The 144,179-nt window shown below is 48.1% G+C and overlaps 1 protein-coding gene across 2 annotated transcripts; it reads left to right on the top strand.

Moving 5' to 3' along the window:
* Nucleotides 1–40,415: 40,415 nt before the first annotated feature.
* SLC37A2 (solute carrier family 37 member 2) lies at nt 40,416–127,101 on the top strand. 2 transcript variants are annotated; one of them, XM_006257990.4, is made up of 19 exons: nt 40,416–40,651; nt 60,971–61,052; nt 61,377–61,464; nt 69,451–69,529; nt 71,326–71,461; nt 79,188–79,264; nt 86,116–86,282; nt 89,708–89,745; nt 92,754–92,915; nt 95,381–95,471; nt 96,499–96,561; nt 97,576–97,661; nt 106,594–106,642; nt 113,658–113,731; nt 118,808–118,886; nt 120,151–120,248; nt 122,101–122,165; nt 125,324–125,367; nt 126,770–127,101. In XM_006257990.4, the coding sequence occupies exons 1-18, from the start codon at nt 40,593–40,595 to the stop codon at nt 125,325–125,327; spliced, it is 1,497 nt and encodes a 498-aa protein (XP_006258052.1). In that variant the 5' UTR covers nt 40,416–40,592; the 3' UTR covers nt 125,328–125,367; nt 126,770–127,101. The 2 variants fall into 2 exon arrangements, with proteins under 2 accessions (XP_006258052.1, XP_006258051.1); XM_006257989.4 differs by lacking the exon at nt 125,324–125,367 and having other exon boundaries at nt 40,418–40,651.
* Nucleotides 127,102–144,179: the final 17,078 nt, after the last annotated feature.

The following is a 144,179-nucleotide window of genomic DNA, read 5'->3' as shown; positions in this document are numbered from 1 at the left end:
CACATTTAAGAATTTAAACTGCTTTCCCAGTGGCTCCCATGAGTGAGACATGCTGTAGTCACCTTACCATAAGGTCAGTAAAGCTTACTCTTGGGTTATTTAATAAATCAGGGGTTTTCAACCTTTTTTAGTCCAAGTAGCCCCGACAGCTGAGGGAGGGGGGTGGCATACGGCTGGACACGGAGCAGGGAGGCGGGGATGGCATGTGGGCAACCGGAGACAGAGCACTGCCTCCTCCCAGGAGCAGGGCCAGGGCAGGGAAGCTCACCGGGCTGGTGTGAGGACAGTGGCGCCCCTCTGCTCTGGTGTGTGGTTGTGGCAGCCACCACGTGTGAGCTTCCCCATCCCACAAAGGGGCACTGCTGTCCTCGCTCCACCCTGGCCCTGCTCCTGGGAGGTGGCAGCACTCCATCCCTACCTGCCCACATGTACCCCCTAGGACCAGTCCAAGTACCCCAGGGGTACGCGTACCCCCAGTTGATAACCCCTGCAATAGATTATAAAGATTGCAGTAAAGTACAAGGAAATGTAGTTTGACTGGACTCATCACCAATTCCTGCACACTTCCAACCCTAACATTTTTAACTTATGTATTACAATAAAAGAATGTTGCAGAGCAATCTCTCCATAGGAGGGACTGACACAATCAGTTTATTCTAGCACTACAGACCTGGTTGAATAAGATCTGGGACAGTCTGACAATGAAGACACTTGCTAATCTTCAGAATATTATGAATATGCAATGCAAATTTATTTCATTGAGAAGGCAAAATCCAACAGGTGTTCTGTAAAACATTAATGTTTGCAAGCTGCTCTGACAACAGATATCCTCTCTGAAGTGTATATAGTAAAGTACTTCATCCCTCTCTAAGTACCAGGTCCTGCAGCCCTTTGTGCACATGAAGGCTGTAGTTTAGGTCCCAACTAGCACGCTGCTCCTTTACTCCACACAGGCAGCAGTGGGCTTGCTGAGTGCCGGCACTGATGTTTCATTCTTTGCATCCCTCTGTTCTCCAAGTTTCTCAGTAGTAGCCGCTGCTTCTCTGCCAGCAGGCACAGGAGGAGGCAGAGGATGCCGAGGCAGTGGGTGGGCTCCATGGCACAGGGTGGCACATAAGCCCCTGGCTACCAAAAGGGAAAACTGTGCTGGTGTGCCGCCCCGCTCTGGCCATGTGTGTGTGCACACGCACATAGTGCCCCCTGCCTCCTATTTCCCCCCAGCCCGAAGCAGCCCCTTGCAAGCTGGAACACTGTCAGCTTGCAAGGGGAAACCCATGGTTTCCCATGTTTTTCTCCTTTAAAGGAGAAAATCCTCACTTTTCTGTGCTGAATGGAAAACCTGGATCCTTGCTGATGAGAGGGGGACTTAGCTTAGCACAAGGGTATCCACTGCTGTTCCTGCTTAATCTGTGGCTCCTCTTGGTGTACTGTCTGTGCATGTCCCGATTTCTGCCACCTCCCTGGCAGACCGCTCTTTAAACAAAGTTTACAAAAATACAAATACAAACAAATCTGGAAACACTTATAGCATGAATGAGTGAAGCTGCCAGTGCTCAGAACATATGCTTCAGAATTGTAATATATGACAGATTAAAATCAATACTAACAATGACTGAGCCAAAAAGCCCCCCCTCTGAGCAGCTTGTGAGTTACCATAAAAAAGTTAAATCTGGGTGTTCTAGAGCTGCATCCAGAAAAAGGGGAAGCATAATTTTTTGTGGTCTTCAATTGTGCAAGAGAAGACCCAAAACTAGAAAAAAAAAAGAAGCACTAAGGCAGGGGGAGTAAGCAGGACCACTGCTGGAAGGAAGGCTGGAGGAAGATGGCTTGTAGGAAGTGGAGCTGCAAGATTTTGAGCAACTGAGGAGGTGACAGAGAGCCCTGTTGTTGATTTGGATAACTGGCAGCGCTTGAACCTTGTTTTCCCAGGGAGTCAAGTTAGGTGATTGAAAGCAGGAGGAGTCCAGGGCCATATAAGTCTGGGGGCTGGAGGCTCAGTCTGATCCAGATCCGAATACAGGAGCTCTGCTGGAAGCTGTGTACAAAGATATAAACTGTATGTTTTGCTTCTGTTTTGGGTGTGTTTACTGAAAGTTTTGGGATGGCTTAAACGGGAGGGGAAGGCCCTGGGTGGGGTGCTTAGGAGGTACTCTGTACTATGAGAGGATAGAGACCTCCAAGTGTCTGAGACTCAGTGGGCTGTGTGGGGTTAAAGCCTGGGAAGAGTGGGTAGAGCCCAAATAAAGCCAGGAGACAGGATAGAGACTTGGCAGGTGGAGTGCTTGGGAGGCACTCTGTGTTATGAGGTGCTGACTCCCAAGTAGATCCCTGCAAGAGGCTGTGACCCAGTGAGCTGAGATAGGAGCCCATATAGACCCCTGCAAGAGTCCAGGACCTGATGGGCTGCAAGGGGCTAAAGCATGGTTGGAGGGGCTGAAGTCTGAAAGTGGCTGAAGTCTAGATGAGAGCAAAACAGGACCAAGGGCCCAGTGCGAGTGAAACACACTGAAGTCTGGGAGAGCTAGGTACCCAAACTAGAGCAAGACTGGGCTAGGTACCCAAGCCAAGAGCCCAGGGTGAGAAGGCATAAAGACAGTGCCCTGCAGTGAGGACTAGGCCGACTGGCAGCCTGATGATAAGCAGGGTAGAGCCAGGCACCAAAGGTTGAACTTTGGTTCTCTGAAGGCAGCCTACTAATGTAATTCAGACATCAAGAAGTGGCAGGTGAGAGGACAAGGTCAAACTGATGAGCCAGAGTAGGAGGATGGGTGTAGTGTGACCACCAGAGGGTGCCATGGCTGCCCCTGAAGGTGCACCTAGTTACAGGGGGAACTTTATTTTTAAAAACACTGGATTTAGAAACCTTTTCCTAAGCATTAGACATACATCTCCCTAAGCAGAACAGCACTTTCCAAACAAATGAACTCCTGCATATCATAAGGCAAATAAACTTTTGCATGTGAATAGATGTACACTCTAATTTTCTTAAGGGAAAACAAGAGACTAGCAAGTTATTGTTATTAACGTAAAGAGCAGTTACCTAAATTCATTTTTCACAAGGATTTAATCTACAAACCCTCAATACTTCATGTTTAGCTCTTGGTTTGGCTGTTGTTTGTGGTATTAAACCAAATATTGCTGATCTTGCATGTTCAAAAATCATAGATCAGACCTCCCAAACCATGAAACAGACTGACTTAAATTATGGGCACCTTTATATGTGTTCCAGGGCTGGGGGAATGCTTTAATTAGAGCTGCTCTGAGAGCAGCTCTAATTAAAGCGCCTATCGTGTCTTGTGTATTCAGTATCCCCACATTTCAGAATGGCAGCGGGCGCACCCCGGCACCCTGTTGAAGCACTGGGATGCTGAATGCACCAGACAGAGACTGCTGGAGTGCGCCAGTTGCCATGCTCCAGCAGACTATTAATCGAGTCTTCTCTGATGCACTAAATTACAGCATGTCGGAGCAGTGTACCCGCATGTCTACAGGCACCCTATCAGTAAGTAATAGCAAGTAATAATATTGTATTTGCCCAAATCCAAGATGACTTCAAATTCAAGACAACTCCCCCCTTTTTTCCCCCTCCCCAAATAATTCATTTCTATACATGAAAAATCATAAATTTGTTCTAATTTGTCCATCTATAGAATCTCATTAACAGAAGATCATTTTAACTTGTCCCCTGTGGCCCCCTTCCTCCCTTCTACTGCTGTGGTAAGCAGCAGTTTGAGGGGGTAAGGGACAAGAACCCTGCTCCTTGTCCCCCTGTGCCTGTGCCCTTCCTACTGCCTGTCCCATGCCCCTTGCTCCCTGTGTCTGTATTTACTCCCTCTGCTGCCTGACCACCCCCACAACAGCTCCAGATTCAATGACAGCAGTTTCAGCAGAAATTGCAAGAGGAGCAGCATTTTTATGCTTCAGCAGCTAAACCAGGTGAAGCCCAATGCTTCCCAGTGGCCTTGATATCAGTGGGCTATCAAGATATCTCCCTACTTGAAGCTAAGGATGCATGCAATTATGATGCCTTCAAAGCTACCATTTTAGACTGTATGAGGCTCACATACTGATGTCAGTTCTGGGCAGAGCTATTTTGCCTAGACTCTTTGCTCCATGCAGTTGCACAGTACCTTAAAGACTTATGCACCTGGTATCTGGCAGTATAACATTAGCAACAGGAGCCTGGGAGTGGCTTTACAGACACTGTTTTGTGGGCCTTAAGAAGGCAGTCCACCTCTGAAGACTTCTTGGAGGCCAATTTAGTGTGAGAAGTCTTTGACTGGGCCAAGGAGATGGGCCCAGCAAAACAAATGTAAAGCAAGGAGAACCGACCATGGCTCATGAGCTGTTGAATGGAAGTTAAAGTCTGATCTGGGAGAGCTGTTTTGCTCCCCAGAATGGAAAGGGCAGACTAAGCAATGTTGAGCCACTGAGTCAGGGGCCAAAGAGAATTCCTTTTAGGTAAAGGGGAGCTCTCAGTTTTTCATGTGTCCAGCCTGGTCACTGGTGCTGGGACTGCCTACTTATGGATTGGTATAGTCTGGAAACCTCATGACACTAGGGGATGTCCAGGTCCTGGGCCTTGTAGACTCTAGCTCCAGGAAGATGTTTGTTGGTAGGTGGCTTGTGAATCCTGCCCAGCTATCAATTGCAGAGTGTATCTGTGTGGATTGTATACTTGGGGACGCTCAGCCCTATCCCTTCACAAAGGTGCAACTCTTAATTAGAGACTGGATGACTGAACTGGTAGCAGCAGTAGCCAGTCACTTTTCCCACCTGGTAGTGGTGGGTCACGACTGGGGCCTGCTGACCAAGTTGCTATGCCTAGCAGCATACAATAGGGAGGATCCAAAGTTGCAAGGTCAGCACTGTCACAACCCAAAGTTGTGATTTTCTGTTTGTGTATGCTTCGGCAATGCTAAATTATGTTCCCGCCTAAATTAAGTTTCTTTGCATGGTGGAGTTCTCTGCTGTGGAAGAGAACCCCGGGTGCAAAAGGCTTTCCCGCCATTTTGTAGCTTCTTTGCAGGGTGCATTTCTTTGCTGCATACTAGTGATGCACGTTGCAAAGGAGTTCCCGCCATTTGTATTTAGATTCACGCCACATTATTGGCCGGTTCTAAATGTAGGCACACGTGGCGGCTAGCTATTACCCTAGCTGTACAAAAGGCTTGGGTAGTTTCCGCCCAAGTCGGAGAGAGAGGAAAACTGGAGGACTTTACTAACCCCAGGAGGAGGAGACTTCGCGCTGTGTGAAGATCTCTAAGCGATGTGGACCCTTGCGAACCCAACGCGCCTCTCTTAAGCAGGATATAGAGGCTTAATAACCGAACCCACGGAGCTTTAACAAGTCTGGAGGGGGGAACAAAAGAATGAACTGCTTCTAGCCTCTCCCCTTCACCGAGTGCAATCCTAGACGTATCCCTTTCCTGTAGATCCAATTTTCGAACCCACGGAGTCTTAACAACTCCGGGGGGCCAGGGAACTGAACCCAATTTTCGAACCCACGGAGCTTAAACAACTCCGGGGCCTGGGAACCGGACGGCCCACGGAGCTTCGACAACTCCGTGGGAAAGAATTGCTGAACCCGCGGAGCCTAAACAACTCCGTGGGAAAGAACTTGTCATAATCCTCCAACGAGGATTTAAGCGGAGCTGCACCTGGAAAGCTGACCAGCCTACACCACTACCATCTTTGGGTGTAAGTAAATAATCTTTTAATCAACCACTGCGCGTTTGTGACTAATTCTAGCTCGCCACCGGTTTTCTCCGACCCCGCGTGCCCAGGCTGCTGGCCACAGCCTGCGTGCACAAAGACGGGCCATGGATCACCCCCCCGACTCGCGCTTGGCGGCGGGATCGGGGCCCGGCCCGCACAAGCACCGGGATCAATTAGGGGAAATATTTCCCTTTGACCTTAAGATCTTTGGACCCCATGACCTGCCATGCTGGGAGCACCAAATGGTTAAGAGGGAGGCCCTTGCAGTGGAGAAAAGTCAGGAAAAATGTGTTAGGGTCAAATATGAGCTGGGTGGGCCCAGAGAGGACTCCCTAGAACTCTGTGGGCAGTCTGCCTGAGGCTGAGGTTCAGAGCCTTGCCCTGCTTTATAGCCAGCTAACCCAGGTAAATGATACAATAATAGGCTGTCATCTAGCTGCCCAGGATCCCTACTGTAAGCTGTAAGGGGCTGTCCTGATGAAGGTTTCATGGGATAGGACACGCAGAACCTGGAGAGCTCAGCTGCTGCCAAAGTCACACCATTCGTCACCGCTCACCTCTCTATATACTGAATAGGGAGCCTGTGTGTCTGAACCAGGGCTGTGGATTCCACTAGTTGGTAGGGAGCCGAGCTACCTTGCTAAGCTTTATAAAGTCCTTTGGTGAATTTAGTCATTTAGTCCAAAAAATGTTCATGGAAGAATTCTATTTGTGTTGTAAAGTATCTTCATCGTTTGTGGAACTGGATATAAAAACTCACTTGTTTTTATGCCTGTTACCCTAATTCTCTATCCTAGTGTCACAGTGCTAAACCTCAGCTATAAAGACATATCAACAGCTGTTCATTTGGTAATGAGATGGTAAGGCGCGGAGCTTCCTGCCTCCTCTAGACTCATGTATATCACATTACCTGGACCATCTGCATCCCAACTCTGCAGTATTTTAGCTGCTTTACAGTACAAATTCTGCTCATGACTGCCAGCCTTTGGGCAGACGAGAGCTATAAATCAAATCAAAGTTAGAAATAACAGAGCCATATAACTTTATTAGACCTTATCACAGCACATAAATGGTCAGTGGCATGACATATAAATGAACAAGCCATTCTTCATGACAGCTGAAGCAGCCTGGCTATTCCTATGAGCAATACCAATCCACCGTTGCTTCCTAAACGGGTGTCTGCCCTGCCATACAAGTCTCAGGGCCAATGCTCTTGATTTGAGGAATGTGGATACCTCACCAGTTTTCACTGTCTGGCACCCTCAGAACTCCTTAAGGCACCTTAAGTTAAGAGTTTTAGTGCCCAGGGCTAATCATCATTTTCCCCCGTGAGAAAGCAGTAAATAGTAGGTATAACGGTACAGGTCCATGCTGTCATTTTGAATGTCACAACAAAAGCAATAAGGAAAGACTGCACATAATTATACAAAGAGAGGAGGACAAGCTCCAGGTAATTAATAGCTATAGCTCTTATAGCTAGCTATAAGTCACCTGAACAAGATTGAACATAGCTTAAAATTGATATGTATATATAGTGCAGTGATAAATAGGAACATGCCCTGTACCCAAGACTAAGGACTTGGACACATGTTATGTTTATACTCGTGTAAACAAGAATTGGACACATATAATGCATAACCACACACAATTGTAACTTATCTGACTACGGTTTAGAACAGGGGTTGGCAAAATGCAGCCCGCAGGCTGGATTTGGCCCACCAGGCACTATCATCCAACTCGCAGGTATCCACCAACCAATTATACCCTGCCCAGCCCTTCCACCCATGAGGGTGGGAGCGAGGCAGCCAGGTATACAACCCCCCTCCAACATACCCTATTGCACTTTCCTCTCACCCTCATGGGCAGAAGGACCTGGCCCAGCTGGCAATCGTCCCAGGCAGGGCTGCTGAAACCACCCTGAGGGGGACCTGCTCAGCATCCACAGCATCCCGCTGGCTCCGGGCAGCAGGTAGGGAAGCAGTGGGGGCAGGGGGGAGCTGCAGCTGGGTGGGGCAAGGAGCATGGGACTGGGGCTGGCAGCAGGGTGGAACCTGTGCCCAGGGGATGGTGGGAGCACAGCACTTGGCTGGACAGGGTGTGGGTGTGAGGGAGGGTGGGGGGACCCTCCACATACTCCCCCATATGGCATGCAGCCTCTGCTGCCGGCAGCAGCAGCAGGTAGGAGTGCTTTGGGTGCTGGTGCCCTGCACAAGCACTGGTGCCTAGCAGTGCACTGGTACCTGACCAGTGTTGCACGTGGGGGTGAGGAGCGCAGCAAGCCCCTCCCACCTCTATCCAGCCCTGTGCTAGAGCTGGATTCCTTCTGCACCCCCTGCCATGCAGGACTCCACCAGAAGTGGAGGGGAGCCCTGCCCTCTTCTTCCCTGGAGAGTCCTGGGACCTGCATGGCAGGGGGTGGGGAAGGCAGATGGCTCCAGCATGGGGCTTCCCAGGGTGCCACACAAGTGCAGGTGCTGCAGGTGCACTGTGTGGAGCCCCCACGATAGAGGCAGGCTAGGCAGACTGTGCTCCTTGCCCCCATGCTCAGCGCTGACCACAGCTGTGTACCGCCAGGTACCAGTGCCTGCGTGGGGCATAAGTGCCCCAAACAGCCCCGCCTGCTGTTGCTTCTGGCAGGGGGGGCTGCACGCCATGTTTTGCTGAGTTGTCACAGCCAGGTTCAGTACTCACCCCCTCCTCTCTGCAACAGCTCACTAAAACTCCCTAAGAAGTTCTCCCCACACTCTGCTGGGCAGATGGGATGGGGCCACAAGTGGGCGGGAAGATGGGGAGTGGCATCCAGGAGCAGGACAGACAGGTAGGGCTGGGATCAGGATCACTGGGCAGTGAAAGCATGAGGCTAGGACCTGGGGTAGAGCCGTGATCTGCTTCCTGCACACCTCTGCAATGGGCACCAGTTCTGTGGGCAGGGGCATGCAGGGAGCAAATTGTGGCTCTGACCCGGGCCCTGGCCCCACTCTGTCACTGCCCAGCGATCCTAGGGTCTTCATAGAGGTGGATAGGATGGGGCTGCAGGTGGGCAGGGAGCAGCATCTGGGAGTGAGAAAGGCAGCCAGGACTGGGCCAGGACTGTGACAGTATGGGGCCAGGATAGTGGGGCCTGGGACAGAGCCATGATCTGCTCCCTGCACATCACTGCAATGGGCTCTGGTTCCATGAGCAGGGGCATGCAGGGGTGGATCATGGCTCTGGCCCAGGCCTGGCAATCCTAGCCCCGCACTAGCACAGCACCATGAACCTGATCCTGGGCGTGGCCCCACCTGCCTACCCCAGAAATAATGGCACTAGGGCAGGCGTGGGCAATTATTTCAGGTGGAGGGCCATTTATTGAGTTTTGGCAAGCCATTGAGTGCCACATGAGAGGCAGCTGGGGCAGATAAATATTCATTTTCTAAATTTTTCAGGGGCCCCGTGGGGTGGATAGAATGGCCTGGCAGGCTGCATCTGGCCCGCGGGCCACATTTTGCCCACCCCTGCACTAGGGGCTGGATCTGGCCCCCAGGCCAGGGGTTAAGCACCCCAGCTCTAAAGCCAAAGGTCTTGACTCTCCCTTGAGGCATCAGGCATAAATCCACTGGAATGGTTGGAGTTATACAGGTGCTACAAGTACTAAGAATAAAGCCCAAATATTGTGATTTCCCCTGGAGCCTGCCTGAAAAGACTTTTCTCTTAGCTTACAGAATAAACCAAATGAAAAATTTTACTCAGCCACATGCAAGCTTCACTGAATGCAACACAGCAAAAGAGGTAAATGGAGGAGGAAAATCTCCAGAAATAGACTTCTTCAGAGCTATCTCAGAAACAGGCTGAAGTCTGAGAGAAAAAAAACATCAAGCACAAAATCTTCTACCATGGAGATACATAAAAGGGGAAAAAGTTGTTCTATCTGTCTAGTCTGAATCATTAAGATGTATAGTCCAACACCACGAGGGAAGGCTGGCAAACGTGTTCTGTGCTTTTGTCATATGAACAAATAAAGAAACATTTGGCACTGCCAATTTTCAGATGCAAGTAAAAGAGGAAATACTTTGAAAACTATCCATTAAAAGCTAGCGTTATAGCTAGTATTTATGTTAAGATCTTATCTAACTGCCATTATAACTCTCTAGCCAGTGACACAGCCTCTTATCTCTTAAAAGACAACAATAGATTACCAGTCAGCTAAGGAAATGTTTAGTTTGCAATGAATCCTTCCTCATCTCAAGATTACTGTGCCATTACAGATAACATTTAAAGCTCACCCACAATGTGCCTATGATTATGATACTCAAGCAGTTTCAGTTGGGGGGCAAGAGGGGCAGGCATTTGAGATCTGGGCAGCTACTCAGACTGGGAACTTGACCACTTCTGCAAAAACATCATATGACAAAAGATGTTTATAGAGAAGATTGGCTTATTGGTTCCATGGAATGATTTATCATAGTATCTGTTAACAATGAAAATCTCTTAATTGAGGAGTTTATTTTATTATAATTCTACATAAGTGAAGGAGTCCAAAAAGGAAATCCCTCCCCCCCCCCCCCCCCGTTATTGGTATAACGGGGGAGCCACCTGTAAGTGGAAATGTGAGCTTTGAGATTCTGTGTTTACCGCTCATGTTGAGGCCCAAAGCACCCAAAGTAGTTTGAAATTTGGTATCGATTCTGGTGATTCAGTTAGCTGTGTCTGGAAAGCAGACTTTAGCTTCCATAAAATATTTTAAATGTTTCTCTCTAATCAGGACAAAGTCAAATGTGAACTTTCCCCACATGAGCTAAATGCTCAGAAATCTTGTTCCAGGAGTGGTGAAACAGTATTTCAGTTTTACCCAGTGCTGTCTGGCTCCTCAGGCCTGGGGAATCCATTATATGGGAAAAGAGGAGCTGGGAGCCAGCTTCTGTAGGTAGACTGGAATCCCAGGCCCACCCAGGAGCTGCAAGACTTGCTGCTAAGGAGTTGAGGAGGATAAAGGATGCAGGCATAAGATGTCAGAAAAAACAGATAAGTAATCAGGTTGATCAGTGTTACCCTACCTAAGTTGGCCAGATGATCTGCCTGATTCCATTGACATTTTCAGTGACATTGTTACATCCTTGAAAAAATAGTTTCAGTTTACTGAGTCAGCATTTTCTTGATGGAAAACTTGTGTTGAAAAATTTCCCACTGGCCCAAGATTCAGTGTCTGGTGATAGTGATCTGCATGGTTCCTCACTGTGCATTTCTCCACTTGCTTGAAAGAGCATCTCACAGAATACTTGAACTGTACTGGTACTGAAACCAGACAGGGTGGAGAGTGCGTCTGACCTGTCAAGGTAATTTATTATGAGCACTCTCCTTACACCCACTTGAATGATCTCTTGATCAAGCCAATTTACTTTTAAAACAATGAGGCCCCATCTATATGAGATAGGTATTACACAGTTGCCTGGAGGCTAGTTACATGTGCAAAGTAGCAATCACACAATAAATAACTCCAACCAACTAGGAAATTAGAACTCAAAAATGTGTACTAACTTTTATAGCTGGTTGCTAGTTAGCATTGATTTTCACATGTAGCAAGGTCTCCCTTGCAGCTGTGTAAAACTACCTGTGGAAAACCCCTGGGTTGGCTGCCGGGTGTGGGAAACCTCTGGGCTATGGGGATCACCTCAGGAGCAATCCCCTCCTGCCCTGGGGTGTGTCCCAGCTGCCTATGGAGGGTTCGGGATTGAGAGTGTGGTCAGGGGTAAAAAGTAAGAAAGATTTATTGATTTAACAAAAACACGACTACGCGTAGAATAATAAGACAGACAATAATAATTTGTGTCGGCAACTTATCAGCAGTCCCCTTTGATGCCTGATGTACAAGTTCTTTTTCCACAAAGCTCAGCAAAGTCAGGCGTCCCCGATCGGCGCTGTCCAAGGGGTACTGGGAAGGACCCTGGTAGTTAGTCCTTGGGCTCCTTGAGATCCACGGGCCTATCGAATCCAGGTCAGTAGCTAATCAGTAGTTTCTTTCATAGAGCTGCATCTTCCTTCTAATGATTTCCAGATGTGCCAGCCAATTTATAACTTCTGAGCTATGTTGATAACTTACAGTCATCCAGATTTTCCCATTATAATTATTCTTAGGACTGACCAATAGCAATACAAGCCTTGCATTCTTCTGATAAGGTTAATATTAACTGTGCCACAAAGCTTACTACTTCTACAAGGCTTTGCTAAATTTACTAGGCCTAACTACAGACAAGGCTTCACTACATCTTTGACTTCAATTAGGCTCTTAACAACAACATATAGCTTAATATATGAATAAATGACAGAAAAACACTTGTTCTAATCTTCATAAAGCCTTCAGCAAGCACTTTTATCACCGAGACATAATTTTCAGCTGTTACAGGGCTGCAGGAGTCCCTCAATTGGGATGCCTGGGATCAGGCTCCCCTGCACTGGCGATGAGTATGGCATGGCAGGAGGTGTGATTGTTTGAATCATGCAATAGATCCCCTCATGTCTTTACTCTCAGGTGTAGAGGGAGCCTCAGTAAAATTTAAGGAGAACCTTTCAGTAACTGATATATGCAGGTTTGAAAGGCACTTTATATCCCAAAGCTTGTCAAACATCTCTCCAAACTATACAGTTGGTCCAATTAAAAAAAATCCCTCCCCCCCCAAAAACAACCAAGCAAACAAAAACAAAAAGTTGCCCCTCACATTTTAGATTATCACAGATACAAAAAAACTCAAACCCTACTAAATTTTCTAGAGAAAGGATTGAAAGATGAAACAATTGTATCAAAGCCAAAAAAATGCTATTCAGCCATGTTACCGCTGCATAATTCTGTACTAACAGGAGCATAGCAAAACTCCTCCAACTTTAACCCTAATTCATACATGGTTGAAGTTAGGGCAATATAAGTCACTTGTATCCCTGCAAGATCAGGCAAATGCAACAGTCAGTGTAGGCGCAGATGCGGGCTACTGATCAGTACCTCTTACGATCCTTTTAAAGCAGTTAAGATATGGTTATTTCTATCTTAAACCTCAGGATAAAATTAAAACAACAAAACACTCGTTTCAGCCTCTAGCAATGGCTAACAGGTTTTGAATGTTTGTTCTTTTTTTAAACAGTGAATCCTGTTCTAATTACTTTATCTTTTACACTGAAAAAGACATGCAGAGCCTGAACAGCCTTTGTATTGAGGGAGGAATGGAGGGAGGGACAGAATTCCTTGTGAAAAATGCACAGACCTCAAAACCTGAAAATGCACAGACCTCAAAACCTGAACTGATTCCAGTTAAGAGAGGAGATAACATAGTCAGGGAGGTTGCTCTCTGATCTAAGGAGTTTACTTCACTCATTTGATTTTGGAACTCTTCTGGAATCCCAAAAATGTTTTATGCTTCAAACACTCTGGGCATGTCTATACATCACCCTATGGCAACATTGTTACTGCACTGTGCTTTAATACTTCCTTTTGCCCATACTGCGCCATATACACGGTGCCATATACACAGGTTATTCTTAGACACTGCTTCACTGTAGGGGTATGCTAAAACAGACCACTACGGTGAAGTAGCTGTGGGTTACATGTTGACATAGTGCGATGTGTAAATGCACCCTCTTTCTACCATTTAGAGAGCAGTGTTAGATTTTGGCATCTTTCTTCCTCTTCTTTATATTGTTGCCACTCTTAGTCCTTGCCTACATGAGAAAATAGCACAGCAACAAAAGTAGGATTTTAAATAGATTTAGTTAAAAAGGTGAACACTCTTATTTTACTAAAAGGTTTTTTTATCATTTTCAGTTGACCTCAACCAATTCCTGATCTATACAAGATAAAGCAAAATCAATGTCTGAATAACTCCTAGTTCAACTTTCCTATATATAGACCAGTCCTTGTTACCTAAATGCTTGGTTACTAGCTGAGCAGATGGGATAAGGCCGCAAGGAGTGGGGAGCGGCATCTGGGCGCGGGGCAGGCAGGCAGGGCTGGGGCTGGGGCTGAGGCTGGGATCATTGGGCAGTGACAGCATGGAACCACAGCCCCAGGCAGACCTGTGATCTGCTCCCCACATGTCCCTGCAGTAGGCACTGGTTCTGTAGGCAGGATTGTGCAGGGAGTGGATTGCAGCTCTGCCCTAGGACCTGACCCTACACTGTCACCATCCTGCAATGACAGGGTCTCCACAGAGGCTGGCTTGGGACCCACGTGGGCAGGGCATGCTTGGCCAGGCACATTACTGCCTTCAAGTCCTGGTTCCAGAGTCCCAGTCCCCAATTGCTGGCACTGGACCTGGTCCCGGTCCCTGAGTCACAGAGTTACCATCCCAGTGGAGTTGCCAACTGTTGGCACTGGATTTATGACCCAGATACCTTGTTCTGGGCAGACCCAAACCCTCAGACTGACCATGATCTCTCCATTTGATAATAGGCAAATTTTATTGATACACAGTGATAGCAGATAAGAATAATGCAAACAATTCTATATCTATCTGTTGCAAGGCACCTTCCTGGTCTTCAGTGCTCATGCTGGTCATCGGCTCTCTTTGGACTCACCTGCCACACCTTGATGGGAGAAGTAAAGAATGTACCAAAAGAAAGAAAATCGGCAACTCACATGGGATGGTAGGTGCGTGGTGTACTGGCCTCCGTTGCAGGGCTCCACCATCCTTTATACCCTGTCCATGCCTGACCAGCCCATATTTTGGAGATCTGTCTTTCTGGTGGCTGTGAACCAGCTTGCAGCTTCAGTGGATTTGTTCGGCCGTCCACTCTTTCCCTAGTCTCGGTAAAAGGCACAGTCTATTCCTGTCTCCGAGTTCCCCGCAACAGGATCCTCAGTAGTTCTTACGGGGTCAAAGGGGCATCTGCCACTCCTGATCCCCCTCCCAGTGTCTCTCACTCCTCCTGCAGTCTCTCCAGGTAGCAGGGTCACAGTGTTTCCCCTAGGATTCCTTTTACCAGAGACCCCCAAGGATTGACACAGCCCCTCATCCGATTTGGTATCAAGTGAACTTTGAATAGTAACCCCTAGGCTTATTACAAGTATTCTTCCTTGCAATACAACCTGGCAAGCAATTCCTTCAGGTGTTACAGCAATGACCTTCTGTGATACTGGCCTCAGATTCTCTGCTGAGTGTGCAGGATGTTAGTTTTTGGATTCCTCATTGTTCAAACAAGAAATCCAAGGTTGTTCCTTTCTCCCCAGGGTGGCAACACAGAACACACGTGTTCCTTTGTTTGTGCATCACTTTTGTAATTTCTCTCCTCCCAAATTATCCAATCTCTTGGCTTTGTGCCAAGCATTCCTTATATGGTGTACCAATCCCCTGGCACTGTGCCAGCCACATTCTTTACAGGGAAACTTCTGTCCTTTGCTCGCCTACTGCCCAATCACAGCACTCACATCTCACAGTGCCACAGAAGGCGCTCTGTTCAGTTTTGTTGCTTAGTTCTGGGAAGGCCTGGACTATGGCTAAAAGCCTTAGCATAACTTAGTTTGCCTGCTACAACAGATGCTATGATGCTGCTGCTCATATTACTCCCTATCCTGCTTCCCACCAGTTGTCCAGCTCCCAGTATCTTTTCACCACTGTTTAGCTATCACATGGTCATAAGCCTGTGCTGCCACAGATCCACGGCCATCTCAGTACATAGAGCACTACACCTCCGTGTAGACTGTTGCAACCCTCTTGCTTGCCCCATAGTCCCCTCTCTGGGGGCCCTCACCTTCTTGGGTGTTACCTTTTTATAAGTCCTTCTGGTCATCCGGACCAGTCAGGAATGCCTCCAGCACTGCTGGTTTCAGATGACTTTAAAACAGCCTGCCACGGGATAACATCATTTAGCTGTGCTGTGGGCTGCGTGTCCATCTTTGATAAGTAAACTTGCTGCATTTCATCTTCTGAACAGGGGCCAGCAATGATCCCCTGTTACACTACCAGTCCCAGGGTTCACAGCTTACTACCTTACTTGGAACTACCATATAGTTTCACCTTACAAACAGGTTTCCATCCATAGCTCTGCAGCCTTACCCTACTATGAGTCTTGGCTGATCCCTCTACAGAGGCTTACTGTGTATCAGCAAATTCCCTGATCAGTCAAGTTACTGCTCTCAAGTCCCAGTCCCAGTTCCCACTTGCTGGCACTAGACCTGGTCCCAGCCTTTGAGTCACAGAGTCACCAACCCAGCGGAGTCATCAATTGGGGTACAGTTAGTGGGGAACAGTGTCTGGGAGCAGGACGGAGGAGCGAGGCTAGGGCTAGGATCAGGATCTGCCCTGGTCCCATGATATCACTGCCCTGCAATCCTGATCCCACCCCGCTCCTGGCCACTGCTCCCCACCCACCCATTGCCCCATCCCATCTGCGCTGCTGAGTGCACCCTGCCTGTGTGGGTCTGGCTGGTCTCCACAGAAACTCTGGTGTGGGGCAAATGGGCTGGGGTGCCTGGGTAATGGGGCTGGTTCTGGCAGCAGTGGTGGCAGAGGCTGGCAGTAACAGCTGGAAGGAGTCACCGCTGCTGGGAAGTGAGTCTGGCTGCCATGCCATCCCAGCCCTGCTGCACACCTGGGGAGGGGAGCAGCAGGACCGACTAGCATGCACCATAGCCAGGCTATCCCCCACACCTGGGCTGGGTGAAGCTGAGGGACTTTCTGCAGGCTCAATAAAATCTCTTGGTGGGCTGGATCCGGCTCATGGGCTGTATTTTGCCAACCCCCATTCTAGAACAAATCCTTGCATGTTACATAGGACTACGTCAGGAATGGCCTGCCCTTCCATGTGCTCTACAACTCATTGTTCCAAGAGACAGTCTTTTAAAGTATCACAAAATCACTCCTTTATATCTTGCCTTGTGACATTTGACCAGTCTCTATCTAGAGAGTTAAATACCCTGTTATAAGCTTCTTATTAGAATTCTCTGCTGCTTTGAATGCTCAAAGGCCAACATTATCTAAAATGTCCTATAATTTTTGGTGCCCAAATTTAAGTTCTCAGGCCTGATTTTCATAGAGGCTGAATATTCACAACTGACTGACTTCATCCGGAGTTGTAGGTAGCCATAGATAAAGGCTTCTAATCATCAGGCTCTGGAGATCTTAAATTGAGTACCAAAACAATTGGGCATTGTGGATTATTTTGGCTATAATTTGTATAATACTCTCTCTCTCAGAGGCTACAGCAAGGATAGGGGTTACTTATGGTTTGGGGGCAAGAGCTTTCAGTAGCTTCTAAATCTGCCCCCTCCTACAGACCAAACTTGGTTTTAGATTATGCCAATATAGAACTTGAACCACATATAACTCAGGTGTAAAAATGTATTAGGGTAAGTTCGGCAGAGCACTGCTACTTCTGGAGTTTGACTAAAATATAAGATGGGACAAAGTGGAGTGTTAGTAACTAAATCATCATTTGGGAAGATACAGCTTTTGTGCTCAAGGGCTACAAAAGCTTGACCCAGAGCGAATCAAAGTGACTGCAAGGAAGAGAACAACTCCCTCCCAGACCCATGTCTGAACCCCAAATCTAGAGTCTGTCTCTGTCCTAGGCTCTGAGACCAGTTCTCACCCAGACTGTTAAGTTATTTGGGATGGGTTCCATAGGCTTTTGGGGGATGGGAGAGAGTAGGGAGAGAAAGAGGGATTCGTATGTTTAATAAACTAGCAATGTTCAACTGTTAAACCTAGCTGACTTGTGAGTGGATTTTTCCAAAGTGCCACCTGAAAACATTCCGGCCCGAGGTAAAGAAACAGCATGGAAGAGAGTCCAATGTCCAAGACGACCTGTGAGCTCAGACCTTATGAGAACAGGTGACTTTGGTCTTTATAAGGACAATGATACTCACTATGGGACCAAAGGTGGGATGGCTAATGGGGATTGCTTCAACCAGGGAGACCAAATAATCTTCATTCCAGCATTCTGAAAGAACTAGCCAATTGCCTGTCAAGAATGACCATGGGGTGGGGGACAAGAGGACAGATCACTGCCACCCACTGGCTCACACTGCCACCACTCTGCCTCTGGCCCCACGTGGCCCCCAATCTGGCTCCGTGCACCCCCCTTACCCCCCTGCTGCTCCACTTCATGGCGCCACCGCCTCCCAGGCGCAGGTGAGGGGGGGAAGCTTGCATACGGCAGCTCCAGCACCCTGTGCTGCCGTTGCTGCGCATCCAGTTGCGCGCAACCCCCTCCCCGCCACGGCTGTTTTCAGGGCCTGGCGGCAGCAGCAAACATAACACACCACCACTATGCCCCCATCTCCCCTTCCTGCTTCCCTCCCCACCACCTCCCTCTCCCTGCCAGCTTTTGTCAGGGCCTGCAACAGTGGCGAGGCCAGAGCTCGGGGGCAAGACCAGCACTGTGCTGCCAGCACCCCATGCTGCTGCATCCCAGGAGCAGGGGTGGGGAACGGGGGGGTGGGGTAGAACCTTGCCCCACTGTCCCCTCCACCCCCCTTGGCCAGCACCCCATGCCGCTGCTGCTTCCAGGGAGCAGGGCTGGGAGGCAGGGGGTGAGACTAGCAGCACTGGCCTTGCTCTCCTGCTGTTAGCTCTGTTGCTGCCGCCTCCTGTCTGGAGTGCTCTTGGAGCAGTCAGATTGGTTGTTTCAGATAACCAATCAGAGTGTGAATAAAACCTTACAGCCAGACTAAAGCTTTTATAATATTAGAATTGGCACATAAAATTACAAATGCAGCAACAAAAGATTTATAATACATCTATCATATCAAAGGTAATACAAGAACTGTTAAAATAGGCAAGGAACTGTCTTTTAGGAAGGATTACAATGGGCTGAGTTTACCACTGGAATTTCTAAAGGAGTGCTGATTGATTTTATTTAATATTTGCCATAATGACTGTAACACAAGAAGCAGAAGTGTGCTAATGATATCTGTTAACAGCACAAAACTGAGAGGCCGTGTCAATATAGAGAAAGATCAGAATATTATATATATGACGAACTCGATGATTTGAGGCTGGAGTAATAGGAATGGATTGAAGTTGAATAATATGAAGTGCAAGGTCATGGATTCAGGGGTTAGTAACATTAATTTTATCTATTAACTTGGGACTTGTCATTGGTAAACAATGGGAGAAGGAGAAAGTCCTGGAGTATTATTTGATCAAAAAACATAGTTATGAGTAGGATGACCATAATAATTTGAGGGAAATCTGGGATGGGGGGCAGTAGGAGGTGCAAATGCATGTGTGCATGCACTGCCCCCCACTCCTTCCAGCTCTCAGGAGCGAGGTCAGACAGAACAGCATGGCATGTGTCTGCACGCGTGTGTGCACGCACACGTGCACACACATGCACACACACACACATATACACGTGTGACTCCCTCACCTCAACTCTGATGTTATAGCACAAGCTACTCTGCTCACAGCCCAGCAGTGTCTGGATGAGGAAGCAGCCTATTGACTTTACTGCCTGGAGAAAATTGAAGCAAAAGTCCCAGATTTGGTGGGACCTCAGGAGCCAAGCACATGCAGGTGGATTTGCACCAATCTGGGACTTTTGCTTCAATTTTGTCCAACAGCTGGGACACCGAGACAGTCTCTAAAACCCAGAACTGTCTTGGCCAGTCCAGGACGTATGGTCACCCTAGTTATGAGCTACCAATGTGATGCAGCTAGGTTGCAAAACTAGGATGTATCAGATAAAATATTTCTAATAGCAATAGGGAAGTATTAGTGTTCTTGCACAAGACATTGGTACAGATTCTTTTGGAATATTATGTATAGTTCTGATCACCCAAGTTCAAAAGGATGAATTCATAACAGAACAGAGATAAAGAAGGGCTGGTAGGATGGTCAGGACCATGGAGAACCAATCTTACTGCAGTACAATTAAAAAGCTTGGCATGTATTGTTTAGCAAACCAAAGGCTGGGGAAGCAGTAATTGCAGTTCATAAATACATCAGAGAAGTAAATACTAGAGAAGAAAGGATGTTTAAGCTTAAAAGACAATGTTTGCACAAGAACAAATGGGAGTAAACTGTTCATGAATAAATTGTAGGTTGGGAATTAGAAGAATTTTTTTTAAGCACCAGGGCAATAAAATTCTGGAACAGCCTCCAGACAGGGACTGTGGGGGCAAAAAGCCAAACTAGTTTTGAGATGGAGATTTCATTTTATGAAAGAGATTTATAAAAGAGCTTTTCTGTGGTGCTAGGCAGCCCTATGCTCATCTGATTTATCCCTTAAACTCAGACTTCTCAAAAATGTGGTATTCTTGCTTTTGAAATTGTATGGATTGCATTGAAATCATGATGAATAAAATAATAATGATACATTTTCATGGAGAAGAAGCACTCCCATACCGGCTGCCAGATCCTCGGCTCCCTGTTCCTATGACACAAGCTGAATTCTCCTATTTACATCAACACCATCAAGATATTTATAGAAAAGTAATTTAATACAAATCCACTTGCTGCAGATTATCAACTCCCTCTTTAGTTAGATTTATCAACTCCCTCTTTAGAGAGGGTCTCAGCAGCATGTAATACAGCTGGTCATGGAGGTTAGCAAAGGCCAAGGCAGGACATTTCTGATAAAGCATTTGCCTAAGAGTCTATATATCCCTGAAATATATGTCCCCAGTTGAGGAACATTTTTTCTCCAAGTCATTGTTAAGGGTGTTGGTTGCAGCTGTGTTGCAATTCTTCTTGCAAAGAAGAATTTTTCCAACTATTTTAGTTGGTCTAATAAAAGATATCAGATTTACCCAAAGAACCTTGTCTGCTATTGTTAAGAGTGTTATTCAGCACTGAGTCTGGTACATAACTCTGGGTCTGACTTCTATTAACTTCTTTCCATTTTGAAGACAGGCTGCATTAACCTATTACCTAAGCAGTGTTTAATCCATAACAAGACTTTGTCCCTTGCCCCATGGTTATTTAGTTTCTGTAATAATCCTTTATGAGGATCCTTATCAAAAGCTTCTTGGAAACCCAAGTAAATTATGGATCTGAGGTCACCTTTGTCTACTACTTAATTAAATGTTTTAAATAAACTAATAGGTTAGAGATTTCCCATGCTATTTTGAGCCTGTCAGTTTTTATGCATCTAAAAGTTCTTCTTGCCTGTCAGCAACAATAAACGACAGGGGCTGTTATTGCCACGCAAGTTGGATATGCTTACACTTGAAATACAAATGAGCCTGCTAACCCACTCAAAAGATGTGTGCACTCTCAGCAGTAGATTCTGGAAAAGTATCCCTAGGAAAACAAAGGGAGACCTTCACTTGAATTTAAAGCTAAACTAAATAAAGAACTAGGAAATGCACAGAGAGAATCATTCCTTGAACCTAGAGAAGGATAAGGTTACCTACAGCCATAGTTCTCTAGATTTGAGACACCACTCAGAAAATGCCAGCTCTTAGTATTCACTTGTTTTTTTGACTACAGAAAAATAGAACAATTCATCTGCTGCAAAGAATTTGTAAGGAGCACAACGGACAAGGTACATCACCATAGTGCGCTGTATGGCGACATAGCACGTTGCTACGTCGCCATCAGGTGATGTGTAGACATACCCTTTCTGGCCCAGTAGGCTACCAGTGGGATACTGGCAATTGGTGGACATGGCCTGCCACAGAATTCGAGGTCCTTTGGCCCTGCTAGCCGTGGCCATCGGTGGTGATCTTGGCTTACTGCTGCTGCTTCTGGACCTCTCCTCTAGATCCACTGCCATCACTGGACAGTGCACTGATAGCAGACCCCCACCCCCAGACTCTCATGTGTGTCTACATGTGATCACCAGCTACGTTACCATAGCAGTGTGCTCCCCAGGTATAGGTTGTCATATGGTGAGTGTAGATGTGCCCACAAAGTAGCTCCAGGTACTGTATTTGACCTGCTTGCTGTATGTTTCACAATGTCAGGGTTACAGTATTTCTGGCTGCAAAGGGACTCTGTGTTATTTATCTACAACTAAGAATTTTTCCTTCATCACACACAATAAGGCTCCTTTCTGAGCACTGGGGAAGCGCTGGCTGCATGCCTTTGGTGGAGCTGCACATTGGAGTAGTCTTGATAGCCAGAGATGACATGAAGGCCTGTGGTGGCTGTCATGGTTTCCCAGAGATGTCCTAGAACTTATGGAACTTGGGAGCAGGTGGGCGGAGAACAGCATTCAGGAACAGAATGGGCAGATGGGGCTGGAGCTGGGAGTGGGATTGTGGGGCTGTGACAGCATACAGCCAGGGCACAGCTGCAATCTGTTCTCCACTTGCCCCTGTGCACAGAACCATTGCCCATCAGAGGGACATGCTGGCAGCAGACCCTGACTCTGCCCTAGGCCCCAGCCCCATGCTGTCACTTTCCCGTGATCCCAAACCCTGCCTCAGCTCCAGTGCTGTCAGCTGACCCAGTCCCACTGTGTGCTCGGGCATGGTGGGACCCCTGTATGTGCCATGGCCCAGGCTGACCCTGCATCTGGCCCAGGCAGGGCTGAGGGACCCACTGAGGTCTTGATAAAATCCCTTGGTAAGCCTAATTTAGCCCAGAGGCTGTATTTTGCCCACACCTGGTCTATAAAGTGTTACTCTGCCCTGCTTTCTACCTAACCTCCTACCCTTGATTACCACATTTTCCTCCTCTTTAGCCTCCCAGACACAAACACATTAATCCCTTACCGTCTGTTTAAAATAATGCTACTGAACTTACTTTCATTGTCAGTTGGTTTTCGTGCAACTCCCCTTATACATTCTCTCCATTGACTTCCCATATGACATTATATCATATTTAAGCTTCTTGGGCTCCTATGCACATGCAAGGAGTCTGGTCTGACATGCTGGAAATCCAGCACATTGGAGCAGACTTGGTTAATTGAGTCTGCTGAAGTGTAGAAATTATCATGTTACAGCAGACTGTAGTTTCATGTGTATCAGTGTCCACACTGAAAAATGGCAGTGGGGTGCTCATTCAATGAGCTTTAGTTCAAAATGTCCCACCGCCTTTTTTCAGCATGGGGACACTGATACATATGACATGTGGGTGCTTTTAATTAGCATGGCACACTAATTAAAGTGCCTCCTGGAGCATGTGTAAAAATGCCCCTTGTTACTACCTTCAGAACTGTCTAACACTGTCCTCTGCTTCCTTATTTACCGTTGTCAACCTCTGTGTTGCAAACCCTGAGCCCCTGTATTCAACCAAAGCTTCCAATCTTGTTTGACAGGCAATGGGTGCTCAACACTTTCTGAAAGTCAGACCTTTTTACAATATCTTAAAAGAGACCTGCACTTGCACTTTTTAAAATTTTAGTCGTTTGATAGCATGGCTAGACATCATGGGGTTGAACATCCTGAGACAGAGGAACTGGTAAGTACAGCCTATTATGAAAGAGAATTAAAGAAAAGCATGTAAAAGGAAGCTATTTTTCCATCATTCTTCCAAAGCACATGATGCCCGCATGGTAACTGTGGCAAGGAATAATGACTAAGAGCAAAACAGTAATTAAACCATTTTAATTACTATCCAGTCAAACTACTACAGTAGGGAGCAAAGCTATGATAAGCCATTTTCCAATGTAAATGTCACTGGTTAGATTACCTTGGGGTCAGCAATGCACAAAGGCAAAGGTGAATCAATAGCATGCAGTCAAAGGACATGGGTCAATGGCATACACTGCTAAACTTGTTAATTGAATGTCAATACTCAGCAGGACAGAAATTTCCCAGAATCCAACACAAGCTAAATACGTGTGTGGTGCCCTCAGTTATATGCTCTTGTACTGAAGAAAAGAATTCTTAGTCTCTGCACAGTAAATATCTCAGTGTCTACATGTGGGCCCCTATTAGTCTGGAGTAGATTAATATACTCCACAGCAGGATAGTACTTGTAAATAAAAGTAAGCTCTGGGGTTTTCTGTGAGATAAAATGAAGCCAGTTTTCTGTTAGCCTCAGCTGGTACACTGGATGGAGATAGGGCTCCCCGAAAGAACCTGAAATGAAAGGGGCCATGCCTATACGTTGCCCTACAGCGATTTAGCACGTTGCTACATCACTGTATGGTGCGCTACAGTGCCGTAGTAATCATGTGGGCCTACATGTGACTGGCAGCTACATCGCTGTAGCGGTGCACTCCCTTGGTATAGCATGCTGCTATGGCAATGTAGCAGTATGGTGCACAATGGGCAGTTCCTTTTGGAAGTACTAAAGCATGGTGAAGTATGAAAGCATGGCACCATAGCAACATTGCCATATGGTGACATGTAGACGTGTAGACTATATATATATAGGGAAAGGGAAGTGCTTGGCAGAGTGAGATTCAGGATATATACTGGGGAGTGGAAATGTGTTGAAAATGAGGGAGTGGGACTGGGGCTGTATAATGGAGAGTGGGAGTGTTGAAAGTGGGAGTGTGTATGTGTGTAAGGAAAGGATAATATGGAGAGTGAGTGTGTATGAGAGGGACAGGGGTGAGGATTAGCATGGAATAGAAATAGAAACGATGTGTATAGGAAGGATGGGCTGGACTGATTTAATATGCCTGGCAGGGGAGATACTAGGAGATAGTTTTCAGTCCAGGTTTTACTTAGTCGGCAGGGGAGATATCCTTCTTGAATAAATTGCTGTAGTTAGAAGGTGAAGATCTGTCCCTTGCACTATGGGCTAGAAGGTGATTTGGCAGCTGGGATCACAACTGAGCAGTTCTTTTTGGATCCTCTCTGCTCATCCCACACAGGGAAGGGGCTAGAAAAGGTGCCCCAAACATATGCCATCCCACTTTACCTTACCTCTCTGGTAGAACAGTTTTGTGCTCACCCTGATGAAATCCTGACTAGCATCCCAAAAGAGGACAAGATCATCCTTCTTGGAGACTTCAGTGTGAGAGTTGGCCAGGACTTTAACATGTGGAGGGGCGCCACTGGGAAGCAAGGAGTGAGTAAGGACAATTCCAATGACATCTTTTTACTCAATAAATGTTTGGAGCATGACCTTGTTATTTCTAATGCTATCTTCAGATAGGTACAAAACAACATGGCAACACCCCGACTTGAAACAATGGCACCTGCTTGACTATGTCATTGTACAAGTGCATGATCTAAAAAAAATCCACATTGTGTATCACGAGAGGAGCCAATGATTGCTGGACTGATCATCATTTAGTGCAGTGGCTCCCAACCTTGGGTCATGACCCAAATCAGGGTTGCAGGGGATCCACCCCTCACTCCGCCCCTCCCACCTGCAGGACTCTCCCAGTGCACAGTCTGTGTGGCTCTTGTCGCCACTACCCTCTGTAATCCTGACCTGGCCCGTGCTCTGCTGGCACCACCAGGCACAAGTGAGTCAACAGTAGGATTGGGGATGGGGGTCATAGCCTGGATTTAGGGTCACAGTAAAAAAAAGTTGGGAGTCACTGAGTTAGTAAGATTAATTATGTTCATCAGGATTGCACTGAAACATCAAAAGCAATCCAAATCAGTCTGAAGAGAGTACAACATCAAATGCCTTCAGACCCCCTAGACACTGCAATGCCCTCCAAACACATCTCAGTAAGAAACTCATCAATTTTAGGATTGAAAATAATAACACTTGTGTTGAGGAAGATTGGCAAGCTCTAAAACAGGCCATCCATGAGGCTTGCATGGAATTTTTTGGTTATATCACCTGATGTTATTAATACTGGTTTGATTAAAACAGTGCTGAGATAAAACCTTCTCAATTGGAAGAGAAAAGCTTTCTGTGACTGGCAAAATCATCTTACATCCAGTCAGAAGTAGGGAACTTTTTGACAGCTTAAAGCTGAAACCCAGAGGAAGATTAAAAAAATCAAGAACAAATGGTGGGAAGAGAAGGCAAAAGAAATGTAACAATTTGTAGACAATCGTGACACGCAGAGCTTCTTCAGTGCAATCAAGTTGGGTACAGACCAAATTCTTGTGAACTCCCCCACTTAGATGTGAAGATGGCAGTACACTCCTCAAAGACAAATCCATCAAAACCCACTGGAAGGAGCACTACCAAAAGGTCCTGAACCAAGAATCAATGGTGACTGATGAAGCTATTGAATCCATCCTGCAGCATCCAGTAAAGGAAGCACTTGCCAGTCCACCAACCTCTGAAGAAGCTCACCAGGTGATAGGACAGATGAAGAACAAGAAAGTTCCTGATGGCATACCAGCTGAGGTCTTTAAAGTTGGTGGGGAAACTGTGACCAATAAGCTCCATGCATTGGGAGCCTACACACGTGCAGTCAAGCTGCTTCAACGTGCAGTAATTATAGTGGATCAGAGCAGACTCAATTAATCGAGTCTGCTGGAGTGTGGTAATTGCTGCACTCCAGCAGATTCCAGTGTTATGTATATCAGTGTCCCTGTACTGAAAAATGGCGGTGGGGCTTTTCAATTAAAGCTCGTTCAGCAAACTTTAGTTAAAGTGCCTCAGTGCCATTTTGCAGGGGTTTAGGTTGTAGCCGTGTTGGTCTAAGGACATAGGCAGACAGTGCCATTTTTCAACTCTCAGAGAGCTGCTCTAATTAAAGTGAGCCCCCCCCCCCACACTCCTCAGAGCATGTCTATAAATGCTCACTGTTTCTTAAAATCTGGAACACAAAGGAAATTCCCACTGACCTAAGGAATGCCAATATTGTCACCATTTTTAAAAAGGGAGATAAATCTGATTGTGGAAACTATCGAGAAGCCCAGGTCTAAGATGTCATGGAAGGACAACCGAGACTCATCCGGCCCTCTGACTACTACCCCATGCTGCTCATCCATGTGGGCACCAATGATACTGACAAGGGAGGCCATAAGCATATGAAAAGTAACTACGTGGCTCTGGGTACAAGGGTGAGGGGGTCTGGTGCTCAGGTTTTGTTCTTGTCGATCCTTCTGGTCAAGGGAAAGGGCATGGGCAGGAGCAGGTGCATCCTACAGATCAACAACTGGCTGCACAGGTGATGGTGCCAGCAGGGCTTTGGCTTCTTTGACCATAGGTTGTTCTTCCAAGAAGGATTGCTGGGAAGAGATGGGATCCACCTGACAAAGAGAGGCAAAAGCATATTCACAGACAGACTTGCTAATCTAGTGAGGAGGGCTTTAAACTAGGTTCACCAGGGGATGAAGACCAAAACCATGTGGTAAGTAAGGAAGTTGGGATCCTGGAGGAAGAGCAAGCAGGAGGGGGCAACAGTGGAGGTGCTCTCATACTTTATGAGAAATCAGGGCAATCAACTAGTTACCTCAGGTGCCTGTACACAAATGTATAGAGCTTGGGAAACAAGTAGGAAGAACTGGAAGTCCTTGCACACTCAGAGGACTGTGACGTGACTGGAACAACAGAGACTTGGTGGGATAGCTTGCATGACTGGAGCACTGTCACAGATGGGTACAGACTGTAGTGGGCAAACTGATAGTCCAGGCCTTCCCACAACTAAGCAACAAAATTGAATGGAGCGCTTTCTGTGGCACTGGGAGATGTGAGCACTGTGATTGGCACAGGGCCAAGAGATTAGACAATTTGGGATGAGAAAAGTTACAAAAGTGATGGACTGTGAATGTGTTGGGTAATATCTCCTTGTTCTTCCTGCACTTGCCTGCCACGACTTGGATTTAATAAGAAAAGGAAGGAGATCAGTAAGTTGTTAATGACCTTGATCAAGAAATAGCACCAGGATGTTGCACGTTCAAATTATACATTTATTATTTCTTTTAAAACAGAGGATATAATAACAATAACGTTGTCAATTACTTCATTGGTGAAGGCAGTTGATTTGAAAGAGAGAAAGACTCTGAACTGAAACTTCCAAAAGATACTTTGTTTAAACCAATCTAAACCGCTAATTGCCGTATTAGTGTACAGTGATCCCTGCATCTTTCACTCTTCATCCACGGTTCGGGCTGGGAGTGTCTCCTTGCAACTCCTACACTATTCTTCTAATTATTTTTTAAACAGTGCTCTGTCCCAGTGGAGTCAGGGACATATCAAATACACTATTTCCCCACACAGTGTCCCAAAAGCTATGTCTTTTTAATTGGCTCTCTGCTGAGCCTGTTCCCGTTGCCTCAGCATTTTTCTGCACTTGCCACGGCAGCACAGTCCTTTGTAACAGTGTCTATCTGGGTCTGACCTGTTGAGTCTTCAGGTAGTCTGGAGCTCCTGACGTCCTTCTCAGCCACAAGTTAGACTTTTCAGTTTTCTTCTCTCTGGGGACTCAAATACCCCCTTGTTCCTCATCTAGTGCCCAAAGGCAATCTGTAAATGTCCCACAGTCAGTTTTATCCTCATTTTTCATGGGCTAATCATCCGATCCCTTGTCAGGTGTGAAATCTTCTTTACCTGACAAGGTTCATTCAAAGGTCACTCCTCCCAGGGTTAGTCCAAGTAACAGGGCTCCCGCTTGAGTCCCTGTTATATGGACAAACAAAGGAAAACTGTGTTAGTTCCAGAAACTAACATCCCATACACCCAGTAGAGGATCTGAGGCTGGTACCACCAAAGGTTGCTGTTGTAATGCCTAAGGAACCACTTGCCAGGCTGTATTGTGGGGAGGAAACCTGTAATAAAGTTTAGGGATTACTATTAAAGTTTACTTCATAGCAAATCAGATGAGGGACTGTGTCAATCCTTGGAGGGCTCTGGCAAAAAGAATCCTAGTAGCAACACAAACTGTTCAGGAAGGACAGGCAGGGGAGAAGAGGAGGAGGAGGAGGAGTTGCACTTCATGTAAAAGAGCCATATGATTGTTCAGAGCTCCAGTCTGAAGCTGGAGATAGGCCTGTTGAGAGTCTCTGGGTTAGGGTCAGAGGGGAGAGCAACAAGGGTAATATTGTGGTGGGGGTCTGCTATATACCACCAAATCAGGAGGAAGTGGAGGATGAGGCTTTCTTCAAACAGCTAGCTGAAGTTTCCCAGTCATAAGCCCTGGTTCTCATGAGGGAGTTCAATCAATCTAACATCTGCTGGGAGGACAATACAGCAGTGCCCAGGCAATCCAGGAAGTTTTTGGAGAGTGTTGGGGATAACTTGGTGTAAGTACTGGAGCAGCCAACTAGTGGCCATGCTCTTCTTGACTGCTCACAAACAGGGAAGAATTGGTGGGGAATGTAGTGGTGGATGGCAACTTGGGCAGCAGCGACCATGAGATGATTGAGTTCAGGAGACAGAAAGGAAGGAGAGCAACAGAGTTAGGACCCTGGACTTCAGAAAAGCAGACTTTGACTCACTCAGAGAACTCATGAGCAGGATCCTCTGGGAAGCCAGACTGAGGGGGAGAGGAGTCCAGGAGAGCTGGCTGCACTTTAAAGAAGCCTTACTAAGGGTGCAGGAACAAACTATCATGATGTTCAGGAAGATTAGCAAGTATGGCAGAAGATCAGCTTGGCTTAGCAGAGAGCTCTTCAGTAAACTAAATCACTAAAAAGGAAATTTATAAGAAGTGGAAACTTGGACAAATAACTAGGGAAGAATATAACAGTATTGCTCGGGCATGCAGGGATAAAGTCAGGAAGGCCAAAGTGCAATTGGAGTTGTAGTTAGCAAGGGACATGAAGAGTAACAAGAAGGATTTCTACTATGATTCACTTTCTGGGCCCTTCCATGGCAATGGAAGCCAAATCTCTCAGCTTGTAGGCCACAAATAGACACCTGCTTTGAATCCAGCTGGAGGGTTCTGCCCCTCGTTGCCCCTGTTCAGTACTGCTAAACTCTCCGCGTGGGTCCTTTGCCTCAGAACCATCCCAACTAGCTGACCCCAGCAGTCTTTCCTGCCCAAGTGCAGGGGACTGGACCCGATGTTCTGTAAGATCCATCCCAGCCCGTAACAACTATGAAACTATGAAGTATGTCAGTAGCATGAGGAGGATCAGGGAAAGTGTGGGTACCTTACTGAATGGGGGAGGTAATCTAGTGACAGATGATGCAGAAATGGCTGAAGTGCTCAATGCCTTTTTCACTTCAGTCTTCACAGACAAGGCCAGCTCCCAGATTACTGCACTGGGAAGCACAGTTTGGGGAGGAGCTGAGCAGCCAACAGTGGCAAAAGAAAAGATTAGGGACTATTTAGAAAAGCTGGATATGTACAAGTCTATGGGGCTGGATGCAATTTATCTGAGGGGGCTGAGGGAGTTGGCTGATGTGATTACAGAGCCACTGGCCATTATCTCATCTTTGAAAACTCATGGTGACCAGGAGAGGTCCTGGATGATTGGAAAAGGGCAAACATAGTGCCCATATTTAAGAAAGGGAAAAAGGAAGATCCAGAGGACTACAGACCAGTCAGCCTCACCTCAGTCCCCAGAAAAATCATGGATCAGATCCTCAAGGAATCCATTTGTAAGTACTTGGAGGAGAAGAAGGTGATTAGGAACAGTCAGCATGAATTCACCAAAGACAAGTCATGCCTGACCAACCTGATTGCCTGAGATGGTTGGCTCTGTGGATATGGGGAGACCAGTGGATGAGGCATACCTTGATTTTAACAAGGCTTTTGATATGGTCTCCCACAACATTCTTGCAGGCCAGCTGAGGAAGTACAGGTAAGGTAGATAGAAAACTGGCAGGAGCATCTGGCTCATAGGGTAATAATCAGTGGCTTGTCTAGTTGGCAGCCGGTATCAAGTGGAGTGCCCCATGGATCGGTCCTAGGGTCAGTTTTGTTCAGTGTCGTCATCAATGACCTGAAAGATGAGAATGAGTGCACCCTCAGCAGCTTTGCAGATGCCATGAAGCTGAGGGGAGTAGTTGATACGATAGCGGGTAGGGCTAGGATTCAGAGTGACCTGGACAAAATGGAGGTTTGGGCCAAAAGAAATCTCATGAGGTTCAACAAGGAAAAGAACAAAGTCCCACACTTAGAATGGAACAATCCCATTCATCAGTACGGGCTGGGGGCTGAGTGGCTGAGCAGCAACTCTGCGGAAAAGGACCTGGGGGTTACAGTGGACAATAAGCTGAGTATGAGCCAGCGGTGTGCCCTTGTTTCCAGGAAGGCTAACAGCATACTGGACTGCACCAGTAGGTGTGTTTCCAGTAGGTTAAGGAAAGTGATTATACTTCTCTATTCAGCACTGGTGAGGCCACATCTGGAGTACTGTGTTCATTTTTGGGCCCCTCACTACAGAAAGCATGTGGACAAACTGGAGAGTCCAGCGGAGGGCAACAAAAATAGGCTGGGGTACATGACTTCTGAGGAGAGGCTGGGTTTATTAAGTCTAGGGAAGAAAAGAATGAGAGAGGATTTAATAGCAGACTTCAACTACCTGAAGGGAAGGAATGCCTGTGCACTACTGTATTGCCCTCCCAGCATATGTCAGAGTGATTGACGTGCCCCATGAGAGGACTGAACTAGACTCCTCCAAAAGAGGATGGAGTTAGACTGTTTTCAGTGGTGGCAGATGCCAGAGCAAGGAGCAATAGTTTCAAGCTGCAGCAAGGAAAGTTTAGGTTAGACATTAGGAAGAATTTTCGCACTAGGAGGGTAGTAAAGCACTGGAACAAGTTGTTAACTCTCCCAGACAGGTTGTAGACTCTCCATCCTTGGAGGTTTTTAAGACCCAGCTAGACAAAGCTTTGGCTGGGATGATCTAGTTGGGGGTTGGTCCTGCTTTGAGCAGGGGGTTGGATTAGATGACCTCCTGACGTTCCTTCCAACTCTAATTTTTTATGATTCTATCACCTTCCACTCCATTGCTGGGAAGATTCTTGCTCAAATTCTGAAGAACCATCTGCTCCCTCTTGCTGAGAAAATCCTTCCTGAGTCTCGATGTGGCTTTAGAACATCAAGAGGCACCATGGACATGATTTTTGTGGCCTAGCAGATCCAGGAAAAATGCCGAGAACAACACCAGGAACTGTATATGACCTTTATTTACTTGACCCACAACTTTGATTCTGTTTACCTTGAGGCTCTATGGAAGATCTTATCAAAGTTTGGCTGCCCAGGGAAATTTATTACCATCTTAAGATTCATAGATTCATAAATGTTAGGGTTGGAAGGGACCTCAATAGATCATCGAGTCCGACCCCCTGCATAGGCAGGAAAGAGTGCTGGGTTCAGATGACCCCAGCTAGATGCCCATCCAACCTCCTCTTGAAGACCCCCAGGGTAGGGGAGAGCACCACCTCCTTTGGGAGCCCATTCAAGACTTTGGCCACTCTAACTGTGAAGAAGTTCTTCACAATGTCTAGTCTAAATCTGCTCTCTGCTAGCTTATGGCCATTATTTCTTGTAACCCCCAGGGGCACCTTGGTGAGTAAAGCCTCACCAATTCCCTTCTGTGCCCCCATGATGAGCTTATAGGCAGCCACAAGGTCACCTCTCAACTTTCTCTTGCGGAGGCTGAGAGACTAGGGACCTCTTCAGCCTCCACAAGAGAAAGTTGAGAGGTGACCTTGTGGCTGCCTATAAGCTCATCATGGGGGCACAGAAGGGAATTGGTGAAGTGCGGCGCCCAAAATTGCACGCAGTACTCCAACTGCGGTCCGACCAGCGCCCGATAGAGGGGAAGTATCACCTCCTTGGTTCTGTTCGTCATGCATCTGCTGATGCACGATAAAGTGCCATTAGCTTTTCTGATGACTTCATCACACTGCTGACTCATGTTCATCTTGGAGTCCACTAGGACTCCAAGATCCCTTTCTGCTTCCATGCCACCAAGCAGGTCATTTCCTAGGCAGTAGGTATGCTGGACATTTTTCCTCCCTAGGTGCAGCACTTTGCATTGCTCCTTGTTGAATTGCATTCTCTTGTTTTCTGCCCATTTGTCCAACCTGTCCAGGTCTGCTTGTAGTTGTTCCCTACCCTCCGGTGTGTCCACTTCTTCCCACAGTTTTGTGTCATCCGCATACTTGACAGAGTACACTTCACTCCCTCATCCAAGCCGCTGATGAAGACATTAAGGAGTATCGGTCCAAGGACCGAGCCCTATGGGACCCCACTGCCCACACCCTTCCAGGTTGATACCGACGCATCCACTGCAACTGTCTGGGTATGACCCTCTAGTCAATTCGCCACCCACCGGACTATGTAGTCATCCAAGTCACAGCCTCTCTTTCTGTTTTCTATTTTTCATGCGGTCATCAAGATGCTTATCTGTGATTGTCTGCCACATGACATCAGTACTGAGTACATTATGGATGGGAACCTTTTCAATCTTTCCTGCAATCATGACAAAACCAAAGTTACATCAGCCTGAGTTGTGGAATTTCAGTACTCCAGTGATCGTGCCGTCATTGCACATACTGAGGAGGACCTACAAATGGCCCTTAACTACTTCTCTCAAGCAAACCAGTGCCTGAGACTGACCATTAACATTGGAAAAACAAAGGTGCTTCTGCATCTTGCTGCATGTCAGTTAACTCCCCTGGCAAATATCCTCATTGATGGTCAAGAGCTGGAGAATGCTGAATACTTTGCATACCTCAGCAGTCATCTCTCAGAGAAGGCCAAAATTGAGGAAATGCAGTATAGAATGCAATGTGACAGCTCTGCCTTTGGAAGACTGTATCATCATACGTTCAATGATCATGACATTAGGACTTGAGCAAAGCTGTGGTGATTCCAACTCTGTGGTCATTCCAACTCTTCTCTATGTCTGTGAACCTTGGGTGACCTACAGAAACCACTGGAACAGCCTGGAACACTTTCACCAGCCCTACCTCTGGAAGATCCTTTGTATAAAGTAGGATGATCATCACAGAAATGCCAGTGTCCTTACCAGAGGTAAACACCACCAGCCTAGAAGCATTGATTATTTAACGGTGGTGGACAGGGCACTGTGTGTGCGTGCCTGATGTACATTTATCAAAACAAACTGCTACAGTCCCAACTCAGCCAAGGACAAATGACACATGGGGGCCAAAGAAAATGCTTCGATAGCACCCTCAAGGTAAGCATTAAGTGTGGCAATGGCATCACAAATTGTGAAAAACTAGCCCAGGACAGGGCTGCATGGAGAGACTTTGTGAGAGAAGGCACATCTTACTTTGAAAAAAATTGTCTTGCCCTCAAGGCAGAAAAATGACAGAAATGAAAGGAAAAGAAACATGACCAAGAAATCCACAGTTTGACTCTCCTTTTAACCAACAACTGTAGTGTCTGCCAGAGAGTCTGTTGCTCTAGAATCAGCCTTCTTGTCCATCAATGGATTCATCTTACAACCATTTATTCGACCACAGGAGTGATCATCCTCTGTTGAGAGCAAATTCAGGCCCGGATCATGAAACCCTAGGCTAAGGAAGTCAGCAGATGACCTCTACCTGACCCACCCTCTGCAGAGTAATGTAAGCTACCTGCAGAGGCCCTGGAATAGAGTGCCATGTACACACCCGTGTGTTGGGTGCAGAGCCTGAGTGTATGGGGTGCACTACCCATATAAAAGGGAGATCTGATTGACAGGTCGGCGGGTGTGAGACTGTGGGTGTGTGGCATGACTGGACTGAGAGCTTGACTGAGAGGTCTCTGTGTGTTTTGGGGTGTGGAGAGGTTCTGGGAGGTTGGAGAAGGGTGCTTGGTGAGGGAATTGGTGATTGTGTTGAGAGACTGGAGTGAGAGTTGTGGTGGCCGAGGGCGGTCTAAGGCTATGGCCAGTAGCGCGGACCATCAGGTGGGGATTTTCCACGATGGAATAGAGTTAGGCATGGAAGCGTATTGGTTTTATAAAGAAAACTTTACTTACACCACCGATGGTCGCAGTGCAGGAAGAAAACTTGCTTGAATTACAATTGCACACAAACACACGGGGATGAGATCTCTCTTCAAACCAAACTGAGATGAGTCGTCGATGCACGACTTCACGAGCGCTTAACACGGGGGTGCGTCAATATAATCACGATGACGGGGAGTAGGCAGATCAGACCCCTAAGTATTCCTCCAAGGCACAAGCAGAGTTTGCTAGGCTCCACAGCGCGCTTAGAGTTCTCCACGAGATGGTTGTGGAGTCCTCCAACTTGGGCGGAAACTGCTCTGACCTTTTATACGGCTAGCAAACCAATCACTAGCCACCAGGTAGGAATAATTTAGAACTAGCCAATAATGGGGTACAAATTTGCATACAAATGGCAGGAACTCTTTTGCACCGGGGTTTTCTCTCTGCAGCTGAGAAATCCACCGTGCAAAGAAAGCTCCATGTGGCGGGAAAATTCCAATGTGCCGAGGCACCAAAAATCTTTGGGTTATGACATGCCCCCCTGCCGATGGCACAGCTGGAATTTAGACCATATGCGCGTCATTTGGGTCGTTACGAGCTCTCTCAGCTGGTTCATAAACTAAACGGTTAAACACAAATTCAGACAACAAAATAAGTTCATCCTCTAAGGATCGAATCAAATAATAGCACCAACACACAGACACATAATTATATTCATTACAAGAAATTCGACTATCAGGGTTTCAGTAGGTGTCATGGCGAAGTTACAAGTCAAGCCTTTGCTTCTCCAATGATGTTCTTTTTCTCTCTCTTGGGACTTCCCTCCACTATGCACTCTGAGTCCTGGACCTGTGAAAAGAAAAATCCTCAAAATGATAAATTAACCTATATTACAATATTTACATGGAACCGTGCGCGATAGGGCAGTCAGCTAGATTTGCCGCCACTTCCCGCTTTTTCCACAGCACACAATACAGGTGCTCGGGCATGGCTCTGCTTTGGACGATTTTTTCTCTCGCATGCTCGCGGATACAACCGACACGGAAGTAGATGGCAAACACCGCGGGGTTTTATCCACGTTCAGCAAGATGAAAACACCGATAACAATGTCGAGGAGTCGTCGTCTGGCTTTTCTGAATACTGAAAACCCAGTTCATAGGCCAGTTGCCATTGGCCTGCGTCTCCCAGGATTCGGAGTTGTCGTTTAGTGAGCCCAGAACGATTTATGAAGAATCCAAACATGAGTCGCTCCTCGGGCGTTCTCTGCGGTAACGGTTGATAATCAGATTTGCTATGGCTTGTTCCCTGAGCTTCGATCGGGTATGCAGTAGATCGATGCTCCCAGTCGCTATGTGTTCTCGTCTTCATAAGGATGCGCAGTCGCGAAAGCTGACGCAAAAGGTTGCTTGCAGGTTGACCAAGCATTGGGTTGAAGAAAATCCGGAGGACAACGGTGTTCTTTCCTCCGTAGACCTCAACACAGGCTTTTACACTGTTCAAATTTATTGGAACAGTCCCAGGATTTTGCAGATAGCGGTGAGGCCATGGCCTTTTCTGCTGGGGTGATGTTAGTCCCAGTACACATGCTCTGGGGTTCCAGGAGCAGTACGAGATTCTGATTATGGCCAGCAAAAGTTGCTCCGCGCTTGCTCTCTCCGGCCATCCGTTATGCCATGCGTGAGATTCCTGACCGACTTGTCCTGTGGCAAGCGCCGGAAGCAGAATGGGCCAATGAACGTTGAACGTCACTGTGTTGATGTCGGTGACATGCCCTCTACTCCACGAGGCCCGCTGGATCAGAAAACTTGCTTCTTCCAAGTCCAACAAGTCGGACCCAAATTCCACAACTAGGCGTCCCAACCACATGGCTAGGGTCTCTTCAGGCCTGATCTTTGACTCCTCGTACAGTTCCTGCAACTCAGTCCACGTACGAGCACGATAGGTGGTGGCACAAGCTGCACTCGGTGGATCAGTTGCCTGGCAGGTCGGTGTCACGGGACGAGCTGCTGTTAGAGCCATTGCTGCTTCTGGTAGGAGGGGCGGATGCTCTCCTCCGCTCGATGCTCCCTCCCTGTGGCAAGAAGGCGGGGCCGCTGGAAGCGACGTCACTTCAGTGGGCAGGACCGCTGGACGGATTCTCGCTTGTTCTTTTGAAGCTCCGCCCATCTTTTCCAGCTCTTCCGCGTGGCTCCCTTCTTGCTCGGCACCATCTTGAAATGGCGTCTCAGGATTCTCTCTCACAGCCGCATCTTTAGCCGCCTGACCGGCTGCGAGCAGCTGGACTTTTAAACTTGCATTTTCCCGCATTAGAGTTGTCATAGCACGGAACATTACACTTAACATTTTCCCCCTGTCGCACTTCGGGGCTGCCCCTTCAGCTGCGACGCGTCCCTCTGTCTCCAAACTCTCACGGAGATCGGACAGGAGCTCGCGGCTCCTCAATCTAGACAACACTGCTTGGGGACTAAACTGGTCTTCCGTCTCCTGCACATATCGCAGGCAGTGGGTGTACTCTGGGTCGAAAGTCGGGTTTGCTGCGCCCGCCGGTTTCACTCGGACGGAGGATACAGTGCCTCCTTCCTCTCGGGATCTGAATAGGACCTGCTCTCCACCCATCACACACCCGAAAGCTCCGGGGTAAAGATGTGCTTCCCTCTCTTGTCCCTTCAGCGAAAAGTAGCCGCTGATGAGCCTTTCACCCGTTCCGCCCGCCTGATGGTAAGCGATATGCGCCTCTAGTTCTTCGGCGTCTGTTATGTGCCGTTTCCCACTGCGCCAAGGGCAGTTTCTCACTAGCTCTAACTCCATCGTGTCTTCCCCGTATCCTGTCCGTGATGCCATGTGGCGGCTGAGGGCGGTCTAAGGCTATGGCCAGTAGCTCGGACTGTCAGGTGGGGATTTTCCACAATGGAATAGAGTTAGGCACAGAAACGTATTGGTTTTATAAAGAAAACTTTACTTACACCGCCGATGGTCGCAGTGCAGGAAGAAAACTTGCTTGAATTACAATTGCACACAAACACACGGGGATGAGATCTCTCTTCAAACCAAACTGAGATGAGTCGTCGATGCACGACTTCACGAGCGCTTAACACGGGGGTACGTCAATATAATCACGATGACGGGGAGTAGGCTGATCAGGCCCCTAAGTTTTCCTCCAAGGCACAAGCAGAGTTTGCTAGGCTCCACGGCGTGCTTAGAGTTCTCCACGAGATGGTTGTGGAGTCCTCCAACTTGGGCGGAAACTGCTCTGACCTTTTATACGGCTAGTAAACCAATCGCTAGCCGCCAGGTAGGAATAATTTAGAACTAGCCAATAATGGGGTACAAATTTGCATACAAATGGCAGGAACTCTTTTGCACCGGGGTTTTCTCTCTGCAGCTGAGAAATCCACCGTGCAAAGAAAGCTCCATGTGGCGGGAAAATGCCAATGTGCCGAGGCACCAAAAATCATTGGGTTATGACAAGAGTTAGGAGTGACTGGTTTCTCTGGCTGTGTACTGTGGAGACACGCTGTGCTGGATTCCAGTGATCTGTGAGGCTCCACCGATCTCCTCCCTCCATTGTGGTGAATCTTCGCTGCAGGTAGATAGCGTTGGCCCCCCGGGTTTCTTTCCCCCCGGGTGTGTGTATCACATAAAGCAGCGGCCCTCCACATCCCATTGTAAGTATCACCTATTCCTTTTCTCCCTCACGTTTGTCCTGGTTGTGGGTTACCCCTCCTTGTTTGTGAGGGGAAGGTAAGGTCTACCAAGCAGTTGCCTGAGGAGCAGACCACGCTTGGAGGACCAGAGACAGGGACATGAGCCTAATAAAGTTTCCCCTCTCCCTCAGTAAAGTCTACCCCATTCTTGAGGGAATATTAAGTTGTTGATTTGTGTTATTAAGGTTTAGATAGGATAAGTATAAGGTAAGAGTTACATTGTTGTATTGGTAAGGGTCATTGTGGGGACCAGGTGTGTGTGTATTGTTTACTTACCTGATGTTTGTTGTGATTTAATAAACCGTTCTATCATGTCAGTTTACATCCTGTGTGTGTATTCTAATTAATCCTAGCTCACTAATTGCCGGGTTAGCTAGGTGGTGATCAAATACACCCTGATTAACCTGTTAACTGACTCAGTCAAAAACCACCCCTTGTTGGTCTGGACTTGCTGACAGCCTCTGACTGGGCACTTAATTAGTCCTAATTAAGTCCAGGGTCAACACCTCAACCGCGAGAGATCACCACTGCTGCTGACGTCAGGCAAGCACCCCTCCAGAAACGGGTGACTGGTGCCGCCCCCTGCGACCAGTCCTGCCAACCAGGGGTGAGGTCCCCTGCAGCCAATCCTGCCAACCAGCAAGCACAGATGGTCAGGGGGTGCACCAGTGCTCTCAGGGGGTGCACATGCACCCCCAACGCATCACCACTGCCTTCAGGAGTGTACTATAAAGCCTCCTAATGGGATGATCTTGGCTACACAAATTATGGTGATTGGGGATTGCTCTTAGGCTTTCCCTGTAACTTGCTCCTTCAGCCTTTTAGCTAGGGCAGGGGTGGGCAATTATTTTGGGTGGAGGGCCGCTTGCTGAGTTTTGGCAAGCCATCGAGAACTGCATGACAGGCAGCCAAGGGCAGATAAATATTAATTTTCTAAAATTTTTAGGGGCCCCGTGGGCCAGATAGAATGGCTTGGCAGGCTGCTTCTGGCCCTCGGGCCACATTTTGCCCACCCCTGGGCTAGGGGCAAGGGAGAACAGGGGGAATTCAAGGCCTCCAGGCTTGGGGCTTGCATGTAGGATGCCTGCCATGGATTTGGGAGTATTTGAAGCCCCAGACTGATGAACCTGGGAGATAGGAGACTTGTTGGTGGCAGTGTCACATGGATTTAAATGATTGAGCTCTGTTTAGTTGATATAATTTGGAAATGATTTGGCTGATTTGGTCCAAGACACGAAATTATAAGATAGAGATGAGATAGGGTAGCATATGTGTATGAGGAATAGGGCGGGGCTATCTTAGCAGAAAAAGAGTGGCTGAAAACAGAGGTGCCAAGCATGTGGGGGCCCAATGCCCTGGCCCTGCTTGGGAAGAGGGCTGTCACCTGAAATACATAAAACTTTCCTCATGTCCATCATCTTAGATCCCTCCAGCAAAAATAAAAGTTGGCACCTATGCATGCAAATGGGTATAGGAGAAAAGAGGCCTATATAGTAAGGTTTGGGTTGGAGGTATATGAACATGGGAGGTAAAGAGAGAGGGTGTTTAGGAGGAAGAGAGGGAGTAAGGACTGTGTGAGGGAATTGATGCAGAGGAGTGTATAGAGGCCTGGACCTGAAGTGGATGTAGGTGCATGATCAAGGGACATGGGGTTACATTTGGGAATGGGGGAATTTGGGTATGGCTGCTGGGGGAAGCTCTATAGGTGAGGGGATCAAGCTGAAGTTGCAAGGCAAGGGTGCATACCTCACATGAAGTTAAAATGCCAGTCACAGGAATGAAACTGTGGAGGTACTTGCCACATGGAGTCACTGAATTTTGTAAGACTCAGAAAAAGACTGGCTGTTCTTACAGATAATGTGAATATCCCACATCCTCAGGGGCAATGCTTGCGAATTCCAGGTGGGGATTCTAAACCTTTGCTTCAGGGCTTTGGCCGACTATTTGACCAGGGGCTTGTCTAAGTCAGACCCATGGGGACAGATTATTCTACCCACCCCTGTGACCTGTTACACCCTCCCCGAGCCGAGGCCACGAGTGAGTGACTGTCAACTGGACTAGAGGAGGCGCTCGGGTTGGGCCAGGCCGCCAGCCTGGAGGAGTGTGGCAGGGGTCCAGTGCCTGGGCACAGCGCGGGGCGCACGGGACGCGAAAAGGGACCGGGCATAGGCGTGTGCAGCATCCGGCCCAGCGCTCCCCGCCCGGCAGGGTGTCACAGCAGCAGCGGCCGAGCGAGCTCGTTCGCCCGGTGCCACCGCAGCGCGCGCTTGTGCCTCGGGAGCAGCAGTGGCGGCAGCAGAGGAGCGCTGGGATTGAGGGGATGAGGCGGGGGCTGCAGTCCGCGGCGGGAGCGTGCGCAGTGCTCAGTGCCCAGCCTGGTCCAGCCGGCTGCTCAGGGGGGAGGCGGCCGTGGCGCGGCGCTGGGAGGGGCCGGGGCGGGGAGCGGCTGATTCATCTGTGAGTCCCGGCGCCGGGCCCCAGCGGGGCATTTAAATGTCAGCAGTCGCCTGGCGGGAGCAGCGCGGGTGTCTGCTCTGCTTGCTGCTCCCCATCGCCTCCTTGTGCAGCCGCGCTCCGGGACGGGCACCATGAGATCGTCGCTGGCTCCCGGCATCCGCCTGCTCCGCGCACTCCCCAGGGACAGCTGGTAAGTGGCGAGGCTGAGGCCCGGACGCGGAGCAGGGCTGGTCGCCGTCGGAAGGGGCCGGGCTGCGGCGGGTCCCGGCTTCGTGCGCCCGCTCCGAGCCCAGCTGGCGGCGGGGAGGGAGGCCGGGCCGCGGGGGCCGCTGTGCGCTCCCGTGGGCGCGACGGGCGGGGCGGCTGGCCCCAGGGCCAGGGCCAGGGCCAGACCTCGGCGGGGCTCGTCCGCGCTAAAACGAGGAACTGGGACCGCTTTGCGCTCTGGTGGCTCCTTTGCGCCGCAAGGCTGAACTGGGCCCTAAACCTAATCAAGGGCGCTCAAACTCCGAGCGAGGCATCCCCGGCCTAAGGAAACCCAATTCACTGCACTGCATTTGAATTTTTAAGTAGCTTGGATTAATTGGAGCGTTTGTGAGGAAACGAGTGGAATATGGAAACGCCAGTGCATCAGCTGGTGTCCAGCGAGGGAACCGGGTTTTTAACTTCTGGTTTCATTTTATGACCCTTCTTGTATTGTAAGAGAAGGAGTATATAATAGGGACTTATTATGCACTCTCTCAGGCAGTACAAGAACACAGCAGGTGATTCAACGTGAAGCTCACTACCACCATGCTGCAGAAGCTGATGGTTTAGCCAGAGGCAGAAAGGGATTAGACACATTCTTGGAGGAAAGGATCATCAATAGCTATTGAGCATGGGAGTTAGGGATACAACCTCTGAATCAGAACTTCCTAGGTCTTAAATGCTGGAGGAGGCAAATGAGAGAGGAACAGTGGGGGAAAAAACTGGTCACACCCTGTTCAGTCTCCCATTCATTCAGCATCTGCTCTCCCACTGTGTGACACTGGATACGGGGTAAGATGTACCTATGGTCTGACCCAGTAAATGGCAGTACTTATATTCTCTTAAACTCATTTTTGTGGCTTCCTAAACATCTTTAAAACTAGTGAAAAATAAAATGTGTAGTAATAATTTCGTATTTTACAGTTTCTTAAAATGTTTGCTCTGTTCGACTCCAGAGGCTGTGTATCAGAGCTAGAGAGTGCAATGGGATGTGTTGTTACATGTGGTATCTTAATACCATCCTGTTCATATTCAATCCAAGGATTATCACACTTTAAAGATTTAAGTCACGAGTGTCAGCATCTGATGTAAATTTATTAATAGTCCTGTTTTACTGCTGGGAAAATTGAGGAACAAAGAGACTCAGATACATGGTACAGCAAATTAATAGCAGATCTAAGCTTCAAAACGAGCTGCCTTGAATTTAGCTTTTTCACTGTAGCTTGGCCATATTTCTCTTTGAATGCAGTAATTTGTACTGTTTGTTGTCCATCATAATGTATAAGTATTCCAGAGAGAGAGTCTCAATATAAACTTGTAAACTTATCAACTTCTGTTTTGGCTTGTGAATGCCCCATAAATATATGGAGTAATAACATACTTTTCGCTTTTAAAGCAACATTAATCTCATCCCTCAGATTGTAACAGTTTGTGTCTCTTGCCATGTTGCTATGCCATTTTGTTGAATTTGCAGTGCTTCCTGTCGCTGTATAAGGATGCACCGGGCCATTGACTCTACTGCAGCTGTGTCAGGGATCCACAACCTTTTACTAGCATGGGTCAGTTTGTAACTTGGCCAGTACTGTGGGATACCAAAGCCGTCCCTAGGGGTGTATGGGGCCTGGGGCGTATCAGCCTGTGCGGGGCCTGGGGTGGGAGGGGTAGCAAGTGGCTGAAGCTGGTGCAGCGGGGTGGCGAGCAGCTAAAGTTGGCGGAGCGGGGAGGTGACGAGCAGCTGCAACCGGCAGCATGTGGCGGCAGCAAAGCCGGCTGCTTTCGGCAGTGGCAGTGCATGGTGGCCATGGTGAGACCTATACAGCACTGACTGCGAGGCCCCCTCCAATTCGTGCCCCTCTTCTGGGACGGCCCAGGGGATACTGTTTCTTTCTGGCTGCTCCAACAGATCCTTCTCTGTGCAGAGGGCTGCTCTCTTGCCCCTCTAATGAAGCTTCAGCACAGAAATGTGCTACTGTGAAGCATGGCAAGCCTTCCACATTTTTACAAATTCAGCTGAGGTAGTGAGGGGCATGAAGGGGCAGAAGGAGATCAGTACACATGAATGCAGAACATGGAACACAGGCTGGATCGGACATCTGGGGATTAGCACTCTGTTAGTGAAACATGGACTAGAAAACTTTTTTTGCAGGCTGGATTTCCCATTCTCTTCCTGTAGCCAAAATGCTGCTGAAGCCCCTTGGCCTTGCTGGCCAGATCCTGCCCATAGGCCATAGGTTGCTGCTTTAGATCACTATTTCTCTCTTCTCTCCTCCCTTCTTGGCTACAAGAATTGTTCTTTGAGTGGTGCTGTGTATTACAGGAAGATGCAGTCCCTGTCTCATGGGCTTGCTTTGTTTGTTTGCTGGCTTGTGCTCTACCACTTGAAGAATTCTTTGGGATCTGGAAGACCCTAAAACTTAGGCCAGTGATAGGCATACATTTGCCTGCTTGTAAATGAGATCTTGGTGGCTGCAGCTGCAGAAGTAGATATCTGCAATTGTCATTATCCTCTGTTTTTGGGGAGCAGAGAAAGCATTTAAAGTTAATGGAAAGAAGACTTTTATGTTCACTTAAGTCTGAAAAATTGAATTGATCTTAAGCACCAATGTTCTCTGAACATCCTGTAAGGGCTCACATCATCATCAGGGGATCTTAGCTCATCTGCCTAAAGAAAAATGTTTTCCTCATTTTGTAACTTTAGACTGGAGGGGGGAAGGGGGAAGGAGAGGCTTGTGGAAGCATTTTTATGCTTTCTGAATGGTCAAAGGAAACTGAAGTTGCTACAGTGTCCAGTCCGATCCATACAGGGGGGCTGGACCCAATGATCTGTAAGGTTTCTTCCAGCCCCTAACAACTATGAAACTATGGAGGCTCCCCACAACATGAACACACACACACACACTTTTTCATGGGTCAATTTGTAACTTGACCAGTACTGGGGGTGGGGGGGTGGAAGGGGTGCATGGTAGATCTTCGGGTACCAAAAAGTAATCTTCACCATAAAAAGGTTGGAGACCACAGCTTTACAAGGAATCCTCTTTAAATAAAGAGAAGCATCATTCCTCCTAAGTCTACTTTCCTGAAGAGCTTCTGCTTAGAACCTTGCTGGTTACATCTCTTTAGCCCAATCAAACTTAGCCTAGTTCTTTGCCTCTACACACTTATTACCACACTGACTTGATGCCCATGAAATCCAGTGCTAATCACCAGGATAACATTTATGCTTGGGATTATTTTAATTGTAGCAACAAGTTATGTCAAATAACATTCATGGGGTGGTTCAGATGAAATATAGTTAGGTACAAAACCTTTCATCCTGGCATCATCACAGCAAAAGTGTACTTTATGGAGTTTTGTCCATTTGTGGATTGGTTATCTAGTTAAAACTCCTGATGGACTGAAACTACAGAATCTGTTTCTGGCTCTCAGTGGTGACTGCTAAGGAATTACATACCATGGACATGACACTCTCATTTGCTTGCCATTTAGGTGGTTTCTAGGGCTGTGCAAAATTTTGACAGACGTTTCATTTTGAAGGTGTTTCAAGCCTGGAGCACTGAAACTGAAACAAAACACAAGGCTTTGAAACAGCTTTGAAATGAAATGAGGGCACTTGAAACATTTAAATTTCAAAGGGTTTCAAGTTTTGAAGCCGGGCTTGCAGGGAAATACAAACTAAGGAGAAGGAGGGGGAAGAGGGGGGAGGAACTGCTCTGATATTGACATGTGTAGCTGGCAGTGACTGTGATCCTTCCCTGAGGTCCCTTCCAATCCCAGTGACCTGGGAGAAGGACAGAGAAGGAGCATAAATGCATTGTTTGAAATTAGCTTTGTCAGCTGTGCCTTTGTCATCTTTCTGAGTTGTGTCCTCTAGCAGCGTCAGGAAGGCTCTCACTTCCTACTTGCTAGTCTGTTCCTAGCAAGTGGGATCCAATTCTTTCCAAAATACCCCAATACCCTTTCCTAATCCATTCCTTTCAATTTATTCCTGCCCCAAAATCCTCTTTTTGTTTTTTTTTATTCTCTGTAATTCTTTCTCCACATAAAAGAAATCTGTGTTTTCCCTGATAGTCTGCATTGACTGTGCAGGAAAGTACAACATATATTGCAGAACATATATTTATATGTTTATATCACACTGTCTCCCACCCCATTCTCATTAAAAAGCTAGGTGACTGTGGTATTGATGCCTACACAGTCAGATGGGTCACAAATTGGCTGAGGGGCCGTACTCAGAGAGTGGTGGTAGACGGGTCATATTCAACCTGGAGGGATATGAGCAGTGGAGTCCCCCAGGGCTTGGTCCTTGGGCCCGCACTGTTAAATTTCTTTGTTAGTGACTTGGACGAGGGGGTGAAAAGCACCCTGTTTAAATTCATGGATGACACCAAGATTTGGGGTGAGGTGGGCACGCCAGAAGGGAGGGACAGGTTACAGGGGTGGGCAAATGAGAATAGGATGGGATTCAATACTGACAAGTGCAGGGTGCTGCACTTGGGCAGTAGGAACCAGCAGCATACCTATAGCCCATAAGGCTTAGGTTGTCCTCTTGAGGCACCTACTTAGAGTGGGTCCCATGAAGGGGTCCAAGAACCTACAGGGTTTAGTAGGGTCCATTAGGACCATGACTGAGTTGAAGCTCAAGGGCAGCCTCCCTATATATTATCTTTTCCGGCAAGATGTGGTGACAGGCAAGAAGAGAAGGTGCCCGTGGCCTCCACAGCAGCTACCATGTCTGCTGTTTTCATCTCCCTGTGCCTTCACACTCACACATCCTGAGTTTTGCTCTGAACAGTTTGAGGTGCAGTTTTCCAGGAACCCCTGTCCCAATCTCCTTGAAACCTGACAGGCTTCATGGCCTCAGAAGGGGCTACCCACCCCAGAGCTGGTCTGACTTCCTAGTATAGTGTATGAACCACACTCTGCAGATCAGGCATTATCTATTCTAAACCTTTCTCTGGTGCTCCTTTTGGTGTGCCCCTTTGGGCAGCTATGAGGGGGAAGATGCATTGGACCAGGAGGAAGAGAGCCAGCAAGAGGGGGTGTGGCTCAGTGATGTGGCTGCTGGCCAGCAAGGGAAGGGGCCTGGGTTCTAACTTGGAGCCTTGCTCCCACTGAGGGGCAGGGCTAGAACTCTGGTTTCCAGGCATGTGGCTTAGCCAGTTGGCTATTGGTGGGGGGCTTCATACATTTTAGCACCATTCTGTTGCTGGTGCATGCAGAGTAGAATACCTACCTGTGCGTAACAAAAAATGCCATCTAGATGACAAGAAATGGGCATTTAGATGACCTGGTAGCAATAGTCCACCATTAAGATATTGTAACTGCTATTTTTGTCCAGTGATACTGTTCTCATGGATCATATATCTTTATACTGATTTAGTGGAACCTTTTAAGTTACCAGGAGTAAGCCCCATGAACCTCTGCTGCTGCCTTGGTCTGCTGATCAGATGAATTTGTCCTGCAGCTTAAGTAGTCCACTAATGCCTTGTTATATCTGAGCAGTCAGTATGGTAGAGACAATATCTTTTATTAGACCAACTAGATAGTTGCAATTTTTTTTTCTTTATTTGCAAGCTTTTGGGCTCATGCACCCTTCTTCGGGCAAAGGAAAATGCGAAGATTATAAAATTTCACCCAGGTAGAAATAAAACTTCATATTACACAGGAGAGGTGGAGGTAGGTATAAGTTCTCCTGTGTGGAAAAGTTCATTTATGCAAATTAGGCTCAGATAAAAGTTGGAGCTGTCTGTTTACCTCAAAGGTGTCTGATGGCAAGCAGGATGTTGAATTTTGCTTCTTTCCTATTAAGCTGTTTCATATTTTACAGGAGGACTGGTGATGGAAAGGTTCTCCTGGGGAAGGAAGTTCTGTTGTGAATTATGAAGTTTTCATTTCAAAATGGCTAATTACGATATCTTCATTTGCCTGAGGAAGAGCATGAGAGCCTAAAAGCTTGAAAATAAAGAATTTTTTTGCAAATAGTTGGTCTAATAAAAGATACCGCCTCTACCACACTGACCGCTTTTGCTTTTAGACAAACACCAACTTTCATTGGTGTACCTGATTGATTGCCTTTCCTAGCCTCATGCATTGGTTCAGTGCTGGACAATTGTATAACTGTAGGAATTTATTTTTTTTTAACTCTCCCACCATTTATGCTGGTGAAACTTGGCTGACAATAGCCAGAGGTGTGGATGTGTTGTTTGTGTTGCCTTTTAGTGCTGAGCTCACAAAGCAAGAAGTGGCACTAGGAGAGTGGTTGCTTTTTTTCTCATATTAAAACTTGGGGATAAACAAAAGAGCCTGGGGTGAGAGAATTAGCTAGACGTAGAAGAACGCTAGATGCAGAGAGGTACAGTATGATATCTAAAAATTCCGGGGAGGGATGAAAACCTCACTTGAAGTTACAAAGGCAAGGGAGCAAAGGGGAATAGAAAAAATACTGTCCTGAAGGGAAAGTGAAGGGTAAGTGTAAAAAGAGATGATTAAGTAGTGGCGCCAGTATCTCTTCATCCTCTGCCGCAGGTGTGTTAAACTCATTTAGACCTGCAGGCCCCACAGGGGTGTTAAACTCATTTGGCCCTGCAGGCCAGATGAGTGCCTTTAGTGATGGGGTGAGCAGTAGCAGCTTAGGCCCCTTTCATAGATTCATAGATGTTAGGGTCGGAAGGGACCTCAATAGATCATCGAGTCCGACTCCCTGCAGAAGCAGGAAAGAGTGCTGGGTCTAGATGACCCCAGCTAGATACTCATCACTAGTTCCACGGACACAGTGGCTCTAGCAGCTGCAAGGGTTAGCACCACCATTGCTTGCCCTACACTGCAGAACTGCACTCCTTCATGGAAATTTTGACCAGGGAATTTGACATTGGAGCAACTGGCAGTGGCAGCAACCGTGGGTATCCATGGAGATATTAACCCAGAAATTCAGCTGCAACAGTAACCTTCCAGGTGGTGTGTGTGCCAATAAACTGACTCTGGTTACCATGGGGTTAATGCTACCATTGCTCTCCCTGCCACTGAATTTCCCTCCAGAAAGTTAGTCTTCCAGATTGTGAGATCCAGCCTGCAGGACATATGCTTGATATCTTTTCTGTATCATACTGATGGGATCCATTATCACTTTACACATCCTACCTATGGGTGTATCAGTGGGGACTGGGACCACTTGGGATAATGACTCCCATGCCACACTGGAAGAGAATACTTCTTCCTCTGCACCCTATGCAATTTACTATTTGTCAGAATGGAGGCAGTGACCACAGATGTTGTGTAAGAGCTGGAGGGATGTACCTCAAGACCTCATTCTGAAGTGAAAACCGGCCTCTATGGAGGAAGATGACCTGCTGTAGCAGAAATGAGACTTATGACCTTGCAGGGCTGGACCACATTCTCCATTGCTAACTAAGATGGAGCCAGAAACTGGGAAGATGGTGGGGACCAAGTTTTTCTTCCTTTTCATTTGACAATCAAAGGGGATAACATAAACTAGGAGGTAGAGCAGATGGCAAGGATTCAATTTATGCTCCTAGCTTTGACACACTTATTTTGTGACCTGTTATTAATATGGGTTGAACTGCCATCATCATGGCATATGGATGCCTTGCAGAAATCATCCTCTGACCCAGTTTCCCCTGTTGAAACTGGGAATGAAACTCACCACACACAGTCTGTGAGGTGCTCTGAAACCCTTGAGTGGAAGAGGCTGTAAAAAGGTACTGTGAGGAATTTAGGGACAGGTCTACTTTGGGCACTTGCAGATATAAAAACATTGCTTGGAGGGGTAGACTTTCTTTATATCATACTTGTACCAAGAAAAATCCTTGTGTTGTGGTTGTATAGAATATAATTATTTTTCCTGCTATGGGCTAAGCATGGGCAAGTCCTTACACTATGCAGGCAGGTGTAAGACTACACACATGTGCCTATTCTGGGTGAGCAAGTGTGTTTAAGTCACAAAAACATGGACAGCCAGAAACCTACAACTAATGGGAGTTAGATGCAGGAGGACCCTCTGATGCCTTAGTTCCAGTAACTATAGTGCTCTAATCCCCACACCGCACATTGGGCATTAGCCACGCTGCTCTCTGGTGTTCCTTTTGAGGCTGCCCCCTTGGACAGCTAAGAGAGATGCAGAGGAAAAACTAGGGGATGTGTGACCTGCCATGGCAGCAGCCCTGAGCTGTAGCCTAGGTCCTTGAACCTAATAAGGCAAAAACTTCCCTACTGCTCTGCCTCCAATAACTATTAAATACTTCAAGGTGAGGGCCTAGGATAACACTTAATCTGTTATCAGAGCACTATGCTAGGAAATCAGAGATGCAAGTTCAAACCTACTCTGAGTAAGGCGGGGTGGGGGAGGAGGAGAGCTAGAACTCGGATCTTCTGCTTCTTGCCCTAGCTAAAACATGGAACATTGAGGCTAAAACATGGAAAGGTAGACCAGCTTACTATGGGTTGTTGTAAAGTCTATGTCACTGGAAGTCAACTAAAATTAGGAGTTTCTCAGAGAGATACTATGATTCAACCACAGCTTTTGGACTTGAACTGAGAAAGTCCTATGGCTTGGGTTCTACAAGAATTCACAATTGTCCCTTCTGTTCTTAAAAAGAGTGGGTGTGTCTAGATGAGCGTGCATGTGCTGTTTGCAGTACTGCAAACCTGTCTGCAGTGCCACAAACTGCACACATGCATGTGTTTGCTGTACCATTAATTTGCAGTGTGGTGTTTTTTTGTTTTTTGGGGATTTTTTTGACACCAGGAGATCCCAGTGTCAAAAAAAACAAACAAAAAAGCTGGCAAAGAGAAGCAGGGCAGTGCACGTGGCAGCAGCATGCAATGCCCCAAACTGGAGCCTGGCTGGCTAGAGCCACACTCCAGCTGCTGGCCAGGCTCTGTGTGCCAGGATCACTATCGCTGCAGCCCTGGGGGCCCCCCAGGATCCCAGGTAAGGCTGCTAGGGTCAGGTCAGATGCTGGCCCCAGTGTCCCCTACCTTACCCAGGTAACTTGCCACATGCCAGAGCGTGTGTTCAAGGGTGTTTCCCAGGAAAAGTAGCAGTGGCACAAATATGTGTTGCTGCTATTTGTCTCTGGGGAAATGCGCATTCCTGCTCATGGGGATATACCCAGTCTGTGAGCAGTCAGAGGGGCTTGGACAGAAGTTACACATAAACCGGTTTAAGTGATCAGAAACTGGTTTAAACCTGTAACAGAACAGAAATTCAGTGCACATAAACCAGTTTCAAAATGGCTGAAACTGGTTTAAGATAAACCTGGTTGAATGTAGTATCAGACTTAACTGATCACAAACCAGTTTATTGGAAAAGGAAGTGAATACACAGCCCATGCTGGTTATGTGCCAGAGAGTCATGCTTTAGTGCTCTCCAGCTTCTGGCTCGAGTCACTGCAGGCATGGAGCTGCATTTTCTGAATCAAAAGTGAATGTCTGTTCATTTGCTTATTGATTCAATTTTTGCAGCTTTGACTAACCTGCAAAGACTGAATCAATTCAGCCTCGGACTTTTTGACTGTCTGTACTTAGCCAGGAACAGCAGCCTAGGAAACTGGACATCTACTGAAGTGCAGCTGATGCAAGGAGTACACACAGTTCCTATGCCAGTTGTTTATCTAGAGCAGATTCCTCTTCTGACTCAGAAATTCTAGTGGGTAGTGGAAGGAGTGTCAGCATTTCCTTCAGGTGAAGTGAAAAAAAATTACAAAATGACTAAGTAAGTTTCTAATGTCACATGAGGAGTCAATGGAAAAGTCTCCATGTGAGGAAATTTTCACTCAGACCCTGCTGTATACAGCATATGCAGAGGCCCAGCCAAGGATAGAATGAGACAGACAGTCACAGGACCAGGCTTTTAAGCATGGTCATCAAGAGAGAGAACCATCTTCCGCAGAGACAGTACTCTGGCAAACCAGCCAGATAAAGCTAGACATAGAATAGGGGAGCAGTCACAGGTAGACAGGATTCATCCAATTCATACTAAGGTGGTTGAATTTTCCCCCTCACTATCTCTGGGGACATAAAGTTTGGAAAGAGGGTGCCAAATAGTGTCGATCAGGAGACCCCAAAAAACAAGGGCCACAGAATCTCGTTTGCAGTTTTGCCAAACTCCATGTTCTGTTCTTCCATTTCCTTTACACGTTTGTTCTTGGTATCCAAATTAATATCTGTCGGAAAAGACCATGAGCTTTTCCCCTCCTTTGTTCCTCACTGCATCTCCAAATCATTGCTACTAAACATTAGGCAACATAATAACTAATTATATATTAGTTCAGGAGACACATTTGTCATTTTGGTCCATTGAGTTGCTGGCCCCAGGCTTCCAGTTCAAGCCTATGAAGCATTCACAGCAGCTTTCTACAGGTTGGTGCAGAGAGGTTTTACAGAAATTGGGCAAAATCTGGAAGTGAGCCTTCCCCCTCACCTTCCAGTGTGAGCTACTTCAGTTTTTATGAAATTGGTTTTACTTCTGCTTAAGAGCACTGTCTTAAGCAAAAGAATAATAAAAAAAGGAACTAGAAGGTCTGGAAAAGGGAAAGCAGAGACCCATGGAGGGTGGACAGGGAAGACAACATGGAGTATGTACATGGCAGCAGAAGCCTAGCACCATTCCTTTGATCTTGCAGTGCTTGATTAAGATATATAGTATAACTACTTTAGAAGCGTGAGCAGGAGTGGAGCTCAGTGGAACGGGTGTCTAAGAGGAAACTAGAGGCTCAATGAGCAGCGGTGAAATACAAGAGTTTGACTGACCTGGAATATCCTGTTGTGGGTATCTCAATACAAGATGGGGAAAAGCAACTTGGAAACACCTGTGTGCAAAGCAGAGCATACAGAGTTAATAGATTTGTAGGGGAAGGACCTGAAACCAACATTATGACCAAAGTCTTATGAGTATTTGATAATCATGTGTGTAATACTTGTGAGTATTTGATAATCATGATTTCATGTTTCTCATGGAAAGCACAAAATTAGGCATTTTCCATAACCCCCCCCCCCCCCAAAACTGTGGGCTCCATGATTTTGGTGGGCTGCTTGTTGCAAAAAGATAAACTTATTGGCAAGCAGAGAAAAGGGTGGGAAGCCCTGCAATCTTGGATCATGGTAGAGGGGCAAGTGGAGTGAGAGGGAGCAGATTAGAAACTGATCCTGTGACATAGGCTCTGTACATACAGGTGCCGGCCTGGGGCCAGTCAGGGAAGCAACAGGGTTTTGGTGCCAACTTTTAAGCAGCCAGAGGCATGCTGCTACAACAGGGGTTGGCAAAATCTGATGTATGGGTCAGATGCGGCCTGCCAAGGCATTGTGTCCAGCCCACAGCAGGTCCCTTTGTCCTGCCTGGCCTAGGTACAGGGTGGTGAGGGGGGATGAAGCCCAGTGCAGGCTTTGGTGAATGCAGCCAGTCCCACTGCAGGGTTGGGAGTGACTAGACTTTTTTTCCCAGCAGCCCTAGCAGTGGCTCCTTCAGGCCCCACTGCCCAGGCACCCTGAACTGTCTGCCCCACACCCAAGGCCATGGATGCCAGATAGAGTGGGTGGGTCCATGAAGACTGGCTGGGACCTGCAGGGGCAGGGCATGTGGGCGGGGAACAGCATCCAGGATTGGGATGGGCAGGTGGGGCCAGGGATCAGGATCACTGTGCGGTGACAGCACAGGGCCGGGGCCTGGGGCACAGCTGCAATCTGCTCCCTGTGTGCCCCTGCAATGGGCACCACTTCTGCCAGCAGGGACTTGTGGGAAGTGGATCATAGCTCTGCCCCGCCCACCCACCCATCCCACTCCCAGACTAGTATTGACAGACACTTAGGGTACCTATACTTGTGCTCTGGGGTGAGGAGGGCGTTTTAATTAGAGCAGCTCTCAGGAGCCACTCTAATTAAAATGCCACAGCCTCTCAAGTATTCAGTATCCTGTGTTTCAAAATGGCCGTGGGGGGTGCTTTAATTAAAGCTCAGTCAACAAGTTCTAATTAAAGTGCCCCAACTGCCATTCTGAAATGCAGGATGCTGAATATGTGAGACTGCAGCACGCTGCTCCAATGTGTTCTAATCAGCATGCATTGGAGCACATGTATAGGCACCCTTAGAGTCCAAGGTGCTCATGAAGTGAAAGGCTACTGCGGAGGCTGAAGGTCAGAGCAAGAAACACGCAACCAGGTCCTTGATCTTTAAAAGGACCATGGAAAGCAACATGGCAAGGCAAGAAGCACCATTTTCCCTCATGGAGGATTTTGTGGTGTTGAACATTCTGCTAGAGAAACCTGATCACACTAAGTTAAGGGACTACCTGAACCAAAATGTGAAACATGCTGGCAGTTTTCCATATGCAAACAAGTGTTACCAAGACTATTTCCTTGCAGTGATTGCTTCATATGTACAGTCCACAAAGTCTGCATTGGCAGAGTATAAAACCCTTCTCTATTGTGGCTGATGAAGCCACCAACCCTCAAGATAACTGTGTTGCACATTTCATTTGTACCTAGGAGCTTGACAGACTGGGACCTGCCTGTTTTTCAAACAGAGCTGGTCCACATCATATTTGTCATTTTTTTTCTACTGTGGCACAAGCTGTAGTGAAGGCAGTTGTCAACTATGGCTTAGCATTTAACAAGATCTCAGCATTTCTGTCCAACAATGTGCAAGGCTTTCTCTGATGTGCTCCAAGGAATGCTGCCAAATTGAATTCAAGTTGCTTGTAATGAGCACATCCTGTCTTTTAGTAAGTAGTATCTGGGGTAGGCAGTTCCCTGATGTAGATAGCCTGGCATCCTCCTTCAAGAAAGCTTTCAAACACTGTCCAACCTGTAAGTTCTGGTACGTGTTGTCCCTCACCAGTCAAAGTGGGGACCCACATGCAACTGTGTTGCTATCACCAGAGCCTGTGTTCACAAGGTGGAATTCATGGTTCAACACGGTCTGTTGCTACGTCAAGCATATGCATCGTTACCAGCAGTTTGTGAGCGAGGAGTTGGAAATTACACCTGGCTCATAGTGCAAGCTTAAGATATGGCAGTTCACCATGGAGGGCCTGAGCACTGTCTATCTGATCGGGAGTGGGGTGGGGAGGAAGAGGGGAGAGGGGAAAGTTTGGGCACCACAGCTGTAGTCCGTAAGTCATCCTTTCTCTCTTGATTCAGATTGTGGCCATCTTTAGTTGGGAAAAGATTTTCCTTTTTGGGAAAGACTCTTCACCATCTATCACCAACTAGAATTCAGACCCTATAAAGGAAGCAACACCAGAAGCTGTGCAAATGGCATATGTTAAGCCTGCAATACCAGAGTGGATTGGTTTAAAATTATAATTTAAATCAGTAAGCCAAAAGCCCAGTTTAAATGTTTTTAGTAACTTTCTCATTGTGTTTGTTTGTGTATATATATTTGCTTTTTAAAGAAAGATGTATTTTCATTGGTTGATTAAAAAAACACTGTATTTAGTTGTAAATGGAGATGTTTTAGTTATTATACAGTAGATTTGTTACATATGTTTCCTAGGTACACAAATTATGTGTGTAGATATGTCATATATATATATAGCTTAACACACACACACATATATGTAGAGCTTGACATACTTGGATTGTTAGAAATCCTATAATTTAGTATGCTATTAAATGGTAAAATATACATTGTTTATTTATTAGATGATTACATTTTTGCTTATATTTGTATCAAGCTGCATTAAGATGGCAACTTGAATTTAATTTAAACACACAAAACCAGCTTGTCAGATTTATTGAACAAAACTGTAATGGTTTGGATACAGAAAGCTTTTAAAATCAAAATGTGCAAATTTGAAACTAACTTCTTAAACACTGGTATTAACTGTTATAGTATTTATAATATCAGAAGTATGGACTATGGTTAGATTGTGAATTAAACCAATTATTTAAAGTCACCCTGGGGAAAAATTTCTAAAATGCCTAGGTAAAAGTAATTTGAGCTTAAGTTCTTACTTGCCTAGTTCTCTTTAAAATAGACAGTCTTTTTTAACCTAGGCTGTTTTGAAAAAAATTACCCCCTTTCAAGGTTTAGAATTTATAAACCTTGAAAGGGGGTAATTGCTGCTATATTTATGTACTGAAAGAGAAAAACATGCTTTCCTGCTTTTTCAATTCCCAATCCATTTCTCAGGTTTGAATGAACCAGAACAAATGAAGAACAAACTGTGTTCCAGGTGCTTTGCTAGTGATGTCCATCAGTTCAGTGGTGTGATTTTCTTTAAAACATCTTCAGCAAACATGTACTGCTTGAATGGTTCACCTCTAGTCCTGGCATTTATTATGATTGGCATGCTTGATGAGTGATTAGTAGATGCACATATCACTGAAGCATTTTCGTCTTGGGCAGTTATCTACCCTGGTACTTTGTGTTAAGACTATTGGCAGGAAATTGAGGTGGAGTGAATGCTTGATCTAGCTGTCCCTTTACTGCTTGCAGTTTAACTTTTTACTGTTGCGTATTTCTTGCTTTAATGTTTTTTGAAGTTCTTTCCAAATTTCAACAGCATCTGCAATATAGCAGCAATCTTTCTGTAGTTTGTCCAAGATATTTTCTATATGCCATATCTCTTTAGTCCAATATTGATTACTTTAGCTGTGATATTTTCATCAGTTTGATTTTATTTACAGATGGTCATTGGAATAGGCCAGTTCTTAATAAGTTTAGAGTAGTACAAGTAGTACAGGCCAAATTCTCTTGCAAGAAGAGACATAAAAGATCATGATTTGTCTCCCCAGGCCGGTTCCCTTTGGTACAACTGGTTCCTTGCCATAAGGTTACATGCATATGTTTCACTTTTATAGTGGTAGGTTTCATCTGCTTAAAGATAAACTGTATTTACATAATATTGTCTCTGTAAACAGAGGTCCAAAATGCCAGCTAAGTCCATAAAAGGAACCCCACAAAACTATATTGAACCTTTCATCTTTAATAGACAAGACTTAACTGCACTTCACATGAAGGAACTTTACCTTCCCAGGGATATATAACAGAACACAAATGTAAAGTCTAGAGCCCAGAATTGTTGCCCTTGTAGTTCTGGCTAATTTGCTTTGGGGCAAAGACAGAAATGAAAGGAAGTTAGTATGGAGCAGACAAACACATGAATGGAAAGCCAGACTTCTCACTCTCCAGCAGACAATGAATAGAGTATTTTGTACAAGTTAGGAGAACATGATTGTCAGACCATGAGATCTTGACAGTCATGTGCCAGAAACTCCACTTCTGCATTTAGAACACTGACATTTGAATGCACAGAAGGAAATATAATTTGGCCCTAAGGCTTGCAAACTTTTAGTAGTTGTGGCCAGAAGGATTGGAGGTAGTTGTTTTATTGTGAAACAGTGATACAAAGGAAACCAATGGGCTGAAGCTGAACTCTTTCTGTATGAGTAAGGGTTTCATTTTTCTAGAAGGGCGGGGAGGATCCTGCCAGAACAGGTTTTATATGTAGCTTGGTCAGATAAGCAATGTGGGTCATCAAGAGACGTGAATCACATGGGTTAATCTTGAGATATTAAGAGAACTAATGAATTATAGTAACTGAACCAGTGAACATTAGCTATGGATTTTTTTTCCACATGAGATGCAGGAATTTTGGAAGAAGGCAAAATTCAGTACTGACTCTTAAGATAGAAAAGAGCTGATGTTAATAATTTAACGTCCTGTATCTGAGTCTCTGCTTTTGTCTCAGTAGTGTATTTCTTTTCATAGACTAACAGAACCATGAGCAATAGGCAGCTTTAGAAGTATAAATCAAGAATAAATTGTACTGGACAGACATCTGAGTTTTTGTTTAGTTTTTGGTGGCTAGTGGATTTGCTGCTTCCTTCATCTTAAAGTAGTGCTGCTCACTATGAAGCCTAGAGCTCAAAAGTCATTGTTACTGTTTTCTGCTCTTCAGACTGCTGTTTGGGCAGGGATGTTCCTTCCTCCCTGAAAACTCTGAGCCTAGGGATTCTCTCTAAATGGCAGACAGGAATTATGTAGTGCAGCAGGGGAGAGGTGTGTATGTGTGTTGGAGTAGAAGTATGGGGATAAAATGAAGATTGGGAAAAACCTAGTCCAGGTATCCAGAAAAACCCTTCCTGATTGCACAGTATATTGGGCTGTAGAACAGGCTTGTCAGGGCAGCAGGACAAGCTTCCTTATGTGGGACTTTTAAACTAAGAAAATCTAGCAAACACTGTCTCTGAAGACATGATCTGGGTGCTTGGTATCTTTCTCCTATGAGTCTCTAAATGTATATAGCAGAATAACTGCTGGTGGAGGCAGAAGCTATACAACAACATCACTGTTTAACTTCCTGGGTAACTAAAACTTATGCCAGTGGCCTCTGTCATGTGTTCTGGCTGGCTTTGGATGCCCACCAAGGCTAGGGACAGATATTACATATAAACCGGTTTAAGTGATCAGAAACTCGTTTAAACCTGTAATGGAACAGATGTTCAGTGCACATAAACCAGTTTCAAAATGGCTGAAACCGGTTTGAGATAAATGTAGTTGAATGTAGTATCAGACTTCACTGATTTTGGCTCAAACCAGTTTATGCAATGTCTGTCCCAGACCCCTTGCTGGTTTAAGATAAACCAGATACCCCTAGTATCCCAGCATGCTCTATGGGCTGGGTGCAGCTCAGTATTCCAAAGCAGGGCTTGCCCCTCCCTACTGCTCCCTGGGCAGAGTTCCTCTGCACAGACTTGCAGACACAGCAGGGTCTGCTGGCTTCTCCATGTCCCTCTCTCCCTCCCCTGTCACCACTTGCTGCTTAAGCAGGGATCTCTTCCTTCCCCTCCCACAGCATGGACCATAGCCAGCATGTGGTAAGCTAGCTAGTGCTGTATAAGGCTCCAGCAGAGACTGCAGACACAGCAGGGTCTGTTGGCTTCCCCCTGCCTTACCCCTACTCTCTGTTCAAACAGGAAATCCCCCCTCCCCTGCCTTCCATCTCCCACAGACCCTAGGCATTTGGTGTGCTAGAGAGGTGTCTGTGAGTGTGTCTCTTCAATTTCATTGGGACAAGCAGGCAGACAGAACAGGGCTCTTGGAGCTAATCAGCAGTAGGGTTGGAAGGGACTTGATCTACAAGGTCCCTTCTGACCCTACTCCTATGAATCTATGAAACAGGTCACCCCGTAAGCTGTTTAAGAAGAGTTTGAAGTGATGGGAAAGAGGCTATTGTTTTGCTAATTGGGTGATAAAGACTCTTATCAGCTCCAGGCTACCTTGCTTGCCTGTCAGTTTGCTGCAGACAGTCTGACAAGCAGGGAGGGAGATTGAAAAGCTCTGTATTTCCAATAGATGCATGCATTGCACCCCTCCCCCACTTGCCTCAGAGTGCTAGCAAGGGTCTGGGGGCTTACAACTCGGAACGGGATCTTGGAGTCATTATCTACTCCAAGATGAACATGAGCCGCCAATGCCAGACGGCAGCCAGCAAGGCCAGCCATACCTTGTCGTGCATCCAAACATGCATCTCAAGCCGGTCCAGAGAGGCGATACTCCCCCTCTATGCAACTTTGGCTAAGCTGCAGTTGGAGTACTGTGTCCAGTACTGGGCGCCGCACTTCAAAAGGGATGTGGCCAGCCTGGAGAGGGTTCAGAAGAGGGCCACCTGCTTGGTGAGAGGGCAGCAGGACAGGCCCTATGAGGAGAGACTGAGGGACCTGAACCTGTTCAGCCTCAGCAAGAGAAGGCTGAGGGGGGACCTGGTGGCTGCCTACAAGCTCATCAGGGGGGATCAACAGCAAATAGGTAGAGCCCTTTTCTCCACAGCATCACCTGGGGTGACAAGGAACAATAGTAATAAGCTGATGGAGAATAGATTTAGGTTAGAGATCAGAAGGCAATATTTTACAGTTAGGGTGGCCAAAATCTGGAACCAAGTTCACAGAGAAGTGGTCTTTGCCCCTACCTTGGGCAAATTCAAGAGGAGGTTGGACGATCACCTGTCTGGGGTCTTGTGAACCCAGCATTCATTCCTGCCTGTGGCAGGGGGTCAGGCTAGATGATCTGATCAGGTCCCTCCTGACCATAGCTACTATGAAACTATGAAACTCTCCCACCCCTTGAGCAGCCAGTGGGGAAAAGCCTGGGATGGTGCAGGCAGACCTCCCTACTGAAAATGTCCTGTAGGGGTTTGACCACAGCCCCATCAGCTCAACTCTGTGTAAGAGAAGGGAGGGCTGCTCTCGGGCACCCTGGCTTCTAGCCTGAGCCACTGCAGGCATGTGCCTGAATTTCCTCAGTCCAGAGAGAATATCTGTCTAGTTTCCAACCAGTTCAGCCTAGCCAGGTTAGACTAACCTGCAAAGGTTGAATTGATTCAGGCTAAGGCCTGAATGTGTTTTTGAATGTCTGTCCCTAGCCCAATTGGTCTGTTCTGCATGAGAAATAAATCCAACCTATTCCTTCTAGTCTTCCAAACTACTCCAAAAATGATGAAATATGGAACATTTGTCTCCAGTTCTCTTCTGGCCATGTGGTCCCCTCCCTGTGTGGGTTCTATGTGTTCTCTTGTAGCCTCTCACTATCTGAGCATTCCAGTTTGTCTCCCTCCCATTAACAGACCCTGCTGGGACTGATACTCCATCTGTCTGTCCCAAAGAGAGACTGAGTAATATGGCAATGGGTGTGCTATCTTTATCTATCAGCTTCCTTGTTCAGTTTAAAGTTAGAAGATTGCTTAAAACTTACAAGAAAAGGTTGGGAGAACTAGGATTATTAATGTGCAGAAAAAGAAGACTGAGAGGGCATCTGATAACCCTTCAAATGATAAAAAGGTTGTTTATAAAGAGGAAGGTGATTACCATTCTCTGTGTCAACAGGGAACAGGACAAGAAGGAATGTGCTTAAATTGCAACAAAGGAAACTTAGGTTGGGTAGTAGAAATTAAGTGCATTTTCTCCATCGGTCTTCACTGTGGAAGATGCCTTGAAGATTCCCTCACCAGATCCACTCCTTCTTGGGGACAAGTCAGTGGAGTTGACCCAAACTGAAGTGTCAATAGATGAGGTTGTGAAGGAGATTAATAAACTAAACAGTAGCAAATCACAAGGATTTGATGGCATTCAGGGGACTCACGGAACAGGCCAGTGAGCCTAATTTCTGTTCCGGAAAACAGGTAGAAATAAGAACAATAACAATAATAATAACAAATTGTTCAGCACAGGAATGTACATGAATGTACATGACTGGGGAGGGATCAACATAGCATTGTCAAAGGGAAATCATGTCTCACTAACCTACTAGAGTTCTTTAAGGGTGTCAATAAACAGGTGGATCAGGGCAATTCCTTTGACATAGTATATTTGGACTTCCAAAAAGCCTTTGACAAGGTCCCTCATCTGAGGCTCTTAATGAAAAGTTAGGTAGTCATGGGATTACAGGGAATGTCCACTCATGGATTAGAAATTGTCTTAAAGACAGAAAGCAAAAAGTGAGTATAAATGGTCAGATTACAGGATAAAAAGAAATAAACAGCAGGGTCCCTCAGGGATCTTTGTTGGGACCAGTACTGTTTAATATATTCATAAATGATCTGGAAAAGGGAGCAAGCAGTGAAGTGACCAAATTTGTGGATATTCAAAGTGGTCAACTTGGCAAGCCATGAACCTCCTGCACGCGTGAACTGGAAGATCAAAAACAAGCATGTTGAAATGGGACTACTCTAATAACACAAATACATGCAAGTGCAGTGATGTGCAGACTTCTGGGAAGGTCCTTCTGGGGTTCCAGATCTATTTCAGGGCATCTGATTGCAGGTAATCTTTCATTCTATAACCTCAGTTGTGTTGTGTCAGCTGTCGTGTCCAGGGGTGTGACACTGGTCACAAAACTCTTTTGCACTTTAAGCTGTTTGGTTGCTTCTGTGTGACCATACCGTGGATGCCTGGGGTCTTCCATCTGCTGTAATCTTTCTTTTTGGCTCGCTACCTTTCTTCTAATATCAGGTGGTACAATGCCAGCCAGTAAGTGTGGGCTATCCTGTACAATCTCAGACACATAATAGGGTTCCACTGACAAAGCATTACTGAAGACTGAAGTATGTGCAGGCCATCCACCTTTTCCATATGGTGTGAGTTTGCCTGGAGAAACCTCTTTACTGTCCTTCTCCCTGAGTCCATAGGAAATGCAGACATTGTACTATCCCAGATAAGTAACACTAGTACTAATAATGGTACTACAGCAGGGCCCCAGGAACCAGAAGGTATACTTCCCCTTTGTTTCAATGTCTTTTTTTTCCCACCAGGTATCGGGGATTCATTCTTGTGCTGACATTTCTGTTTTATACCAGTTACCATCTTTCTCGTAAACCCATCAGCATTGTGAAGGTAAGTGCAGTAACTGAAATGTAATCAAGGGTGCCTTCCAGTGGATATACCATAACAATGCTCTGTTTCTGTCACAACTTTCTAATTATCTAGCCTGCTGTTGCAGGGGCCCTGCTGTGCTGGAGGGTGCCTGCTCTAGTAGCTGTACTCCGCCAGTTGTAGGTCTTGTCCGTATTGCCACAGCAGGGAGTGGTTTTCTTGCAGCTATTGGGCATGACATATCTAGGAGGGAAATGAAGAAGTTGGGTCTTTTTTTCCTGCCACCCCAGTGAAGGAGGCCTTTTGAAGGAGGCCCTGACTTTTCACCCTGTTCTGTTTTTTCAGAGTGAGCTACATCTCAACTGTTCTGCATTGGGAAGGAATCCCACCAATGGCTCAAACAGCACCACATGGTGTGATTGGGCACCATTCGGTAAGACCCTATTTGCCTACTGGTTCCTTCTCCCTGCTAAGTGCCAGAGCATCTCTCCTGACTGTATGCTGTTGTGCTCCAAGATTTTTAGCCATGAAACAAATGGCCATAAATGATGGGGATGAGAAACAGGGAAGGACTGCTCAGGGGAAATACAGAGAAGACCAGTATAAACAAATACTTTCAATGATTAAAAGGTCACACAGAATAACCAACTAGGCAACAATAAAAAGTATACATGCTTTTATACTAATGCTATAAGTCTAACATCAAAGGTGGGGGAACTTGAATGCTTAGCAGTAAATAATGACAGTAATAATAAATAACATTGTAGATATCTCCGAAACATGGTGGAATGAGGAAATTCAGTGGGATGTTGTAATATCAGGATACGAATAATACAGGAATGTTAGAATAGGTCCAGGGAGTTGAATGTTATACAGGAATTTTAAAATAGGTTGGGAAGTGGCACTCAACATCAAAGACTCCATCAAATCAAATAAGGTAGATATTTTTTTCAACTGATGAGAGGTACCATAGAATTTCTGTGGATAGAAATTCTGGGTTTCAGTAGGACCTCCCCCCCCCCCCGGCCTCTGAAATCTGGGATGTACTGTTGACCAGGATGGTAGCAGCGAGCTAGAAATGCTAAGGGAGGTGACAAGAAGAAAAACACCAGGCTGGCTTGCAGAGACTAAACTAGCTCTGAAACCAACAAGAAGAAAGGACTAGCTCAAGAATGGCCTAAGTAGTGCACAGGATTTGGTGCAAAGCATAAGTGTTACTGATGGACAAGGTTCTTTGGGTAAATCCAATATCTTTTATGAGATCAACTCAGGTAGTTGAAAATATTCTTCTTGGCAAGCTTTAGGGCACAAACACCCTTTGTCAGGCTGAGGAAGCATCTGCAGATGGTCTGTGCTGTTCCTGGATGGACTGGTAAAGCAGCCAGAGACCAGTACGTACCTATGTAAGAAAGTCAGGCAGTTAAAATGTAAATTGAAGTGGTCAGTAGATTAAAGATAGGTGGAGACAGAGGGGAAGGGGGATTGAAAAGTGGCTGTAGTCAAAGGATGAGAGACAGGAGGAAGGCAATGAGAATAGCTCGTAAAAAGTGGAGGGTTTACCTGGGGAGTCAGATGTTAGGCAGGTTATACTGTGTCATAAATCCAATGTCTGTATGTAGTCCATGATTTTTTGAATCCTGTAAATTGATGAAAAAAATTCGTAGGCTTGTCTGTGGAAGGTATTTTGCAAATTCCCTTTGAGGATTAGAACTGAGAGACTGGAGAGAGAGTGGTTTTCTTGTGAGAAACGTGCCTCCACAGGTAATTGGGTATTCCTGTCTTTGATAGATTTCTGGTGTGCACTCATTTTGGTGCATGGTTGTTCTTTGGTTTCTCCTACATATTTTCTATCAGGGTATTTGGTGCATTAGATGAGAGATATTACATTTCTGGAGGCGCAGGTCTAAGATCCAGGAATGTTAATGTTTCTGTTGAGGGGTGTAGTAGTTGTGGGGGAGCACGTGGAGCTATATTGGCAGGTAGGCCTGTGCGAGTCGGCAGTGATCTGATCCAACTTTGGATCCAGCCGCTTCGGATGCCAGGGATCCGGTCCGGAGCTCCGACCGGGTTTCTGCTTCAATTCGGCCAAAGTGGCTCCGAAGCTTCAGAGCTACCTCGGAGATCCAGCCATAGGGTATAATGGGGAATCAATGAAATATCTATAACTTTGTTGTTTTTGTCTGATTTGGATGAAATTTTCAGGGGTGGTAGACTCTGCAGAGAGAATTAAGTCTACAAAGCTTCAAGAAGATTGGTGCAGGGCTTTGGGGGGAACTGTACCCCAAATTCTTGAAAGCAAAACTCATGTCACATTTATATGTTACAACACAGGGGGGTCAAAACTGCAGGGCTGGTAGCTCATACTGAGGCCACAAAGCCTGCCAAGCTTCAAGAAGATCAGTGCAGGGATTTGGGGGGAACTGCCCCTCAAGCTGCAGACAAGCAAAACTCATGACATAGGTGACCCTGTGTGTGTTAAGGCACAGCAGGGTGAAAGCTGCAGGGGTGATGGCCCCTGCTGAGGCCACAAAGCCTGTCAGCTGTGGAGGAGATCGGTGCAGGGGGGTTCTAGGGCCCTGCACCCCTAGCTGCTGACAGGCAAAACTCATGACATGGGTGCTTGTGCATGGTTGGATATGATAGGTCTGCCAGGTTTCCCTTGTTTGTGGATTTTAGGGAGCATATAAAAAGTCCTTTGTTTGGGTAGTGGGGGGATCAAGTTCTATAGTTTTTCTTGTAGTTCTGATGGAAATGATTTGACGGTAATTTTGAGCTGCAAGGTGAAAAGGAGAGTAGGATCATTCTCTGGTTTTTTGTAGTAGGTGGTGTCAGAGAGTTGTTTGTTGGCTTCTTTTATGCAGTCTTCATGGTTAAAGATAACTATAGCTCCTCCTTTATCAGCTGGTTTATTACTATTTGATGGTTAGATCTTAGGGATTCTATGGCCCTTCTCTCTGTGGGGGATAGGTTATTATGGTGGTATGCGTTGTTGATTATTTCATTTTTCTGAAGCAGACAATATAGCAGTCAAGGTTTGGATTTTGCCCGCTGTGTGGTGTCCAGTCTGATGGATTTTGTGGCTTTTTTTGTTTGTTTGGTTTTTTTAGGGGGGGGTTGGGGCTGACCTTTTCCTTGATGTTGTCAAAAGTTGAAGTGTTGTTGGACGTTAATTCATTTCAGTTACAGAAATATTCTTTGAGGTGGAGGCATTGGAAGAATTCTTCTAGTTCTCCACATTTAAGTATTTTATTAGACTGTTTTTCTGGACAGAAATTCAGATGTTTGGGGAGGACAGATTTTTCAGCTTTGGTAAGTGTGCATGTGGAGAGATTGATGGTATTTGCGGGTTGGTTTCTTCTTTCAGTTGCATCGAGTTTGAGGTTGGAACGTTGTACAGTGTTGGTGTTATTTCTCTGAAGGTTGTTTTGTGATTGGGAAAGCTGTTCGTGGAGTAATTGGTTCCATTTCTTCTTTTTATGTTGGATGGATGTTCTGGAAAATCTTTGCTTGTCTCTTCATATATGTTGTATAATGTTTGGGAAGAAGTCTGGATTTTTCTCTTTTAAATTGTTGTAGCATGTAGATTTCCTTCCTCAGTTGATTTCTTTTGGACTAGGTTAGGTGAAGAAGATGATTTCTAAGTTTCTCTGAAGCTCACCTGCAAAGTTGTGAAGCATATTTGGAATTGGTGTAATAGTCAGAGGATTGGAGATGTTTAGTCCTCTGGGACTGATGTTGTGTTTCTTGCATAGGTTTAGAAAATATATGTTGCTGTTGAGTCTGGCGTCTTTCTTTTTCATGTTGTGTAGCTTGCTTCAGTGTTACTGAATTGCTCTGCAATAGTGACCACAATGCAACTGGCTTTGACATTGACATCCATGTAGGAGGAGAGATGAGAAGAAAATCCACTACAGTAGCTCTTAACTTTAAAAATGGAGACTACACCAAAATGAGGAAGCTAGTTAGACTGAAGTTAAAAGGGGCCCCTAAAAGGATGAAAGACTTTTAAGCACATGTGGGAACTGCTTAAGAACACAATATTGGAAGCACAGAGCAAATGCATACAGCAAATCAAAAAAATGGGAAGCAGACCAAAAGAATGCTAGCATGGTTTAATGGCAGGCTCAGCGAGATGGCTTTTTACTATCACTTTGTAGTGTACGCAGAGGAGTGAGACTGTGTGCCAGTTTCTTAAGTCATGGGGGTTCCCCTTGGCAGGAGGGTCAGCATGGCCCTCCTGCTTGACAGGGAGCTCCCTACCTACTTCGGCCTCAGCCCATACTGCAGCATTTCTGGGCTAAGGACATCCCAGAAGGTGTAGTAGGTCTCTGTGGTCAGCCTGTCCATGCCCAGCATTTTGTTGGTGGGCATCAAGTGGAGGGTACGTAAGAGCTTGGCCAGGATGATAGGACCCTCCAGCTGGTCCCAGTTGCCCACACTGACCTGAGGCAGTCCCTCCACAGGACCTGGCAGGCATCAGTGTTATTCAGATTTTGTGAGAAAACACCGCATAGAAAGCTCTTGTCCTTACTCACAGCTTGTCCAGACCCATGAGGGGGGTGCGATCATCTGCCAGGAGGCAGGTGAAGTATTTCTTGGGACACCTCTTCTGCTCCAGGGCATAGAAGAAGCAGGAGCTGCGGTCCATCTGTTGGAGGAGCTGGATATGTGAGTGGACCAACATGCTGCAGATGCAGCAGTTGTCCAGAACTCAGAACTCCTTCCATCTTTCCTAACACTCTATGCAGAGAGACGGGTTATTTGAATCAGCAGCCAGGCACCTCTCTAGCTCCAGGACCTACCCCACAAACTGCTTCCTGGCTGTCTCCCTCTGCTGGGTGTGTCCCTGGGTGTAGCTGCAGTTAGAGAGATGGAAATGTACCTTCCCCATGTCCCACCATCTCCAAGCCCAGGGAAAGACCAGCTGCTGCTCATGCCAGGCCAGCCAGAACTTCTGGAAGGCTGCCATGAAGTCTATATCAGGGGCGGGCAAAATGCGGCCCAGGGGCCAGATGCGGCCCACCAGGCCATTCTATCTGGCCTGCGGGGCCCCTAAAAATTTAGAAAATTAATATTTATCTGCCCTGGGCTGCCTGTCATGTGGCCCTTGATGGCTTGCCAAAACTCAGTAAGCGGCCCTCTGCCCAAAATAATTGTCTGCCCCTGGTCAATATCCTCCAGCAGGCTGTTATTAAAGTGCCATTAGGCCGGTCCTGGATGTTCACACTGCAGCATGACCCGAGCATAGGTCAGAAGTTGGTTGCTGAAAGGGGCCAGCCTGATGCCGGAAACATGGTCTTGGGCAGTGTTCAGCATGGAGATGTAAATTTGGTTTAACTGAGAGTAGTGCATCTGCTCCTCCACCCTGAAGTGGAAGGTGAAGGTGGTGGTGCTGTCAAGCTGACAGGCACACTAAACATCTACCATGCAGTGGTCCAAGCAGTAACACCAGGTGTGGGGCCCAGCAGCAACCCCACCACCCTCCCGTACATGTTGAAGGCATTGTGGAAGTTGTGGGCCCAATGATAATTCATAGTTGGTAGAGTTGGAAGGGACCTGAGCAGATCATCAAGTCCAACCCCCTGCCATGGGCAGGAAAAAATGCTGGGGTCAAACGACCTCAGCTAGGTGATTATCTAGTCTCCTTCTGAAGACACCCAGGGTCTTCAAATTCCTGGCATTGCACTGCTTTGGCCCCTTGCCTTGCAACACCAGCACTCTCACAGCATTGAGGATGAGCTGGAAGTCCCTCAGCAGTTCAGGGACTTGTTCAGGAGGGCTGAGTTGGGGAGGCATGGTGAGAAGAGCTCAGGACTCCAGCTCCTCCAGAGGCTTGAGGGGAACATGCCCCACAGTGAGCCCTTTCTCCACTGCCTCCTGGGTGGTGGTCTCTGTGGCAAGGAAGAACAACCTTTTGCTGTGGAACCTGGAGGCCACCACAGTCTTGTTGGCTCCCACTGCCTGAGCCAGGACCTGCATGTAGTTCATAAAGTGTGGGCCCTCTTTCTCAGTCAACAAGCACTTCACCCCATGCCTGTGGATGAGGGCTAGGAAGGAGCCTCTGCTGCCTGAGGCAGAAGGGGCAGTGGTGGTGGAGGGCCCAGGCTCGGGGGTTGTGGGTTTCCCTGCAGCAGCCTGGGCATAGCTGCAGCTTCCTTGCTGAGAAGCCATGCTGGCAGGGTCAGGGACGGCTGAGTGGGTGTGGTGCACCCTGATGAGGAGCACCTGGTCCCTACAGGTGTTCGTGGCTTGCGGTTGGAGGCCAGCTCTTTGCCCTTCCTACCCCCTGAGGGAGTAGGGGTGGGGAAGGAAGACACAGGAGGAAAGGGAGGCATGCTGATGGTTTACTCATTCTAACAAACACAAGGGCAGTGAAGGGTGGAACACGGGACTCAGCATACTGGACAAACATGGGTGCTGCTGAGGCAGCTGGTGCAGGTGGAGTGCTCCCATTGGTGGTGCAGGGTCCCCTCAGACTACACAGCGTCCCTGGCAGCACCGGAGTGGGTGAAGATGCAAGTGCAGGTTCAGGTGCACAGATGCCACCCCGGAGGTGGGAGGGCAGTGACAGCGGCAGAGGCAGCAGCAGTGGTGGTGGTGGTGGTGTGGGGGCTAGCCCAACAGGGGAGCAGCAGAAGCCTCCTTTGGAAGGGCAGCAAGCTCCACAAGGGAGTTGCCTCTGCAACTCTTGTCCAGCAGTACCTAGAGGGCAGTGGTGGCGCCCCCTAGTGGACACAGGAGACTGGGCCAGAAGGACCTATGGCCTGACCCAGTAAATGACAGTTCGTATATCTATGTAATATTTTGTATGGCCCTGGGAGAGCTCCCTTCCATCACTCTGAGGATGCAGTCATGAGGCTCTTGGTCAGCACTGCATGTTGGAGTCCAGGGCCAGTCAGGAACAGTGACTTCTCAGTGAGCACCTGGCTCTGGTTCTTGTTGAAGTGGCCCAGGTCTCCTGTAAAATGTAGGGGCTGGGAGGCTCTGACAGCTGGGCAGAATGACTGGCTGCTTGTAGAGCTGCCTGCCTCATTGTCTTCCCAGTCTCTGTTCCCTCTGTCTGTTGCTGCCCCTCTGGTTTTCAGTTGGTGGTGTTACTTTGTTTAATCTTTCGGGGCGGGGGTGCAAAGAGCATTGCATCCTGACCTAATTTTTTACTGTCTGTGGCCCAAGCCGCTTTCCCAGGAGGAATCAGTATCTAGCTCTGCTCTTTGCCAGTTTAAATATGACTTAACAGGTCACAGTCTAATGGTGAAACATCAGCACATTCTGGCAAATGACGTGATTAACTCTTGAGGTCATAATATGTTTACAGCATGTTTACCTATCTCATTAGTGCATTCCCTGGCAGTTGGTTCCCAGGCCACCTGGGCTGATCTGAGCCAAGTAGAGGTTATTAATCAGCTGAATAGCACCTAATGTGCTTGTCCCAGGTGCAAAGGACAGTCATACATCCATATGTAATGGAAGCTATCAAAGCGTGTATCAAATGCCAAGACAGTCTGGAATGGAGAAGGAGTCTTACTGTGCAAGTAATAAGGTTGAGACTCCAGGCCTCAGCAGTAATCTGGGGTAAAGTGGCATAGAATTAAAATTAGGGTTGCATGTCTTAAACTTTTCAGTTTGGTAACCTCTTATTTAGAGTCAATTTGCAAACCTTTACATCTATCAAAAGAAGGGACAATAGAGTCTGAAAAGCAATATATTGGCGTATCTTCTTTGGGGAAAATTGTGTCAAAGGGTGAAGGATGGAAAATGTTATTACAAAAACTCAGGACTGTTTTGAGACTAAAAACTGATACAGAATTTAATTCCCCAGGTTGTCTCCATTGCCCTGTTTGAGCTTTGACTTGAATCAAAACCTGGAAAAAGGGATTGTATTTTCATTCAGTTTAAATGGCAATTAACAAAGTAGCACTATTGTCCCAGTACAAGGTGTTAATTTGGATACTTGACAGGTACTTAGAATGGTACAATAGGTTTGTCCCCTTGTAGGATCCTGGGATAAAAGGCTTTTGAAGCTGTGTCAAGTTTCTGGGCCTTCAACACCCGTAGGTCACACAGGAATAATGTATTCATGTTTGAGCAGTGCTTTAGAGTTTAGACACACCTAATGCTATCATATTAAAAAAGGCCATGGAGAATGAGTTCCTAAGGACTCTCAGCAGCAGCCTGAAGATGCATAGGAGGAGTAAAAAGCAGTTTCTCATAGGGGTTGTGAGGACTTTCTGTGATGAAAGGTAAACACTGGGGAAGAAATTAGTGCTAGGAACAAGCCTAGCTTTTGCATCTCAAAGCACCCCCACAGGTGGATAAAATGGTAAGAATAGGCACATTGCATTTGTGGGAATGGGATCCTGAACACGCACCTTACTACTGTATCTCATGCTGACTTGTAATATTGTTAATTTTTTTCCAGATAAGGACAACTATAAGGAACTCTTTGGAGCCTTGGATAATGCTTTCCTAGTTGCATATGCAATAGGGATGTTTATCAGGTATGGATTTCACAGGCTGATAGCATTTAGGGAGAAGAATGGTTACTATCTCCTGGGAATTTTAACTCCAATCTCACACTTTTTCCTGAGAAGCCTCACTGCTCCCCATTAGAGTTCTCTTTATTCCACAGCTATACCATGAGAACTTTTTCAATAGCAAAGCTGCTGGTAAGTGGAATAAGTTCTTGCATCAGGGCAGCATCTCTGCCTGATGTAGTGAGTTTTGGTATCCTGTCCGAAGGTAGTCTGGGTTTTTCTGATTCTGGACCCCTAAATTTCCCTAGCAGCTTCAGAAGGAATGGGACAGGATATGAAGAATAACCAGAACCTCTTTGGAGTAGCTTTAATTAATTGGTTAGCCATCCCCTTTTACCCTGGCTGGGTTGGCATTTCCTTGGTAACTAAAAGCTATTGCACATTTGCTTGACAAATGCTGTGATCTGTTGGGCAAATTATACTGCAGAATGCAAATAATGGTTAAGGAGCTCCCTTAGGAGTGAGCTCCCATCAACTTTTTTTTTTAATGTGGCCAGTTTCCCTTCATCTGGGCAGGATGAAGAGATCAAGAAGTAAGGAAAGCAGGTGCAAAGGAGAATGTTTCCTAATCTAGATAGCCTTTCTGCCCCTCTCCCTCCCCTCCCTACACACAGCTGGCTTCTGACTTTAGAGTTAGTACCCTGACCTGCAAAACTGGACTCCTTCTTGTGATTCTTGCCTGTTCTTTTCAGCCAGATTTGAAACTCTGTAGCCATTCATAATCTCTGTGCAAATACTTGTCTCCTTTGGGTTTAGGCAGTTGATGCCAGTATAGTAAGAGTCATTCCAGCTTGGGATTTCAGCCACATCTTCCTGATTCTAGAATGCAGACATTCTTTGTGAGGTGTTTTGTTAAGGTTTTTTTCCCTTTCTTCATGGACTTGCCTTTTTCCCCACCCCTAAAAACTAATGTTGTGGGGATAAGAAATAGTTACTCATTAGTAGTCACTAGCTAGTAATAATTATCAATAAGAGGTGTTACCAACCTAGTTGTACATTATTCTACATGTAGTGAAATTCTCATCTACTGTTTATTACTTTGCTGTTCATAAATTTGGTTGCTTGGTTTTGTATTTGAAGTGTGTCCTGTGTATCTGAGGGACAGCTTGTTGTATTGATTTGATTTGGCTGGGGCAGGGTCTGTGCCATGGATGTTTGATTTGCCTGGAGTGTCAGTGTGCCATACTTTCAGTCAGCACTGAACCTAAATGTAAATGGTAAGCTAGCTTGGGGCATGCAAGATGTGGCTTCAGCATTGGCCAATGTACAGTACCTCTTACAATATACAGTACTTCTTATAATGTACAGTATCTCTTAGAGGTATTAAGAGGAGAGGGGCATTCTAGGTAGAGCAGATTAAAAGGGTGTCTTGGTACTGGGACACTCTCAGAAATGTTTAGCCAGATGAACCTATCAAAAGTCATTGGTTCAGGGTCTGGGAGGGAATGCTGACATTTCAAGTTTGGTTCTTGGTTTTATTTTTTGCCTAGAATTAAAGGAGCTTTTTATTTTTTCCAGACTATGTAGAGGTGGTTCCATCCTCTCAGCTTTACTGTGAATAGTGCAGCCAGGAACTCATAGATTCCACTGAGATGGCCATCTAGGCAGAGAGAGCAGAAACCTCCCTTGAATATATCTGAGCTTCCAGTTTCTGGGAGCTGCACAAATACTAGTGTCCAATGTGTTGCTCATCTCAGTGTCTAACCAGCTGATTACTTTGGTGTACAGATGTATTTATGGTCTCCCTCCTCTCTGTGCAGCGGCATTTTTGGTGAGCGCCTCCCACTGCGGTATTACCTATCAGGCGGAATGGTGCTGAGCGGAATATTCACGTCCTTATTTGGCCTTGGCTACTTCTGGAATATCCATTTGCTCTGGTATTTCATCCTCATCCAGGTAAAGAGACCTCTTTTCTTCATCTATAAGCCCTTAATTTACTACAACATTACATTCAATCTAAGCCATGGTTTGCAGAAGTCTTCTGTGCAGAGCAGGCAGCTGAATGTTGCAGCTTCTAGGGGTATCTCTTCCAGCACAACTGCTGTATGTTTGTGACTGAGAAGAAATCAGATAGCTTCGCACAGCCCTAATAAAAGCTTCGGGTGCTGATTTGATTCAGCCTGATTCAGTGGCCAGATCTCCAAATCCAAGTCAAATCAGGGGACCAGTTAAAAGGTCTGAATCAATTTGAAACTCTCTGAATCTTCAGAAAAGATTCAGAGAGCTTCTATGTTTCGGACAGTCCCTGGTGGCTGCAGCCTGACTCACAGCTGGTAAGTAGGGGGCAGGGGAAGAGGGCCTGGAGGAGGAGAAGGGACCATAGGGGGATGCCTGCCAGGACCCATCCCCTGCCTGCTCCCCCAGCCCCCACACCATGGCTGCCCCGCCTGCCCCAGATCCGGCCCTTTATGGAAAAAAAAAAACCTGAGGAAAAACCCTGGGACTCACTAGCTCCTGCAGCTGCCTTGGGGTTTCGAGGTCTCCTGGAAGAGCCCCCCACATGGTGTGGGACAACAGGGGTCGCCCCTTGCCAGGCAGGAACAGTGAGTCTGGGAATTTTTCTCGGGTTTTTTTGTTTTTTTTGTTTTTCTTAAAGGACCTGAGCTGGGGCAGGTGGGGCAGTCATCGGGGGACTGGGGCAGCGGGGGTGGGTGGGGGGTTGGGGGGCTTGTACAGAGCCCCCCTACACAGTGTGGGGCAGTGGAGGGCAGCAGGGATCGGCTCCCCGCCCAGCAGCACCTGGTGAGTCGGGGCTTTTTTTTCAAAGTGCTGGGAGCTGGGATGGGCAGGGCAGCCATTGCATAACTGGAAGAGCAGGCAGAGGATGGTCCTGGCTGATTCAGTCGAATCGATTCGGGACAGTGATTTGAATCACTGAATTGAATCACTGTCCCCTGAATCGGCCAAAACCAAAGCAAATACTTGCCACTTCGCACAGGCCTAGCTTTTATGCACTGTTAGTTTAGTTGGGTTGTCAGTCAAAAACCAGATTCTAGGCCCCCTTGCTCAGGGAATGTTTGAACTTGCGTCTGTGACTTCCCAGCACAGTGCCCTAACCATCACACCTTAAGGTAGACATTAGCCCCTATTCACTCTCCAGTGCCCCTTTGAAAGCTGGCCCCCTGGGCAGCTGAGAGAGAGGGGTTGGGGGGAAGGAGGGAGGGATGGGAAGCCAGGCTAATCCAACTAACAGGAGATAAAGGCCTGGAGACACAGATACTGAAGCTCGCCTAAAAACACATCTTTTATACATACATTATTCTTTGATTCATCCAAACACCTGCTAACACATGCACATACTGTTACATATTTATTCCTCTCTTGCATATTAGTACATTGCAATTTCAATCTATTCTCTGCTTTCCTTGAATGTTTTGTTAACTTTCAAGTCAGTCAGGAATATACACCAGGATTGGCTCAATAGAAGGTATGCAGATGAACTGTTGTCAACTAAAATCCTTTGAGCAACTCGCAGTCCTCCTAGGTTATTCACTATATTCCTAATATGTTCCAGGGAGGGCCTGACCATCAAGCAAGCCTTGGTTTTGGGGATGTTAATAAATTAACTGTGAGCCTCTGCGTCAGCCAACACTAACTGACAGATAGTCTGCTGATCACAAGCTACTTCTGTGGAACTGACAGCTGCTGGGCTATGATGGAACCTGTCACTTGCAATGGAATTCTGTTTCTCTTTGTACACCTAAATGGAAAACTCCTAATTGCCTATCTGTATTTTTTGTGCTTGTCCTGCATTGTGGACATATAAGCATTCAGACATAGATTAAGCATGCGTAGTAAGTAGGCTGTATGCTGTCCAAGCATGTAGTTGAGCCTAAATCCTGAAAGAAGGGTGGGAGAGTCAAGCGCCCTTTAAGGTTTTAGGCTCAATAGCCAAGTGGTTGGGGTACATGCCCAAAGGATGGTAGACCTAGGTTCTAGGCCTCTCTGACCTACAGTGGATTTGAACCAGCATGGGCGCATCTACACAAGATGTTAACTGTGCAGCCTAATTCTGAACATTCTAACTCTAGTTTCATTTGACTGTGCATTAGTGTGCAGGGCAAAAGCCATGCTAATGTGCTACTGTGCAGTTAGCATCACTAAAAAGTTGTGCACGTTGATTTAATACTTGGTTATACAAGTGCATTAATTCGGTGCATTAATGAATGTGTAGACACACCCCACATCTTTAACTTCCCAGGTGTTCTAACCACCACACCACAGGTAAAGCATTACCTGATCTCCAGCATTTTTTTGGATCTGAGATTTTGCCTCATTTCATTTATTGGTAATTCTCATTGGATTAAAAGGAAGGAGAGTAGTGCAATAGGGAATGTATTGCCCCATTTGATGTAAAAGTCTAGACTAGAATCCAGAGCATGTGCATTTGCAGGCCAGCAGCCATCTCATTGAGCCATATGCCCTCTGGTTTGTTCAATTCCACCTGGCCTTTCACATCACTGTCTCCCTCCCCACCCCTGTTCCTTTTTCTTAGGCACCCAGGAGTCCAGCTTCAAAAGGAACACTGGAGAGGGAACTGGGATAATGTCTAACCTGTATTGTGATGGTTAGGGCACTATTCTGGAAAGTCAGAGGTGCAGGTTGAAACATCCCCTAAGCAAGGGGCCTAGCGCCTGGGTCTTCTGCTTCTTGGCTAATGGCTCTAACCACAGCTACTGGCACTAAAATAGGGATAGGCCCTTCTCTTCCTCATCCTCCCCCCGCATACTCTGGAGCCTAACTCTCGTTAGCCATGGATCTCTGGCTGGCTACATTTCCTGACTTAAACGCATTTGTGTGTCCAGAATAGGTGTGCATATGTAGCTGTGTATGTGCCTAACCAGTGCATAGCTGACTGCCCATGCTCGTAATATTTACATACACGTAGACATCCAGAGTATAGGGTAATAGAACTGCAAGCTTCACATAAGTGTCAAGAATAACAGTTGTGCAGCTAGAGAGCTGTATTTTAGTTGTACAAAATGAATTAAAGTCCATCTTGCATAAGAACTGCTATTTTTTGGGTCCATCCTGACTTCTGTCATACACAGAGTTAATGCTGAAAGGGAGAATGAACAGGGTATGACCAGGGTTTTTTCCACTGTTCCTCTTCCATTTCCAGCCTCTAGCATTTAACGTTTAGGAAGTTCTGATTTGGAGGCTATATCCCTAACTCCCATTTTCAATAGCTACTGATGTCCCTTTCCTCCAAGAATTTGTCCAATCTCTTTTTGTACCTGGCTAAATTGTCAGCTTCCAGAACATCTGGTAGCAGTGAGTTGGATACTTGAATTACACACTGTGTGAAAAATAACTTTCTTTTGTTAGTTTTAAACTTAAGTTAAACTACCTACTCATTTAGTTTGGTGACCCTTCATTCTTGTATTGCAAGAGATAGTAAATAATAAATCCCTATTTACTTTCTTTTCACAATTTAATATTTTCTAGGCCCTTATCATGTCCCCTCTCAAACATCTCTTTTGTAAACTGAATAGGCCTAGCCTCTTTAGTCTCTCCTTATATGGAAGCGCGTCCATACAACTAATCATCCTTGCTGTTTTCTCTGTACTTTCTCTCATTCTTTTATATCCTTTTTGAGGTGTGGGGAGCAGAACTGGGAACAGTATTCAAGGTGATTTATAAAGGGGCATAATGATACTTTCAGTTTTGTTTATAATTCCCTTTTTAATGATCCCTAACACTTTGTTTGCCTTTTTGATGGATGTTGATGACTGAGCTGATGGTTTTTTTAGCTCTTCTTAGTGTCTTTGTATGCCTTTGACTAAAATATCAGCTTTAGTTTCTCTGCAAACAGTAGAGAATTACAAAATGAAATATTCTGGCCTGTGTTAGAGTCTAAACTTCTAATCTTAAATGAACAAATTAACACAGCTGTAATTTAAGTGCGCTGGTTTCACCTTGAGTACCTAAATTTATGACTCCCCCCCCCCTTTTTTTTCTTTTTTTTAAGGTCTGGGTTCCTGCTACTTTGTATTCTTTAGAGTTAAGATTTGTTTTTCAGTAACCGGGGAAGCTCTCTGTTATGTGTTCATCTCCTTTGGTCACTCCAGACTTCCATGAAGGCAAAGGCAAGCCACAAATGTGTCTTGTATCCCACACCCTTGTTTAATACTGTGTGGCAGGAAGAGCTGGCAGGTTGACAGATGTCTAGTTATGCCAGGTGCATGTTCTAAAGCAGTGAACTTTCCAGTGTCCTGTCATAGCATGTTTAAACTCATTATAAAGATTGTTCCAAAGACATGAGGAGGGAGAGAGAGAAAATGTGTGCGAGAGCTGGCTTATTCTCTGGAATATGGAGAGAAATTCATCTCCTCCATTATGAGTTCCTCCATAAGAGTCTATTTAGAAGCTGATAAAATATGGAGGGAAAAGTCCCATTGTTAAACTAATCTCGATAACTAAGGGGATTATCAAGACTAGTGACACCTTGAGAGGAGGGTGAAAGCTAAATGCATGTGTTCAGAAGAGTAGTGTCTTCTTCATCTAGGGTGTGGTTCCCAAAGTGTGTGCCACAGGACACCAGTGTGTCATGAGTTTGGTGGAAGTGTGCTGTGGAAAATGGGCTGAATGGGACTCCAACAGAGCTGGCCCCGTATGGCAGGATGGGGCAAATGCACCAGATATGGCCTGCACACCAATGAGTGAAGTATGCCACTAATGTTAATCTGGGAAAACAAAGTGTGCCTTGTGTGCCAAAAGTTTGGGTAACACGAATCTGAGGCCTATCCAGGATCTCTGTGAAGAGTGCTCTCATTCCTGTCCAACTATGAAAAGGGCTAATCCCTTCAAGATCTGCTCAAAAAAGACACAGTATAAGAGGTCAGACACAACTGGCACATATGGTGATGAAGCTGAACCTACTGCAGTCAACAGCATTTCCTGAACCTGCATTATAATTGCAGGTTTCTATTTTAGTTGCTCTAACAGGAAAAATGCTGCCAAACCTGCTGTAGTGCCACCTTTTATGTGGGCTGTAATGAAACACGACTTCCAAATGTATCCTGGCTCACAGTGTAGAAACTAACTTCAGGGGTTTGGGGAAGTAGTGCAGGTTTCCACAAAGCAGCTGCCCTTGTGGGTATTCTGTTCTTTACATGTCCTTAAGTGGCTCTAGGAAAAAATTTCACAACAAGCTTGTTTCACAGCGTGAGGTTCTGGGTGTAACCCTGGCTGTTACTGCCTGGGAATTTTTTTTTTTTTTTTTGGTTAACAGTTTATCTTTGTTGGAAAACAGTCAGTGCAACCCTTAATTGCAGCCCTGGAATCCAGGGGACAGGAGCCTAGGTTAAAAGTCTTATTTGACATGCATCCACTTTTAAATAGACATTTAGGCTGGGGTAGACTTGTTGGGTTGCCCAGGAGTATCTAAAAACTGATCTCTTCCATTCTTCTTAAAGACTGAGGTGCTCAGGCTTGTAAACTTGAGATACCTCCCACCAAATAAGGCTTTGAGCCTCACAACTTCCCTGTGACATGAGTCAGTCTTATTAACCCTGTTTTATGAATGGAGAAACAAGCGGTGAGAGGAGGTGTCTGAGAGTCAGTACTGGATCTGGATTCTCAACTTGGGTGTAGGATTCAAAGCCATGTTTATATCCCAGGCATGTGGTGCTGCTGTTGGGAGTGGGTGTGGAATTGAAATAATGCAATTAAATGGAAAAAGTAAGGTAGTAGTAAGACTTTCAGACAGACAAATAGCATTGCTATACAGCATTGTGGAGCCAGGATCCTTTATCCTCCTGTGGGATGCAGCAAAACTTTGTTCTTCAGCAGGTGAAAATACTAGCTACATAGTGAAAAGTGAGGGGCTCTTGGTATTCTCAGTTACTGGAGCAGTCAATCCTGTACAAAAGAGTGCTGAGGTTGAGCTAAGGATTCCACATTCTGATTCTAGCCTGTCACTATCTCACTGTATAATTTTGGGCAAGTGACAATCCTCTCTTCCACCCCAATGTATAAACCCCATGAAATAGGGCAATATTATTGATTTTCAGTTTGTACTTTTGAAAATTGTCACCTAAAATTTAATTTTTTAAGCCTGTATTTTAAATCCTCTGATAAATGGTCTAACTTTTTTTCAAAAGTGCTGGTCACTCAATGGTCCTGTCCAGACGAGAGTGGTCGTGCAGTATGTGGCGCTGCAAACACATCTGCGGCACCACATACCACACACCACACATTCACCTGTTCTTTGCACTACAAGGGAGCAGCATCCGGGGGGCGGGGGGGGGGGGTGTTCTTTTGAGCCCTGGATATCTAGGGGGCAGAAAAATCTGCACAAAAAAAAGGTAGAGTGGCTCATGTGGGGGCAGCGCACACCACTCGGAGCTGGAGCCTGACTGGTTGGAGCCACACTCTAGCGGCTAGTTAGGCTCCAAATGGCAGGATCGCTGCTGCTGCAGCTCCAGGAGGCCCCCAGTACCCCAGGTAAGGCTACTGGGGCCAGCCTCCTCTACCCCACCTGGGGTAACTTGCCTCACACCAGAGGGTATGGGGCACAAGGTGTGCTGCTTCTGGCTGTCCCTGGGGAACCAACCATCTACGCTCATGTGGACTTAGCCAATGAGTTCTCATTGTGTGCTAATCTGAAAATTGGGCCATTTTGGTTAGGTGCTGAAACTTGGTGACTGGTACTGAGAGTTACTACTGTAGCCTCTTCCTTGGAGAAGAAAACTTTCCTCTGCTTGCAGAGGAAGAGTTGAAGTACTTGAATGGAGAGAGTCTGTGGAGGGAGTTGAAGTACCTGAATGTTGTCTTCCATAATGATTGCAGCTTCCTCGTCACTCCTTATGGAAGAAGGGTTCCTCTGGTAGCTTCATATTCCTTTGAGGTCCAAGTATCTGTCTTTGGCATTTTTTAAACCTTCTCTGAGCAGTTTGAGTGGGCTTGAAAAAACACAAACAGCTATTGAACTGGGTGATGGAAATAGCTAAAGTGGTCCTGCATAGTGAGCTACGAGCAGTGTGGCCTTTATTGTGTACCACTTCTTCAGGACAGCTACACATATTATAGTCTGGCAAGCAACCAAGTGAGCTCATTGTGGGCCACAGAAAATGGACTTTGCCTATGATATGCAAGGGCACTTGCAAACTAGCACAGTAAACTGGCCCCTTCTCCTCCCTCCCCTAGACTTAAGCCCTGCTATGGCTGCCTAGACTGCATATGTACTGGGGTTGCTTGCATTGGGCAAGTGTGACCAAACTGCAAAAATTGCAACTCTCTGCTTTTGTGCTGGCCTAGTTTCTGCATTACTGCTACCTTGTAGTCGAGAGAGAATGGTAGTATAGTGAGGCCTTGAAGAGGTTCTGTGTCTGAAAGCATGTCATTGGGATAGAAGAAGAGAGGGAAAGGGGGCATTCTAGATGCTGACGACTAAAGACTTTGGAATAAGAAGGGTAAAATACTGTTGCCTCAGATTTTGATTCAGGTAGTGAATGAAGTACACTAGTAGCTTGTTACTAGAGAATGCCTGAACTTGCCTGAGACCTGGGATAAATGCCATACAGCACAGTGACAGTGCTTGTTTGTTTGTTTTTATTTTTCACAACTTGTTTATGCAGATGCTTTCATGTACTCATGCTGTCTCCCTTCTTTCTGCTAGATCTGCAATGGCTTGGTGCAGACAACCGGTTGGCCATCTGTGGTAACGTGCGTCGGGAACTGGTGTGGAAAGGGGAAGTGAGTCTATTTCTTATCACATGATCTCTGTTGTGGTTTTTCTCAAGTGCTTGTTGCTTAATCTTCTTTTTGGAGGTGCTTGATTTATACATTTGCTGTAGCAGGAAACTATCCTTTGTGCTGTAACACCCAGGTTTGCCTTGATTTATGATTTACAGGGATGTCACTGGGGCCTGGCCCAAAATGTATAGAGCATCCTTAAACTAAATTTCCATGAGACAGGGGATTAGGAAGGCCCAGGATTTTAGTTTCTCTGAGTACAGAAGTACCATTACATAGGAAGCTGCTCTGAGCAGTTCCCCAGTAGTAAAGCCTGCATGCTGCACTCTGTTTCTGTTGCCTGAAGACCTCCTGTGAGTTAGGGCTTTGTGGCATAGACCTTGGTTTTCTAGCATGAGCTTGATGAGCCACTGCTGTCACATCCTGCTACTCAACAATAGCATTCCAACAGGTTGCATCTCTCAAATTATGTAAGTTGTATGCTTGTCACCTGTTAGGTGAATTTGGCACACTTCAGTTCCCTGGGCCAAGTACTAGTTCTTTGCTATCCACAGTCTTCACTGACCTTGTGTGATTCTTTACCCTAAACTTTCCTCCTCTCATACTTGGCTGCAAATCTGTATCTCCTCAACTACTATATTTACTCAGATAGAAGATGACCCTGATTATAAGTTACCCCCCTTATAATTAGATTCTGTATCTGGAAAAAATATAAATCTGTTATCATTTTCCAGATATAGAATCTAATTATTGGAGGTTTACCTTGAATTTTTCCCCTCCCCACTGCTACAGCAGGGAAAATAAATCTGGGGGAATTGTATAGCTCTTTGCTCTCTGCTTCCCCACAACTTTTTCCCCCGGCAACCTCTTCCCTCTCCTTTACTGTCAGACTGTATTCTCTGAGCACATGGAAGTGAGGAGCAAATTTGAAACAATAACCTTGAAATTAAACATGGCTGTAGCAATTTGCATACAGTACCCATAGACTTAGTTGATCCAGAATGTGGATTACCATTTTTTTTAAATGGCTGCAAGTTTTAACACAGGTGCTTCATAAATACATTTTTGAGTAGCACTTAAATCTAGTATAACTTTTGTTTATATATATTTTGTTTCAAGGGCCAACTCAGTTTCAGAATCAACTGGGCAAAGCTCAGTAGTCAAGTTCCAACTTTCAACTGAGCAGAACTCAGTTGTTAAATCTGTGTGGCTCTACCACTGGGTAAGTAGCCTCCCTTCCAGGCCCATCAGTCTGGGGCTTCAGATACCTGCCAAATCTATGGCATGCATCCAGCATGGAAACCCCAGGCCCAGAAGCCTTCCAGTTCAAATGCCCCTTAGTCTGTCTTGCTCCTAGCCAAAAGGCTGAGGAACAAGCCAGGGGGAACGCGTGAGTACAGTCAGTGCCCCATTGTTACAAAATTGTGCAGTCGAGTTTCCTCCATTTGGGAAAACTTGCAGGGGTCATCCTGCCAGGAATATGAGAGACAGGCCTCATTCTATACTTGATCTACATTTGATCTTGGCCAAAATGCCTGCATTTAATTTTTTATTTTGTTTTGTTTCAAGGGCCAGATCAATTCTGAATTCTGTTGGGCAAGGGCCTATAGTCAAATTTCAGTTGAGCAGAGCTCAGTCATTCAAGTCCATGTGGTTCTACCACTGGGCGAGTATCTTCCTTTCTAGACTCATCAATCTGGGGCTGCAGATACCCCCCAAATCTGTGGCAGACATCCTATGTGCAAGCCCAGGGCCCACAGACCCTGGGATTTGGATATCCCCTAGTCTTGCTTGCTCTTAGCCAAAAGGCCAGGGAGCAAGCCAGGGGGAAGGCAAAAAAGCAGTTCCCCCATTGCCACAAAATTGTGCAGTCAAGTTTCCTGTTTTTGGGGAAACTCACAAAGGTCAGCATGCCTGGAGTGCAAGGGATAAGTCTCACTCTGGAAAAACCACCTCTTAAGTCAAGTTAGCCAAATGAGTTCTGAATTCTATTGCCTGAGAAGAACTGAATCATTTTAAGTCTGTGTGGCACTACCACCAGCAAGTGTCCTTCTGCCCAGACTCTTCGGTCTAGGGCTTCAGATGCTCCCAAATCCATGGCAGACATCTTAAGTGCAGGCCTCATGCCTGAAAGTCTTGGAGTTCAGATGCCCCCAAATCGTGCTTGCCCTTAGCACAAAGGCCAAAGGAGCAAGCTAGGGAGAAATCTCCCATTTCCATAAAAAAGGTATGTAGCGGAGATCCTTCCATTGGGAAGCTATAATAGACTCTTATAGGGGATCCTGTCTGCAGTACATTGGACAGGTCTGCTACACAGTGCCGTTCAAGGTGATCTTGGGCCAAGGAACAGACCAATGTAGCTCAGAAAAAGAACTGTGCTTGATCTTAGTTGACAAGAGGCCAACTGGTACATGGTCTTAGTTGAAAGATGAAAGGCTCATGATTTAACACCTACAGTTTAGTGGACTGGGCCTTACCATAATCAACATAATTCAAGCCATGGTGATCCATGACATTGCTCTCTCCTGTTGCCTTCTCTCTCAGCCTAGCGCACGTTTGCAGTTGAGGCACAGAGCAACCTGATCCAGCTTCACCTAGTGGAGGCCAGGGCCTCACTAGTCATATGCGTCAGGCTGAGAGAGGAGGTGACAGAGAGAGCAGTGTCTTGGATGAATTTGCTGAAAGGACAGAAAATGTGGGAAAAGACTGTGGCCTCAGCCACACAGAAACTGGCACTGTGGAACTTGTGCAACGGGTTGATGGGCGGGGCACATGATGCTCATGACGGTGGTGTTGCTACTGGTGCTTTTGTATACTGTACTGGTCTTCCCCTCTGTGGCAAAGTGGGGTTCTCCCTGGCCAGCCACAGTGCTGGTTTCCCCACCTGCCTCTGGGCACACCACCCACCTCTCTCTCTCTCCTGCCACACCTTGTTGTTACATAATTATGTTGTTAATTAGGCAGGAGGCTACCCATTCTTGCCCCGATGGCAGGGGGCACTATCTGTGGCTTCGTTCCTCCTGTATGTGGCAGCCCAAGTCTTGCAGATGGTATCCAGATGACAATGCTCCTGGCTTACAGCCAGACCAAGCTTAGCCCTTGTTGTCAGGCCTCAGACACACACATTCATACTGCCCTCCTCTCACTAGGGCCTCTCACACTCCACCCCCTCTCACAGGGTCTCTTTCATGCCTCGACAACTTGTACTGCCTTGCTTCCTCTTGCGGCAGGCCCCTTAGGCCATAGGCTTTAGCTATCTCATACCTTGGGTGGCAGACATACCATCTTTTGGGCCTCTCCTGTGACACTCACCGAGGTAGTGGCCAGCCAATTACCCGACTGGGTGTAAACGTACCCTGGCCCCTTCCAGGGCAACTCTATACCTTTACCCACATACATACTGGACTCCCAGCCCTCTAGGTTTTCCCCCCTTTCACTGGGGTTCTACCTCCACCCCCTCACTGGGGCTCCATATCTCCACCCCTCACTGGGGCTGCCTCCTCACTAGGGCTCTGCATCTCAGCCCGCACTGGGGCTCCTCATCTCCTTGGGTCTTGCACTCCACATGGGTTCAGGTGGCTGCAGCCGTGCCTGGCCCTGACTCTTGCTCCTCAGGGTCTTGCACCCCACAGGGCTCAGGTGGCAGCAGCCGTGCCAGGCCCCAACTACCTCCAATGTTAAATGACCCACCCGAAGGTGAGGGCTGGGGTTAAGGCGCTCCTACCCACCTTTGATCAGGGTGGTAACTGGCCTGGCATTTCCTGGGAACCCCACCAGGCCACCCACTCCTAGCAGGGTGAAGTTTTAGGTCATGCCCAGGACCAGGAGCCTCCAAACCATCCCCTACAGCTCCTGCCCTTACCTCCCAGGTGTTGCATTCAGCCTTGCAGCCAGGCAGTGTTACTGCCTGTTCTGCCAACCCGTAACTGCTCTGTTTAATTAGGCGGCCAGAGATCTAAAATGGCTGCCGCAATCAAGCACCTGCTGGCTGCTTTGCTCTGTTCTTAAAGTGGCAGGCACCAACAGTGTCCTGCCACACCCTCCCTTAGAGAAAATTGTCTGTAGAATCCAAAGGGCCATTTGCATCATCTTCTGGGGCACCAGATGAGAGAAGGTTGTGGGGACTGAGCTGTATAAGACAAAAAAAGACTGGGACCTAAGGAATACCGGTTGTCCAGTTGTTCCTCTGGGCCAACTACACAAGCCAGATTTGCAACCTAGCAGTTGGGGAGGACTCCAGAACAGCCTGCTTCATGAAATAGTTGCAGGGAACCTGCTGCAGCACTTGGGACCACTTGTCTTAGTGGCTCGCCATGGCTAGAAAAGAGTCTGCAGTGATGGGTATTGCACTTAATGGGCACTAGCATATGACTTATTCTGATGGGTAGCACTAACCTATCCTTGCACAATGGTGATGGACACTGCGCAGACATGCAGAAACGTGGGTGCTGGTGAGGATATTGTGGTGGGAATGTGTACGATGTAATGGCAGTGATGTGCTTTGGACTGTCAAGTGACCCATAGTAGCAACAGGACAATTTGGTAGAGGTAGTGCGATTATATAGATATAGCTATGAAAATATATTTTTGCAAAAAAAAATGTGCATTGTACTTATTCAGCACAGCTGGGAGATATATGCACCACCTAATATGCACTTTTGGATCTGGGAACTGCTGTGGTTCTATAACATCTTGGAACAAATCTGGAACAAATACAAGCTGCGAAAAAAAAAGGCCCAATAAATAACCCTGAAAAACCACCGTAAGATACAGGAGGTGGTAAAAGCAAGGGACAAGAGGTCAACCGTGGATGTGTGCCCTGGTGACAGCAGCAAGACTGTGTGGGGAGCAAGTCTTCCACAGGACCTGCAGAAGGAACACAGAGACTTGAACTGGCAGGTAGCCCACCATGCAGGCACTGAGAAATGGAGATGGGCAGGAAGGTACACCAAACTGCCCCAGGCAAACCTGCCTCTGGAAAGCGGAAACAGTTGATCACCTCCTCTGGTACTAACCACATGCTAGGGAGGTGTGAAGGAGAGTAATCTTACTCCTCATGATGGTGACCAGGGGTCAACACCCTGACCAGAAAGATGGCACTGTTTGGACAGCTAACCAAACAGCAAGGGATCCTGACAGCCTGCTTCAACCTGTTCATCTCCTGCTTCAGAAACATCCTGTGGAAGTCCAGGAACCTGCTTATGTACAGACACACAAATCTGCCAGTTGAGGACTGAGTGAGATGCAGTTATGCTACAAAAAGTCAGTGGAAGAAATCATATGGAAGTCAAGAAACTGGCAAAGACTGTTTAAGAATAGGACCCCCAGAGAAAACATCAGGGAGGAGGAAGATGATGAGGACAGTGACAAAGAGGGGGTGAGCAGCAAGGACAACAGGGGAGAAGGGGATGATGAAGACAATATGGACTGGGGATGGAAACGGAAGACTTGGGGCTGGGAAGGGAAGGGGGAGGTAGAGGGAACCGAGGTGATTTGGCGCGATTGTAATGGATAAAAAAGATGGATACATGGGTGCAGCTGTTGTAGGAGGACTTTGATGGTGTATGTGTGTTAGGAAATGTCAATTGAACTGGACTGGTCATGAGACAGGCCTGCTAATGTAGAGGGGTGTGTGTGTGTGTGTGTGTGTGTGTGTGTGTGTGTATATATATATATTTTTTTTTATTTTTTTTTTCCCTCTTTCCCTCAAAGAGTGTTTTATAGTCATACTCAGTGTTGGCTGTTGGCAGTACTTCACAGTTGATTTCGATTGCCAAGCACAGTCTGCTTTGGCAACAGTTTAATAATAGACAATGTATTTAGTGAGATTTCCTTGTATGTGATTAGAAGACAAGGTGCCTTTTCTGTCATGCCAATTGCAGGGGAAAGCCTCATCTTGGAATTGAGTAAATATGGTATGTTTCCTGTATTTGCTGCTGTTGTCTGTGTCCAGATCTTCCTCTTGCATGTCCCTTCTTTAAGTCCTGTCTGTTGCAGAACACAACACCATCTTTCTGCTCATACAAAGCATAGCCCCATCCTTAAGGCCTTCTTGTTCATTTTGGGAGCCAGTTATTTTGAATGATCCCTTTGGAATCTAAAATTCTGCCATCTCGCTACAGTCCAACCTGGGCATCATGGTTCTATTTGTCAGGCGCCTTCTTCCTGCATCCCCTTATTGCATCATTGTCCATACAGGCCTGCTTTACAGATGCCACTGCCTGTACAGCCTTCCTGTATGGTTGTTTCTCTAATTTAAATAAACAGACTTTGGTTGCTTTTTCTGTGATTATCATTTTAACTGTAACCCTGTATAAGAGCAGGGCTGCCTACATAAAGTTGTTGATTAGGAGCTGCTGGCCCTTTACATCAGCTTTTTGGAAGTAGTGTGGGTAGACCTTCTTGTGTTGCTGTATGCCCTTACATTGAGAAAGAGAGTGTGAGTAAAGGGCAGTTCCTAAATTCCATGAGTACTTTCTCATAGGCAAAAAAATATATGCAGCAACAATTCTCTTATAACCCTTCCTGGTTTAAGCCTTGCCTCAGTCCAGTTTCTGGTGAAAGGGAGCTGTTGCCCAGCTTTGCCAAATTCTTCTCTACTCGAGTCATGGATACAATATCTGCCTACACCCAGTGAGCCCAGAAAAACAAAAGCAAGGTCTGCAAGGAATCCTGTCAAATACAGTTCTGCTGCCAGAGTGCTGGCATGATCTAGGGATAGAAGGAATGGTACGATGTTGGCAACCAACTGGAAAGGCAACTATCTTAGCCATTAAAATCTCCCCAAACAGTCAGTGCCATTGATAACACTAAAACTACTGAACAAATGGTTCTGTTCTTCTTTTAATCAGGAGAGGTCTGATCATGGGCATCTGGAATTCTCATACATCTGTGGGGAATATCCTGGGGTCCTTGATTGCTGGAGTGTGGGTCGCGTCAGACTGGGGCCTATCGTTCATTGTACCCGGAATCATCATAACAGCCATGGGAGTCATCTGCTTCTTCTTCCTCATTGAATGTGAGTGTGATTTCTAGACCAGGGGCAGGCAATTTTGGGTGGAGGGCCACTTACTGAGGTTTGGTGAGCTTTTGAGGGCCGCATGTGTAGCCCTGCCCCTTGACAGTTGTCCTATCCCCTGGTTGCCATCTTGGGACTGGACGTCCCATCCCTAACCCCTGATCTTTGCCACTGGAAGTCCCTCCCCTTGCTCCCCAGAACCAGAAAAAAAAAACAAATCCATACACTAAAAGTCAAACACCTACTATAACATATGTTCACGCGGGGTGGTGTGTGTGTGTCTGGTGGGGAGGGGTATGTGAGTAGGAAGTGGGGGTGTGTGGTGGGTTATGCATAGGTGAGGAGTTGTGGGGGCAGGGTGTGGGTGTGTGGGGTGTGAGGGAGGGGGGGAGGGGAGTGGGGAGCCCCCACCTCCACCTCCACACACTCCCCTCATGGTGCAACAGCAGGCTGGGGCGCTGGTGCCTGGCTCCAGCCAGTGCTGCACATCTCAGCGAGGAACGCAGCCCCCTGCTGGGTCGTCCATCACTGGTGCTCCCCGCACTTGTGCGGCACAGGAGGGAAGGCCACTGGGGCAGGAAAGGCTGCCGGCTCCAGCACCTGGGGCTTCCCTTTTGTGCTATGCAAGTGCGCAGAAGCATTGGCAATACAGATGGCCCAGTGGAGGGATGCACTCCTGGCTGCGATATGCAGTTCTGCCGCTGCTCCCTGCCAGACTGTATGTCATGGAGGAAGTGTTGCGGGGTTCCCTATACCTTCCCCCACCATTTCTCACACCCATACACTGCCCACCCGGGCTCCGCACTGTTGCTGCCCTCCCTCTGGGCGCAGGCTCTGCACTGCTGCCAGCCCCAACCCCACACTCCAGCTTACCCTTGCTACTTCCCTACCTGCTGCCTGGAGTGAGCAGAGCATAGGGAAGCCAAGTAGGTGCCCCTGGGTTGGCTGCAGCAGCAGCAGTTGCCCCGTGTGGAAGCTGCTGCTGGCTGGGCTGGGCCCTTTGGCCCACAAGGTTGGGAGCGAGGCACAATAGGATATGTTGTGGGGGAGGGAGGGAGGGGCTGTATGTGGGACAGTTCCACCTGTCTCATAGGCCTCTTTCTGGGAGATGCCTTGTGGTTTGGCTCAAGAAGGACAGCTGCACCCACCAGCTCTCTTGCTGCTTTAGGCTGATTAGAGAGCCTTAATGAAGGCAGGAGAGCTTGTGTGCTACTGCCTTCCCAGTCTGGCTATGTAGCAGATGCATGGGGTACTTTCGCTTGGTGTGGTGGTAGCAGCAGCACCCTGGCTCAGGGCTAGTGGGATAAACTGAAGCAGCAGATATCGATCCAGAGGAGCCATGAAGTGTAATTGAAAGAGATTCATATGGAGATAAATCACAGGAAATTAGAAATAACTGTATTGACTCCCCAAACAGATACCATCTACCATTCACAGGCAGAGCTAGAGACCTAGTATCCCAGATTCAATAAGGGCTTTTATTAATCTGGTCAAAGTCACTGTAGCAGTTTTCAGAAAAAAATAAAAGATTGCCTCTAATTCTTCAATGCTGCTCAGTTCAAATCAGAAGCCTGGTTAGAGAGGAGTCCTGAAGTGCTTCAGGGCAGGAAAGAACACTATTGATTTTAAGACTGGGTTGTTCAAAGATAAATTTTGGTCAGTCATGTCCAACTCCCCCTTTCAATTGAGGAAGGTTTTTCATGGCCCCTTTGTGCCTCTTCTGAAGCACTTCCCATAGGAAACACATGGAGCGCATGGCAATAGTTCAGTGGTTTTCAAGCAGTGGTTTTGGGGTGTCACCAAAAAAGTTGTGGAGGAGTGCCCTGCAACTAAAAAGGCTAAGTACCACTGAACTAGAAAATGTTAGGCAGAATGCAAGGCAGGATTGGACCTTATAGACAAGATCAATTAAAAGATTCGTAAGTTTTTTGTAAGCAACAGTCTATTTAATCAGGTACTAACATCAGAGTGCTAGTAAATGGAGTGGAAGGTAAGGGGAAGGAAGTATAAAGGACCAGCTTGAAGGTCAGCTCGGACTGCTGTGCCCCCAGTCTGGGTGTTCTTGTAAATCCCATTAGATGCACATCTGTATCTGAATTCCTTGCTGTGTGGAGTACATTAATCCTTAGTCTGAGGGCTTGTTGGAAACAACAGACTGCTTTTGCCACCTAGTGGTAAAAAATGATTCACCTGTTTAGCTTAGCCAGCCTCTTGCTCTCTAAACCTGATATGAGTTGTCTCTGCTTTTAGCCAGCAGTAAGAAGGGAATGAATGTACTGCTTTTTGTCTCTCATCAATGTTCTTTTATTACATATAAATCTGCTTCTGCTGGGCACATGGGTAGGCCTAAATCATATTTTTCTGAAAAGTCAAGCCCAACTCCATTCTTCCATTCTTTGCAGTTGGATAATGGAAATGAAATGAGAGAAAAACAGGGAAGCCGTGGCTTTTCCCTTGCAGGCTGGCAGAGTTCCAGCCTGCGAGGGGCAGCTTGGGGCCCCACACACCCATCCCCTGCCCCCCACACAGGAGGGACTGGGGGCAGCGGGTCTGGAGTACGGGGCCCTGGGTCAGGACTGGGCACTGATGTTTAAAAATGGGTCCTCATACAAAAAAGGTTTGGAACCACTGTTCTAGTCTAATTCACTCCAGAAAATGCCTTCTGGTCTCCAAAGCAATCTTTACCAAGAGGTGCATCTCAGCCCTAGGCTTCTGATACTGTTTTCTAATCTTGGACTTACTCAGATAGTTGGAAAAATTCTTCTTTGCAAGCTTTCGGGCACAATCACCCTTCGTCAGCCAGAGGAAGTGCCTGCAGATGGTCTGTGCTCTTTCACCCCATACCTGTCTCTCGCCTATTGACCAACCCAGTTTACATTTTAACTGACTGCCTTTTCTGCATACACGTGGCCTCTGGCTGCTTTACTACTCCATCCAGGAAGAGCACAGACCATTTTCAGATTCTGCCTGACTGAAGGGTGATTGTGCCCGAAAGCTTGCAAAGAAGAACTTTTCTAACTGTTTGAGTTGGTCTAATAAAAGATATTGGATTTAACCAAAGAACCTTGTCTGCTTATGTCATTGGACCAACACAGCTACAACCTATACCCCTAATCTTAGACTTGCTTTTCAAATTGCCAAAACTGAATGTTTTCATTTTGTAGCATGAAATGCTGGGGTAAAGTAAATGTAAAGGTTTGAACTGGCTTTTTCATAGCAGCAAGAAATGAGGTGGGTCTCTTGAGTTAATGCATAGAACCAGTTCAGCTGTAGCAAGCATACAGCATGCCCTGTAACCTGTTGACTTGTTTTCATTTGGTCTTCCAACCTATTGTTGCTCATACACCAATGTGACCAGCCTCAGTGATAACACTGCACTGACACTATTACATGGCTGTCCCATGGCATCTCCCTCTCTCCTTCAGATCCTGAAGATGTTGATTGCAGTCCTCCTCTTCACCATGTAAGTAACATCCTTCTAAGCCCTTAGGTCAGAGCAGAATTTCCTTAAACCTGTGTTGTTTATCATTAAAGAAAACAGAAAGTGTCTAGCTTGAATGCCCTTTTCAGTTCTTTTTCTAGTGTGATATCACAACATTTGTGTTTAACTTGTAATTTCAGTCTTGTCTTGCACAAGTCCTCTGCTACACAACATTTCAATAGCATTCTAGCATCTGAATCGAGTAAAATGGAACATAAATGAATCAAACTGGCTAATGAGAAGTCTCAAACGAACTAAATGGAGACTCTTCACTGAGGAGGAGTGCTCCTGGAGGGGTCTTGGGAGATCAGTTCTTGGCCCTAGGTTATCTAACTTCTTAATTAGTGATGGTGGGGTGGGGGTTGGGGTAAAATAGCTAAAAATTTATGATGAGCCCAGAGTGAAGGAGTGACAAATAATGTGCACAGCGGATGGCTGATATAAAGGGACTGGTCCCTGGGAGTGGGGACATTTCTAGTAAAATCTTCTCAGTTGCCATCATGATTCAAAATGCATTTTTTTAGGTCTGTCTTGTTTCTGTGACCCATTTTTTTTATAGCACAGTCTGTTTTCTCTTGCATGCTATTTGATCTCCCTGAGATTCACAGCCATGGCTGGAGCCAGATGTAACTTGCCTCGTAAAAGCTCATGGTTGATCATTCCCAGAGCTGTCTCTACGGTATGGTGAATCGGGGTGACCACCTTGGGCCCTGTGCTTTGGAAGGGCCCTCGCAGAGCAGGGCAGAGCACTGTGGCCCCTCCTGCAGGGCTCACCTAGAGCTGGCAGCTCAGCCCCGTATTGCGGAAGAAGCACAGAGACAGCCCTCCTCCCCCTTCTTTTGCAGGGGCACCATGGCCCCGCGCAGTATTAAGGTGGCCCCGCACAGGCTGATTTGCCTTGGGCCCTGCACCCTGCTAGGCTTGGGTCTGATCATACCCTCCTTTTCAGTACTGGACTCTGGTGTACCTTTTCATGTGCTTCATTTGAGACGTATCAGCAGCAGTATTTGGCCCAGTTTAGATGGAAACTTGCTGGCAGGACTGTAATGGCATAATTTTAGAACCATACTGTAATTCTGCTAGCAAATCTTTTTCATGTAGACAAACCTTAGTTCTATCCCTTTCTTGCACCCAGGTTAGGGTAATCTGGGATCCTTGGCATGGGCCTATTTGCCTTTTTCCTGTGTCTTTTCCCTCCTTGGGGCTATCTTAGTTCATCACCAGCTGGTTTCCCCATTCCAATGTGATTAGAATCTTCTATGAGCAGACGTAGATATCATCTATCCCTCTTCAAGTGGGCTGGGGTCTGTCTCCAAACTATGTGGACTTTGTAGAAGTGTGTCATGCTGAATTAATGGGGGTAAAGTTTGCTCCTCTTCCCCCACTCTACCCACCCCCAAACACACTCCTGCTTGTAGGTGGTGGCAGGGCTCCACCCCTCCCCCTCAATTCCTCTAGCACTTGCTTTGAGTTAAATGTGTTGAAATAAATGAAGTACCTCACTCTCAGCCTCTTGAAGGCTCAGATCAAGCGTAGTGGCTTCTTAACTTGGCAGGGGAAATATCACGTATCTGTGTCCAAGAAGGCAGTTTTCCTGAGCCACTTCACAGGAGAACTGCTCTTCTGGCATGGTTCAGCACCTGCCGAGGTGCAGTGGCTTTAAGCCCAGTTTATGGAAATGAGAGTCTCCTCCCTTGCTTGCTCTGAGGGCTTTATGGCTAAGGGCAAGCAAAGCTCAGGGGCATCCAAACCTCAAGTCTCTGGGCTTGGGCCTGCAAGTAGGATGCCCACCAAAGGTTTTGGAAACATCTGAAGCCCCAGGTGTGGGTGGAGGATGTTTGTCAGTAGTAGGGCCACTTCTGGTTCTGGACTCTTGGATCTGGAATTAGTTTTGGCTAATTTGGCCTCGGATACAAATTAAATAAATAAAAACAAAACAAAAACCTCCCTTGCATGGTGGTGCTTTCAAGCTCTCTGTAGGCTCCAGTGTCATAGCATCAATTAATCTTTGAAAAGAAAACCAAGCACTTAACCATGATGCCAGAAAGAGTTTGCGGGGGAGTGTCTCCCTGTTTACATTGAGTCTGACATAATGATGAGGCTGTAGGAATGAGGACCTTAAGAGCCTGTCTACCACATGGCAATAGTGTATCCCAGCTGGGTTTCCCCAAGCTCCCCATACCCATTCACTCTTGCCTACAAAACCCAAACCCAAAAGTATGCAAGTGGGCCCACTTTGGGGTGTCCCTCTATAGCTGCTTTCATGATTCCAGTCTCCACTGTAGTTGAGAGCTGCTGCTAGGAGCAGAACCCCCAAGCCAATCCCTTGTTTGTGCTAAATATGGAAGTACATCAGAGTGAGTGGATGGACAGGAACAGCCCAGCCAGGGCAGGTTGCTGTTGTGGTGAAGATGTACCCTGAGTGTGAGTCTCTTATGCCAGATCTTTTCACAGCAGGCTAGCCATACAGAACCAAATGGCTACTCAGGATTCTCCCATGTTATCTTGGATAGTAAGCTCAGACAGCACTGTGCTAACCACCTGGCAGCTAAAGCGGGGATTGGCAACCTACAGCCCAAGGGCTGGACTCAACTTGCAGAGCAGTTGGATCCAGTCTGGGAAGGTTCAGCCTGGCCCAGGGCAATGCAGGGGATAGAGTGGAATATATCTATGTTGAATCGCTTACCTGCCCCCTCCACAGCATCTTCCTCTGCAGTTCTTTTTGCTGCTCTCATGCATATACTTATCTGGCCCCTCTGTGGCAATGGTATCTTTAATGAAGGTAAGCAAAAGTGGCTTGAACTCTCCACGGGGCTCAAAGCTTGCACCCAACAGTAGCAGGCCAGGTCACATGCTCCAAACCATGGCAGCAAAAAGTTGCTGAACCCTGAGCTAAGGGATGAATGACTCTGTAGCCATGACTGGTCAGAGTGGGGTAGGTTTCAACTGTAGCTGTCTGAACCTAAACCTCTGTGTAAATACCATTTCAGGTGGAATCAGAGGAGAAAGACCCTGCAGGGATGTTCGCTGCTGATGGGAATCATGCTGCCTCCAGCCATACTCAAGAGAGCACAGTGGAGTCTGCGGAGAGTCCCAAAGAACGAGCTGAACATCCTGAAGCTATCAGCTTCCTTGGAGCCCTCAGGATCCCTGTGAGTAGCAGTGCCATGCTGCAGATGTGTTGTAGCTGTTCTAAGGGGCAGAGCTATGATGGTGTAATGCAGAGGGCAATTGTTCCACAGGATATTGGATGCCACTTGCTGTGAACTGGCATCACCTAAGTAATCTGGCACTGGTTAAACTGCAGTTGGAGTATGGCGTCCAATTTTGGGCGCCGCACTTGAAGAGAGATGCAGAGAATCTTAAAAGGGTTCAGAGGAGGGCCACACTTATGGTCAGAGGCCTGCAGGAGAGGCCATACAAGGAGAGACTGAGGGACCTAGATCTCTTAAGCCTTCACAAGAGAAGGCTGAGAGGTGATCTTGTGGCTGCCTATAAATTTATCAGGGGGGGGCAGCAGGGAATAAGAGATGCTCTGTTTACTAGGACACCCCCTGGAGTAACTAGGAACAATGGCCACAGATTTAGGTTGGACATTAGAAAAACCTTCTTCACAGTAAGGGTTCCCAGAATCTAGAATAGACTTCCAAGGGAGGTGGTGCTCTCCCCTACCCTGGGGGTATTCAAGAGGAGACTAGACAAGCACCTAGCTGGGGTCATCTGACCCCGGCACTCTTTCCTGCCCAGGGCAGGGGGTCAGAGTCTGACATACTGAGGTCCCTTCCAACCCTAACATCTATGAACCAAGAGAGGGGGTGTGACTCATGAGATGCGCATAGGCAATGTGTAGAGGGGACACTGTGCCCCCCTTGAGACTGGCCCTTGCTGGCCAGGGAGTAGAGAGTGCTGGCCAGTGCTTCCCTTGAGAAGTGCCGGCAGCACTTCCGGTTTTGCTGCTGGTGCTTCCAGGGTTGGCAATTGGCCACTGGGGGATGCCCCCTTCCCTTCAGTCAGCAGTTGTCAGGAGGCACCAGTCACCCATGGGGATGTGCACATGGAAAAGGTTAGCTTCATCTTTCGCCCAAGTCATCAATTAATGATGAAATACTGACCAGTAAAATCATTGGTGCCAGAAGGGGATGGACCTTTCTGCCTCCTACATGGATTAGATCAATTTAGCCCATGTAAGCTAGTCTAGCTGGATGGCAGCTCTGTATCACCCAGCCCAGGAGTGCCTTTACACCAGTCATAATACATACAGCTCCCTTTTTGTGCCTATGTGGCTGTTTTCTAGCCATGTGCCTGGGTATTTTTGGCACTTACCTTGAACTGTGAACTAAGCTGGGCAAGTAAGTGAACTTTTTTAAGTCTTGGAAGAAGGAAAAGGACCTACCCATATTGTAGCTCCAAGAGCTGAGTGGTTCAGATACTCTGGAAGCAGAGGATGTGAATTCTAGTCTTCCTCCCCCCATGCCTCCCTTGCCTACAAGGTATTCAAATTTATACTTGCATGACTTCCCAGCACAGTACTCTAACCATTATACCATAGGTAAGGCAGTACTTAAGCCTTTGTCTAGTGCTCTTGTTGAAGCTAAGTATTAAGCAACACATCTCTGAAGTCACAGCACTGGTTGTTTCTGTGCTGCTTATACTCTGACACTCTCCTCCTAGCTTCTATCCTCCTTTATGCATTTATAAAAGTTTCTTTTCTATTCCCACATTCAGCAGCTAGGACAGCTTCATGGCCTTTGTATGCTAAAAGGCCTTTCACCTCTCTTACTGTGTGTCCCATCTCTTGAAACCATTCTCTTCCTTGAGTACACATACATATGCATACATCTGAGTTGATCTCATGTTTTTCAAGTCCTTCATTCTTGCATGGCTCTTATCATCTTCTCTTTGTTCTGCACCAGTTCCTCTGTACTTGTCAGTATCAGATCCAGAGCATGATCCTTTATTTCTAAGTAGATCAGTGGTGAGATGTGTTCTTTAGCATGTCCAGGAATGGTTGGGACAGTAAAGGCTCTGTGATTCCTATGTCTTATGATCTAGTCTTGCTTTTGCTGGCTTTCACATATCCTGTAGGATGCACTGCCATCATCCAGTACTGCAGACATTGTAGACAAACATTCCACAGAGCCTGCATAATGTTGTGTATAAAGCTAAAACTAAGTCAGTGCCAAACCTACATGGTCAAGTACAGCTTATATGCTCTTGGTTGTTTGTTGTCTTGGGAATTCTCAGAATGCTGTGTTCATTAATGATGGGCAGTGAAGTGTGTGGGCATGGTACTTCAGACCAATACAACAATGGCTCCCTTAGGATCTTGCTCTCTATATAAAACTTAGTAATCCTTTTGGCAGGTACGGTCAATGGCATCCCTTCAGCATTTGTGGTGCTATATCTGCTCTGTTTCCCTTGTATCTAGAGCCCAGAAAATGCTGTGTCCTTTCAATCCAGCATGAGTTTTAATGAACATTGTGGCATCCCTAATGTGCCTGACAAATGACATTAGGGATAGAAGCAAATGAAAGGGAATACAATGAGGTCTGAGCAATGCTATCTGACTTGGGATTTCATGCTGGCTCATATTTTTGTTTCCCTTTTTCTTCCCCAGGGCGTGGTAGAGTTCTCACTCTGCCTGTTGTTTGCAAAGCTGGTCAGCTACACTTTCCTGTACTGGCTGCCTCTCTACATTGTGAATGTTGGTAAGTTTCAGGAAGCTTCAAATATCCTATCTAAATATTCTGTGTGTGTGCTCAAGTTGGAGACCTCTGTTACATGCAAGAATATGCAGTGCCTCCCCTAGAGGGACCTTGTTTGTAAAATCTAGGAAGTAGAAAGGATTGCATCCACTTAGATCTTCCTATTTTGTTTTGTTTTTTTGAGGAAACCCAACTCTGGTTCTGGAGTATCTTGGGATCACAATGAGGTGGGAAATAAGTGAGCTGTCATTATGACACATGCATGCTTCATATTCAGCCATGTTCATTAATGCCCTTTAATAGTGCTGGGCAAGTCCATTGGATTCACATGCAAATATAAGTTCAAACTGACCAAGAGTCTCCTGTTTCCCCATGAATGACTGGTGTCTCCCAAGACTGGGGGCGCACAATGTGTGGGAAGTGGCATTGGCAGTGGGGTGACGAGTGGTGGCCGCCCGCAGAAGCTGGCGGTGGCATTGGGGACGGGGAGGGCAGGGAGATTATGGGCAATGATTGGCGACTGCCCGCAGAAGTCGGCGGTGGTATTGGTGTCAGCAAACGACGATTGGCAACTGCCTACAGAAGCCAGTGGCAGTGTCATTGGCAGTAAGTGGCGTTCGGCAACCACCTTCAGAAACTGGTGGCAGTGTCGGCAGCAGCAGCGAGCGGTGTTCAGCATTTGGCGGCCATCCGCAGAAGCCGGCAGTGGGGTTTGATGACTGCAGAAGCCGGCGGTGGTGGGGATGATGACCAGCAACTGCCTGCAGAAGCCGGCGGTGGCAGCAGCCAATCTCGGGGGGGGGGGGAGCACATGTCCCCCCTACATGTTGCCTATGTGTGTCCCAGCAGTCAGGGTGCAGGTGCTTTCCAGTTAGGTTTTAGTGAATGAGGTGTTCTCATGGGTTCCCATGAGAAATCATTGGTTCCCAAAGGATTTGTGAAGAGCACCAATGAATTCCCTTCTGCCAGATGCCTTTTTAAATAAGCACTTGCTCTTAACTTTTTCTGAACCCTTGTCATTTTCTTGCAGCTCACTTTGGTGCCAAGGAGGCTGGGGACTTGTCGACACTCTTTGATGCTGGTGGCATTCTAGGTCTGGAACTCTTTGCATGTGCTTGTATTTCCCTGGTGGGGGCAAAATGTGGGTTGGGATGATGGATTGTGGCCAAAGCACAAAGCTGGGACTCAGAACTAGGGTCTGTCTCCTCTCCAACCCAAGTTCTTTAGGAAGAGGGGCCTTTTGACTTGCAAACATCTGCCACACCAGCATGTCTTTTTTTGGAGGGTCTGAGTAGCTTAGCTACAGTTGCAGTGACCAGTGCCTGCAACCCTCAGGCTCAGTTTCTCTGACTGGGCACCAAAATTAATGGGGATGTTTGCCTCAGTTTCACAATATGAAAAAAACTGGCTGGCACTGGGTTTCTCAGGTTTAATTGATGTCTGACATGCATGTGCTTGTGTGTGGACAGGGTGCTAATAGAAGGGCAGTATATCATGTTGTGTTGTGCTGATTGATTCACTATTTGTGGAACGCACACTCTATAGCGTTCTGCTGCTTACAATAGTTTTACCTAGTTCCAATGAACTTTTTTTAATAACCAATAGTAAATTTACCTAAAGCTTGAATTTGGGAGGAATAGAAAGTATATGCAAATTGGGACAGAGTTTGGAAGATCACTTTAGCTGAAAGAGAAAATTATAAGTTTCTTTTTGTTTTTTAAACAGCTCTTTTCATTCTAAATATTGACCCATATTTTAAGGCTTTACAAAGGGTTAAATAAGCTCAAAGCCAAAGAGCAGTTTTGTGTGTGTGTGTGTGCTGCCCCCCTGCCCTGGCCCCATGAAAAAGTTTGGGGAACAGAATTTCTGTTCAGTTCCTGAACAAAACCACAGAGAAGAAAAATCTGGTCTCTGCTCTGGTTTCTGGCCCAGTGAGCAAGCTGTCTATAACTCTTCCCAAGTCCCTGCTGGTTTAAGTCAAAATGCTAGACGGTAAATCCCTGTCTCCAGGGCCCTGAACCCCTTCCTGAAATGTTGCAGGATTGCAGCACTGGGACAAGCCCCTTTTCTGACTAGAGAATGTGAAGTATATGACTTTCTTATGCAGGGGGCATCCTGTCTGGTCTCATTTCTGACTACACTGGCGGCAGGGCCACCACGTGCTGTGTGATGCTGATACTAGCTGCTCCTATGGTATGTATTACGATGGGGGGGAAACATTTGCTGGCACCTCATTATGAAAGCTTGATATGGGTGACTCAAAGGGCAAGAGACATACACCTCCTGTTTCCAGCTTCCTGTGATGAATGGTTGGTTGTAGTTGAACTATGAGGAGAGCGAAGTACAGTTTGCACATCCAGCTGTTCATAAAGATCTCACCCTGCAGCAGTTCCTAGATTGGATGTAGCTCTAGACTCTAAGATAAATAAATGACCAGAAAAAGCCAGTGCACTCTGTTCTGCTGCTCATCCCTGCATCATTTTTTAACTTGGGCAGTGATGGTCCTCCACCAACTCTGGGAGTCTAGTCCACATCCTATTTCTTACAAACTCTTAAGCCTTGGTTTCTTTTTGACACAGGTCTTTCTGCTTCCTGGTTCTGCCCTGGACTTACTAATTTTTTGCTATGCCCATTAAGATAGTCACTGTGAACCTAACTTTTCCCTTTGTCTTTCTGCTCCAGTAGAACTTCTCCAAAGTTGCCTTTAAATGGATTGAAGGGTGAATGAGACGAGAACAAATTGACCTCCCTTCTCCTTTTAAAGAGCTGGAGTTCCCAGGAATACAGGGGAACCCTCTTGGCTCCATTGTCAGTGGATAATCACTGGGGATCCAGGTTTTCTGTTTGCCATTGAAAAACTTAGAAAAAAATTGGATTTTCCCCTTTAAAGAAGAAAAATGCAGGAAACCACGGGGTTCCTCTTGCTGGCTGGCAGAGCTCCAGTCTGCAAGAGGCTGCCTGGGACCGGGGGGAGTGGTAAGAGGGTGATCTGATCAGGGATCCTGGTTTTCTCTGTTTTAAAAATCACAAATTCTCTGAATAAAAAACCCCAAATCCACGTTTTTCTGCACTTAAAATAAAATGACTATATATCTATATCTAGATATATAGATATATATAGATATCAGTTGAACACAATGCTTTATTGATATATTTACCATTTTAAAGCAACTTGGAAGCTTACCAGTGCCCCAGTCATTACAGTAAAATAAATTCTAAATACCTATATATTTTGGTGTTTGATTTTGAATATTTTATCATGGAAAATCAGAGCTCCCCCTGCCCCCTTCACTCTCCAGAATGTAGGTCCAGCTATGGCTGCTCCCCCCCCGTCCCCAACTACTTTGAGGTGCTGAGCAGTAGGGGTGTGTGAAATAGGCCCTATGTGATTTGGATTTGGATTTGGATTCGGATTCGGCCCAAATCAAGGACAGCGATTCAATTAGTTGATTCGGATCACTATCCCTGATTCTATTCAGATTAATCCGAATCTGAAGATTCAACGAGAATCAGCGATTCGGACATAGACACAGCTTTAAATGTTTTTTCTACATGCCTCGAGGTACCAGTGCAGCTTGTGAATGCTCCAATACTGGGGCATCCCTCAAGAGCGAGGGAGGGGGGGCCCCCATGTGCTCAGTAGCAAACCCGGCAGTGGACCGGAAGTACCACGGCCATGGGGGGACCCCAGGTGACCCCCCAGATCGAGGAGGCACCAGTCTCCACTCTCTGGTGGACCCGAAAGTGGACCAGAAGTGCTTCTGGTTCACATCTGGGTCTGCTGCCGAGCATGCTGGGGAGCCCCTAGTACCCCTGTGGGACACTCCATCTGCCCCAGCATTGCAGCATTCATGAGCCACCTGGTACCTAGAGGTATGTAGCAAAAACAGTTAAAGTTGTGTCTATGTCCAAATCTCCAAATCTTTCCGAATTGATTTGGAGGGTTCCAATTCGATTTGGAAAGATTAAAGGGTCCTCTGATCCAGTTCAGATTCGGAGATTTGGCCACCAAATCCGGGTGTATCTTTGCTGAATCAAATCAGGGACTGAAGCTTTGCACAGCCCTACTGAGAAGCCCTGATATGCTGGTGCCCTACCCCTGTCCCTCACTGGCAAGCCACAGCCCCTCCCCCCAGCCCTGTGGGTGCTGCTCACTCACGACCCACAGCCCCCCGCCCTCCTTAGCCCTGCCAGACAGGGTCCGCAGCTGCCAGGGCTACAGGGTCAGGGACCTGGGCCTGCAGCCCCCTGCTTCCCCCCCAGCAGTGCTTGAGCCCTGGCTGCCACCCATCAGAGGCAGCAGCTGCTGTGACCCAAGCAGAGTGCAGAGCCTGGCTCCCCCTCCCCCATGGGCAGCACAGCCAGAGTGGAGCCTGTGGGGGCAGGGGGTGCAGATTTTCATAGATTTCATAGACATTAGAGCTGGAAGGGACCTCATGAGATTCATAGATTCATAGATGCTAGGGTCGGAAGGGACCTCAATAGATCATCGAGTCCGACCCCCTGCATAGGCAGGAAAGAGTGCTGGGTCTAGATGACCCCAGCTAGATGCTTATCTAACCTTCTCTTGAAGACCCCAGGGTAGGGGAGAGCACCACCTCCCTTGGGAGCCCGTTCCAGACCTTGGCTACTCGAACTGTGAAGAAGTTCTTCCTAATGTCCAATCTAAATCTGCTGTCTGCTAGCTTATGGCCATTATTTCTTGTAACCCCCGGGGGCGCCTTGGTGAATAAATACTCACCAATTCCCTTCTGTGCCCCCGTGATGAACTGGTCCAACCCCCTGCCCAAGGGGCAGGAAGTCAGCCGGGGTCAAATGACCCCAGCAAGATAGTCATCCAAACACATCTTGAACATGTCCAGAATAGGTGCTTGCACCACTTCTGGGGTGAGTCTATTCCAGACTCTGGAGTCTTGGATGGTAAAGAAGTTCTTCTTTATGTCCAGTCTAAAATGGTTTGCCAGCAATTTGTAACCGTTGGACCTTGTTTTCCCTAGGGGAGCCCTGGTGAATAGACATTCTCCTAAATCCTGGTGTACACCCCAATATACTTATAGGCTGCCACCAAGTACCCCCTGAGCCTATGCTCTTCCAAGCTGAAGAGTCCTGTGCCTCTCAGTCTCTCCACATAAGGCCTGCTCTCTTGACCTCTGATTATGTGCATGGCTCTCCTCTGGACTCTCTCAAGCTTCTCTACTTCCATTTTAAAGTGTGGAGCCCAGAATTGCATTCAGTACTCCAGCCTTACCAAGGCTGAATAAAGTGGGATAATGACAACTTGGGTCTTGTTTGAGATGCATCAGTAGATGGAAGCCAGGAATTTGTTTGCTTTGCCGGCTGTGGCATTGCATTGGTGGCTCATATTCATTTTGTGGTCAGTCGTGACCCCCCCAAGTCTCTTTTGGACCTAGCACTAGTGAGTGAAGCACTCCTGAGCCTATAGGTATGATGTGGGGTTTTTTTCTCCCCAGGTGGAGCACCTTGCATTTCTCCATGTTGAAGGTCGTTAGGTTTATATCTGCCCATCTTGCAAGACTATCCAGGTCAGCTTGAATCCTCAGCCTATTGTCTGATGTAACAGTGCTTCCCCGTAGTTTGGTGTCATCTGCAAAACTTATGCAGTCTGCTTCTGACACACCTGAATCCAGATTGTTAATGAGTATATCAAAGAATACAGGTCCAAGTACTGAACCCTGAGGGACACCACTGGTCACCATACGGAATGCTGACTCAGTTCCATCAACTACCACTTTCTGGGTCTGACCATGGAGCCAGTTCCTCAGCCATCGGACCACAAGGTTGTCGAGGTTGCAGTTCCCCAGTTTTGCCATGAGAACATCATGGGATCATCATGGGACATCATGGGAGATGCAAGCTGCCTGCTGTGGCCTCGGGGCTCTCTGCCCTGTTGCCCTCGCATCGAAGCATTCACGAGCAGTGCTGGTACCTCGAGGTATGCCTCTGTGGCCCAGGGGGTGGGGCCTGGTGCATCCTGGGCAGAGCACGGTTGGGAGGCTTGGTGCCACAGCCAGGAGCCCTGCTCTACCATGATGCAGTGCTGCCTGGCAGCAGTGGGGGGCACAATTCTGCGCTGCCACCAAGGTTCCCTCTAAGGTGCACATGTGCATGGTTGCTCACAACTAAAAGTGCAGCTGCACACAACCTTTTCAAGGCCGCGCACCAGGAGAGGCTGGAGCCGGAGCCTGGAGCATCAGGGCTGGGGAGTGGAGCACTACCCTGGAGCCGGCGGAGCCTGCGCCAGCCCCCCACCGCAGCCTCCATCCCTGCCTTGCCTCACCTTGAGGAGGAGCCGCTGCCTGCCCCAGTGAGGCTCCGCCAGCTCCGAGACACTGCGGGATATGCCCCTGGCCCTGATGCGGGGAAGCAGAGCACTTCCCCGTAGCCGGCGGAGCCCACACCAGGCTCCAGCCCCTGACCCCCAGCTCCAGCCCCTGGCCCCAGCCTCCAGCCCCCAGCTCCAACCCCTGGCCCCCCAGCTCCCAGTTCCAGCCCCTGGCCCCCAGCCTTCAGCCACCGGCCCCTGGCTCCAGACCCCCTGGCCCCCAGCCCCTTGCCCTCGGCTCCAGCCCCTGGCCCCCAGCCTCTAGCCCCTGGCCCCCGGCTTCAGCCCCTGGCCCCCAGCTCCAGCTTCCAACCCCCAGCATCCGGCCCCAGCCCCCATTTCCAGCCTCCAGCCTCCGGCCCTCAGCCCCCTTTCGGTAAGTGTCCCACGCTGGACCGAGGCGGTGTGCTCATGGGCCAGTGCTCCTTAGAGGGAGCATTGGCTGCCACCCCTGCTGCTGTTGGGTGGGCATGGGGCATCTCACCATGGTGGTGTGGGGTTCCTGGCGCGGGGTTCCTGGCAGTGGCATTGACCACTCCCCGCTCTGCCCTGAAGTGCCAGGTCCTGCCTGTTGGGTCGTGGAGGGCTCAGGGGGAGGGCAGCAGGGTGGGAAACCCTGAGCCTGCAGTGGGCAGCCCACATCTGCCCACACCTTTTGCATAAATCTGGGAGGCATACGCCCCCCATGCCTTCTCCCCTCACCCCCTGGGAGTGTGCGCAGTGATGGGGAGCCACTCTGCTCTGCCCCCCCGCTGTTCCCTGGATGAGCTGCCTGTGGCTCCATCTCACTCCCCACCCAGGCCCTGTGGCTGCAGACTCCCACCCCAGCTTGGGGTCCAGCCCCAAGCCCCACTCACAGCCCTGGCTAGGCAACGCCCCTAGCCTCATCCTTGCCCAACTACCTCCTTCCCTTCTTCACTATGGGCACCCCGCTTCCCCCACCACCACCCCAACATACCTGCAGGAAGCAGTGTTCCTTCTAAGCTGTGTGGCATGCATGGCTGCGCAGGCACACCTGGCAGTGCAGGATGAGTGCACCTGCGCAGCCGCACATGCCATGCAGCTTAGTGGGAACACTGGCAGGGAGCTGCAGGAGCTGCCTTCCATGCTGCCTGGCTGCCATGCATATATGTATGCACGTGGCACTCTCTACCTGATCGTCACCCTCCTCCCACTCCCCCCAGCCCCTTGCAAGCTAGAACTCTGCCAACCTGCAAGGGGAAACCTATTGTTTCCCTCATTTTTTCTCCTTTAAAGGAGAAAACCCTCATTTTTGTCACTTTTTTGGGGGTGAATGGAAAACACGATCCCTGGTGATCAGGCAGGGGGCACCATGTGCATGTGGCAGCCAGGCAGTGTGAAGAGCAGCTCCTGCAGCTCTCTCCAGTCTGTGGGTGGGGGGAAGGCAGATTGAGGCACCCACAGTGAGGGAGGGAAGGAAGAGGGCAGTGTTGGGGCTGAGCCTGAGGGCACTGCCCAGCTAGCATGGTGTGTGGTCCTGGAGCCCAGAGCCAGGGGAAGAACATGCAGCCAATACTGATAACTGCTTAATATAACCAAAACACAGCACTGCAACAGGATACCTCCAAGAAATCCAGAAGTACTCTAGTTCTGGAGGAGGAAACTTTCTAACTCGGGGGTCAGCAACCCCTGGCATACATGCCAGAGCATGGTACATGAGGCCATTTTGCTTGACATGCCACAGCCAGCCTGGGCTTTGGGCAGTTGCAGTCAGCCACAGAGCCTGGACTACTCACAGAAGGCAGCTGGGAGGCTGCAAGCCCTGCTGGAAGCCACCCAGGGTCTCTAGCAGGCAGCAGCTGCCTGGAACCTGGGTTGGTTGCGTCAGGCAGATACACCAGGTCTGAAGCCCCAGCACTGGTTCCGCAGCAGTAACAGCTGCACGCGCACCTTGGGTACCACAGCAGGGAAGGGGCCAGGGCACTGTAACCCTAGCCCCATCCCTGCTGTATGCCTCCAGGCACTCATGCACCCACTGCGAATGAGAATTGGGCCTCTCATGGCTCCCCAGTCTGCTCCTAGCATGCCAAGTGGAGGCATGGATGGAGGGTGGGGTGTTTTTGGCACTCTGGCCAAAAAAATTGCCGACCCCTGTTCTAACTCTATTTCTGTGCTAGATTTCCCCGAGGGGTAAATGTTCTGCCCACTTATGTGTACCAGAGTGGCCTCCAGTGTTCACATCTAAAACCAAGCTGAATGCATCATGTTTTGAGGAAAATGCTACCTGTCCCTTGGTTGTAATTCTGCCCTGTCCCCCAAGTGCCTCTGCCAGAGCTTATCACTAATCCAAAACACAGTGAGAAGACCAGAACACAGCATGGGATGTCCTGCTTTCCCAGCAGAAATGGGGCCTTTTGCCCTACTGTAGTAGTGAATAGCACCACAGAGCCAAATACATTTTTATTTCTTCACCTGAATCTGAATCTTGGCAATGGCTTTGCCTGACTGGTTATCCACTTACTAGCTGCTGGCATCTTTCATCTAGCAATCAGACCATAGGACTGAAAGGCAAATGAGAGACTATTGCTTGATTCCTGCCCTCCACCAACACTTCCCTATGCTTGACTTGCTAAATTCACACTCCTCATAGAAAGACTGTCTGCAAAAATAATTGCAAGTATAGGTGGCAAATATAACCGCGTGTTGGGGCCATTTTGCTGACAGTGATCAGCAAACCTCTCCAGAGATGTCTCAAAGCCTGTAGTTCTAACTCTGCCCATTGTGATTGGGTAGGATGGGCACTGGTTGAACTGACAGACTGTCTTGCCTGTTAAGATGCTGCTACATGTCTATGGCGTTCTCCCCTCAGCAGGTTGGAATTTTTGGCACTGGATTTATGATCCAGATACCTTGTTCTGAGCAGACCCAAGCCCTCAGACCAACCACAACTTCTCCATTTGATAACAGGTGAATTTTATTGATACACAGTGATAACAGATAATAATGTAGGCAAGGGAAACAGATTCTATATCTACCAGTCCTAGGGCTGTCGCAAAGGGAAGGTATGTTTGGCCAGAACATGAGCTTCGTCCTGAGGTTCTCTCTTGAATGTCAGATGTCAGTAGCCTGGAAGTTGAGGGCTGAGGCCCACCCTCTCTTCCTCCCACCTACCACGCAGTGGGGTGGGGGAGATGGGCTGGTGGTGTGCCTTCTGTCCATGGTGGCCTTGGGTTTCCCCCTTCGGGACCCTTTGCTTCTCTGAAATCCCTCCTTTTGTATTCTTTCTCCCCTCTGATGACTCTTCATTCATGGGCGGTCTCCCTATGGTTGTCATACTGTCCACATTCTGTTTTGTCAGCATATACTTTTGCTTCCCAAACCCATCATATGCACACATTTAGTTTGGTTATTCATCAGTCTCCTAATCTGGTACGTCCACCAAAACCAGAAATCCCAAGGGCTCCGTAGCTGGGCACAGAGACCTAGTGCCAGTGCTGCAGAGTCCCTTATCTCTGGGTACGCTGCTTATGTTATGGAACAGTGTGGTATGTGTCTTCAGTTTCCTAGCCTGTGTGTCTGCTGGCTTCAGACACAGTGGGCCTTGAAGGCAATTTTGTCACGAACAGGCTTTTAGAAACCAATTACCCCTAGCCATTCCCCTGGACCATTGTTCTAATGCAATATCTACTTTACCTACAAGCCGATTCCCAAGAACAAACCTTTAAATACCATTTTTAAGCCATCAGGAATGAGAGTAGTTATGTCCTCAAAATGCTACAGTGAGCCTCTGCTTTGTCTGCAAGCTTGCACTCGTGCTGTCGGTTCTTGAAGGTTTCCTAAAACCCTCTCCACCGGTGCCTTATTAAATAATCCAGTGCTACTTGCAACTAAACTGTTGGAATTCTCCCTCAATGTGTGTGTGTGTGTTGTGTGTATGTGTGTGTCCCATGCCTGTTTCACTCTTTTGGAGGTGGGAACAGAAAACAGCACAGAACTGGTATTTCTGTCTCTGCCTCCAGGCAGAATGCACCCAGTTCTAGAGTGCATAGCATAGAGAGTATGAAATCTTATCTACTGCCATGTGGGTTACCCTCCTATAAAAGTCGTCTAAAAGAAAGGACAAACTTGGCGGGCATTTCCATTTGCAGTTGGAAGGAAACGTGTGTTCTGGCCCTAAAGAACTCTCAGACACAACTAGGACTAAACTGAGACCTTAAATGTGCATATGAGGGCAAGTAGTGGTATCAGAATGGCGTTGTAGGTATAATGGTCCAGGGAATTTGTGAGAAGCACAATTTTTTTGGTAATGTCATTTATTTGGGGGAGAAACTATGAAGGACAAAGTACCCTTCTTCAGGTTTGGGAAAGAAGCAAGTACAGCCTAACCAAATACTAGGTATATACTTTTATCTTAGACATGAGGAAAGGTATTGTATGCCTTCGTATTGGAGCAAACAAACTTTCTTCCTCCTACATGAGGACTGACACTCAGGTGTACTCTGCACCTACTCCTGGCCTCAGTGGGAATGGTTGCTATATACTTGGTACTTGCTGAAGATGGATTTAGTGCCAGACCTTGAAAAGTTGAAAATGTTGCGCTCCTTCTATCTAAAAGAATTTGAGTCAGAGCTCAAGAGCCTTGTATCACTGCAAACTAAAATGTTCTCGGTGAAGAAAGAGCATTTTTTGGAAGTGCCCTTATACCAATTACTCTGAGTACGTCATACCATTTACCATCTAAGGTTCATGGTGGAAAATGGGAGTTTGCTGAGGTAGATTGTAAATCCATCCAGCTGCTTTAATCAAAGTCTTGTCTTCCAGCTGTTCCTGTACAATCATGTTGGCCAGAATGGACTTGGCACTTCTGTAGGTAATACACATTTCAGATTCTTATGAACAAACTAATCATTAGGGATTTTGGTTTTCCCTGGCAAAATACTGCAAAATCTCTGATTTAAAACCCCCAAATCTGTGATTAAAATGAAAGGCCACTAATATATATATGTAAGGCCACACTGTAAATACATCAATAAAACATTGTGTTCAACTGATATATACACACATACACATGTATATCAGTTGAACACAATGTTTTATTAATGTATTTACAGTCTGTGTGTGTGTGTGTGTGTGTGTGTGTATGTATGTGTGTATATATATATATATATATATATATATATATATATATATATATGTATGTATGTATCAGTTGAACACAATGTTTTATCGATGTATTTACAGTTTTAAAGCAATTTGGAAGCCTATCAGTGCCTCAATTACTATAATAAAATTAATTCTAAATACCTATAAATTTTGGTATTTGATTTTGGGTTTTTAAAGAAACTAAATAAGAAAATAAGAGTTCTCCCTGTCCCCTTAGCTCACTGAATGCAGGTCCTGGCCCCTCACTCCTGAGCCACAGCCCCCCACATCTGCTGGTGCCCTTCACTCCCCAACCCTCTGGCCCTGCTCGTGCCCATTGCCCCCCACCCGCTGTCCCCTGACCCTGCCAGTTCTACCAGAGGGGGCCCTCAGCTACCAGGGCTACAGGACCAGGGACCCAGGTCTGCAGCCCCCTGCCCACCGCAGAAGCATCCAAGCCCTGGCTGCCACCCGTCAGAGGCGGTGGCTGCTGCAGTGTAGCAGAGCATGGAGCCTGGTTCCCCCTCCCCCATGGATGGCATGGCTAGAGCAGAGCCTGTGGGGGGCAGATGCGGGCGGGGGGGGTGGGGTGGATCCCCACCACTGTGTGCACTCCTGGGGTGTAGGGGGGACCCATGCCCCCCAGATCTGTGTGCAGGGCTAGGGCGGGCTGCCTGCTGTGGGCTCAGGCTCCCCACCCTGCTGCCCTCCGCTGGGGCCTCCAGTGGGGAGCACAACTCTGTGCTGCTGCCCCCCACTACTGTGGGGCAGTTAGGGGGCGCATCACCAGGGCAGTGTGGAGCTTGCAGTGGCAAGGAGCTTCCCCACCCGCCTCTGCTGTGCCCTGCTGTGTTGAGTCTCGCTCTAACGGGCCGCAGAGGCCCTGTGGAAGGGCAGCAGGACAGGGACCCTGAGCCTGAAGCAGGCAGCACACCCCTGTCCTCACACACATCTGGGGGGCATGGGTCCCCCTGTTCCCCCTACCCCCGAGGAGTGTGCACAGCAGCAGGGAACCAGCCCCACCCCCCAGCCACCTGGGTGAGCTGCTGGCCTGCTCCCTGCTGGGTCCCAGCAGCCGTGCATACCAGCCCTGGGCCCCAAGCCCTCCCAGGCCCAGCCCTGCTCAACTCGCTCCCCCTGTCCCTCTCTCAATCCCCCCTGCCCCCAGACTTACCTATGGGAGTCGCTCTCCAGGCTGAATGGTGGCCATGTGCACATGGCACCTTGTCTGACTGCCCTCCTGCTCCCCCCAGCCCCTTACAGGCTGGAAATCTGCCAGCCTGTAGAGAGCTCTTTGCAAAAGTGCAAAATCTGCATGTTTCTCCATTAAAATGAGAAATCCGTGTTTTCCTCTGGTAAAGGTGGAAATCCACATTTTTATCTGGTTTCCCACTGGAAATGGAAAACCCAGATCCCTGATCATCACTTGTCTAGGTTCCTAAATGAATCGTCTCCATCTCCTTGGAGACACATAAAGCCTATTGGATCTACCTGGAGAAATCTTGATAATTATATCAGGATGTATTATTACTTAGTTTGGGAGAAGACATTTGGAGAGGAGATTGGAAACACCCTAGGGGGTAGTTTTAAAGTTCAAAGGTGTCTCAATAATTGGAAATCAGGGGCTAGACAAAAAGATGAAATCAACAAAGATACATGCAAGTGCTACACAAAGAAAGGAGAAATGTCACTTGTTCTATTCCTGGATACATAGCCCTGCCCTTGTGGATTCACTCAGACTGGGCATAGGCACTGGCAACATAAAAAATGAGAGAGAGAAATTCCTCTCATCTGTTCCCACAAATAGCTGAATGACTAAGAGCACTCACCTGGGAACCCAGAGGGGATTTGAAACTGAGGCCGTCTGCCTTCTTTACATAAAATGTACCATCTGTGATGGGACTCTGAAGTCAGCCAAGGTCACAAAGGTACAGTTAAACTCCCTGTGAGGCGAGATACTCAATTACAGGACAGTTAGATATAGGGATATAAAAATCCAACTTTAATAATTAGGGGATACACTACAACAGAACTGGAAAAGACAGAAACAAAATAAATGTTTAAAAACACATTATCTTCTAACCTCTCCTTTCCCTCTTATACCTAGCCAGGACTTACTTCTTAGTCCCTGGCTGGGTTCAGTGGCAGGCAGGAATCATCACTGTCCCTGCAATGAACTTCTCCTTGTCCCTGGAGGTCTTGGCTTCTCTGCTTCCCTCAGAAGGTTTCCTCTGCCCCACTTCCCTGCCTTTTCAGCTACAGTCCCCATGTATAGGGTCACCATATTCCCAGGTCCAAAAAGGACACCTGGTGGGGGGGAGGGGAGAATATGATGTGGGGGGCAGTGACATGCTGGTGCCCTGCCTATTCTGCTGCCCCTCACTGACAAGCCACAGCACCCTCCAGCCCTGCTGGTGCCCCTCACTCCTGGCCTGCGGCCCCCTGGTGCTGCCTGTGCCCCGCACGCCCAACCCACAGTCACCTGCCCTCCCTCAGTGCCCCTCACAATACACAGCCCCCTGCCCCCCATAACCCTGTGGTGCCCCACACTCATGACCTGCAGCCACCTCTCCCCCCAGCCCTGCTGGTGCCCCTCACTCCTGACCTGCAGCCCCCAGACCACCAGCCCTGCTAGTACCTCTCACTCCCAACCTGCAGACCCCTGCCCCCCCACCCCTGCTGGCTCTGCCCTACCCCCTGCCCCTCACTCCCGACTCCCTGCTTCCTACAGCCCCTGCCCCCTCAGCCCTGCTGGTGCCCCTCACTCCCGACCCTCTGTGCTCCATCCCTGCTGCCTCTGCTTGCCTTCCCCCTGCTCCCACCAGCAGAGCAAAGCTAAATCGCAAACTTGGTTCCCAATCGCACAGGCGCCGCACTTGGTATTCTGGAAACTGTAGTTTTACATAGCAGTGGCTCTATTGAAAATGGATGGGGGGAGGAAATAATGGAATTTTTCCTTGCATTTAAAAAAACCCGCCCGGACTCAGCACAGGGGACCAGAAAAGAGGACATGTCTGTGAAAATCTGGATGTATAGTAAACCTAATGTAGCAGAGGCCTCTGTCTTCATTCTCTGGGGCTTCATAGCATCAGGCTTCCCTGCTTATATTTCTGTCCCTTACCAGCTTCTAGAAGGAGCCAGAGATCCCCAGGCAGGGGCCCTTCCAGCACCATCCAGAGGGTGGCCATTACGCCACACCCAGCACCCAACCCAAACAAAAAAACCCCAGCCATTAATCCTTTCCCTGCCAGAATAAGACCCATTCAAAGAAACACTTTTAACATATAACATCCAAACAAACAATAAAAACATACAATCACCACTGGCACCACCAGTCCCTTCTCTAGCACTTACTTTGAAGATGGCCCCCTGGGCAGTCATGAGAGGGCAGTAGGTTGGGGGTGTGGGTATGTGGGACCAGGAGGAAGGGAACAAGCCAGGGATGTGGGGCTCAGTGAGGTGGCTGCTGGCCTAGCAGGGAGAGTGGAGTCTTGCTTCCAGTGGAGCAGAAACTTCCTTTTCTGCAGTGCCCACCAATCTCTTTTTTCCCCATTATTATGGCTATTAAATGCAAGAGGCAGAGGTCTCAGTTTCAAAAGGAGTACCAGAGAGAACTCTTGAGTAAAGCATGACCTGTGGGTTGGTGATTAGCACGCTGTGTACAGGTTCAAACTACCCCGCACCTCCTGCCCTTCCAGGCAGCCCTAGAACTCGTGCTTCTCAGGTGCCTATCCTAGCCCCTCCACTATTAAGAGCAAAAGATGGGAATCTTCTCCTCGTTCTTGTCCTCCATTTTGTTGCGGGTGTTTACCTGTTTTCTGTGGCAAGGGAGAATAGTTGTTTTCCTTCTTTCTTATGGCATTCTTTCAAATATTTGAAAACTGCTATAATATCCTCCTAATTCCTTTTTTCCAAGCAAAACAGACTAGTACTCTCAGCATCTCCTATCTTTTGCCTTTCAACCCTGGTATCATTTTTGTCTTCTCCTTTCCAGACCCTCTACAGTTCCTCCATATCCTTCTTAAAATATAAAGCAGGGAACTGCAGAGTACTCTAAGTGAGGCCTAACCAGGGCAAGCAGAGTGGTACTATCACCTCCCATGTCTTATTTAATGCTCCCATTGGTGCAGTCCAAACAGCTCTTAAGTGGAGGAGCAGGAACCTTCATGGCTTTTTTTTTTTTTTTTTTGAGGGGGGGAGGGTTAAGTCTCAGCAGTAGCATTGGCACACCCTGGTCAAAATCCCCAACTTTGCCTGCAGCAACCCAGTGCTTCTCAGGAAATCTATAAAACTTATAGTAACGGGCAGGGAAAAAATTGCTTCCCAGTCTCATGTAGTGACTAGCTAAGCCCAGAAGCATGGGAAAACTGAAAACCCTCCACTCTTCTTACACGGAAAAGTTAAAAGAGCAATGAGCAACCCCTAAGACACCTACAGGCTTGGTGGCACCAGGCTGACTAGCACCACAAATGAAAGGGACCTGGGGGTAATAATAGACCACAGTATGAATATGAGCTGCCAGTGCGATGCTGTAGCCAGTAGGGGAAATAATACTCTGGCATGCATCTCCAGCAAAGCCAAGGAGGTGATTCTTCTGCTCTACTCAGCACTGGTGAGACTGCAGCTGGATACTGCATCCAGTTCTGGGCACCACACTTTAACAAGGACATGGACAAGCTTGAGAGAATCCAAAGAAGAGCAACTCATATGATCAGTCTTAAAAGGCAAGCCATATGAGGAAAGGATTTGGGACTCTTCAGCCTGAGGAAAAGAAGGCTGAAAGGGGACCTAGTAGCAGCTTACCACTACACTAGGGGAGTACATCAAGGGTTCGGTGAGCAACTGTTCACCACGGCACCCTTGGGGAAAACCAGGAGTAATGGCCACAAACTCCTGAAAGACCATTTCAGGCTCAACATTAGGAAAAACTTCTTCACAGTCAGGGTGTTCAGACTGTGGAATAAGCTCCCTCCAGAGGTGGTGCAATCACCTACTCTGGAAATCTTCAAGAGGAGACTGGATGGTCACCTTGCTGGGGTCACCTGATCCCCAGTTATCTTTCTTGCTTGGTGCAGGGGGCTGGACCCAATGATCTTCTGAGGTCCCTTCCAGCTTTACAATCTATGTATCAATTAATCTAAGAGCTAGGGTTATTTAGTTGAAAGAAGAGAAGATTGATGGGGTTCTGATAACAGTCTTCAAGTCCCTGAAGGCTAATTATGAAGACAATGGAGATTGATTAGAAGAATTGCACTATTATTTTTCTGTAGTCAAAGATCAAGTGAAAACTAAAAACTGGCATTTTCTAAAGGGTGCTTTGAGTCTAAAAAAGTGGAGATCCATTGGATTAAACAAACACTTGTATAGGATCTATAAACAGGGATGATTCTGTCTTGAGCAGCAGGCTGGACTAGATGATCTCCTGGGGTCCCTTCCAGCCTTACCATTCTATGATTCTGTAAGGTGTGGTACCCTTTGGGAAGAAAAACCATATGCAGCAATACAAAATGGGAGATTAGCTGTGTAGTACCATTGTTCAGAAGGATCTGGGGACTTTGGTAGATCACAGATTCTATATGAATCAACAGTGTAATGCAATTGCCAAGAAAGCAAACAGCTTGGGGCCAAATCAAGAGAATTTGAATAAGACATAGGAGAAGACTGTGCCAATGTATTAATTAGGTTACAGAGGAAGTTTTGTGTGGAGTTCTAAGCTTTTAATTTAAAAAGAAGGTGGACAAACTGGAGGTAATCGAGAGAAGAGTGACAATGATGATAAAGGGGATTGAATGTAAACCATATGAGAACAGGCTGAGAGATGTAGGTATGCTTGGTTGGGTGAAAGTAGATTAAGAGGGAACATGATAGCAGTTTTCAGATGTTTGAAAGGTTGCTCTAAAAAAGAGAAAACAACTGTTTTCCCTTGGTGCACAGGATAGGACATGGAACTGCAAAGTTTGAACTGCAGAAAGATGGATTTAGATTAAATATCAAGAAAAACTTGAAAACAGTTGGACACTGAAACCATCTGTCCAGGGAAGCTGTAGTATCTCCTTCACTGAAAGTTTTCAAGAAGAGGCCTAATAGACACATGAGATGGTGGAGGAGTTACACATCCTGCATTTGTGTAGCTGATTGAACTAAATCACGGTGGCCACTGGTCAACCTTCAGCATGCGTGCCACAAGTAGGGTGGCCATCATAGAAGACATTCTGGTTTTCTGCTACTCTGTCCTCTATTGATATGAAACCTGATGACTTTATATCCTTTATTTTTCTCTTCAAGAGAAAAATAGAGAACATAAAGGCGCCCAGTTTCGTATCAATAGAGGACAGCCGGACTGTCGTCTATGATGGCCACCCTAGCCACAAGTGGCATGGGAGGCCTCTGTATGTGCCACAAAGCAGACAAATAACACAGGGACAGATAGCATAGGGAGCAGAAAGCAGAGCAGCAGATTGGGCAGGGAAAGGAAATAGAGTGGTACCCAGGGAGGCTGCAGGGCTAATTTGTGGCACTTCTATCACAAAAATTGGCCCCCAACAAACTAGATGATCTTTAAGATCTTTCCCATCTAACTCTATGATAAGTCTGTTTAGACCCTGGAAATAGACTTTTTTTCCCCTACTGTTAGAGGCCAAGAGCCTGTGGGGATCCAGGTGCAGAGATCTGGATCTTTGTTTCATGATGGTGAAATGCAGCTGTGTAGTACTACTGACCTGGCTTTTTTCCCCTCTTTGTAGGTATGCTAATTGTATGTGGTGTCCTGGTTAATGGTCCTTATGCTCTCATTACAACAGCAGTTTCAGCAGACTTGGTAAGGTTTAAGATTTTTTTTTCTTATTTTCTTGTGGGTTCCTTGACTAGCTCAGAGTTTGACATCTTCCATTCTGATTGCAGTTTATTGCACCACAGGCCATGCACAGACTGTGTTATCTCTTTCCTGAGCTGTGTAGGGTTTATTACTTATGATTACATGCAGATACCTTGAACACTAACAAAAGGGCCAAAATGTAGCCGTTATACCCTGGATTTGGCTTACACGTTGCACAGTGCTTCATTTTATCAGACAGATGTAGGAAATTCTTTCCATGAATTGTAAAGTTGACAACTTGGCTGAGACCTCTTGGGAGGAGGGGAATGAGGCCAGGAGCACTACATCAGGCACTTGAAAGGATATGAGTACCTAGCATAGCGTTGAGGTTTCCTCCAGGCATTTTAGTAGAATTTGGACTTTATGCAATTAACTGGGTCTTATCGTCCCACTGATGAATGATTAGCAGGATTTTAAGCACAAGAGCAGTGTGGTAGTATTTGAAAAATGGTTGGACTGAACTAAATTTTGAAACAATTAAGCAGGATGTTTTATGTTTTGCTTTTAAGATAACAACATCTTACTCCAGCTCTATTATATTTATACATCCTGGAACCATGACTTCTATGCAAAATAGAAAAATTGCTGGTAGATTGCTCAGCATTGCCATGTAGTAGTGCATAGTAGTGTAGTAGTGCATAGGTCTGTGGGTTGGTTATCTGCAATTACACAAAACTTCATCAGGAAAAAACTGGAAGGGGTATCTGAAGACTGATGGAAGGGGAAAATCTGACTACCTGCTGGTCCAGGAGTGGGCAATTATTTCAGCTGATGGGCCATTTAATAGGTTTTGGTGAGCTGTCAAGGGCTGCACACACAAAATCTTTCTGAAGATATAATTTAAACAAATTATAGATAAAAAAAAGCCAAAGTGTATACTAAAAATAAAACATCTACTGTAACATTTTAATTTTATTTCAAAAAATAATTTTTGTTCTGATTTTTTTTTTCGTGTATATAGAGTCAATTGTGTAATGGCCCAAATAAAGTCTTACTTTTGTAGATTGCATGTGTATATGTGGCGGGGGAGCTGTACATTGGTGGGGGTGTGTGTGGGGGGGTGCACATGCTAGGTCCCGGGAGCTGGCTGGGGGTGGAAGGAGGGAGGGGCAGGGGGTGCATACAGCAGAGCTTGCCTGGGTGGAACAGTGCAGGTGTGGCCTGTGCCCCCTCCCCCATCCGGCCCTTGGTTGCCCCTACAGCACTCCATATGGGGCCAAACCCCTCCCAGGACAGCCTGCACCATTGGTGGTGTTAGGGTGAGAGTGTGGTGCAGGCTGCCCCAGGCAGAAGTGGCTGGGGCTCAGCCCCATGCGGAGTGCCACGGAGACAGCTGTGAGCTGGATACAATCAACTAACTGGCCAGATTTTGCCTGCAGGCCAGATTTTGCCCACCCTGTGCTAGTCCCTTTGGGTGTAATTCTTATTTCCCTTTGCACATCTCAAATGGCAGTTTCTTAGCTGTCTACCTGGACAGTTTTGATTTGTGCTTTTATACCATATTCATTAGGTCTGTGCGAAGCGGCCAGCATTTGCTTTGGATTTGGGTTCAGCCAATTCAGGGGACACTGATTCAATTCAGTGGTTTGAATCACTGTCTCAATTCGATTCAGCTGAATCAGCCAGGCCAGAGCCATCCCCTGCCCCTCTCCTAGCCCGGCAATGGCTGCCCTGCCCGGCCCAGTTCCTGGCACTTGTTAAAAAAAAAGCCTGGACTCAGTGGGTGCTGCTGGGCGGGGGGCGATCCCCACTGCCCCGCACTGCCCCATGCTGCATGGGGAGCTCTCCATGAGCCTGCTGAGCCCCCACCCCCGCTTCCTCAGCCCCACCATGGCTACCCTGCCCAGGTCAGCTCTGGCCCGTTAAGAGAAAAAAACCCTAAACCCCTCCCAGACTCACTGCTCCTGCCAGTGGGGAGGGGGGGTGATCCCCGCTGCCCCCCCCATTGCCCCATGCCATGTGGGGGGCTCTGCACGAGCCCCCCCCCCCAAAGCCCCGAGGCTGCTGCAGGGGCTGTGAGTCCTGGGGCTTTTCTTGGCTTTTTTTTTTCTTAAAGGGCTGGAGTTGGCCCAGGCGGGGCAGCTGTGGGGGGGCTGGGGGAGTGGGGGGCTTGTGACAGAGCCCCCCATGCAGTGTGTGGCAGTGGGGGGCAGTGCAGATCGCTCCACCCCCCTCTGCCTGGCAGCACCTGGTGAGCACTGGGGCTTTTTTATAAAGTACCGAGCTGGGTGGGTGGGGGCAGCCATGGGGGGTTTGGGGGAGTGGGCAGGGGTCAGAGGGGCTGGGGGAGTAGGGAGGTTGGCGGGGCTGGCAGGGGTCTCCCCGTGGTCCCCTCCCCCAGTCCTCCCTTCCCTGCCCCTAGTATTTACCAGCTCGGAGTCTGGCTGCAGCTCTCTGTGGAGGCCACCAAGGACTCTCCAAATAAATCATCAAAGGTCTTTGAATCTTTTCTGAAAATTCAGAGAGCTTTGAATTGATTCGGACCTTATTGGTCCCCTGATTAGATTCAGATTCAGAGATTCGGCCACCAAATCAAGCCAAATTGCCTCCAAATCGAATCACCACCCAAAGCTTCGCACAGCCCTTAATTATTTACATGATTCCAGGATCAGTTTTCCTTCTTCATTCAACATGGACAAAACAAAGCCTCAACTTAGAATTGAGCTGTGGAAAGCAGCAGTCTCCCTAGCTGTTTTGGGTTCAGGGGGAGCCCCAAAACTTCTTCTGACTCTCTCCTGCATGGTGCTGCAAGAGCAGCTATGTAGGGAGCCCAGCACAGCCAGGGGCAATGACAGCAGTGGGGTCAGGCTGCTTGTTTCCCCACTCCCAGACCCCCACTGCCTGCCCCTGCTTTCCCCACCATTTGCCAGCTTGCCACTGCTTTCCCTGCTGCAGTGTTGGAGGGGACAGTTTAAAAATAGCTCTCCACAATTTAATTATTAGGGGGGTCTTCTTAAATTCAGTCTTCTTGGATTCAGGTAAATATGGTAAGTCTGCATATAAGTCTGCATGAATAGACTGTGGACTGGCCATAGGAGGGTACACACATAGTCTAGACATGCTTGTACTAGAGCTCAAGTCCCAGAACAAAATGTGGAAGGGGAAGGATGACCGTAACATGGACTTTTAGCACCTTGTTATGAGGAAAGGGAAAGTATTGCTGAGAGGCTTCAGGCTCCTCTCCCCTTCATACCCCACACCCCCAAGTGAGACTTGGGGCACAGATGAGGACCACCATAGAAGGTGGGGTCAGGTGATTAATTAATTCTAAGGCCCAACAGCAGAGGGACTGACACACTGGAGGTAATCTAGAGATAGATAAGGTGAGGAGGGAAGAGTAAGGGGAGGAGGGAAGAGCCAGAAGTTCAGTTGTCTAGACAGAAAGAAGGACTCTGAAAGGCAGGGAGTGAAAGCCTGAATCCTGGAACCACATGGAAGGAGCCTAGGAGAGAGAGCCAGCTCCCCAGAAGGGGAGAAGGGTAGATTTAAAGTTGTCAGCTTGCTGGTAGGGGGAAGGACTTTGAGTTGTAAAGCAACAGCTTGTATTCTTTTCTTTTTCAGTTAAACATTACTGGAGGCAAGGGTGTGGTTGGAAAGAGGTGAAGAGGAGGCCATGTGGGATGCCAGAGAGGCATGCTGGACTTTGGGCTCCACCAAGGGGGTAGGGGTGTTTGGAGTAGGTAGAATGCTGGGGCATGTGGCCTCTGTAGTGTGGGCTGTAGAAGCTGAGGCATGAGAACGGACCTGAGGTGAGAAGGACCTTCCAGGTAAAAAGAAGGCAAGGCCAGGAGGGACAAGGTGTTCACAACAAAGTAGAGGACTATCAGTGCTACCAGGAATGGACAAGTAGCACCATAGAGGTAAAGACTGGTAACACTTGTGAGGCATGGGCAGGACTGTAAGGCCCTGAATTTGGCCCTTATAGTATCATAGGAAGAGATGACTTGTTAGGAGATCTCCTTGAGTTTTTGGAGAGCCTCTCACCCATTTTCTAAAAGTAACAACAAGATGTGGTAGGAGGAGGCACTCAGGCAAGGGTGCCAGCTACTCAGTTAGCCCCAGACTTGTTACAATGGCCTTCCATTGTTTCTGGCCCAATAGCTGATTGTTCTGGGGACTACCCCAGGAGCTAAGGTCCTTTTTTCATCTAAAGGGAGTTGAACCTATGTCCTTCTGACTTCCCAGCATAGTGCACTAGCCACCATAGCATAGGTTAGGTGCTGATAAGCTCTTTTCCAGCTCCTTTTGAAGTGGAGCTGCTGCCTCTTGCATTTACTAGTGTTTGGAAGAAATGATTAGAGGACAGCTGAAAGAAAAGCTTCTGCCTTAGTGTGAGCCAAGGTCAGACTAGAGCTCAGGATTAGCTCTTTTGCTAGGTGGCAGCTGTCTAATGGAGCCACACACCCTTTGGTTTGTGTTTGTCCAGGGAACCAGCCTGAAAAGGAGTGCCAAAGAGGTAGTTGGCTAATTCCTGAGCAGTGACATGGTGGTTAGAGCACTGCTGAGAAACCAAAAAGATACTGCTTCAAACCTGCTCTGTGTGAGGTTGGGGTTAGGACCTAGTTCTTTAACTTCCTATAGATAGGCCCTATTTGCTCTGGGTCTAGCCTCTTGCTCTTCCAGTCTCACGTGCATTAGTCCCAGGGTTTTTGCTATGCTTTCAGGAGTTGGAAAATGGTATGCATCCACAATGGTTACACGTACATAGCTGTGCAAGCACATAGCCAGTGCCTACTGTGCTTTATTGTCTGCATGTGCATGCTTACTGCAAGGGAAATAGGATTGCTACTGGCGTGTGAGTTGCATTTTTGGAACCCTCTGTATTTCACTCTCCCAGGCTGTAGAACATATGTATATTCTATTTTCCTGAGGCTAAATAAGAAGTCTATGCTATTCACATGCTTGCATTCAACACTACTGGAAATGCTACCAGTTTTGGTTCATCATAACTCTCACTGTGCTGATTTGGATGAGAAATCATTATATCCAAGTTTTAGCTCAATGTTTTTCCACACACAGGGAACTCATGAGTGTCTCAAAGGAAATGCGAAAGCCTTGTCCACTGTCACAGCCATCATTGATGGAACTGGATCTATAGGTCAGTATGGATGGTGTAACACAGTATGAGCAGCAAACCACTCAGTTAACTTCTACAATAGACTGAGAACCTACTCCAAGCTGTATTGACCCTGGACCACAGTGAAGCCCTGTCAGGGTGGGAGCTATATTTTTTTTATCCCAAAGAAGAGTGGGATCCAGCACCCCTTCCTAAAAGGACTACAGACTGCTGCAGGGGCACCACACTCTTTGCTAAAGGGTAGGCAAAGGGCAAGGAGAGTTGGTCCCTGCTGTTATCTATAATGGGGGTTGACTGGGCCTATAACTATAGCCATTCTTAGGCAGACTGTAGTGAAGGGATACAGACAGAGGGGGACGTGTGTGTTTCTGAGGCCCTGGGGCTGAGGGCTGATGATGCTGTAAAAGAGATTGCAAACTGAGCAACAGGGTTTAACTTTATTCAACAAAGTGCTGTGGGAGCTGGTATGATGACCAGGAATCTGGCTTTTCCATTCACTACAGAGAAATGCGGAAAAGCACAGATTTATCATTTTAAGGAGAAAAGGACAGGCTTTCTCTTTTAAGGAGAAAAATGCAGCTTTTCCTTTTTTAAGGAGAAAAAAACAGATTTTCTCCATTAAAAGAGGAAAATGCAAGGAACGGCATGTTTCCCCTTGCAGTCTGGCAAAGTTCCAGCCTGCAAAGGACTGGGGGAAGCGGGAGGAGGGGGATCAGGAAGGGTGTGCCACGTGGTACTGGCCTCAGCATCCCCTACCCCACCCAGAGTATTTTTCTTTGCCCTAAACCCACGTGCAGAGGGGTGCGCACCAGGGCAAAAAGCAGTGGTGTGAATTTGTGCTAATTTTTTTTCCTCGCGGCAACCACGCCCCTGCTCAGGGGGACGAAGCCTATCTGTGCTGATGTCAGGAACAGGAGAGTTTCTGTACATACGTGCTTCCTGCACTGCTGGTCACATGTGGATCAATCTGTTTAAGCTTTTGAGTCCAAGCGGCTACTGCAGTAACTCTAGGAGAGCTTGACCAATACATTTTGGTGAGCACAGTCAGGAGCACCAGACAACACTGATTACTGACACAAGCTTCAAGGGTGAGGTTGGAACAAAAGGCAGTGGCTGTGGGATTAACATAAGGAGATGATATATAAGGTCCTCAGCCTAGAGCCTTTGGTAGCCTTCAAATATACTCCCAGGTATGTCAGAATTGCTGTAGGGTCTGAGCATGGATTGGATCCCCTGCAATGTGCTTCATTTGATGTCTTCTTGTGACCTTGCTGTCCTTTTGTAGGTGCTGCTCTGGGCCCCCTGCTTGCAGGATTAATCTCTCGTACAAGCTGGAACAATGTCTTCTACATGTTAATAACAGCTGATCTCTTGGCTTGCCTGGTAGGTTCCTTTTTAACTGACTAGCACCGAGACTATAGGATGTATATTGGTCCCAATTAGTGGTCTGAAGTCAGGGCCAGTGGTCATGTCTGACTTCAGAGGCTAAATAGTGGTTGGTGTTCAGTCAGATGGCTTCTAAGAAAAAGCCTGATCTACAGAAAATTATTATAAGGAAGTCACTACTGAGTTACCAGTGAAACATCATCCCAGCATTGTGTAGATTTTATGTTTTAGTTGGTACCACCGAAGGTCTAGACTGTGGTTGGGTTGGACGGTCATATAGACTCCCACATGAATGCAGTACACACTGTTTTGAAACCATCCCAGACTAATGCTTATCCCACCTCCAGTAACGATTCTACAACTTTCATGTTAAGACAATTCTCCATTCCTCCTTGAGGTGGCTCTGTTTCAGTGGCTGGACTATTCCTAAGGCATAGAACATTCTGGGATCCATCAAGATAAAGACCAAAGTGCTTTGTAAAAGCAGGACTATCACTCACACTAAGTTGTGTCCTTTTTTAAAAGTCATGGAATGAATTGCCTTGTCTATTAAGAGCAGGGGTGCTCAACCCTTGGACTGTGGGCCGGCTCTGGCCTGAAGAGCCATGGCATTCCACCTGCAGGGCTCTCCCCATGGGTCTAGAAATTTGGTGGCAGGGGAGCAGTGGCACTTAATACTGCCACCTTTCTCCACTGCCAAATTCCCAGACTGTATCCCACACCAGCCCAGTATGTAGCTGGATCAGGGCAAAGCCATATCCCCTCCCCATACCCTACTGCACCTACCCCTCAGGCCCATCCACCAGATCCAGCCAATGGATGGACCAGGCATTGCCCATCAGGCCTATGAGCCAAAAAGGTTGGGAACTACTATTTTAGAGTGCTTAAGCCCACCAGGTCTTTAACACTGTGAGGTGACCCCTGGATCTTAATAAAATGACTTTTCTGAACCATTTCACCTTTCCAAACTCCTTTGCACTGCACTAGAGCCATCTGAAGAACATCTGCACTACTTTTCTCCCTTTTATATCCTGTATTATTAACAAGACAGTGATTTCTGTGAAGGGCAATGTAATACAGAAAGCAAGAGACTGGCCTGACAGTCAGGTAGCTTTGATTCTCTGCCACTGTTCTGCTCTGTGATCTTGGGCAGTCACTTCTACTTTCTGTTCCTATTTTCTCTTTGCTGTTTAGAATGTAAATTCTGAGCAAAGACTGTCTCAGGGGTCAGGGCCAACAGTCCCCACCCTTGGTTAGAGTTGTACTATTGCAATATCACTGCTTGCCTCTTCTCATATTTTCACTTCATATGATGACAGTTATGCTGAAGTGAGCAGGCTTCTTATAGCTTGAATAATGGCATGCCTTTGCCATTGTTGTGTTCTCTGTGCTCTGTCAGGAGTTAGCTACTCTTCTACTCTGTGCTGTAGGACTTAGACTGTGTTTGCTTTCAGCAGCAGGAATACTTGCAGAAATGGTCAATCAAATGAATATCTGAATATTTTAGAGAGTGAAGTCTGTCTCTATTTAAAACTTTTGTCACCTGAAATCTGCTTCTTAGGGTCTGCCCATCCCATTTTGGAATAACGTATGTAGCTTGTGACCCCATTGTCCCATCAAAACAGTTTTGCTTGAATGTTGTCAATGAGTGCACTCAGACAATTTGCAAATCAACACTTTATTCCCTATGTTTACTTGAGTAATATTCTCCAGGGTGTGCATGACCTGGCAGACTACATCATTCATTCTGAATTAATTGCTTTGGATTCAAATTATGATGGATCAGTGTTTGAATGTACAAAAGCTAGAACTGAAAGTCTAATATTAAGCTAAAATCTTTCCCCTTCAGCTCCTTTCTCGGGTCGTAGTCAAAGAGATACAAGGATGGTGTGGCTATTCTACAAGAAAGAGAGGGTATGTATTTGCTTGTTCTTACCACTGTGTTCTAAGTACTTCTGTGGCTGGCATTGAAAGCAGCCTCCCTTCTTAGGTATATTCAGGGCTGGCAAAACATTCATTATGCTCCATACTGGGTGCATCTACACATGTTATTAATATTATAAAGCCATGGGCAGATTAATACATGAGCCAGCTGGGCCTGGGCCCAGAGGCCCCTGCCTTGGTGTGGATGAAACTGGTGGCCAGGTTGGGCCAGGCGTGCATAGTGTGGCAGGCCTTGGCTGCTGGGTGCTGTTTGCCAGGCACCGTTGCAGCTGGACTGAGCCCAGAGCTCAGTCTGCACTGCATATGCCTAGTGGGCAGCAGCTCTACACCCCTGGCGCCAGCTCCAGCGTGGACCTGTGAGTGGGGGCAGCCACAGCTCCTGCTCCAGGCCTGGGGGGCAGTGCGTTGCACTCTGGCTGTTGCTCCCACTGTGCCAGTCGGGGATGGAGCCCATGACTGCAGGGCAGGGCACAGGTTGGGGCAGGGGGGCCCTGGGCCATAGGGAGGGGCGCCCCGGGCCAAGGGCCACAATGAATCTTCATCTGCCCCCATATAAAGTTTTTCTGGGCAGTAAAATACTGGGCAGTAAGCCTTCCCTAGGAGCATGGCTACACTTGCCCCCTGTTGGCAGCAAATTGGCTCCCAAGGGGATCAGTCTGGTACAGGGATGCTCCTATCCTGCTCTGACCCCCTGAAGCTCCCCTGGGATGCTAATCTGGGGCTTGGCAGGGAGCATAGAGCCAGTCCCCATGCACACAGGGCCCAGAGAGCTCTTTTAGCTGCAGCGGCAGCTGTTTCCTTGCCCCATATACGTCAGGAGGAGTCCTGATGTGCAGGAGGCTGGGAGACAGTTGCCACTGCAGAGCTCTCCTGGCCCCCTGCACATAGGAACAAGCTCAGTGGGGCTTCCCCACCCAGCTAGGGGCTGGTTTGGAGCTGCCCCAGAAATGGGACAGCTCCCAGTCAGCCACTAGTTGCTTGCTGATTTCCCTGCCCAGCCCAGAGCTGGCTGGAAGCTGCCCCAGAAGTGGGACAGCTCATGGTCAGTCTCTGGGTGTGCGAGGAAGCAAAAAGCTCCCCAGTCATAGCGCTGCTTGGCTCCTGGCTCCCCAGGAACTGAGCAGCACTGGGATGGGAGTGTGGGGGAGGACGGGAATGGACAGAAAGCTACCCCATCCTGGCGCTGCTCCTGCTGATCAGTGCCAGGACTAGAGGAGTTCCCCATACTCTGTGGCCCTCTGGTGTTGGGGCTGACCAGGAGCAAATTTGTTTTCCCGGGAGCACAGTATTGACTGCTCAGTTAGGTTCCTACCTGTATTTACAGGTAGGAGCTGAAATGGTGCACATGTGTAGATGCACCTTTACTACATAGTGGGTGTGTCTTCATGAGATGCTTTACACAAGAGACTAATCTACTGAGTACATGCCAGAAAGGAATCCAAAGGAATTTAAATAGAAAAGGGGTGGACTAAATATGAAAGCTTCCTCTATCTACTAATAATCATCTATCTCAATGCAAAGAAAGAATAGGTAGTGCAGCAGAAGTCAGGCCAAGAAAATAAAGTAAAAAGCCTACCTTTGTACTGCTGCATTGCCAACCATTAAAATGAAGATTATTAGAAATGCTATAATTAAAGAATCCCAATGTACAATACATGACTCCCTTCTCCTTCCATTATCCAGTCATACTCAAAGGGAATCTGAACTGCAGGAGGACCTTACTGGAATGTCCCAAATCCTGCAAAACCCTCTTAGTATTATTAAGCAAGCTATCCTTGTGTATTTTTGTAGCTCGTGTGTGGTACTAACACAGTCAGTGTTAGATGGGAAATAGTTTGTATTGTGAGTATCTCCAGTATTTTTCTGTTGTAGCTGAAAGATGATCATGAAAATTCCATCTGATTTATCTTGATTTTAATTTTGCGTGGCATCTGCAGGGTAAAATGAGAGAGGCTTCTGGTATGTGGATAATGAGGGCTTTGCAGAAGCAGAGACCCAAGGAGGTCTGTTCATGTCCAGTGTATGACTTTGACAACAGCATGTGCTATGAGTGATGTTGCAAAAGGAGCATGCTGTCTTGTAGCATTGTAAGAAATGGTGAAATAGACCTATTTCACTTTACATGCAGGGATGCAACTGCATAACTGCAATCTTCGGCACTTACACAGTTTTGATTCTATTCTGTGGTGAAATAAAATCACCCTGTACTCAGGGGGAGAAAGTGAGCCTTCCACATTTTAACCCAAATGCCCATTGATTAGGGGACTTAACCAGGTAGGTTCTAGGCCCTTCTCATGAAGGGGAGACTTGAATCTGCAGCTCAGTAAAGTGCCTTTAAGCACCAGGCCACAGGTTAGGCATTATACAGACAACTCTCTGGCCCTCCTCAAGTTGGCCCAATATACTTTGTATTTAATATTTCTTGGATTAAAAGTACTGAGAAAGCTTCTGACCAGGCTGGAATCTAGGGCCACCTTCCCTTGCAGGCAAAAATCACACTTGCTGAGCCACATACCCTTTAGCTTACTTTTTTTTCCCTCCTGGTCCTACACAACTCCTTGCCTTGGCTGCCCAATGGGATGGACCATCCTCAAGAAGACGGCTGCAGTCAGCCTTGTGTAACCTGTGGCTAGATGGTTAGAGCACTGTGTACACAGATTTAGAATTAAGCTGTTTCTGGGTGAGGGGTAGGGCTGGAAGCTACATCTCCCGCTTTCTAGGGAAGTATCCTAGCCTTAGGTTTTTGGCAGAAAATATTGTGGAAATTCTAGTTTTCAGTGACTGGTCTGTTACTCTTTGCCTCTTATGTAGCCCAAGGTTTGCAACTCTGCAGCCCCCATAAACCTGATGAGTGATTGTAAAAAATATTAAATCATTAATCAACTATTTCCAGATTAATTAAAATTAAGGTGCTAATCATCTTTGAATCAGTGCATTGTCCATAAAGACTCCTGTCCTCCAATTAACAATTTTGTAGACTACGTTTCTCAATGACAGGCTTAGATCTTTGATGGAAAAATTACAAATCATCCCCTGCTGTGTGGTGATGAACTGCTAAGCTTTGACTTGTGGTGGGCAGAAAGCTCTTGGGAGACTGGCACACAATATTTCTTGATTTATGTTTACAGGTAAACAGCTTTTTTTGATAGCAATGTTCTGGGGTTCTGCAATGGTAAGTTTGGCCCAAACCTCCTCAGCCCTTGGTGCAGGGTGACAAGTCTCCTTCCTGGTATCTGGGGTATCTAATCACAAGCAGTACACTTCCAGCTTCCCAGACAGCTGCACCCTGCCTTAAAATGAATGGGAATAGTTTGCACATCTCATGGCAAAAATGGTGCTGCTTCTCTGGCATTTGGTCACCGTGACACTTCAAACCAGTCTGATTCCTTGGGTAGGAAAGACAGTGACGCGGACCAGTTATGTTCTGCTGGACCTTACCTTGCATGAGTCAAAGTAGCAGCTGGGAAAAGTATAGCTATAGTTGAAGTACCTCTTGAAGTCTTACCACATGAAATGCATTTGCAAGCTATTCTGAGCAACAGAAATCCCCATATTGTGATCCACAGTCCTCCCATTATACACAAGCAGGAAGGGAAGAGTTTTGGAAGGTGATATACGTCCCCTACATGTCAGACAGTTGACAACTTTTGTGCCTGTCTTTTGGTGCCTGAGCTAGGAATTCTAACCTCTGGCATTCCCCAAGGCAGATATGGCGCCCACACTCCTTTTTTGGTTGAGGTTCCAGTTAGCAGAAGCTGAAGCCACAATGGTTGCTGCAGTGCTGCTGTCCTTTTGCTTTAGAACACTTGGGGCATGTCTACATGAGATACTGCATCACCGTAGTGACAAGCTACAATAACATAGTGCCGGCAGGTGCAAACCATGCAGGGATGGTGTACAACACTGGGAGCAAGGGATTGCGCAGTAAGTGCAGCAAATACTAAATTACTGTGCACTAACAACTGTGCAGTAGGGCACAAAATTAGACATACCCTTGGTCTCTTTAAAGTGTTCTAGCCACCTCAGTCCCATTTGGTGTTGCCTCCTGGGCTGTTTCTTGGATTATCACTATTTGATTTTCTACTGGACTCTAATGAGCAAGTGTGAGGAATTTTGTTCTCTGGGCCATGCACTAGGCTTTTGCTTTAGCTAGAAACAAAACAGGGGAAGCATCCCTGCCAACTTTTCTTCCTTGCCTGTTTGTTTCTCCTTTTTCTCTTGCACAAGGGTTCTATTATACTTGAAACTTACAGTATGTGGCTGGGCACTGGGGTGAAGACCACACAAAGATGCAAACTCTACATGCTGGCTTTGGATTCTGGCATAGTTTGGTTACTGAACATCTTGGAGCTTTTCCTGTTTTTGGTTTCAAGCTCTGTAGAAGCAGAGCTTCAACTCTGCTGTCCACGTATCTGTGGTAGTAACTGTCAACATGGCTTAAGCATAATTCAAAGGTGTACTGACTACACTCTTTAAAAAAAAAAAATGTTACCAAAAGGTACAAATACCTGACTGGCTGTACTCTGTGGGTCATTACATTAATAATTCTTATGTTCATTTGTTTGTTTCCGCAGATTTAAAGAATTTTGATGGAACTTCCCCATGACTAGAGGAGACAGAGGAAGATTGAGTTCAGCCACAGATGAGCCTTCCAAGATACTCCACTCAAAGTGGAAGCCAAACAAACTGGGAAGAGTAATAGGCCCTCAAATGAAACCACACTGGACTTTTAATACTTAGCAGTAATTTTATTCAGGGACGGGGTATGCTTGAAAATTGAAGACTGAAGGGAAAAGTGTATTCTGGGCCACCTTTAGAAATAATTTTGGGCTCTGTCTCTCAACAGCTATTGCTGCTGCCCTTTTCATTACCATACATTTTTATTATTAAAATGGTGCCTAAAATATGTGATGCTGTGGATCATTTTGTTGTTGTGCGAGCTGTAGGGGAATGAACTCTTCAAAGTGGCTAAGTCATGGCAGCTGCTGTCTCCCCCCCCCCCCCTCCCTCCATATGTTGGAATTGCAGAGATCTAGTATATTCCTTTTTGAGGTGCCAGCTGTTTATCAAATGGACCGTAGTCCTCAGGTTTGATCCTCGCTCATTGCATTTCATGTATAGCAACTCATTTGTTTGCGAAACAGAGCTGACAATTTTGTGGCTGGATTCTCTGTTACTTCATACAGTAGGTAATAATCAATCAATACATATTGGCTAGGTTGTCAACTAAATGTACATGTAAGAACCCTTTACTGCAGACAGAGGGGAAGGGTTTGTGTGAGCTCTCATTGGTATATGCTGTGCTCGATACCTGTATTAGTTAGGAATGCTTTAACATGTCTGTCAAAATTCTCTCAGCCCAACCCAGGAACCAACTTCCAGACTTTCTGATAAACTCAGATTAAACTATATTATGTGCTTCATTTTCCAAACAAAGCCACATTGGAAGAAAGTAGTGCCTTTCACAATGGCACCAGTTAACTATAAAGAAAAACTAACAGCAGGGATCTGTCAGTTGCAAATCAGATCATAATAGACCTGAAGCCAAAGGCTTCTATAATTTAAGTTTATCTTTCATTTAGGACAATTGTACCTGGTTTTCAGAGAAATGTTGGAATTACATCAGATGTATGCAAGAAGTTTGTTCATCTAGGCTTGTCATACTCTCAACCTTCCAAAACGAAATGGAAAGCTATTTTCCTGAGCAATAATATCCATTAGCTTTATATTTTTAATCTTCTGACTATAGTGGATGTCTTATCCATTTTAAAGAAGAGAGATATCTGCTGCCAGTATTTTAACTGAAATAGCTCGAGTCTAGTCTGCCATTCCCATTAAGGCAGACTAGGACAAACTGCTTTTTGGTTTTGATCCTTATACTTTTCCAGAACAAGTATCAAGAACAGATTTATCTTGCTGTCCCTTAATAGCCAAAATGCGGATAAAATACTTTCTCAGGCTCTCCAGAACTGTTTCTTAAATAAACATAGGCTTATAGCAAATAACTACCAGCTGCTGGGAGGGGCAAGGAGGAAGGGATTTTCTGAGTGTCAGAAAGGGATGGTGTACAACAGTGAGGGCAAGGGTCAGTCTGCCTGGAAGCCATGGTGGAAACACAGCCTACTCCCTGCTAAGTGCATTGAGAAGCCTGGACTTCTACCTGGTACTTATCTCACATGGGTTAGGTTTACAAAGGAGTATGAACCTTGCCACTCTAGTGCTGACTAAAATCATTAAGGATCTTGAGACTGTACTGCTGTCCCTTAATGGGACCCCTCCCCCTCCTTCCCTGTTGAGGTGATGACCATCTTGATGAGAACAATTTCAAACTCTCTTGCTCTTTTGAAGACATCTGCCGATGCAAACTCTGCCAAGTGCTATCAGAGCTGACCTTAGGGGTGGGCAATTGCTCAGGCCATGGGTGCCACACACACATGCACACGCATGCATGAGCAGCCCATACTCACGGCAGTGCTCTCCCCCTTGCCCTGCCCTGCCCCAGGTGCTCCCTGCCCCAGGGTGGGCAGTGTGAGTGGCAGCAGTGGTGCCTGCCTGCCCACCTGCCTGGTGCACCATGCTGGTACACCTCCTGACTGGACTGCACCTCATGCCCCTGTCTCAGTTGCTTTGTCCTGCAGCATTTCTCACTGCATCGGTATGATGACTGTGGCAGCTGAAAATTATATCTGTGTGATAAAGGTGCTTGCTGAAGGCTCTATGAAGATTAGACCAAGTTTTTTTCTGCCTTTTGTTTAAATACTAAGCTATACGTTGTTGCTAAAAGCCTAATTAAAGTTTAAGATGTAGTAAGGCCTTGTATAAAGTAAGTAAATTGCTAATAAATTTAGCAAAGCCTTGAAGTAGTAATGCCCTGTGGCATAGTTAAAAATAACCTTATCAGAAGAATGCAAAGGCTTGTAATGTGTTTGGTGAGGCTAAGGATAGTTGAAGTAAAAAGAATCTGAGTGGCTGTAAGTTATCAGAACAGTTCAGAAGTTATAAATTGGCTGAAACATCCAGAAATCATTCAGAAAGAAGATACAGCTCCATGAAAAGGATTAATTAGCTGTTGACCTGGATCAGTAGGCCCGTGGATCTCGAGGAGCCCAAGGACTGAATACCAGGGTCTTTCCCAGTACCTCTCGGACAGCACTGATTGGGGACGCCTGACTTCACGGAGCTTTGTAGAAAGAGAAACTTGTCATATATCAGGCATCAGAGGGGACTGCTGATAAGTTGCTAATGCAAATTATTCTTGTCTGTTAGTGTTTGTTTTGCTACTATGCGTAGTTGTGTTTTTGTTAAGTCAATAAAATTTTCTTACCTTTCTACCCCCCCCACCACACTCTCAATCAATCCCAAACCCTCCACAGGTGGATGGGACAGATGACAAGGGCTGTAGTTGCTGGAAGCACAGAGCCAGGGCTGGACTGCAATAATGGGTTCTCTATCACTTCAGGAAAGGTGGCCCAGCATGTGTATCTAAATTTCATGATTTTGTCAGCAGCTTTAGAATTTTTATTTACCTTCAGTTCTTGAAAACAACAAGCCACTGTTCCCTTGTCTATAGGTCTCAAATTTATGATCAAGGAAGGAGGAATAAATGGCTCCATTTAGTTTTGCCAGTAACATGGACCTTGTCAGCATTAAGAAAATTGCTTGCAGTGTATGCATGTGAATGTAGTCAGGTGCTCGGCCACAGACCTCAAGTATATGCAAGCTGTATTGGTGCAAGGTGGGCCTAGCAACTGTCTCCTAGTGGGTAACCCTACATGCTGTATACCAGGAATGGCCCCAGTGCTTCTCATCTGCAGGTAACAGGCCACATTGGTGTAACTCCATAGCTGTGCAGTCTTATTAGACAGTTTTAGCCCTCATATTGAGTACTCTTGTCTGACAGGTACACACTACACTGTTCAAAGCTTCAGGTAGTGATTCGATTCAGAAGAGATTTGTCTCGATTCGGTAGCCAAATCTCTAAATCCCAAGTGAATCAGGACAAATTTGAAGGTCCAAATTCATTCAAAGCTCCCTGAATCTTTGAAAAATAGTTGGAGAGCTTTGATGATTCAGGCAGTCTCTGGTGGATGCAGCAGGGAGCTGCAGCAGACCCATTTAAGCGCGACACAAGGGGTAGGAACCAAAAAGCCGGGGTAGGAACAAAAAAACCGGGGCTCCGTTTCTGGGGGGACCCATTTAAGAGTGGCACCGGGGGTAGGAACCAAAAAACGGGGGTAGGAACCAAAAACCCAGGGCCCCGTGCCTGGGGGGGACCCATTTCAGAAACACACCGGGGCTAGGAACCAAAAAGTGTGGGTAGAAACCCAAAAACAGTGGACCCGTGGCCGGGGGGACAAATTTAGGCGCGACACCACAGGTAGGAACCAAAAAACGGGGGTAGGAACCCAAAAATCGGGGCTTCATGCCCGGGGGACCCATCAAAGCGCAGAACCGGGGCTACAATTAAAAAAATGGGAGTAGGAACCAAAAAACCGGGGCCCTGTTTATGGGGGGACCCATTGAAGCACGACACCGGGGAAGGAACCAAAAAACGGGGTTAGGAAACCAAAAACAGGGGCACCGTGGCCGGGGGGACCCATTTAAGTGCGACACTGGAGGTAGGAAGCAAAAAACGGGGGTAGGAACCCAAAAACCGGGGCCCCATGCCCGGGGGGGACACATTGAAGCGCAACACCAGAAGTAGGAACCAAAAAACAGGGGTAAGAACCCAAAAACCGGGGTCCTGCGCCTGGGGGGACCCATTTAAGCGTGACACCGGGGTAGGAACCAAGAAACGGGTAGGAACCAAAAAACCGGGGCCTCGTGCAGGGGGGACCCATTTAAGTGTGACACCGGGGGTAAGAACCAAAAAATGGGGTTAGGAACCCAAAACCTGGGGCCCCGTGCCCGAGGGGACCCATTTAAGCATGACACTGGAGAAGGAACCAAAAAACGGGGTTAGGAACCCAAAACCTCGGGCCACGTGCCCCGGGCGGAACCATTAAAGCATGACACCGGGGTAGGAACCAAAAAACGGTTGTAGGAACCCATAAACTAGGGGCACCGTGACCAGGGGGACCCATTTAAGCGCGACACCAGTGCTAGGAAGAAAAAAACTGGGATAGGAACTGAAAAACTGGGGCCCTGTTTCCGGGGGAACACATTGAAGTACGACACCGGGGAAGGAACCAAAAAAGGGTGGAAGAAACCCAAATACATTGGCCCTGTGACATTTAAGCGCAACACCGGCGGTAGGAACCAAAAAACAGGGGGTACGAACCAAAAATGGGTCCCCTGTGCCCGGGGATACCAATTTAAGTGCGACACCGGGCATAGGGACCAAAAAACGGGGGTAGGAACCCAAAAACCAGGTATTCGTGCCCCGGGGGACACATTAAATCGCGACGCTGGGGGAAGGAACCAAAAAAGGGGGTAGGAACGCAAAAACTGGGGCCCCGTGCCCTGGGGGACCCATTGAAGAGCGACACCGGGGGTAGGAACCAAAAAAAGATGGTAGGAAGCCAAAAAACAGGGCCTGGTGCTCGGGGGGACCCATTGAAGTGCGACACTGAGGGTAGGAAACAAAAAACAGGTTTAGGAACCCAAAAAACGGGGCCCCGTGCCCGGGGGTACCCACTAAAGTGCAACACCGGGTCTAGGAACCAAAAAACTGGGGTAGGAACCCAAACACTGGGGCCCCGTGCCTGGGGGGACCCATTTAAGAGAGACACCAGGTGTAGGATCCAAAAAACAGGAGTAGGAACTCAAAAACCGGGGCCCCGTGCCCGGTGGGACCCATTTAAGTGTGACTCTGGGGTAGGAACCAAGAAACTGAGGTAGGAAGCCAAAACCCGGGGCCCCATGCCCGGGGGTAACCATTAAAGTGCGACACTGGGGGTAGGAACCAAAAAAAAGGGGTAGGAACCCATAAACTAGGGTCACCGGGCCTGGGTGGACCCATTTAAGCGCAACACTGGGGGTAGGAACAGAAAAATGGGGATAGGAACCAAAAACCGGGGCCGTGTTTCAGAAGGGATCCATTGAAGCGCGACACCGGGGATAGGAATCAAAAAAGCGGGGTAGGAACCCAAAAACAGGGGCCCCGTGCCTGGGGGGACCCATTGAATCGTGACACCGGGGGTAGGAACCAAAAAACGGGGGTAGGAACTCCAAAGCTGGGGCCCCGTGCCCAGGGGGAACCATTGAAGAGTGACACAGGAGGGTAAGAACACAAAAACGGGAGTAGGAACTCAAAAACTAGGGCCCAGTGCCCAGGTGGACCCATTGAAGCACGACACCGAGGGTAGGAAGCAAAAAACGGGGGTAGGAACCAAAAACGGGGGACCCTTGCCCGAGGGGACCAATTTAAGTACGACACTGCGCGTAGGAACCAAAAAACGGGGATATGAACCCAAAAACCGGGGTCCAGTGCCCGGGCGGACCCATTGAAGCGTGGCACCAGGGGTAGGAACCAAAAAACGGGGCTAGGAAGCCAATACCAGGGCCCCGTGCACGGGGGGGACCCATTGATGTGCGACACCGCGGGTAGGATCCAAAAAATGGGAGTAGGAAAGCAAAACACGGGGCCTCGTGCCTGGGGGGGGGGAACCATTGAAGAAAGACACCATGGGTAGGAACCAAAAAACGGGGGTAGGAAACCCAAAACCAGCTCCCCGTGCCCGGGGGGACCCACTGAAGCGCGACACCAGGGATAGGAACCAAAAAAACGGGCGTAAGAAGCATAAAATCTGAGCCCCGTGCCCGGGGGGACCCATTGAAGCGCGACACCGCGAGTAGGAACAAAAAAACAGGGGTAGAAACCCCAAAACCAGATCCCTGTGCCCCGGGACACCCACTGAAGCGCGACACCGGGGGTAGGAACCAAAAAACGGGGGTAAGAAACCAAAACCCGGGGCCCCGTGCCGGGGGGGACCCATTTCAGTGTGCGATCGGGGGTAGGAACCAAAAAACGGAGATAGAAACCCCAAAACCAGGTCCCCGTGCCCGGGGACAACTCCTGAACTGCGGCACCGGGGGTAGGAACCAAAAACCGGGGGTTGGAACTCAAAAACTGGGGCCCAGTGCCTGGAGGACCGATTTAAGCATGACACTGGGGGTAGGAAGCAAAAAACGGGGGTAGGATCCCAAAAATCGGTGCCCAGTGCCCTGGGAGATGCATTGAAGCGCGACACCGCCAGTAGGAACGAAAAAACGGGGGTAGAAACCCCAAAGCCAGGTCCCTGTGCCCAGGGACAACTCCTGAAGCGCGGCAGCGGGGGTAGGAACCAAAAAACGGGGGTTGGAACTCAAAAACTGGGGCCCAGTGCCTGGAGGACCGATTTAAGTGCGACACTGGGGGTAGGAAGCAAAAAATGGGGGTAGGACCAAAAAAATTGGTGCCCAGTGCCCTGGGGGATGCATTGAAGCGCGGCACCGCAGGTAGGAACCAAAAAACAGGGATAGGAACCCTAAAACCAGGGCCCCGTGCCCGGGGGGACCCACTGAAGTGCACCACAGGGGGTAGGAACCATAAAACGGGGGTAGGAAAAGAAAAACCAGGGCCCTCTGCCCAGGTGGACCCATTGAAGCGCGACACTGGGGGTAGGAACCAAAAAACAGGGGTAGGAACCTAGAAAACGGGAACCCGTGCCTGGGTGGACCCATTGAAGTACTACACCGGGGGTAGGAACCAAGAAACGGGGGCAGGAACTCCAAAGCTGGGGCCCCGTGCCCGGGGGGACCCACTGAAGAGCGACACCGGGGCGTAGGAACCCAAAAACGGGAGTAGGAACTCAAAAACTAGGGCCCAGTGCCTGGAGGGACCCATTGAAGCACGACACCATGGGTAGGAACCAAAAAACGGGGGTAGGAGCACCAAAACAAGGTCCCCATGCCCGTGGGGACCCACTGAAGCGCGACACCGGGGGTAGGAACGAAAAAAGGGGGTAAGAAGCCTAAAACCGGAGCCCAGTGCCCGGGGGAACCCATGGAAGCGGGACACCGCAGGTAGAAATGAAAAAACGGGGGTAGAACCCCAAAACCAGGTCCCCGTGCCTGGGGACACCCATCGAAGCGCGACACCGGGGGTAGGAACCAAAAAACGGGGGTAAGAAACCAAATCCCAGGGTCCCGTGCCAGTGGGGATGCATTTCAGTGTGCGACTGGGGGTAGGAACCAAAAAACAGGGGTAGGAACCCAGAAAACGGGGCCCCGTGCCCGGTTGGACCCATTTAAGCGCGACACCGGAGGTAGGAACCAAAAAACAGGGATAGGAACCCAAAAACCAGGGCCACTTTGCCCGGGGAGACCCATTGAAGCACGACACTGGAGGTAGGAACCAAAAAATGGGGGTAGGAAGCCAAAAACCGGAGTCCCGTGCCTGGGGGGACCCACTGAAGTGCTACATCGGGGGTAGGAACCAAAAAACGGGGTAGGAACGCAAAAAAGGGGGCCCCGTGCCCAGGGGGACCCATTTCAGCGCGAGACCGGGGGTAGGAACCAAAAAACGGGTAGAAACGAAAAAAACAGGGCCATGTTTACAGGGGGACCTATTTAAGTGTGACACAGGGGGTAGATAAAAAAACGGGGGTAGGAACCCAAAAACCGGGGCCCCGTGCCCAGGGGGGGGAGCCATTGAAGTGTGACACCAGGTGTAGAAACCAAAAAACGGGGGTAGGAACCCAAAAACAGGGGCTTCGTGCCCGGGGGGACCCATTAAAGCGCAACACCGAGGGTAGGAATAAAAAAACAAGGATAGGAACCCAAAAACTGGGGCCCCGTACCCGGGAGGATCCATTGAAGCATGACACCGGGAGTAGGAACCAAAAAACAGGGATTGGAACCCAAAAACCAGGGCCCCGTGCCCGGGGAGACCCTTTAAAGCGTGACACTGGGGGTAGGAAAGAAAAAACAGGGATAGGAACACAAAAACTGGGGCCCCATGCCTGGGAGGACCTATTTAAACATGACACCAGGGGAAGGAACCAAAAAACGGGGGTAGGAACCCCAAAGCTGGGGCCCCGTGCCTGGTGGGACCCATTGAAGAGTGACACCGGGGGTAGGAACCAAAAAACAGGGGTAGGAACCCAAAAACTGGGGCCCCGTGCCCGGGTGGACCGATTTAAGCGCGCCACTGGGGGTAGGAAGCAAAAAACAGGGGTAGGACCCCAAAAATTGGTGCCCAGTGCCCTGGGGGATGCATTGAAGCGCAACACCGCATGTAGTTACCAAAAAACTGGGATAGGAACCACAAAACCAGGGCCCCGTGCCAGGGGGGACCCACTGAAGCGCGCCACAGGGGGTAGGAACCAAAAAAATGGGGGTAGGAAAACAAAAACCGGAGCCCCATGCCTGGGTGGACCCATTGAATCATGACACCGGGGGTAGGAACCAAAAAACGGGGGTAGGAATTCCAAAGCTGGGGCCCCGTGCCCAGGGGGAACCATTGAAGAGTGACACAGGAGGATAAGAACACAAAAACGGGAGTAGGAACTCAAAAACTAGGGCCCAGTGCCCGGGTGGACCCATTGAAGCACGACACCGAGGGTAGGAAGCAAAAAACGGGGGTAGGAACCAAAAACGGGGGACCCTTGCCCGAGGGGACCAATTTAAGTACGACACTGCGCGTAGGAACCAAAAAAACGGGGATATGAACCCAAAAACCGGGGTCCAGTGCCCGGGCAGACCCATTGAAGCGTGGCACCAGGGGTAGGAACCAAAAAACGGGGGTAGGAAGCCAATACCAGGGCCCCGTGCACGGGGGGGGACCCATTGATGTGCGACACCGCGGGTAGGATCCAAAAAACGGGAGTAGGAAAGCAAAACACGGGGCCTCGTGCCTGGGGGGGGGAACCATTGAAGAAAGACACCATGGGTAGGAACCAAAAAACGGGGGTAGGAAACCCAAAACCAGCTCCCCGTGCCCGGGGGGACCCACTGAAGCGCGACACCAGGGATAGGAACCAAAAAAACGGGCGTAAGAAGCATAAAATCTGAGCCCCGTGCCCGGGGGGACCCATTGAAGCGTGACACCGCGAGTAGGAACAAAAAAACAGGAGTAGAAACCCCAAAACCAGATCCCTGTGCCCCGGGACACCCACTGAAGCGCAACACCGGGGGTAGGAACCAAAAAACGGGGGTAGGAACTCAAAAACAGGGGCCCAGTTCCTGGAGGACCAATTTAAGCGTGACACTGGGGGTAGGAAGCAAAAAATGGTGGTAGGACCAAAAAAATCGGTGCCCAGTGCCCTGGGGGATGCATTGAAGCGCGGCACCGCAGGTAGGAACCCCAAAACAGTGGTAGGAACCCCAAAACCAGGGCCCCGTGCCTGGGGGGACGCACTGAAGTGCGCCACAGGGGGTAGGAACCATAAAACGGGGGTAGGAAAAGAAAAAACGGGGCCGTCTGCCCGGGGTGGACCCATTGAAGCACGGCACCGGGGGTAGGAACCGAAAAATTAGAGTAGGAACTACAAAGCTGGGGCCCCGTACCCGGGGGGAACCATTGAAGAGCGACACAGGGGGGTAAGAACACAAAAACCGGAGTAGGAACTCAAAAACTAGGGCCCAGTGCCCGGGTGGACCCATTGGAGCTCGACACCAGGTGTAGGAAACAAAAAATGGGGGTAGGAACCAAAAACAGGGTCCCCTTGCCGGAGAGGACCAATTTAAGTACGACACTGCACGTAGGAACCAATAAACGGGGATACGAAATCAAAAACTGGGGCTTCGTGCCCGGGGGGACCGATTAAGGCGTGGAACCTGGCGTAGGGACCAAAAAAGGGGGGTAGGAACCCAAAAACCATGGCCCCGTGGCCGGGGGGAACCATTGGAGCATGGCACCGGGGGTAGGAACAAAAAAATGGGAGTAGGAAGGCAAAACACGGGGCCTCGTGCCCGGGGGGACCAATTGAAGTGTGACACTGGGGGTAGGAACCAAAGAACAGGGGTAGGAACCTAGAAAACGGAAACCCGTGCCTGGGGGACCCATTTAAGGTTGACACCGGGGGTAGGAACCAAAAAACGGGGGTAGAAATAAAAAAACAGGGCATAGTTTCCAGGGGGACCCATTTAAGCATGACACAGGGGGTAGGAAGTAAAAAACGGGGGTAGGACCCCAAAAATCGGTGCCCAGTGCCCTGGGGGACGCATTGAAGTGCGACACCATGGGTAGGAACCAAAAAACTGGGGTAGGAACCCCAAAACCAGGGCCCCGTGCCTGGGGGCACCCACTGAAGCACGCCACAGAGGGTGGGAACCAAAAAATGGGGGTATGAAAGCAAAAACTGGGGCTCCGTGCCTGGGTGGACCCATTGAAGTGCTACGCCGGTTGTAGGAAACGGGGGCAGGAATTTCAAAGCTGGGGCTCCGTGCCCGGGGGGACCCACTGAAGCGCGACACCGGGGGGGTAAGAACCCAAAAACGGGAGTAGGAACTCAAAAACTAGGGCCCAGTGCCTGGGTGGACCCATTGAAGCACGACACCAGGAGTAGGAAGCAAAAAATGGGGGTAGGAACACACAAACCAGGGTCCAATGCCTGGGGGGACCCATTGAAGCACGACACCATGGGTAGGAAACAAAAAACGGGGGTAGGAACACCAAAACCAGGTCCCCATGCCCGTGGAGACCCACTGAAGCGCGACACCGGGGTTAGGAACCAAAAAAGGGGGTAAGAACCCTAAAACCAGAGCCCCGTGCCCGGGGGAACCCATTGAAGCGCGACACCGCAGGTAGGAATGAAAAAATGGGGGTAGAAACCCCAAACCAGGTCCCCGTGCCTGGGGACACCCATCAAAGCGTGACACTGGGGGTAGGAACCAAAAACCGGGGGTAAGAAACCAAATCCCGGGGCCCCGTGCCGGAGGGGACCCATTTCAGTGTGCGACCGGGGGTAGGAACCAAAAAACAGGGGTAGGAACCCAGAAAATGGGGCCCGTGTCCAGTCGGACCCATTTAAGCGCGACACCGGGGGTAGGAACCAAAAAACAGGGATAGGAACCCAAAAACCAGGGCCACTTTGCCCGGGGGGACCCATTGAAGCACGACACTGGAGGTAGGAACCAAAAAATGGGGGTAGGAAGCCAAAAACCAGGGCCTCATGACTGGGGGGACCCATTGAAGCCTGACACCAGGCGTAGGAACCAAAAAACAGGGGTAGGAACCCAAAGATGGGGGATTGTGCCCGGGGGGACCCATTAAATCGCGACACCGGGGGTAGGAAGCAAAAACCAGGGGTGGGAACCCAGAAACCAGGGCCCAGTGCCCAGGGGACCCATTTCAGCGCGAGACCGGGGGTAGGAACCGTAAAACAAGGGTAGGTAATAACCCAAAAACCGGGGCACTGTGCCTGGGGGGACGCATTTCAGCGCAAGACCAGGGGAAGGAATGAAAAAACAGGGGTAGAAACAAAAAATCCGAGGCCATGTTTACAGGCCGGGACCCATTTAAGTGAAACACCGTGGGTAGGAATCAAAAAACGGGGGTAGGAACCAAAAAAACGGGCCCCCGTTCTCGGACGGACCCATTTAAGCACCACACCGGGGGTAGGAACCAAAAAACGGGGGTAGGAAACAAAAAAACGGGGCCCAGTTTCGGGGGGACCTATTTAAGCACGACACCGGGGGTAGGAACCAAAAAAAGGGGTTAGGAACCAAAAAAACGGGCCCCCGTTTCCGGGGAGACCAATTTAAGTGTGACACCAGGGGTAGGAACCAAAAAACAGGGATAAGAACCCAAAAACGGGGGCCACTTTGCCCGGGGGGAGCCATTGAAGCACGACACTGGAGGTAGGAACCAAAAAATGGGGGTAGGAAGCCAAAAATTGGAGTCCCGTGCCAGGGGGACCCATTGAAGTGCTACATCGGGGGTAGGAACCAAAAAACAGGGTAGGAACCCAAAAACGGGGGCCCCGTGCCCGGGGGGACCCATTTCAGCATGAGACTGGGGGTAGGAACCAAAAAATAGGGGTAATAACCCAAAAACGGGGGCACCGTGCCTGGGGGGATGCATTTCAGAGCGAGACCAGGGGTAGGAACCAGAAAACGGGTAAAAAAGAAAAATCCGGGGCCATGTTTACAGGGGGACCCATTTAAGCATGACACAGGGAGTAGTTTCCAAAAAACGGGGGTAGGAACCCAAAGACGGGGGATTGTGCCCGGGGGGACCCCTTAAAGCACGACACCGGGGGTAGGAAGCAAAAACCGGGGGTGGGAACCCAGAAACCGGGGCCCCTTGCCCAGCGGACCCATTTCAGCGCGAGACCGGGGGTAGGAACCAAAAAACAGGGGTAATAACCCAAAAACGGGGGCACTGTGCCTGGGGGGGACGCATTTCAGAGAGAAACCGGGGTAGGAACCGTAAAACAGGTGTAATAATCCAAAAATGGGGGCACCGTGCCTGGGGGGACGCATTTCAGAGCAGAGACCAGGGGTGGGAATGAAAAAACAGGGGTAGAAACGAAAAATCCGGGGTCATGTTTACAGGGCGGGACCCATTTAAGCGAAACACCATGGGTAGGAACCAAAAAACGGGGGTAGGAACCAAAAAAAACGGGCCCCCGTTCTCGGACGGACCCATTTAAGCACCACACCGGGGGTAGGAACCAAAAAACGGGGGTAGGAAACCCAAAACCAGCTCCCCGTGCCCGGGGGGACCCACTGAAGCGCGACACCGGGGTTAGGAACCAAAACACAGGGGTAAGAAACCAAAACCCGGGGCCCCGTGCCGGGGGGGACCCATTTCAGTGTGCAACCGGGGGTAGGAACCAAAAAACAGGGGTAGGAACCCAGAAAACGGGGCCCCGTGCCCGGTCGGACCCATTTAAGTGCGACACCGGGGGTAGGAACCAAAAAACAGGGATAGGAACCCAAAAACCAGGGCCACTTTGCCCGGGGAGACCCATTGAAGCACGACACTGGAGGTAGGAACCAAAAATTGGGGGTAGGAAGCCAAAAACCGGGGTCCCGTGCCCGGGGGGACCCATTGAAGCGCTACATCGGGGGTAGGAACCAAAGAACGGGGTAGGAACCAAAGAATGGGGGCCCCGTGCCCGGGGGGACCCATTTCAGCTCGAGACCGGGGGTAGGAACCAAAAAACAGGGGTAAAAACGAAAAATTCGGGGCCATGTTTACAGGGGGACCCATTTAATTGTGACACAGGAGGTAGTTACCAAAAAACGGGGGTAGGAACCCAAAAACCGGGACCCTGTGCCCCGGCAGGAGAGCCATTGTAGCGCGGCACCGGGGGTATGAACTAGAAAACGGGGGTAGTCACCCAAAAACCAGGGCCCTGTGCCTGGGTGGACCCATTTAAGTGCGACACTGGGGGAAGGAACCAAAAAACGAGGGTAGGAACCAAAAAACTGGGGCTCCGTGCCCTGGTGGATCCATTGAAGCGTGGCACTGGGGGTAGGAAACAAAAAACGGGGGAAGGAAAGCAAAAAGCGGGGGCCTCGTGCCCGGGGGGCACATTTAAGCGCGAGGACAGGGGTAGGAACCAAAAAATGGGGGTAGGAAGACAAAAACTGGGGCCCCTTGCCTGGGAGGACAAATTTAAGCACAACATTAGTGTTAGGACACAAAAAACGGGGGTAGGAAGCCAAGAACCAGGGCCCCATGACAAGGGGGACCCATTAAAGCCCGACACCAGGCGTAGGAACCAAAAAACGAGGGTAGGAACCCAAAGACGGGGGATTGTGCCCGGGGGGACCCATTAAAGCGCGACACCGGGGGTAGGAAGCAAAAACCGGGGGTGGGAACCCAGAAACTGGGGCCCAGTGCCCAGGGGACCCATTTCAGCGCGAGACCGGGGGTAGAAACCGTAAAACAGGTGTAATAACCCAAAAATGGGGGCACCGTGCCTGGGGGACGCATTTCAGCGCAGAGACCAGGGGAAGGAATGAAGAAACGGGTAGAAACGAAAAATCCGGGGCCATGTTTACATGCCGCGACCCATTTAAGTGAAACACCGTGGGTAGGAACCAAAATACGGGGGTAGGAACCAAAAAAATGGGCCCCCGTTCTCAGACGGACCCATTTAAGCACCACACCGGGGGTAGGAACCAAAAAACGGGGGTAGGAAACAAAAAACGGGGCCCAGTTTCAGGGGGACCTATTAAAGCACGACACCGGGGGTAGGAACCAAAAAAAGGGGTTAGGAACCAAAAAAAAACGGGCCCCCGTTTCAGGGGAGACCAATTTAAGTGTGACACCAGGGGTAGGAACCAAAAAACAGGGATAGGAACCCAAAAACCGTTGCCACTTTGCCCGGGGGGAGCTATTGAAGCACGACACTGGAGGTAGGAACCAAAAAATGGGGGTAGGAAGCCAAAAATCGGAGTCCCGTGCACGGGGGACCCATTGAAGTGCTACAACGGGGGTAGGAACCCAAAGACGGGGGATTGTGCCAGGGGGGACCCATGAAAGCACGACACCAGGGGTAGGAAGCAAAAACAGGGGTGGAAACCCAGAAACCGGGGCCCCGTGCCCAGCAGACCTATTTCAGCGCGAGACCGGGGGTAGGAATCAAAAAACAGGGGTAATAACCCAACAACGGGGGCACCGTGCCTGGGGGGATGCATTTCAGCGTGAGACCAGGGGTAGGAACCAAAAAACAGGGGTAGAAACGAAAAATCCGGGGCCATGTATACAGGGCGACCCATTTAAGCGTGACACAGGGGGTAGTTACCAAAACACGGGGGTAGGAACCCCAAAAGGGGGCCCCGTGCGCGGGGGGGAGACATTGAAGAACGACACCGTGGGTAGGAACCAAAAAACGGGGGTAGGAAACCCAAAACCAGCTCCCCATGCCCGGGGGGACCCACTGAAGCGCGACACCGGGGTTAGGAACCAAAAAACAGGGGTAAGAAACCAAAACCCGGGGCCCCGTTCCGGGGGGGACCCATTTCAGTGTGCGACCGGGGGTAGGAACCAAGAAACAGGGGTAGGAACCCAGAAAACGGGGACCCGTGCCCGGTCGGAACCATTTAAGCGCGACACCGGGAGGAGGAACCAAAAAATGGGGTAGGAAGTCAAAAAACGGGGTCCCGTGCCTGGGGGGACCCACTGAAGCGCTATTACGGGGGTAGGAACCAAAGAACGGGGTAGGAACCGAAAACCGGAGGCCCTGTGCCCGGGGGGACCCATTTCAGCTCCAGACCGAAGTCCCATTGCATCCCCGAGGGTACAGGAGCAGCACCGGACATCCGCCAGGGGCTTAAGCCTGGCAAAACTGCCCCCACCACGGACCGAGGCTTTACCTTCTGATCCCAAGGCAGGGGGCAGCTGGGCCCGAAAAAGCTCTGGACGCCTGGCTTGGGGTTGACCTGGGCTCCTAAAAGCTACGGTGGCTGGAAGGGGGCTTCCTGGGCTCTGTGGTTCCTGCCGCCTGCCCTGGAAGTCCCAACGCATCCCCGAGGGTACAGAAGCAGCCCCGGACATCCGCCGGGGGCTTAAGCCTGGTAAAAGTGCCCCCCCATGGACCGAGGCTGGGTGCAGCTGGGCCCGAATACGCTCCGGAAGCCTGGCTTGGGGTTGACCTGGGCTCCTAAAAGCCCCGGTGGCTGGCTTGCACGTACCTGGGCTCTGGGGTTCCTGCCGCCTGCCCTGGAAGTCCCAACGCTTCCCCGAGGATACAGAAGCAGTCCTGGACATCCGCCGGGGGCTTAAGCCTGGTAAAAGTGCCCCCCCACCCCCCCCTCAGAACGAGGCTGCAGCCTCGGCTCCCGAGGCAGGGTGCAGCTGGGCCCGAAAAAGCTCCGGACGCCTGGCTTGGGGTTGACCTGGGCTCCTGAAAGCTACAGTGGCTGGAAGGGACTATTGTTGAGTAGTCTATGGTTTAGATCAGGAGCTTGGGGCCACCCCGGTTCTGGCGGCCGATGTTAAAGCCGGCGCCGGCTGGTTGCCGGACGGGTGGCGAGCCCTCAACCGGAGCTGAGCAGTGGGAAAAATTCTGCGGGTGCCGCCGCTGTTTTCTTTGGCGGCTGGGCTCCCGAGTGTTAAGGAAAAACATTACGGGGGACAACTGAAAGAAAAACAGGGTGTGCACGTGGGGGGTCAAAGGTTCAAAACGAGTGCTCCCCCGGGGGACAGCGAGCAGAGCACCCCGGACAGCGCCCACCGGCCCGCAAACTGCTTCAGCTTGCCGGCGGCTACCGCCCAGTGGTGCTCCGCTCGGAGGCGGGCGCGCAGGACACCGAGGAAAAACGCCCCGAGGTGCCCGGGAGCCTTCCCGGCCAGAGCCTCCTTCCTGGATAGCCAGATGACGAGCTTGGCCAGAGCCAGGAGGAGGTTGACCAGTCGGTCCCGGGCCCGGGTGGGGCGACGGATGGGGAGTGCGTAAATAAAAAGGTGCGGGGAGTAGTGCAGCCAGAACTTGAGGAGGAGGTTCTGGAGGAGGAGGTGCAGGGGCTGCAGCCTGGCGCACTCGAGAACCAGGTGCGCCAGGGTCTCCCTCTGGTCACAGAACGGGCACTGGTCGGAGATGGTATCTATGCGCGCCAGATACACGCCCGTCGCGGCGGCCCCGTGAAGGAGCCGCCAGCCTAGGTCCCCGGCGGCTCTAGGGACGAGCTCCGAGTAGACGCCGAGCCACCGAGGACCGTCGGCCACGCCCTCGCCAAAGTAGTCCCGCCATTTGGTGTCTTGGCGGGACGCGAGGGCGGCGTGGTGGATCGTCCTGCGGACGAGCGTGTAGAGCTGGCCCTGGTGGGCCGTCGAGAAGCGGACCGGCGGGGTGTCCCCCAGCCTGCAAAGGTGGTGACGGGCGGAGTGCCTCGGGGCCGGCCGCTGAGCAGGCCCTATCAGGAACTCCGCCGGGCTGGGGGATTCGGGAGGGCGGGGACCGCCCTCTCGCAGGACTCGCTCGACGTAGGCAAGGGCGTCTGCGGGCAGCGCAGCTTTCACCTCCCGGACTAGGCGCGAGCAAGTTGCACGCCCTATGGTCAGGCCCGTGCGCCGGGCCAGCGCCGCGGGGCCCAGCCATCCTC

This window comes from Alligator mississippiensis, chromosome 16 (assembly GCF_030867095.1).
Source record: "Alligator mississippiensis isolate rAllMis1 chromosome 16, rAllMis1, whole genome shotgun sequence".
NCBI classification, from domain to species: domain Eukaryota; kingdom Metazoa; phylum Chordata; order Crocodylia; family Alligatoridae; genus Alligator; species Alligator mississippiensis.
Note: the sequence above shows the minus strand (reverse complement) of the source record. Positions and strands in the feature narration are given on the sequence as shown.

Bases quoted from the DNA above. Each gene is read 5' to 3' on its own strand.
- SLC37A2 (XM_006257989.4), top strand. From the start codon at position 40,593: ATGAGATCGTCGCTGGCTCCCGGCATCCGCCTGCTCCGCGCACTCCCC. The intron at 61,465-69,450 runs GTAAGACCCTAT...ATTTTTTTCCAG, and splicing joins GTGTGATTGGGCACCATTCG to ATAAGGACAACTATAAGGAA. The intron at 86,283-89,707 runs GTGAGTGTGATT...TCTCTCCTTCAG, and splicing joins CTTCTTCTTCCTCATTGAAT to ATCCTGAAGATGTTGATTGC.